We start from the raw sequence: 144,179 nt of genomic DNA on the forward strand, positions 1-144,179 counted from the left end.
GAAAAATATAAATAAAAATCTGAACAAAATTGGTAAAGATAAAAATATAAAAGAAAAATGATAAAATTTAACGTTATAATTAAAAATAAAGACATTTATCACAGATTTTCATTTTTATAAATAAAACCTAGATATAATGTTCTAAATATTGTTTGTATTTTTTTTCCCCAACTCATGCGGAGCATCATCCTTTGTTTTCTCAACGAATAGTTTTTTTCACATATATACACAGATTTTGAAATCAAATCTCGAACCACGTATTCATGAAACAAAATTATCCATTGATCGTGTCATGCCATATCATATTAGTATAAATTTGGCTAAATTATATTTTTAGTTTTTTTATCTTAGTTTTTAGATTCGTTTCAATCTTTTATATGTTAAAATGTTCATTTTGATCATTACATTGATTTGGTCATTTCAAAATAATACTTATTTTTAATTTTATAACATGAATTTGAATAATATTTGACTAATTCAAAATATAAAATTTGTAACATTAATTAGATTCATTCATATAAAAATTATGAAATTTAATTGATATTCAAATTTAAAAGAATTATAAATATGGTGAAGATTACATAAAAAATAATTGCATGAACAACTAGAAAATAAGATAAAATTATATTTTTATTTTATTTTATTTTTACATTTTAAACTTATTTTTATTTGAACTTAAGTTATGTTTAATAATTTCATATAAATAAATTTAATGAGACAAATTTCAAGTCTTGATCTATTAAATGAGAATCCAAACCATGTTTTAAATTTGAAAAAAATCATTATTTCAAAAAGATTAAATCAACCTAAAAATTTAGAAAATAAATTATCAAAATGAACATTTTAAAAAATAAAGAAGCAAATAAATTTTGAAAATAAAATAAATGATAAAAGTATAATTTAACATAAACAAAATTGTTGATGTTGATTTTGATCGAAGAATTATATTATGTATTATAGTAATATTTAATTAAGCTTTATCCTTTTCGTTTTCATTATAGTGAAATCATTAATTAATGAATTAATCTAAGAATGATTTCCTTTTTCTGCAGTGAAACCATTATGACAGAATTTATAATTCCCCGGCTGCTGCCATGCATTTTTGGCAAACCAATTGAATGTTTTACTCGACAAAACAAAACAAATATTGATGAGCTAAAACTATAAAGAGTAATATTATTTTAACAAAATTTTAACATAATAATTTTATAATAAAAGATGTGAAATAATATAAATAACGTAATAAAGATTTATTGTAAAAAATAATGTTATTCAACTATAAAAATTAGCTAGTTTTTACTTGCAAGTTGTACATTGCTTCTTGTTCCTAATTATTAAGTTTCAATCTGACAAAGAGTTGAGATATATAATTAATATGCACAAAATTTTAAGTTTAAACTTGTCAGTTTTTTTATTGGTATCCTTATAATATTTTTTTTATAAAAATATTAAATCTTGTTCTTTTTAATCTTTTATGCATAATGAATGTTATCCTTTATAACATGGATCTCAAGGTTCCTTTTGACAACTAAATAATGAATGAGTTGCAAGAGATATGCAAATTGCAATCTCACCCTGAAATGAAAATAGGCGTAAGTTTATAGGAATGTTAATAGACCCATCCTCTAGACTTTGGAATTCCAGTTGTGTTGTTTATTAGGCCACGTTGAGCTATAGCCATTGCTAATTTTTAACCAGAGACATTCTCAATCACGCTCAACCACAGCAGACCACTCATAAATTAGTGCGTGCCACACATTATTCAGAGTTAAAATATAAACAATTAAACATACATTTTTATGTGAAAGAAAAATTACAACCAGAGAGATCACGATCAAATATAAGTTTTCTTATATTTATTTCTATTTTCCTCGAGACCAACCTAGACCTAGTAGTTCTACAATTAGACATATATGGCAAAAATCCTCCTCTATGCTCTAGACCAATCTAGTAGTTCTACAATTAAACATATATGGCAAATAATAACTATGTATATACAATGAAAATAAGTTATGTATCAATTTTATTTAAATATATAATTTATTATGATTAAAAAGATAATTAATTTAGTTGATGTACTGTCCGCTGTGAAGCCGAGCTCCTAGCTCGACATCACAACGCAAGATGACCTCGAGCACGCGCTACGCGACGTCAGCTCGACATTTAAGTAGATCATAACTGATCTCAATGAATCTCGCTCCAGACGAGATCCCTTATCTAATTTTATCATATCTTATCTCAGGCCCAAGGCCTAAAGCAACCCTAATTCACACTAAGGTACGTGCATTACTTATACGAGATTCATACTCCTACAAACACTAACTTTGACATCGGAGTCTCTTTTGCATGTACCACCCCCATCTTGGAGCACCAGCGTACCCGCGAAGGAGGCTCACCAATCTTGCTCGGAAGACCGTCTCTACGACAAATTTCCGGTAAGAACATTTGGCGCCCACCGTGAGGCCGATCAAGACCAGCTCTTATCGGCCATTCTTATGGTTTTCACTAGAAGCTATAACAGACGCACAACAGACGACCTAGATCGCTCAACTACCATGGATAGTGATGCAGCAACATTGAGGAGGCTGATCGACCAGGTCGAACAGATGCGGAAACAACACGCCGCCGACCTACAAAGCATGCGTGCCAAGCACGAAACTGATCTAGCGGCAATGCGTACCGCTAATGAAGCCGACCTAGCGGCACTACGCGCCGAGAACGAGCGCATTCGCACCCAACTCTCTCGGCGTCCCTCAGATCAACCCCCTCTGCAGAGTAACCTGAATAAGGACGAAAGGCACTCAGTTTCACAATCGCCAACAATGGCTAGGGCACCGACTCCCAAGCCTCCCACACATCGGTCTCACGCGCCGACGAACAGGTCGACGCACGACGTCAGCAAAGCCCCCGCCCACGGCACGGGGAATCAGACGACCTTCCGCCGCCATCCTTTCGCGGACGGTATCATGGAGACACCTCTCCCCTTTGGGTGGAAGCCTTTCCACCTCGACCGCTACGACGACAAATTTCCGGTAAGAACAGTTGATAATAATAAATTTGTTCTATTTTTATATAAAAAAATTAAATTGCTCTTATATCATTTTTTTCTTAATTAATATTAATTTTTCTCTTAATCAATTAGAATGCATGTTCTATATTACTCTCATAATTAATATTGCTTACTCTTATAACTAAATAAAATGCATTAAAGAGTATATAATTTATGTATTTTATCAAATTAAGAGAACATATTTTAATTAGCAATATTATAGTCTAAAAATAATTAACATATTAGATACTATGAATTGAGTTTTCTATAAAAGAACAAACAATTTTTCTGAGTTGGGTCTTATAAGTAGAAACGAAGATAGTAATAACTTATAAAATAAGAATTGTTCTTCACTTATATATATTATTCCGATAATCTTTCTATATTGTGGGAATTCCAACACTATTATCCAATGATAATTCAGTATTTATGTTTAAGATACAAACATGGTTAACATAAATAAAATATATAAGAAATAAGAGTTTATAAAATATACACCTAATCACCTACTCTATTAGAAATAAGCCTTTTGGGTGATGTTTGAGAGTGAGAGTTCAAAATAAATAATATCTTACTTCTAGATACCAATAACAAAACCGTAACAATTAATAGTAAGTTTGTTCAATCTTACAATTATCTTAAAAATTATATCAATGGTAAGTTCTTATTAGTTGACAATATTAAACTTATAAAAAAAAAGGTTATGCACTAGTTTTGAAGAAAATTTTTACGTTAATTATTATTTAATTACAAACCATTACATAGTAATTATTAACATTTACAATAATTACGTAATATTTTTCTTTTTATTTTAAACACCTTACTAATATATTTACTTTTTTTATGTGGCATATAATTTATTATAGATTTAAATATATTTTTAATCTTTCAAATTAATTTAAGATAAATTTATTTTTGATCTATCAAATTTAAAGATATTTCTAGTTCTTATAATTTTTAAAAATTTTGTTTTAATCTCTCAATTCATCAATTTATAACATATCCAAAAATGATAGATTGAGACAGTTATACACAATCAACTAAATTTAATGTTATATTTTTACTAACAAAAATAATAATAAGAAGATTTTATGCGACAATATTTAACAAATTTTATAATAAAATTTAAATATAATAATTAAAATAAAGTTTTTTGAAATCAAAATAACTAAAAAATAAGAGATTAAAAATAAATTTATTTTAAATTAGAAAATATACAAACATTTAAATTTTTTTATTATATTTATATTTCTCTATATATTTCCTTTATCCCTCCTAATTAAGTATCCATTAGAATTTGGATGTGTAGCCATAATTTTCCATAAGCAAATATAGTGGTTCATAGGTACAGTCAGTTATTGACATATATGGAATCAGTAACAGTGAGTTGATAAAGACAGGTGCTCTTTCGAGGTTTACCGAACTAGATGGCGATAGTATTTTGTACATCCTCTGATTTTTCGTTTGAAATATCGTCCGAATATTAAAATATTAATATTTTTTAATAAATTTATTATTAAATAATTATTTAATTTAATATTTTATAATTTAAGTTAATATTTTAATCTTTCGGAATGTTTTTCGGAAGAAGAATTCGGAAGCTCTATCATTTTTCTTTTGGAAGTGGTCAAAATATTTTAATATTCAGAACGAAAATGATCAAAGGACAATTCTGATTTAGAAGATACTTATTTCGTTTGGTCTAGGAAAATTTTTGAAAGAAAAGAAAGGAAAAATAAAATATTTTTTAAGTTGTTTAATATATGAAAAAGATATAATTTTTTTCTCTTATTTAACTGGGTAAAGAAATACTTTGCCATACATATAACGATATAAACATTTTATAATAAAAAAATAGTATGTGCAAGAATGATAAGTTTAGTTTTTTAATTTTACAAAAGCAATCTTATCCTTTTCTATCCAAAATGGTCAGATTGCAAAAATAGTGGACCCACTTACTATTATGAGGTTTTCTCCCCCCTTTTCCATGATTCAAACCAATGCTCAATGTAAATTTGATAGTTAATATTAACATCTTACCGATATTTTATGACCTTAAACAAAATAATAAATTAGCACTCTTAAAGATAAGTATTCAAATATATTTTTTTTAATAAAAAATAGATAGATAATTTTATTAAAATATTTGTATATTTTATCACTATAAGAAATATTGCATATAGTAACATACAGAAAATGTCACTATAAATACAATATATGTAGATATATATCTATTTGACATATAGTTACGCATAATTTTAGTGTTAATTTTGAATAAGATTTAAAAATATATTTTGTATGTCACTATAACTTATATTCACACTTTTTAACAATATACCAACATATATTTTATTTATTGTGTGAGTAAAAGTAATTTTTAATGACAAATGTTGTATCACTATTTTCTTGTAGTGTATTACATTAAGTATATAATATAATTTTAGAAAAGATAAATATGATAATAATAATAATATGTAATGCAATTTTTTTAACGTAATTTCCTCAATTATCAAGTATAAATCTTATCAAGTGTAATTTTTATTTTATTATTTTTATAGTGTCATTGTTTAATAAAATTGAATGATGTTCTTTTTCATATATCAAAATATAAACAAATTGAATGACAATTAAAATTCAAATGTACAATTCTATTTTAAATAACTAGTGTTTTTAGTATATATATATATATATATATATATATATATATATATATATTACAGGTTAAATATTTATCAAGTATTCAATAATCCGATAAATTATCACACTTATTACCGAATGATTATTGCATAGCGAAAGACTAAGCAACATGCATTAGAATAAAAGTTTATAATACAATCAGTGACTAATTAATATCATGTACATAGAAATCATATACAAAATATAGTACTGAGAGTAAAATAAACCTAAGTATTGGTTGACATTTATACAAAATCTGACTATATAGGAGTAACTAACCACAACCAAAGTAGCCACCTCCACCATGACTATCCTCCAATTGTGCAAATCATCTTATTAATCCCAATGATCATCGTAGTCCCATTCACAAGGAAAGCACAAGGTAAGCTAGTGAAAAGAATGGAACACAACATCTTTTAAATGTTATCACAACAAATATAAATATATACAAATTACAATAGAAAAACAATTTCAACACAACAACTTAACATCTTACAACATGTATAACATAACAACTTTTACATCATATCTAATGTATCGTCATGCATGTCAACTATGGAGATCTCCTACATCTTAGGGTGCAATTTAAGTGATTTGACTCTACCAAATCACAATGGCTTGTATAGTACCAAAAACAAGAATTGACACTAAGGCTAGAAACAACTGCTAGCATAAAGCTAGAAACAATGACTAACATAAGCTATATTGATTTCTCATGTTTTGTTACTTAAACAAGGAAGTATGATACTATGTTAGGATAGAAAAATTTTGGCATGGATCTACCACAATATTAGTTTACAACACTAAGTCATCTATGAGATTAATCTACCGATTATCCTCCAAATACCACAACCTTTTGATACTAAGCGACTAAGTCTCCAACCCTATACTTTACTCGATTAGTCACTTTATACACGTGTCTCAACCTTGCCCATATACCGAGATCACATATATAAAACCTAGAGGAGACAACTATAAAAAATAACTTACCCATTCAAAGGCCAACTTACCTACTGAAGGATTTTAATTGGGCTCTCGGAGCATCGTAACGTATATTCGCATAATGAGATATTAAGTTTGAAAACATATTTAACTCTCTTCTAGTTTCTATGAACCGTAGCTAAGACATGTATCTAACCCACATATCTATAACTTATCAACTTAACAACTTTATCAACTTTCAACATTCAACTCATCAATTTTTACAACATACAACTTATACAACACTTAACTTTCAACTTTACAACATAACAACTTAAATGACGTAAACATCTTACAACCGGTATAACATGAGCAACTTCATAAAACAACCACAAGAATCAACTTAGGCAACTTAAAACAGCACACAACCTTACAACATGATCAACTTTTACAGATCAACTCATATATCATGTCACATCACCATTCATGCAACTACATTATCATAAATTAACTACGAAACAACTTAAGCAACCATTTTTACATCATGTCACTCATTAAATAACCACTTTTCATTATCCAACTTGTGCTCAACGCCACTAAGGCAAAGAGATCCCTATCTTGCCCATGCCTGACATCACACCACTTACGCCTAAAGTTATTGAGGTAAAGAGTGCCCTTAGTCTCGCGCTTGGTGTGGCAACAACCATGCCCGATCCCAATCAGGTGGAAAACTCTCTGGTTGACTCAAACTTGACACTATTCCACCAACGCCTAACATGATCCCAGATAGAGACCATCCTTTCATCTCATACTTGGCACCATTCAACCCACACTCAACATAATTTCAACTCGAGATATGTCTCTCTCCTCATGACTAGTTAAAAAAAATCATCTAAAGTACTATTATACTACTATTATTTTCGAGACAAATCTAATCTAATATATTCTTAGGCCTAAAAAAAAAATCTTTAAGTGAATTTTTTTAAAATTAATAATATTTTGATAAAAAGAATAAAAGTGTTTTAGATATGAACTTTTGGAAAAAAATAATTATTATATCTATATATCTTTTAAATATTAAACTTTTAAAGAGTGCTTTTAATAATACAAAAAGATAACTTTTGGATTATAGTTATTAAAAAATAATATAAATATTAATATAAAATATTTTTTAAAAAAATGAGTCTAATGTAAGGACTTTATTAGTCTTATATTTGAGCCTGATTAGCCTTATGTTTGAACTAATCCTGAATTTTTTTAAATCGCTAAATGAGCCTATTGGAGGATAAAATAATTTTAATAAAAAAATATTACTTTTTATGAATTTTTTAATCTTATTATGAGATAACTGATAGGATTAGTCTAGTGGTTAAAGAAAAAAAGGTTGAGGTAGCTATGTGAGGATTAAAAGTGCTAAATAGGCCGATTCGGCTTGGCCTAACCCAACTTGATTACATAAGCCAAATACTATTTTAGATTAGGTTGTCTTGACCTATATTTTTTTGTCCAACTTGTCCTATGTCAGAGCATCATGCCAAATTGACCTAATTATAAAAAAATACATTTAAATTTTTCACAATAAAAAATAAAATTATAACATGTTTAATTAATATTATATACTATTACAAAACACCTAATAATTAAACCAGCCTTTTCATAATAATTACATACCTTAGAGGTATTAGACTTAATATATTTTCTTAATATTTTTTAGAATCTTGATTTTCATCATTAATACTTCTACTCTAACTTTTATCGTGTCTTCGTGAACATAATTACAAGCATGATTGTGTCTTTGCCATCTTTGACAAATGAAACAAAAAATGTCAGGTCACAGAATCAAGTCATTAAAGATACAATGTGAATGACAAAACTATCATATCGACTAACTTTAAATCTAAGTTTTCAAGCACAACTTTTATAAGTGAAATACTATTATTATTATTATTATATTTATTTTATTTTATTATTTAATAATAAGTTAATTACAAATTGATGATAGTTCAAGTTATTTTACATATTATGCCAAAATGATGTGATTCTATTTATGTTATCTTTTTAAATTTTTAATGTTGTGCAAATTATTTAATTTTTTTAAAAATGTATAGTAAACCTTTTGACATAATTTAATGTATAGTAACTCTTTTTGACATAAGTTAGATGATTCTTAATTGTTGGGAACATTTAAAGTGATTCGAGACCGGCCGTTATGCATTTATGTTACCGAAGTGGAGTGATGAAGTATGTAGGTGGCATAAGGGCATTGGACAAATGTTGATTGCTAAGTTATTCGAGGTCGTGATAAGGCAAGGATCCAGTTGGTGCTGTTTTTAGAAATAAATAAGATATTGAGACAGATAAGGGGTACACTAACCTAAACCTAAACCTAGGGGTATGCAAATACTCGTGGCCACCGCACCCTGATTATCCTAATGGATATAAAAGGGTCATGAGATGAGTTTTAACAATTTTTTTTTTCTTTGGATCGAATATATATATAAGAGAAATGATTCTTTATTTTAGGAGTAAATCTACTTAATCTTACTTAGTTTAATAATTTATGTTTTATATCAAATTTTAACAATCTAACCGTTGAATTAAAATTTTTTAATCACTACTAGAATTTCTCTTATTATATGGATTTTTCCTGCGAATTTTTATAAAAATTCGCAGGAAACGTTGTTCCTGCAAATTTTCCTACGAAATTTTATCTGCAAGTAATACCTTCGTAGATAATATTCTTTTGCGAATTTTAAAATTTGCAGGAAAATTTCCTGCAAAATTTCTTGCGAAAAAAATTCGCAGGAAAGTTTCCTGCGAATTTTTTCGCAAGAAATTTTGCAGGAATATTTTTAACGAAAAAATTAAAGAAATTACTATAAATTTTATCAATAGTTTTTCAACTTTCAAATGCTCACAATGAATTCATCCAAAGCATTTATTTCCATGCCTCCAACATGTGATACATAATTTTTTAAACTCTAAGATTGTAGATTATAAGCCTAACACTCAACCAAATAAATCAACTTGTAAGGTAAGTGTTGCCCCAACTTATATACTCTTTAATTGCTTTATTTTCAATCGATGTGGGACTTGAAATTTTTTTAAAATATTAAACTTATAAATTTATATATATATATATATATATATATATATATATATATTTTCCTGCATATTAAAATTTGCAGGAAAATCCGCAGGAAAAGTTACCTGCAAAAATTTTCTACCATTTAGTAAACATTACTTGCGAATTTATTTTTGCAAGAAAATCTGCAAGAAACAAAATAAAATCTTACAATATTTTCTGCAAATTTTTATCATGGAAAAAAATTTCTATGATTATTGAAATTGTAGCAAAATTTGTAAGAAATATCTGTAAATTATTTTTCGCAAATAAATTCGCAAAAAATTTCTGCGAATATATTTTTGCAAGAAAATTTGCAAGAAAATGAAACTTTTCTAGTAGTGAATGTATAGATCAAATTTACAATTTTTTTAAAAATTTAAAAATTATTTGATACTTCATTTCATTAATTCATATTGACGGATAATCATAAAATTATTTTATACATTGATTTGAATTAATGAAATGAAGTATTAAATAATTTTTAAATTTTTAAAATTTTTCAATTTGATTTATATATTAAGAACTTTAAATTCAACGATTAGATCGTTGAAATTTGATATAGAACATAAATTATTGAATGAAGTAAGTTTAAGTAAACTTATTCCTAGAATAAGTACAGTTCCTTTATATATATATATATATATATATAACGGAATATTGTGGGTATGAATTAAGTTTTAAGAATTTTTTTTCTATCAACAAAATTGAACGAACCAAGGTAAGGGCAAAACATTTCATTCAAGATGAAATTGCTACTAAAAAAATAAAAAGAAAAAATGTGAGACAGTTTATGTATAAAGGTATCCTTTAGTCGAAACTAATCTTTAAAGGTATTAATATTGATTTTAAGAGTTCTTAACAAATATTTTTTTATACATACGAACATATATTAAATCTCTAATCATATATTTATCTACCAACTAATTTAAATAGATATGTTTATCCTCTATTTAAATTTAGAATAGTTTGGAGTTACTTATTTTAATTTTAACCATTTTATCTTTAAATAAATAAATTTTAAAATATTTAAATAATTTTTTTTGTTATCTTAATGTTTGATTTTTAATTAGAATTTAAATTTATATTTTTAAATAAGAAACAACGAAGATTAAGATGGTAATAAATCAAGAAACAAAAAGAAAACTCAATAGAGTGTCTTCAAGAGTATTGGACCATTGCTCTTTAATATGCTGCCATCTAGCTAGCTAGGTCGCATGTGAAAAAAGAAAGGGTGGATTGGGGATCTTTTCAATCTCTAGTTTTAGAGTCGTTTCCTAGGCTTTTTGACTAAAGTAGGGCTCTTTAGAAACTTATTTACGTAAATGAGGCTCTTTTGAAAGTATTTACGCCTTTGGGACTGTTTACAACGGTGTCGCTATGGCCCATAGCGACACCAATGCAACGTGACATTTTTGTAACTCCAGAGAAGCCATGAAAGTCATATTGACGAAGTTGGTGCAGCCCATAGCGACACTAATAGCTTGAATGAAGTCGCTATAGCCCATAGCGCCCCATATTTGAAATTTAAAAAACAAAAATTCAAAAAATATAATAAATAAAGAAATTATTGAAAAAAAGTTTATAAAATAGTAATTAAAATTTATATGATAATGTAAAATAAAAGAATTTAAAAAATAATATACTACATAATTTAAAATATTTAAAACATAAAAATAGGTGGCGCTATGGCCTATAGCGACACAGTGTCGCTATAGGCTATAGCGACACTATTATAAATTCATAAAAAATATATATATATATATATATATATATTAAATAAAGAAATTAATGAAAAAATAAGTTTATAAATAGTAATTTTAATTTATATGATAATATAAAATACAGAAATATTAAAAAAAATAAGATAATAATTTAAAAAAAAAAAACATAGTGTCGCTATGGCCTCGCTATAGGCCACAGCGCCACTTATTTTAAAAATTAAAAAACGTAAATAGAAAAACAAATATGTAAAAAATAAAGAAAAATAAAAAATAAATAAATATATAAATACATATTTTTATGATATTCGTAAATAAATTAAAATGTAATAAAAAACAATTTATTTAATAATTTAAAAAAAAAAAACAAAAATATAGTGACGCTGTGGCGCTATAGGCCACAGCGCCACTTCTAAGGGCAGGAACATCGATTTTATGATTTATAGGCACGTTCATATCTGGGGATATTGCCATTTTTCCTCACCATGTGGCATAGTCGCTATACTATACATCTCTGCAGTGCGGAGGATGTTAGGAATATCTCATCTTTCCTTTACATGGTAAAAAATAAAGAAAGAAAAATCAGTGAATAATTTAAATATAAAAAAAAAGCTTGTGGCGCTATGGCCTATAGCGACACAGTGTCGCTATAGGCCATAGTGCCACTCGCAAAAATAATTAAATAGATTATTTAATTCATCATAAATTAATTTAAAGGAAAAAAATATATATAGAAAATAAAACAAATTAGAGAAAAATTAACTTTATAATTACAAATTAATATTTAACTGCTAATATAAAATAAACAAATTTTAAAATAAAATAAGTTACTAATTTAAAAAAAAAAACAAATTAATTAGTGGCACTATGGCCTATAGCGACACTGTGTCGCTATAGGCCATAGTGCCACTCAGAAAAATAATTATATATATTTTTTAAAATTATGTTTTTAAAAAACTATTTTTTATTTTTATAAATATATAATAAGTAAACTCAGTTGATTATTTTAAGCTTATATTTAAATTATTTTAGTTTTTTTCGTTTTTTTTCTTAAATGGTGTCGCTATGGGCTACACCATTTTTATTGGCCCACAAATTGTGTTGTCTCAGCCCATAGCGACACTGGTATGGCTCATTCGAGCCCACCCTACACAAAAAAAAAATGTCACGTGGTATTGGTGTCGCTATGGGCCATAGCGATACCGTTATAAACAGCCACAAATGCGTAAATACTTTCAAAAGAGCCCCATTTACGTAAATAAGTTTCTAAAGAGCCCTACTTTGGTCAAAAAGTCCGTTTCCTATGGATTTTGGATGCTCTCTACCTCTCGCTAGGTGAGCACAATGACAATGAATAGGGTGAAATCTCATGTCTCTACAAGCAGGGATGGATTCACGTTCAACATAGTAAGGACAAATATCCCACTAACGTTTTCATATTTAATTTATATATATATACTTTTTTTTTTCATATTTAAAATTAAGTGCTTTCACTCTTTTTTATTTTTATTTTGTGAAATATTTTTTTATACTATATATAATATTTCATAATAAGTGTCATATAAAAAAATAAGTTTTAAAATAAGTGTCATATACTCTTTTTCATTTATATGTTTTATAATGTTGTTTATAAAAGTGGTTATTGTATTGTATTATTTATAATAAAGAAAATTAATTGCAAAATTGTTTGGCAAGTGTAAAATAATTTAAGATAACATTTATTATGTAATGAAGTGAATATCAATTATAATTAAATCAGTAAAGAAATTAAGGAGTAGTGACTGATCCAAGCCCATATTATTTTTTTAAAAAAAGAAAAATTATATTAAGTCAAATTTTTTATATAAAATATGAATGGTTAAATGATTGTTTAATTATTTGTATATAAAAATATTTTTACAAGTGTTGAAAATGAAAAAAATCATTCAATATTTTTAAAATATGAAATATCATAAAAAGAAATTTGTTTTATATATATATATATATTTAAAAAATGTGAAATCATATATTTAATGCTATAAATTTATGTATGAATATCATTTCTATTATTTAAAAATTTTGGATTCACATTGTTTCAAGTGTTTATAAAGTTATTCTCTCTCTTTGGTATTTTCTATTTTTTATGAATAAACCACTCTTAATGTTTTTAGGTGAGGTGAAATTTCTATGTAAACTTTTGTTTTTCAACATAAAATTCACCTAAGAATCATTGTTTTGGTAATTTTAATGAAGTTTTATTTTTTCAAACTCTATTTTTGCTTTCTAAACCTAATATGCTTCTTAGGAATTGGCTACACTTAGGTGAGATTTTAGATCTATTATGTAATTGAGAGTTTGCCTCAAGGATGTGGTCAGAGACGCAAATATAACAATCCTTTAGGATAAAAATAGTCATTAGACGCTCTACGGTTTGGGATTTCAAATCTTAAAACTTCTTTCCTTTTTAATTTCACCTAAGAAATTAGAGTTGTAAATTGAAAGTAATTAAATATTTTTCAACTACTAATGTTAAATAAATCGAAACTTAAAAAACAAAGTAAGAAATAAAATTAAATCAAAACTTAAATTAGATTGGTTCTATACCGGAGGGTCCCTTAAAGCATCTCAAATAATCGGGTTGGCTGACTAGTTGTCGACCATCTCGGTCTACTTGATCGAAGGGCATACTCGACTATCAACAGTTACAACCTACATACTAAAACAAGATTAATTTTCCTAATGTACCAATTTAACCCCCTAATTTTCTAGGGCTCAATTGCGAATAGTACAAATATAACTTCTGTGAGGTATGCAAACCAGCTCAATTACCACATTTAATACGGGGTCCTTTATTGACTTAAGCGTCGGAATGTCTTTTACAGACACCTCCACCTCAGACTACGTAGAGCAGAACGTGAAGACCTCGATCAAAAATTAAGATCGTGATAATTAAGTGATTAAAAATGTGTGTTTCCTAATACAGGAATATGTTCAATTTAGATTACTAAAAAATAATTAAAATTTGAATTAAACTAATCCAATTAATTATAATCGGATAAAATTTAATTTTATTCTAAAGCTGAACAAACCCTGCATGTAAATACCCCTAGTTTCTCAATTTTATTTTAATAAACAGTAATAATTCACACTGTCATAATAAATCATAGCTAGAGTTGGTGAACTTAATATAAAAAGGCAAAACTTCCTTTCACTTTAAACTTTTAGCATTAATAAAATAGTCGTCTCCCTCTCCTGCTCATGTGCTGTTGTGAATCCCTATATATATAATTTTACTAAAATCAATGACATTCCTATATAGTATACTTTATGTCAAGAGGAACCGATCATGATATTTCTCTGTCTGGTAGTTGAGTCAAAACCCGATTGTACTCGTCAAATTCTGTATTTCGAAAGAAACAATCGTTTAAAAGACGTGCAAACTTATAAACAAGGAAAAAAATGGGTGGACAGCCTTTAATTAGTTTGTAGATACTGATCATAATTAAGAGATGAAAGGAGAAATGAACAAGTAATTGATATGATTAAAGATGTGAGATAAAAAGAAAGAAACAAATTGAAATTGTTAATTAGGTATTTATAGTGTTAGAATGCTCCAAAATTAGGTTTCTAATTAAAAAAACGTTTTGTCTAAACTTCCAACAATTACACGAGAAAATCTTCAAGTATTACGTACAGTACGTTCTACACCCGTGCTTTCAGAATTACGTTCCTAAACCTTGTGAACTCAGTTTGTGAAGCACTAATGTCCACTTCTTCTCTTAATTCAACTAAGTATGAATTCTTACTCTTTCACACATAAACTCTCCAGCTGATTCATAATTTACCTCATTCAATTCAATTGAAAACTATAGAATTCAATAACAAATACGTAAACACAGTTGAATCAAATCTTTAAATTAAAGGAAGTCATGCATGAGAATACTCAATCAAATATATCTAAACAATACAATTAAACAATATACTTATTTCGCAGAGATCATAGATTCATAATCCCTCCAAAACTCATATAATTCAAGTCTAAAAGAAATTTAGGAATTACTTCGTTGTCCGGTGTTTCAATTCATAAATATGGTGAAATAAAATTCACTTCCCTTATCTCAACAATATGATCCCTGTTACGAGGGGTGTGATTCACTGCTCACCACTCCAGGTTTTGCTCCTCTACTTCATCCAATAACAACTCTAATGCATGTTTTCTCAAGCATTAAAAAGGAACCCCAAAAAATACTCTCCACTTTTTCAACTCTTAGATTCTGATATGTAAGCGATAAGTTGGACTTTTAAAGCCTAAGACCATTAGTCATTTAACTTCAAACTAACATAACCTTCTCAGTCCACTTTTTTTTTTATAAATAATTAATTTAAGTTAATAAAACAAACCATTTATATATTGTTATATTATTATTATTTTCAAAAAAACAAGATTTTACATAAAGCACTTTGAGGATTGTTAGAGGGAAAATTATAAAGGGTTAGATTCGAATTGAGCACGTTGCTATATAGAGTGTACAATGGAAAATCCTCTAACCAAATGCTTAACTATAGGAACTTTTCACGAAATTTGTAGCTAATATGAGTTTAGTTCAGTCTTTTGATGTTTTGAGGTAGTAGAGGTTGAGATTACACATTTTATTTTATTATTGTATTTTATATGGATGACATCCTTTTGTCATCATGTCTCTTTTGATGTTAATATGATGTTTAGGCCCTTTTACAATTTTACGATGGGATTACATATTGATCTTATTTAATCATGTTTTTCTTTATTATGAAATGTGAGTTTATTGAAATATATGGTGTTTGTTCTTTCTGAATTTAACTTTCTATATTATTAATAGTTCTTTAATTATTCCTTTGAACATGATTGGTATTTTGTTATAATGCTTTTTGTCTTCAATAATTAAACTAATGTTATCCACTAGATTTTTGAATAATTTATGGATTAAAATTACATAGTTATTGAATTAAATTCTAAATATCATTTATATCAATTATAAAATAAAATTTAAGATATTTTAATTTATTGATATTAACTTAATGAGATTATGAATGATGTAAGTGAATTTGTTTTTTTTATCAACAAATTAATTGTATTACATTAGTATAAGAGGTATCAAAACCTAAATACATATTATGACAGAGTCGTCAAAATAACTTATGACTACAATGAATTACCATGTATTTATATATCTATCAATTGAAATAAAATGTAAGTGAATTTGTGATGAGATGGATAACCTTCATTTGAACAACCAACTTATATTTAGTGAATTTGATTTATGACACAAGAAGAAAACTACTTAAAAAAAAGAAAAATTTTCATAAACTGCTTTATTAATGTCATGACTATTTTTTGTCTAAAAATTTGACTAATCATTTTAGTGGGGTCTCTTTTCTTCATTAAGTTTTTTTTTTCTATTTATAAAACATGAATTTAAAACCTTTTAAAGCAATCAAATTCAGAATCACTTAAATCATTGATGTGTTGGTATATGTGATCCTTTAGAAGTAACATGCACGAATTTCATCCCCACTTTAAATACAAGTTTTTCTAATTCTTTCTTAATAATAATTATTATTATATATATTATGAGCATATGCCATCATTGTGCAGCAATTTATCCATCATGCACTCTTTGTTTGCATGAAACCAATTTCATTGCTTGCTTGGCCAATAGCCACCAGATTTTGTTGCCTCCATTCAAATTACTTGCGACTCTTCTACACTTAATCGGTTAAATGAGTTTTTCAGCAACATATTCAAATTATTGAAGTGAATGACTGTGATAACACATTACTTTCAAATTCAATGACAAAGTAGCGCATTAATCAGTGGGTGTACAGAATCACTGAATCAGTGATGGGTCCTGGAAAATTAAAAAAAAAAAATGAAAATGAACAATTTACTCGAAACTTTGAGTGGCGTCAGGATCAGGAGCACAAGCTTTTTATTTCCCTCATCCATCGCTATCCTCACTTGGAAATTATAGTATCCCATTCATTTTATCTGTGCATATGTCGCACATATTGGATAGTTAGGCAGTTATTTTGAGTGACGCTAACGGAATACAGCAAACCCTTTATATATATGCCACCTCTAACCTAAAAGTCTAAAGAAAAAGTTTCCCATTTACAACTTACATGACAACACCTTATACTTCTGTTTATTATTTTATTAAAAACATATATGAAAACATGTTTATGTCTTGCATTTTCACTAGTTATATATGTTCTTGACATATAAGTGTTGGATTTCAAGTATAAAATAAGTCTTATATTGATTAAAATTAAATATATTAAATAATATATAAATAAAAAATTTATTTATCTAATGTCTTAATATTTTAAGTTATGATATAATATCAAATTCATTTGGATGATTTATTAGTTACTTACTCAGTCTAATAATTAGTTTGACCAAGTAATGTAAAACTCTCCAACAATAAGAAGCCACCATTAACTACTTTTCAAGAATTGTCGCATATATTCATTTTTTTCATTTACATCAGCCATCAACTTTACAATTATAAATCGGCAATTGAAATTAATTACTATGACCATTAAAATTTTTTCTTACATTTAAATTAATTATGTGCAAAACTTTTTGTGATCCTTTTTAATAATTTAAAGATTTACATATGTCCTTTAAATTAAACTGTCTGTCTTTAACATTAATTTTCCAAGAATTATATGCAGCAATCACTAATCCGCTACTTCGCTTAGTGAAATTTTGATATATCTAACAAGCAAAACAGATTGTATATATGTAGTGATAATTTTACGATAAGCAACAATATTCTAGTTCCAGTTCTGGAGAAAAGTAAAGTCGTTAAAGTATGGATATTGTATTTTTTTATAATCAAGGATATATTTTTATAAAGTATAAGAAATACTTTAACAGCGTATACACATCAGTTTCAGTCGACATAACTAACAAAACTGTTTTATATACAGTAGTGGAGCTAAAAATATGGATCCTGCTAATAAGATCAGTAATAGTCAAACAACATTTAATACACACATTTATTATTAGTATACTCAACCAGACAACATTTGGCATAAAATATAAGACCAGAAAATAAATACTAGCAACGTATTCCGAAACACATTCTTTTAAATACTACATTGATATTTTTTTTATTAGTTAAAATTCTAATGAATTTTAACTATAGCCGTAATCTACTTACCGCGCAGCCAACGTTGTTGCTGGTTTTGTGAACAACAGCCGCGGTAAATGTACCCTATATACTTCCCTAGTCTTTCCAAACACAACTTTATGGTTCTCTAATTCTTTGAAACTTCCCACACACTTGCGTCCTTTCCCTGTTGCCGAAGCAAAGTTGTTTCTATACCCATTACTTGGAAACTAATTAAAGTCACATTTTCAAGTTCACAGTTTTACCCCTTTGTCCTATTTGTTTGGACTCTCCACATGTTTCCCACATTTTTTTGCCTATATATAATGCACTCTCACTTCGTTTAGTTTTCCAACCCACTCTCCTCCTCCAAAACCCAAACTCTTGTTTCTCTTTCGGTGTGCATGTTTGGTGCCACACTCCCAAATTCAATAGCTCCTTCTCTAGCCATGCCTGAGGCTCCAAAGCACTTGCACCTTGATGATGATCATGATAGTAACACTACTAGCATCATGATCATGGACAACAATAAGAGAGCACTAGAATACATTGAAGAGGTTACCATCAAGGCTGATGAAATTCAAGAGAAGGTGCTTTCGGAGATCCTTTCTCGTAGTGCACACGCTGAGTACCTCCAACGCCATGACCTAGATGGGTGCACAGACAGAAGCACTTTCAAAAAGCGTATCCCCGTCGTCACTTACGAGGATCTAAAGCCAGATATTGATCGTATAGCCAACGGTGATACCTCCCCAATTTTATGTTGCAAACCCATATCAGAGTTTCTCACTAGGTAAATATCTCTCCATGTATGAACTTAAATAATCACTATAAAAAATATTTATAATATATGTATGAATTCTATTTGACATATATTTATATAATTTTAATATTAATTTTAAATAAAATTTAATAATATATTTTATATATCATTTTATTTTATATTTATATTTTTTAATAATATATCAACATATATTTTATCTAAACAAAAATAACTTTTAACTATAATCATTATTTGTCATCATGAGAAATTTTATTTGTAGTGAATTACTTTGTCATCTGATTTCACTAGTTCTTCCATTACCATATTGCTCCGTCAAATAAGAACATTGGTAGGTCTTCCGAGGGTAAAAGACTTGAATATTAAATTCAATCGGATAAGGATGTAATAAATTGGATCTTGATGGCTTATAAAGATTTAATAGTTATAAGGTACTCCTATATCTGTTGCATCCATAAATCTACTATATCAATGTGGTAATGTTTGGTCGGCTGAGTAATAATTGGCGATAACGGTATAAGCTCCTTGAATATCAATTCTAGGAGAAAGAAGTAAACAGTTAAAATAGATATCAATTAAATATATTCTTAGCCCCTTAAATTTGAAATATATATTATTTTAATCTTTTAAATTTAAAATTTGTATTTTTAATTTATATAATTTTAAAAAAATATTGTTTTGATCCTTAAATTTAAAAAATTATTATTTTAATCTCTCTTAATTTATCATTATCAATTATTATATTAGTAACTGGAATAATATTTTTTACAATTATATAAATTTTATTTGAGAAGTGAAAATAATGATTTTGATAATTTTATTGATTAAAAACATAAATTTTAAATTTGAAGAATTAAAAACACATATACCCTAAATTTAAAGAATTAAAAATATAATTAGACCAATAGATATTTATTACGGCCATTATTTATTTTAAATGACTACCGGCATAACAAAAAGAAAGATAAAATAAAATATTTGTAGTGTATATATATATTTTTGTTTGTTATTTAATCCTAAATCACAATATAAGGTAACACTTTGATAATAATAATTTAAAAGTTATACAAAATTGGTTTTTAATTTATTGATAATGTATAAGAATTTATACTTGTATATCTATTAAGCTCACAAAAGAATAGAAATGTTAACTGACATTTTCTTTAATACATTTTTCTTAATATATTGATCTCTTACTAATATTATCTTTATTATTAGTTAAAAATTATAAATTTTAGTAGATATTATCATTAAATCAAGACAGAGAGACACATTAAATGGATACAAGATTTAAAAAATTAATAATTTTTAATGAATTTTAATCAATAATAAAAAGAGTGTTAGTAAAAATATATCTAACTATATATATTAGAGTCAATTTAATAGTAAAAAATTAAAAATGATATACTTAGACTCTTAGGTTTAAACATTATTAATTATTATTATTATTATTATTATTATTATTATAATTCCTACTGTTATATATATCTTAGCAATGATTTTTTGAACATTTAATTTTTTTTATCAATCTATCAACAACTCTCATTTGGTTCTATCTATATTTTTGTCCTTCTCTCTTTAGGTGTATAGTAGCATTTTAGGTGTGCAAGTATATTTTTCTTATATTTTACAAATCATTTGTGTAATCACAATTAATCTATTATACATATATTGCATATCAATAAAAGTATATTTTTCCGGTGATCCAACAATAAGTAAAGTTTAAAATAATTTTTCTCTTTAAGAGAAAAAGATATATGTTAAGATTTTTCTGATATATGAAACCTTTTGTTTACAAACGTAGTGTTTTTACTTTATAAAAATTAATAACCAACAATTTTTTTTATTGATGTACTTGAACTCTTGAAGCTTAAGCTATGTATTTCTTTACCAATAAATTTCTTTCGTAGTAAGATCTCTCACACTATTAGTGTAATCATATATTAAAGTAAACATTATGAGTTCAATTTTTACAAAACAACTCTATACTAGCTAGCAACGGCAAATCTAGCTAATGCCTACAAAAGCTTTCATTTTTGTTGTTGCTGGTAATGATATATTTTGAAATGAAGTGTAACAGAAATTTCTGATATACATATATTTATTGAATGATTTAGCTCTGGAACTTCCGGTGGGGAGAGAAAACTGATGCCAAGCATCGAAGAGGAGCTAGAAAGGAGGTCATTACTCTATAGCCTCTTGATGCCGGTGATGGATCAGTTTGTTCCCGGTTTGGACAAAGGCAAAGGCATGTACTTTCTCTTCACAAAATCCGAAGCCAAAACCCCTGGTGGACTCCTTGCTCGTCCAGTTTTAACCAGCTACTACAAAAGCCCTCACTTCAAGCACCGCAAACACGACCCTTACGCAAACTACACCAGCCCCAACGAAACCATTCTCTGCCACGACTCCTTCCAAAGCATGTACTCTCAGTTGCTCTGTGGCCTCTGCCAAAGCGAACAAGTTCTCCGCGTTGGCGCTGTCTTCGCCTCCGGCTTCATTCGCGCCCTCAAGTTCCTCGAACACCACTTTCTTTCTCTCTGCAACGACATAAGAAATGGTACCCTAGACAACAGGATCACTGACCCTTTTGTGAGAGAGGCTGTCATGAGAATTCTCAAACCTAATCCCACGCTCGCGGATTTCGTTGAAGGGGAGTGCGTGAAGGGGTCGTGGATGGGGATGATTACTAGGCTTTGGCCTAATACTAAGTATGTTGATGTTATTGTTACGGGCACCATGTCTCAGTATATTCCTGTGTTGGATTATTATAGTAATGGGCTCCCTATTGTGTGCACCATGTATGCTTCTTCTGAGTGCTACTTTGGCTTGAATTTGAATCCGTTGTGTGACCCTAGTGAGGTTTCCTACACCCTCATTCCTACCATGGCCTACTTTGAGTTCTTGCCCCTCCACGAGATCGATGGACACAGTACTAATTCCATTTCTCACGTGGAGCAAGAACGTTTGGTAGATCTTGCAGATGTGAAGCTGGGTCAGGAGTATGAGCTTGTGGTCACCACTTATGCAGGTAGTTAAACAGCTTAATATGTTGGATCTTTTAATCTTTATTTAAACTTTATTTTTAATTTACATTTAACAAAACTTACATCATTACAAGAATATTGGTTACAGTATAAATATTGTCACTAAAATTAAAAAATTCATTAATAAATATCTATTTTAAATTGATAGATGATTTATTTGCCTATTATGTAAGTACATAACAACATCTTTTTATTTTTACTTACAATAAATGACTAGTACAAATATTTGAATTTTACATGCATTAAATATTTATAGATAGATAGAAGTAATTTTGACTTTATCCACAATCATTTTCCTTGTGTACGTTTTAATTTGATCATATTTTTGTTGAATTTTTAATTTTAGCTAGATATACATATTTTAGTTACATTTTAAGAATTTAAAATGAATAAAAATGCAAATAAGAACATTTTTTTTATTAAAAGAATGCCATATTGTTAAAAAATATAAATATATTTATGTTTAAAAAATGTTACCACCACATTTTTTTAACGTAAAATTTGATAAGTCCTGCATATATATATTTTAGGTAATGAACTTCATTTGAGATTTTATAGTTTCTAAAATTAAAAATAAGTTGAGCTAACTCATAAGAAGAATATTTGACTGACTAATCAAACTTTTTTGAAAAGGCTAAATCAAACAATAAAAAAAGAATCTATAAAGTAATAGATTAATTTTGGATCTTGAATTTTTAAATAGACTAAATAGAGAAAAATGATATTTTCCTTTCAAGTTCAAAAAGTTAATTAATGTGCAGGACTTTATAGGTACTGCGTTGGTGACATACTCCGCGTAGCCGGATTCAAGAACAAGGCTCCACAATTCAACTTCGTGTGCCGAAAGAACGTGGTTCTCAGCATTGACTCTGACAAAACCGACGAAGTTGAGCTACAAAACGCTGTCAAAACTGGATCTCACCATCTTGCTCGATTCGGTGCATCGCTTACCGAATACACAAGCTGCACCGACACCTCCACCATCCCAGGCCACTACGTTCTCTACTGGGAAATCACCACCAATTCCCAAACCCCACTTCCCTCTTCCGTCTTCGCTGATTGTTGCTTTTCAATTGAGGAATCACTAAACAGCGTTTATCGCCAAGGAAGGGTATCAGACTCCATTGGACCCTTGGAGATCAAGCTCGTTGAGAATGGCACCTTTGACAAGCTCATGGACTTTGCTCTCACCCATGGTGCCTCCATAAACCAATACAAGACACCTCGTTGTGTCAAATATCCACCCATTTTGGAACTTCTAAACTCTAAAGTTGTTTCCAGTTATTTTAGCCCCAAGTGCCCCAATTGGCTTCCTGGTCACAAGAATTGGTGCACTACTCTTCATTCAAATTAATCCATGTAGCTTCCAAATGAATTTGTTTCGATTGTGAGATTAGCTCGCAAAATTAAACCCACTCCAGTGTAGTATTCATGTTTTAGTAATAACATATTTTCCATGGTATAATATAAATTAATTTGTATATATATGGCTACTTACTCTGATCCCTCTACGTGTCGAGGGCGAAATTTAACCTTCAAACCGAAGCAAAACGTATACTAAATAGACCTCCTAATCAACTTTTAGGATAATCGCCTCATAATGCAGTATCTTATAGTATCATTTGGATATCATAATAACTATTCATTTGCAAAATTGGAATGAATTGTTCAGGTGTGTATCAGTAAAATTTGAGTTGAAATCTTTCACTTCTTATAAATGTGGAGGACTCAGTTCAACGTTATTGGGCCCTAATAATGGTAGATGCAGATGAACCAAGAAATTGGATAGAATTATTAGCATATGCCGTTTTCATTAAATTTGAACACTTCTCCTTAAAGGCTTAAACTAAACCGCACATGTACCAAATAAATTTTGCCACTTCAGGAGGAGTTTGCCTCTTCCGGCATTTATTTCTGCTGGTAAATGGCCGGACAACCTAAAAATCAATGTTGAGAAACTTTTTAGGATTCTTTTTTCAATATTTATGACTTTTTATTTTATAAAAAATAAAATAAATATTTTTTATTGATGACCTTAAAGTTTTAACTTTGTTGACCGTACACTCTCTTGTTGGACCTTTGGCCCCTAATTCGTAAAATGTACTGCACTAATCTCATATTATATAAAGTGAATTTTGAGAGTTTCACTTTTATTTTGAATATATATATATATTGATTTTTTATAAACATATATGATGTTTTATTTTATAAAAATTAATAACAAACTATTTTGTTAATAGTGGATTTAAAACTTGAGATTTAATAATCTTATTCTTGCACCACATATTCTTTTAATACAATTTTCAATATATTTTCACTATTAGTTAAAATGTATTAAAAACTATAAAAGATTATAAGAAAATTGATTCTCAATCGATTTCAATTAACAAGAAGGAGAGCACAAGTTGTCAGCATTTCTCTCATATATCCCATTAGCGTTTCAAAGTTCAAACCATCTTTTTCGAAGATAGTTTAATACATAAACAAAAACTTACTAGTCAATGGCAACAGAGGAAATTTAGCAGGACAAGAAACAGAGGAAGGTAGAGATTATCAGAAGAAACGTGTTCTGTATTGCATCGAAATATGAAACGAAAAATGTACAAAATCAAAATCGCTACAGATTTTCCTGAGAAAAATTATCATAATGTAACCTCAGCCATCTTGAAAGCTCTAGAAATCCCATGAACCACGAAATTCTGGGAAGCCAACATATCAGGAGCCACAATCTCCACACCACTAACCACCATCCCTGGCACGAAATCCAGAACCCCGTCAACTTCAAGGCTATCATCAGGCACGAGCGTCTTCAACAGAGTCCTCACCGGCATAGAAGTGAGTTCTTGGTAGCTAAACCTCCGAGGCAGAATATGAAGCCTCACAGCTCTATCAAGAAAACTCGAAGGGTACCCAAGTAGGGCCAAATCCGGAGGAGCAAACACCGTCACAGAACCCAAGCCCTTATACTCTTTCTTTATCCCATCAAGAACCGAATGCAAAGCCAGGGAAAACGAAGCGTACCCTTTCGCACTCAGCGAGCGAACCACCTTGCTCCACTCAACCCCGTTAACGGCGTCACCGTTGGAACGGCAAGTGGGGGAGGGAATAACGGAGTCGAAACCGCGTTGAAGAAGGTCTTGCGGGTGCAGAGGGTAAAACGGCGCGAGAACGCCGTGGATGGCGAGTTTGTCAGCGAGGAATATGTTAGGGTTTGAGATGGGAACGTGGTTGATCTCGAGGGTGTTTGTTGCGCGGTCGAGTTTGGTGAGGGAGACGTTTTTGTTGCGGAGGAGGGTGGGGAGGCACGTGCCGAGTGGCACGTGGAGGAGGTCGTTGAAGGAGTGGGGTTTGGAGGTGGTGGTGGTGTGGTAGAGGAGGAGGGTTTTGAGGAACCAGAGGGGGTGTGAGGTGTTTTTGATGGCGGAGTCTTTGATGGCGAAGATGGTGGAGTTTTGAGGAGGTTTGAAGAAGGAGGGAGAGTGGTGGAGGAGATCTGCCATGACTATGAAGCCTGATCTTCGTAGAGCGTTGGAGGCGTTGATTGAGAGGTCATGGGGTATGGGTGTGGCTTCTTGGGGTGAGTTCTTGCTTGAACTCGAACGCACTGCGGAGGATATGGCTATGACTCCTAGGGCTATCGAGGCTGCGAAGTAGAGTGGGAACCAACACCATCGGGAATAAGCCATGATGAAGAAGACAAGAACGTCTCATGCATGCAGCATGCATGAACCAGAAGAAGAAAGAATCTAGTGCTTCTTTTGGAGGGAGAATGTGGTGTTTCTGATACTGTGATTCCTTTGGGCCTTTATAGCAAGACCTTTATGGGCCAGAATATAATGTTACTGCTTTTCACACCCAGTTTTATTTATTGGTTTGGCAAGATTTAGATACACAATTACACCTTACAAGTGTTAAGCTGTTTATTTTCTCTCTTAAAATTAGTTTTTTAATGTAAAATTTCGTTATATGAATGATTAAAGTGAAACTTCAATTCTTATTAAAGAGCAAGACCAAGAATATTTAAAGAACTGAATTAAGTTTATTCCTTTACTTATACACTCTTGTGTTAGTGTTATCAAGTGTATTTTAGTTGGTTAAATAATTGCGTGAGTTGTTCTAAACCCTTAGGAAATTAAGTTTCATGGATAAAAAATAGAGTTAATCACCTATATACTGTCAGTGTAAAATTTTTTTACACTAATAACCAATTATATCTTTTAATTGTGATATGTTACTGTTAAAAGTAAATGTGTTTACAATAACATGATACAATTAAAATATATAATTGGTTGTCAGTATAAAAAAAAATTTATACTGGTAGTGTATAAGTGATTAATTCTAAAAAATACCATGAGAGTGTATTTTTAAAAAAATATTATTTTAGAAATTAAATTCAGAAAGCGTGTTCAGAAACTAGGCCTTGTTTATTCTGAAACAGTGTATAATGTTTTCGTTTTTTATTTTTGTTTTCACTATTAATTGCACAATTATTACCTTATTTCTAACTTATTTTCTGTTTGAAAATATTTGTAAAATAAAAAATAAAGGGAAAATAAGGTGATAATATTATATTTAAAAATAAATATGCAAAATATAAAAAATAATTATTTTCTTGAACTGACCCTTGATTTTGTATTAAAAAAAAGAAGAAAGAAACTGACCCTTTAATTTCCAGAAGAATAGGTGAGAGTGACAATGACAACGTTTAAAAAGCAGGCTAACTTCCTTCTCTCGGGAAGTGTGGAAGCCCATTTAATTTTGCCGTTTCAATTTCATACACCCAAAGCCCAAGGTTAGGGAGGATAAGTTGGAAAATAATTAAATCTTACAAGTTGTTTTTTTTTTTACCTTTAATTATTGTACGGGTAGGGAGGTCGGCCACCACCCTGTCGGCCATTGAATGGCAGAACCAGGCAGCCGAATGCCAATCGGCCACCTGGATCGGCCTATCGTCACTTATTACCTTTAATCAAGTAATTAGGGGTTAATTAGTTGATTAGGGTGTATTACCTAATACGGTAAGTATGCTGCGAGTCCCATGGAGTCCGGGACCCATAAATGACAGTATAAATAGCTCAGGACAAAAGGTAGCGTCACTGTTCATTAATTATCCTAGAGATTCAAGCTTGTCCTGACTTGAGCGTTGGAGTGCCTTTTGCAGGTACCAACCCCCTCTTCAGCGTATCGGATTATTGGGTCGGGAGTCTCGTTCGGCCTTCGGACTACTAGAAGACTTAGTGTGCCTTTCAGACAGGTACATTTGGCGCCCATCGTGGGGCCGAACCGAGACGATCTTAGAGATTAATCGAGCAAGACAATGGCGATAACAAGGAGGACAAACACGGTAGATCAGCAACACGAAGAAGAACATGTCGAGGTGGTGGATGAAACCAACCTTTCTGAAACCGTCCGTCTATTGAAACAAGAGATGGAGGCTATGAAACAACAGCGAGAAAAAGATGCTAGGGAGCTTTCGGCCTTGAAAGCTGAGAACGAGGCACTAAGGAATCAAGACACCTCATGGAAACCTACTCAGGTCACCAATACGCAAACTCAAGGGTCGCACCAGTCCCATACGATCCATACATCGGTCCCTCGTGCCTCGGCAATAGCACCTGAAAAGCACCCTTCGACCTTACCCACTGTCGGTCGGCCCGCAGATTTGACAACTATCGGCTCACACCGACACCCTTTCACCCCCTCCATAATGCAGCTCTCTCTTTTGGACAATTGGAAATCTTTACCCATTGATAAATATGATGGTACCACTGATCCTGATGAACATCTTGATGTTTTTCTTACGCAGGTAACCCTGAGTACTACGGATGATGCTGCATTGTGTCGCATTTTCCCCACATCCCTCAAGGGTAGGGCGTTGAGCTGGTTCACTCGGCTACCCCCTAACTCGATCGACTCATTCAATACTCTGTTGTCTCAATTCACAGTTCAGTTTGCAACAAGCCGTCCTCATAGCTTGACATCTTTGTCGTTGGTTAGCCTTCGGCAAGATAAGAAAGAATCGCTTCGAACTTTCATGGATCGGTTCAACAAGGCAGCCTTGGAAATCCGAGATCTTAACCCGGCGGTAGCACTTCATCACCTGACGACGGCTTTAAAACCAGGGCCATTCGTCAATAGCCTATGCAAGAAGCCTCCTTCAGATATGAATGATTTGCGCAGGAGAGCGGATAAATATATGCAAATGGAGGACTTGGCCGAATTTTGACATCAGGCCCGGGCTGACCAGTCGGCCAAGCCCGAGAAGCCAATCGAACAGACATACAGGGGGCGAGGCAAAGAAATAGCTCTTCGGTACCGACCCGTGCGAGGTCCCAAATACTCCAATTACACCCCTCTTAATGCAAGCCGGGCCGCGATACTGGAGCAAGCTTTGGCAACAGAAGTGTTGGCGGTTCCAAAGAGATCTTCGACTCCGCCACGCGCCAATACTAACAAAACCTGCAGGTATCACAGAAATCGCGGACACTCAACTGAAGAGTGTGCCGCCTTAAAAGAAAATTGAAGATTTGGTCAAGCAAGGCAAGTTGCACAATTTTGTGGATCGACCAGCTTCATATCGTCGCCGCTCCTCGTCCCAGTATCGACACAATGATCGGCATGCGCAGGATCGGTCTGATAGACCTCGGCGCGAGCGAAGTAGGTCGCAAGAAAAGAAAGATGATTCGGCACCTTCACGTCGGAGGGTCATAAACACAATCGCAGGTGGATTTGCGGGTGGCGGCTCGACATCTTCTGCCCGAAAGAGACACCTTAGAGCTATTCGTTCGGTCAATAATGTGGATAGGCAACCTCCCTGACGATTACCAACAATAACTTTCACTGATGCTGATTTTCAAGGCATCGATCCTGAGCAAGATGATCCAATGGTGATCAGCGTGGAAATTCACAACTGTATAGTAAAGAAGACGTTGGTGGATCAAGGCAGTTCGGCAGATATTTTGTATTGGAATACCTTTAAACAATTGGGTATTTTCGAAAGAGAATTGGTCCCATATGACGATCCTTTGGTCGGTTTTGCAGGGGAGAGGGTGAACACCAAAGGGTATATTAAGCTTTTCACTCGTTTTTGTTTTGACGAACAGGAAAGCAGGGAGATTCAGATAAAATACATCGTGGTAGACGCTCACACATCTTACAACATTCTCTTGGGACGACCATCGTTGAATATGCTAGGCACTGTTGTGTCAACTCCGCACCTAGCAATGAAGTTCCCTTCTGACAATGGGAAAATCATCACCATCCACGCCGACCAAAAAGCTGCTCGGGAATGTTATTTTGCTAGCTTGCAAGTAGCTCCAATAGAAAGAAAGTCAAAGTCCAAAAGGGTTCATGTTGTCAACTCTTCAGCATCAGTTGAAGAACCAGTTTGGGATCTCGACCCAAGAATGAATGATGAGGAACGTGTAGAGCCGGGTAGAGTCAAAAAGAGAGCTACAGATCGGCTCGAATTCGGCTCAAGTCACATACATCGGTGCCGACACATCTGAAGAAGACTGTTCTATCTTGTGCCGGGCGATAATGAAAAACAAAGACCTTTTTGCATGGACACCTTCTGACATGCACCGGCATAGACCCCAATATCATGTGTCATAAATTATCAATTTGTCCCGAAGCGAGACCGGTTGCCCAACGTAAAAGGAAAATGGGAACCGAACGGAAGCAAGCAGTGGAAGCAGAGGTGACCAAGTTGCTAGCAGCGGGATTCATTCGGGAAGTTCACTACACCACTTGGCTAGCAAATGTGGTAATGGTGAAAAAGCCGAACGGAAAATGGAGAATGTGTACTGATTACACTAATCTCAATAAAGCATGTCCCAAGGATGCTTAACCACTCCCGAACATAGATCGGTTAGTTGACGGTGCCTCCGGCCACAGAATCCTCACCTTTCTCGATGCTTATTCGGGGTACAATCAAATCCCCATGCATCCCCGCGATGAAGAAAAAGCAGCTTTCATAACTGATTCGGCCAATTATTGCTATCAGGTCATGCCCTTCGGGTTAAAAAATGCAGGGGGCAACTTATCAGAGATTGATGAATAAAGTCTTCTGGCACCAAATCGGTCGAAGCATGGAGGTGTATGTTGACGACATGGTTGTTAAATCCCACGACATTGCCCGCCATGTAGTTGATCTTGCTGAAGTATTCCAACAATTGCGCCGGTATGACATGCGTTTAAACCCTGAAAAGTGCGTGTTTGGGGTATCAAGTGGAAAATTCCTCGGGTTTATGTTGTCGGCAAGGGGCATAGAGGCCAACCCTGATAAATGCATGGTAATCGTCAACATGGTAAGTCCCAAGAACCTTAAGGAAGTCCAGAAGTTAGCAGGACGCCTTACTGCGCTATCAAGATTCATCCCCTGTTTGGCCGAAGTAGCCAAACCCATTGTAGTATTGTTGAAGAAGATCAAGAAGTTCGAATGGTCTGAGAATTGTGAGAAGGCTTTCAAGACTTTGAAGGAGCGCCTCGGCTCGCCACCTATTCTTTCCAAGCCCGATCCCGCAATACCAATTGTGGTTTATTTGTGCGTATCAAACGACGTAATCAGCGCCGTTCTGATTCAGGAAAAGGAGGAGCAATAACCTATCTACTTCGTCAGCCGAATGTTACAGGAGGCCGAGACTAGGTATCAGCTTCTGGAGAAGATGGCGCTTGGGCTCATTCATACCGCTCGGCGCCTCAGGCAATATTTTCAGAGCCATCGCGTCATTATCCAAACTGATTGCCCGATAGCCAAGGTGTTGCGAAAGCCAGAACTAGCAGGACGGATGATGGCGTGGTCTGTTGAGCTATCAGAGTTTGATATCAGCTTTGAGCCACGAGGTCCGGTCAAGTCTCAATACTTGGCTGATTTTGTTAATGAATTGCAACCGAAAGGTCGTTTCGAGAATGACGTGTGGACCATGCACGTGGATGGCTCGTCAAACAGTCAAGGCAGTGGCGCAGGTATAATTCTTGAGGGACCGGCAGGAGTGACACTGGAACAGTCTTTACGATTTGCGTTTAAAGCGTCAAACAACCAGGCCGAATACGAGGCACTATTGGCAGGATTGAGACTCGCACAAGAAATCGGGGCTACACGATTGATATGTTGGACCGACTCGAAAGTCGTGTCAGAACAAGTGATTGACAATTTCCAGGTGAAAGATTCAGGCCTGCTGAAATATTACCACTTGTTTCACAGAATGCGCAGCGCTTTTGAGGATGTCCAAGTGAAACACACGCCGAGAGAACATAACGAGAGGGCCGATCAGTTAGCTCGGTTAACAAGTAGTAATCGGAAACCCAGACAGCTACGAACCACACTTCACCTTGATCTTGCTACTCCAAGTGTAACACCGATCGAATGTATGACGATCGAAGAGCCTACACACACCTGGACAACGGAAATAATAGACTACCTGGAGCTTGGCAAGGAACCATCTGACCATGCGGCTGCCAAAAAACTCCGAACTCAAGCGGCCAGGTATTCGGTTGTTGGGGGACAGTTGTATCGCAGGGGTTTCTCGGTGCCTCTTTTGAAATGCATCGATACGGCACAGGCGGATTATGTCTTGAGAGAAGTTCACGAGGGCATATGTGAATCTCATTCGGGAGGGAGGACGCTAGCTATGAAAGTGCTTAGAGTAGGTTTTTACTGGCCAACTCTCAAAAGCGATTGCATGCAGTTCGTCAAGCGTTGTCTTTCATGCCAAAAACATGGCAATCTTATCCATGCCTCGGCTGAAGAACTACACAGTATAAGCTCGCCATGGCCATTTGCAATATGGGGAATGGATATACTCGGACCATTCCCGATAGCTAAAGGCCAATGCAAGTTTTTATTGGTCGCTGTGGATTATTTCACGAAATGGGTCGAGGCCGAACCACTCGCCAGCATCACAGCCGCTAATGTTCAGAAGTTCTTGTGGAAGAACATCATTACTCGTTTCGGCATTCCACATGCTCTCATAACCGACAATGGTTTGCAATTCACCGACCAGAAACTCAATCGATTTATCCAAGATCTCGGCATTCAACACAGATTTACATCGGTCGAACATCCGCAGTTCAATGGACAAGCCGAAGCAGCTAATAAGGTGATACTTACTGAATTAAAGAAGCGATTGGGGGACGCTAAGGGAGCTTGGGCCGAAGAATTGTTAGAAGTCCTGTGGGCTTATTGGTGCACGCCTCAGTCCACAACTCAAGAAACACCTTTTAGGCTAACATATGGCACCGATGCCATGATCCCTGTTGAAGTCGGGGAACCTTCCTTTCGGCGGCAACATTTTGATGAGACAACCAATGAAGCATCGCTCCGAGCCGAAGTCGATATGATTGACGAAGTACGAACCAAAGCTCAGATCATAGCCGAAGCTTGCAAGCAACGAATGGCTCATAGATTCAATTCCAATCTCACCAAGAGAAGCTTCAAGGAGGGAGACTTAGTCTGGAGAGTTCTGGGACCGGCAAGACGTAATCCACGGGAAGGCAAGTTGGCAGCAAATTGGGATGGCCCGTTTCGGGTCCGACATAGCCTTGATAACGGTGCCTACAAACTTGAAGAGCTTTCTGGCAAGATCATCCCTAGAACATGGAATTCATCTCACTTGAAGACATACTACAGCTAATCGTTATAATCTTATCATAATGTAATTCCAAGTTGCACTCTTTTCCTTGATCGGTCTTTCCTCCCCTTGTAAAAAAGTGAAAAGGGGTTTTGGCCGACAAGGTTTTTAACGAGGCACATATCAATAAAGTACACTTTATCTCATTGTTTGTTGTTCCCCTCTCGGAAATTCACGCAAAAGGCTTCCCTCCCGAGTTAATCAACCCAGCCAAGGATGTGCCTCAAAATCACGCAAAAGGCTTCCCTCCCGAGTTAATCAACTCGGCCAAGGATGTGCCTCAAAATCACGCAAAAGGCTTCCCTCCCGAGTTAATCAACTCGACCAAGGATGTGCCTCGAAAAATTACGCAAAAGGCTTCCCTCCCGAGTTAATCAACTCAGCCAAGGATGTGCCTCGGAAAATCACGCAAAAGGCTTCCCTCCCGAGTTGATCAACTCGGCCAAGGATGTGCCTCAAAATCGCGTTAAAGGCTTCCCTCCCGAGTTGATCAACTCGGCCAAGGACGTGCCTCAAAATCGCGTTAAAGGCTTCCCTCCCGAGTTAATCAACTCGGCCAAGGATGTGCCTCGGAAAATCACGCAAAAGGCTTCCCTCCCGAGTTGATCAACTCGGCCAAGGATGTGCCTCAAAATCGCGTTAAAGGCTTCCCTCCCGAGTTGATCAACTCGACCAAGGACGTGCCTCAAAATCGCGTTAAAGGCTTCCCTCCCAAGTTAATCAACTCGGCCAATGATGTGCCTCGGAAAATCACGTAAAAGGCTTCCCTCCCGAGTTGATCAACTCGGCCAAGGATGTGCCTCGGAAAATCACGCAATTCCGAGTGATTCCACTCGGTCTTGCTCAAGAAGCAACACAAGTCTGAGTGAATCCACTCGGTCTCGCTCAAGAAGCCACATAATTCTGAATGACTCCCTTGGTTTTGCTCATAAGTAGCGTATTTCCGAGTGACCTCCACTCGGCCTTGCTCAAAAAGCAAGGCAATTCCGAGTGACTCCACTCGGTTTTGCTAGCAAGACAAGCAATTCCGAGTGACCTCTACTCGGTTTTGCCAGCAAATCAAGCCAAGACCGATTGACCTCCACTCGGTCTTGCCAGTAAATCAAGGCAAGTCCGAGTGACCTCCACTCGGTCTTTCTCAAAAAGCAAGGCAATTCCGAGTGACTCCACTCGGTTTTGCTAGCAAGACAAGCAATTCCGAGTGACCTCTACTCGGTTTTGCTAGCAAATCAAGGCAAGACCGATTGACCTCCATTCGGTCTTGCCACCAAATCAAGGTAAGTCCGAGTGACCTCCACTCGGTCTTGCTCAAAAAGCAAGGCAATTCCAGGTGACTCCACTCGATTTTGCTAGCAAGACAAGCAATTCCGAGTGACCTCTACTCGGTTTTGCCAGCAAATCAAGCCAAGACCGATTGACCTCCACTCGGTCTTGCCAGTAAATCAAGGCAAGTCCGAGTGACCTCCACTCGGTCTTGCTCAAAAAGCAAGGCAGTTCCGAGTGACTCCACTCGGTTTTGCTAGCAAGACAAGGCAATTCTGAGGGACTCCACTCGGTCTTGCTCTAGAATACAAGTGTTTCTTTTGATTTTTACAAACAATAATACCGATTCGGCTACTTATTACTTGAGTCTTACGTGCAAATTTGACAAGTACTTCGAATGAAGAAGACATATTAAAGACACAAGTCAAAACGAGACAATATCATTACATTCTAAAAAAGGAGGCTTTATCGGCCCCCGGTCTACACTTGTTCAAACAAAATTTGAAAATTACATAAGACCTATCAAGCACTAAACTACTCTTCCGGAGTTCGGGCTGCATCGGCTTGAATTACAGGTTCGGGATTTCCTTCAGCCTCATTCTCAGGTTCCGGGTTTCCCTCATCCATGGTGTTTTCCTCGGAAGAGGTTTCGGCATCTTCTGCCTGGGGGGCATCCTCTGGCTCTTCCCCATCGGGATTTGCCCCTTCAGGCATATCAGCAAAAGAAATCAATGACCCTTGGTAAAAATCTTGGGACATATCAAACTCGAAGCCCTCTTCAAATTGGCCGAAGTGCTTGGCTTGCCGAACAACGTGTTTAAACCCGGCTTCATGTTGAACAACAATCTTCTCTTTCGCCTGCTCCTTTAGGCGGTTGTACTCGGCATGAGCCTCCTCCAGTCGGCGCCGCTCCTCATTAGCTGTTTTTTGAAGGTTCAGGCGAAGAGTATCATTGTCTCGCCGAACAGCATCCAATTCGGCCGACAACTCCTGATTTTTGGCTGTCACTTCTTCATTCACCGCGATAGCTTCGGCGGCAGTCCTCTCGGCCTCCTCTAAACTTTGTTTCAGATGCACCACCTCGCCGATGGGTTCCATGGCTAGGTGATGGGCTAAGGCTAATGAGCGAGTTTGCACCTCACAGTAGAGTCTCCACTTGGCTCTTGCATCCAGGCTAGCCAAGAACTCTTGCCCGAAAGGCGACACAATATCAGGCCGAATCAACGTCTCGGCCGACACATCGTCACCAAGAAAGGCACGAGACATTAGCTGAGGTGGCACCACAATCACAGTTCGATTGGGTGATGCCTCGGGCACTGACTTGGCCTTCTTAGCGCGTTCTGGATTTTCCTCAGCGCCTTTCCTCTTAGGACGTTCTCGACTGGTCTCCTTTCCCTTTTTTCCCTTCTTTTTTTTGCGTTTGGGAGAAGGAGGTGCTCGGTCATCATTATCTAGTCGGGGGGTGCGTGCAACTTCCGAAGTGCCTACACCCCCGGCTTGTCTGACTTGCTTCGCCCGAGCGGCAAGCAAGTTGCGAATATTCAGCTCATCGGCGCCACTGGTAACCATGATTCCTGCAAAAAGGGTTAGGTAAACATCAATAGGAATTTAATTGACAGTCGAAATAGGACAGATAACATACCTATCAGGTCATTCCACCAACGTGAAGATTCAACCAAGTTAATTAAAGACCTAGTCGGCAAGCGCCGAGGAAGACGAAGTAATAACTTCAGGTCATTCCGCTCTTCGGCCGTCAGCATCTTCTTCGGCACCACGTCGTAAGGCCGAGGGGCACGAGTCCAGTACAGCGGGAACAGTCTTTTACCATCCTCCCCAAAGAAGAAGCACCGTCCATTCGGCCTGATAGTCACTCGGAAAAATCCCGCTTTAAAATTCTTATATGACAAGGTAAAACTGTCCAACAGTAGCCGATCACCCACTCGGCTCAAGGAGAGCCACTTCGCTAGTATAGTAGGCCGGGAAGAGTAAAAATATAGAAAAAGGAGTGGAGAAGGCTTGATGTGGATACACTTACACAAGTGCTTAAAACATTGCAATTGCGCCCAGCTATTCGGATGCAATTGAGTAGGAGCAACGTTCAACACCTTCAGCACCCCCATGGTAAACTCATCAAATGGCAGCTTTACCTTCAGGTCCCGAACGAGGCAGTCGTACATATAAAATGACTCAATCTTTGCGCCACTTTGATCTAAACAAACAATGTCTGGGTTCGGGAAGGCGTTATTTCGGCAAGACCGAACTCCAATCGGATACGGCTCCTCCTTAGCGTCAAAATTTAAGCATTTTGTATAGTCCAGCAGGTTTGTGATCATAGTTATGTCTCTGTAACGTGAATAGTAGGAAGTTACCTCCCCATTGACCCACTCGTAACCGGGCACATCAGAGGGACCGTATCGTTGCCGATTCGAGACACGCTTCGTCTTTTCCTGAACCTCTTCACTCCCGCTAGTAGAGGTTTCCCCCGAAGAAGAAGCGCCCTCATTCGGTCCATCGGCATCAATCGGCAGCCGAACGGTACTTCGATGACTTGACTCGCTGGACGATGTCCCCTCGGATGACGACGACCGAGAGCTGTCGGCCGAAGAGCTCGTAGAAGTATCAACCATGATTATAAAAGCTTACCAATTTCTTTGCAGAACAATTCCTAGTCAGATCGGCTTCGGAGATCTTCGGCTACCCCAATTCGGTTGAGAGCAATACGTGCGAATGGCCCTACCACTCACCTATTTATAGGCTCATCAAATGGGCGGGAAAATGCAACTTTTGAATTTGTGTAACCGTTCGATTCACACGATCCAACGGTTACAAATGTGCAATCGTTCACCTTACCAGGGCCACTGTCTCCATTTTACCCTTAAAGAAAGCTCCATCTTTCTTCAAGGCTGGGGGGCAGTGTACGGGTAGGGAGGTCGGCCACCACCCTGTCGGCCATTGAATGGCAGAACCAGGCAGCCAAATGCCAATCGGCCACCTGGATCGGCCTATCGTCACTTATTACCTTTAATCAAGTAATTAGGGGTTAATTAGTTGATTAGGGTGTATTACCTAATACGGTAAGTATGCTGCGAGGCCCATGGGGTCCGGGGCCCATAAATGACAGTATAAATAGCTCAGGACAAAAGGTAACGTCACTGTTCATTAATTATCCTAGAGATTCGAGCTTGTCCTAACTTGAGCGTTGGAGTGCCTTTTGCAGGTACCAACCCCCTCTTTAGCGTATCGGATTATTGGGTCGGGAGTCTCGTTCGGCCTTCGGACTACTAGAAGACTTAGTGTGCCCTTCAGACAGGTACAATTATCTTTTGAAGTCTATCCTGATACTGATACAGCTGTCAGTTTCCAACGTGAGGTTGCGGTCAAAGTGTAGTAGCAATTTTTAATTAATGGCATGTACTACTCTCAAAAGAGACTTCAATAATGCTTATGTCAAAAGATTTTAACAAGGTAACCAAAATCATAGGTGTACTATAGGTCCAATAGTGGGGTATGTGCATATTCAAGTTACAAAGTGAGAGTGAGAGCTCCATTCAGTGGTAGAGCTTACTCACTCGACATGTGTATAGATGATCATAAACACGTAATACCTTGACCGATCTTGTTTACCATCTTTGTCTTTGATGAGTTGGGTCCAGGTTCATGGCAGGTGCAAGATTCTACCCTCTATCCTATATTCGAGGACAAGGTGAATGTTGATTTTTTTTTTACACTATTTTACATTCACTTCCCGCTCATGTTTATTTCTCCTTTTTTCCCATCATATTTTTTTCCACTTGCCTTTCAATTTCTCTTTTTTTCTATGAAAATGTATTCACTGTACAAGTGTGAAAATATTATTTTTCATTCAAGATTGTATATATACTTGTAAGTTTATAAATTGGGCATCAAATTGAGGGACATTGTAGCATTGGAGCCGAAGCAAAGCCTAATTCAGATAACTTTGCAACAATGATAAGTTGTAGCCTACTCAAGAAAATAATAAACGAGTCTTAAATAGTGCTAATTAAAGAACCTCAATCATTATGAGGAGGGTATTAATGGTGGGGAAGGAGTCCAAAAATATGTTGTGTTTATACTTTATAGAGTGTAGGGAGCTATGATCCAGTTGTAATGACGTTGGTCATGGTTTCAGACAGTCCAAATTTGAACTCGTAAATCACAACTCACAAGCAGCTGGCAGCACTTTTTCTGGTTAACTATTGCAAGCCTCACTTGCGACTAGCTACTGAGTTGTTCCTCTAGTACATAAAATTAAAAAGAGGTCCCCTCGGGGAAAAAAAAGTGTTTTACTTGCGGTCAATTCCAAATAGTGACTCACAAGACCTAACATGGCACCACAATTCAATGTTACTTTTTGTATACGTAAACATTCATCACCTGTATTGATAATTAGTTTTATTAGAAAACTAGATTAATTACTTTCAACAAAATTTCCTTTTTTCAATCACGTTTTTCCGTTCACGACACTCAAATTTGGAATCTTAATTGCTTAAAATTTTGGCTAAAAACTTATTTTGGTTGTTTGTTTTAATTTAATTCCACTTTTATTTTTTGTCTCAATTTGATCCCTAATAAATTAATTGGTTACAATGTCGAACTTCCGTCCAAATTATAAACGAAGTTAACTGTTGGTCACGTAGATGCCACATATGTAACGACCCGGCTGGTCACTACACACAGTATAGTACACTAAAACACCAGACAGATAGAACAAGTATATTAATACAGGATCTAGAATATATAAATATACAAGATTCCAGTCTGACTAGAGTTAAAGTGTACCAAGGAAAATTACAACCAAATGCTACTATCCCAAGTAGCAAAATATCCACACAAGCAAATTAGCTCCAAAGTCCGCCGGAGACTCATCCCAAGACGCCCACCTATTTCTGCTCTGCTCCCATACATAGTATGATCATCGCAGTTCCAACCACATGGAAAACATGCAAGGGTAAGCTAGTATTCTTTAAAAATCAAAACATACTAGTAAAGGATTAGCAATGTAAATAAATTCATCGTTATAATTATCAACACATCTGCACAGCTTATATTGCTCAACAACATCAGCACCGTAATGCGGTTATATCAACACTGCTTAGTAGCAGCAACAGCACCACTCTAGTGGCTATAACAACACCGACTTAGCGGCAACAACAACACCACTCTAGTGGCTATAACAACACCGACTTAGCGGCAACAACAGCACCACTCTAGTGGCTATAACAACACCGACTAAGCGGCAACAACAGCACCACTCTAGTGGCTATAACAACACCGACTTAGCGGCAACAACAGCACCACTCTAGTGGCTATAACAACACCGACTTAGCGGCAACAACAGTACCACTCTAGTGGCTATAACAACACCGACTTAGCGGCAACAACAGCACCACAATAGTGGCTAACAGCACCGACATAGCGGCTATAACAACACCACAATAGTGGCTAACAGCACCGACATAGCGGCTATAACAGCAGTAACAACACCACCTCAAGTGGGTATAATCAGCATACAGCTCAGCATTATATAGTACAGCAAATCAGCATACAACACAGCTAAGTAGTATTCAACACAACTTACTACTCATAACTCAGTTCAACATCTTTATAGTACAATACTGTTAAAAATCAACATATAATTCAGCTCTACTCATCAACAAAATTTGACACAGTTCAAAAATATTCATTTATTATTAATTTCAAAAAAACTAACTTCCCTTACTTGGATAATCCTGAACCAAAACTCGGGCAGAACCTCCTCCTCTCTCTTCCTTAGATAGGAACCGAAATTTGAGCAGAACCTCCTCCTCTTTCTCCTCTTTTCTTTATTCTGACAGAACCACCTCTACCGGATTCCTCTTCCTCTTTCTCCTCCTTTCCTTTCCTCCCTCTTTCTCTAAGGATTTTCTCTTCCCAAAGTATGATTTTTCATAACTCCCCAAGCCCCTATTTATAGCAATTCTGGCTCACCTACCCGGTACGGCCGTTCCAAAAATCGGAACGCCCGTTCTGGGCTCGAAAAATCTACGCAAATTTTTGAACTGGAACGGCCCGTTCCAAAACCGGAACGGCCCGTTCCCAATTTCCAGCAGAACGGCCCGTACTCCTTTTGAAACGGCCTGTTCTCCCTTTAGAACGGCCCGTTTCACAATCAGAACGGCCCGTTCTCCTTGTCGGAACGGCCGTTCTGAGCCCGTTCTCATTCAAGATTTTTAGTTAAATTTTAAAGCTTGGAACGGCCCGTTTTGCTTTTGGAATGGCCCGTTCCAAGTTACCAAAACACCCTTCAAACTTTTTAAAAATTGCGAAAATGCCATCAATAATTACAATAATACCCCTATACCTTTATAAAATTCACGAAAATGCCATTTTTAATAATAATAATAATAATAATAATAAAAATAAGGTATTACAATTCTCCCCAACAACAAAAATTTTCGTCCTCGAAAATTCACTTACTTAGAAGAGATATGGGTATTGTTCACTGAACTGACTTTCTACTTCCCAAGTTGCCTCACCCGTAGTTGCATCCCAAAGAATTTTCACCAATTTTATGGACTTGCCACGAAGCTCCTTCAACTTATGATCAATTATAGCTACCGGTTTCTTTTCATAAGTCAGATTCTCCTTCACCTGCACCTCATCCATCTCCACCACATGACTCGGGTCATGAACATACTTCCTCAGCTGGGACACATGAAATACATCGTGTAGGTTTGAAAGAGACGGTGGCAAAGCCAACCGATAAGCAACCGGACCCACACGTTGTATTATCTGATAGGGACCCACGAATCTTGGTGTTAACTTCCGAGTCTTCAGCGCTCTACCCACACCAGAAGTCGGAGTCACCTTCAGAAACACATGTTCCCCCTCAGCAAACTCTAAAGGCTTACGCCTTTTGTCAGCATATGATTTCTGCCTACTCTGGGCAGTCCTCATTTTTTCCTGAATCATCTTCACCTTTTCAGTAGTCTGTAGGATCAACTCCGGTCCCACAACCACTGACTCGCCATCCTGATACCAGCACAGAGGAGTCCTACATCTCCTGCCATATAAGGCTTCAAACGGCGCCATCCCAATACTAGCATGGAAACTGTTGTTGTAAGTAAACTCCACAAGCGGTAATACTTCCTCCCAACTACCCAAGTGATCTAACATACAAGCCCTCAGCAGATCCTCCAAGGACTGGATTGTCCTCTCTGACTGACCATCCGTCTGTGGATGATAAGCAGAACTCAGCTTCAGCTTTGTGCCTAAAGCTCGGTGTAGACACTGCCAGAATCTGGAAGTGAACCTCGGATCTCGGTCGGAAATAATACTGGAAGGCACCCCGTGCAACCGAACTATCTCCCTTATATACAACTGCGTCAGCTTTTCTAAGGACCACTTGATGTTGACAGGCAAGAAATGCGCACACTTGGTCAACCGATCAACAATCACCCAGATAGCATCATTATTCCTAGATGACCTAGGCAACCTCACGATGAAATCCATAGTAATGCTATCCCATTTCCATTCGGGAGTCTCAATCTGTTGCATTAACCCACTAGGCTTTTGATGTTCAACCTTTGCCTTCTGACAGGTTAAACAGGCCGCCACATACTCAGCTATCTCTCTCTTCATACCAGACCACCAGAAAGTCTTCTTGAGGTCTTGGTACATCTTAGTCATACCTGGATGTATGCTAAGTTTGCTCTTGTGACCTTCCTCTAGCACAGCTCTCCTTAGCTCAGCATCCTGAGGTAGGCAAATCCTGCCTCTGAACCTTAAGATCCCATCCTCTCCCAGCTCAAAGCCTACAGCTTTATCGGTACCCAACATCCCAAGAAGCTTCACCAGTTCGGTGTCTTGCAACTGCTTAAGTCCAACTTGCCTCAAGAACTCATTAGTTATGGTAACTGCCCCACAACTAATGTGATCCTGAGCTAACTCCACACAGAGATTCAAATCTCTGAACTTCTCAACCAACTCCAGCTCTCTAATCATCATACTTGTCATGTGGATGGATTTCCTACTCAGCGCATCTGCCACCACATTGGCCTTGCCTGGATGATACATCAACTGAAAATCAAAATCCTTCAGAAACTCCATCCACCGCCTCTGTCTCATGTTCAGCTCCTTCTGATCAAACAGATACTTCAGACTTTTGTGATCACTGAAGACACTGAATCGAGCTCCATACAAGTAATGCCTCCAAGTCTTTAAGGCAAACACCACAGCTGCTAACTCCAGATCATGAGTGGGATAGTTCCTCTCATGAGTCTTCAGTTGCCTTGAAGCATACGCCACCACTTTCCCGTTTTGCATCAACACACACCCCAGACCCTGATGAGAAGCATCACAGTACACATCAAAAGGCTCACCAGAATTCGGTAACACCAACACAGGAGAAGTAGTCAACCTTCTCTTCAACTCCTCAAAGCTCCGTTCACAGGCATCTGTCCAAATAAACGGCTGCTCCTTCCTCGTCAACTGGGTCAGAGGCGCTACTATCCTAGAGAATCCTTCAATGAACCTCCGATAGTAACCCGCTAAGCCCACAAAGCTCCGTATATCCGTGACAGTCCTCGGGCGTTCCCACTGCAATACCGACTCCACCTTAGCCGGATCAACAGCAATTCCCTTAGCTGAAATCACGTGGCCCAAGAACTTCACCTCATCCATCCAGAACTCACATTTTGAAAGCTTAGCATACAATTGCTTCGCTTTCAAAATCTCCAACACTGTCCTCAAGTGCTCTCCATGTTCCTCCGGGGTCCTTGAATAAACTAAGATATCATCAATAAATACTACCACGAATTTATCCAAGAACGGCCGAAAGATCCTGTTCATGTAGTCCATGAACACAGCGGGGGCATTGGTCACACCGAACGGCATCACAACATATTCATAGTGACCATACCTAGTCCTGAAAGCAGTCTTCGGTATGTCACCCTCCTTCACCCTAATCTGGTGATATCCTGACCTCAAGTCAATCTTAGAAAATACCGTCGCGCCCCTCAATTGATCCATTAAGTCATCTATCCGAGGAAGTGGATATTTGTTCTTAATGGTCAATTTGTTCAGCTGCCGGTAATCAACACACAGTCGACTACCCCCATCCTTCTTCTTTACCAACAACACAGGAGCACCCCACGGCGAAACACTCGGTCGCACCAACTGCTTTTCCAATAAGTCCTCCAACTGATCTTTCAGCTCAGCCAGCTCAGCAGGAGCCATCCTATAGGGAGCTACTGACACTGGTCCCGCACTTGGAACCAGGTCAATGCTGAACTCCATCTCCCTAACAGGAGGCAACCCAGGCACCTCGTCAGGGAACACCTCGGTATACTCCTTCACCACATCGATACCAGCTAAGATCCTCTCGGTCTCCACACTCGTGGTAGCAAGCAGAAGACAGCACTCTGCCCCATCCCTCAGCAAGGACTCAGCTTGAACAGCTGAGATCAACAGCTCATCCTCCTCTTGAGGGAAAATTAACCGCCTATTGGCACAGTCTATAAGGATGCGATTGGCAGACAACCAATCCATCCCTAAGATTATGTCAATATCCACCAAAGGTAAACAAATCAAGTTCACCTTGTACTTCTTCTCATCCACCACAACTGGACAACCCACGCACAATTCAGAAGCAATCACAGAAGTAGAAGCGGGCGTCGACACAAGTAGTCTCAACCCCAACTCACACACAGGCACACCCAACAAAGCAGCACATGCATATGATATAAATGAATGCGTAGCACCAGAATCAAATAGAATCATCACATCCTTACCAGCGGCCTTGCCCTTCCCCTTCACAAGATCAGAAGAAGTCGAAGCCTCAGCACCCGTCAAAGCAAATACCCTACCAGCAGTAGTAGGTCTGTCACCCCTCTGTGTATCAGCTCTCTGTGCACCACTCCTCTGAGTATCAGCCCTCTGTACATTACTCCTCTGAGTGCTCCTCTCTGGTCTATCCCCCGTAGGACAATTTGCCGATTCGTGGCCCATCTGATGACATCTGAAGCAACGGTTCTCCGTGTGCGGACAGTCCCTGATAAAGTGGGGCCCAGCACACCTGAAACATCTCAGAGTGGCACCTCCACTCTGTCTATCTCCACTAGCAGCACTGAAAGATTGCCTATAAACAGAACCCCCTCGCTGTGGTTGGGGCCTGTCATATGGTTTCCTCTGACTCTCACCCTTCTTGGACCCATATGGTCCCCCAATAGTCCTTACAGTACGGTTGCCACCTTCCAACTGCTCAACCACCTTCGCCTTCTCCACTAAGGCTGGGAACTCCGTGATGGCCATAGGCACCACCATCCTCTTCAGCTCATATCTCAATCCATCTGCAAATTTCCTGCATTTCCAAGCCTCAGGCATAACCTGCGAATAAAAACGGGCCAGGTGCTCGAATTTTATCGCATACTCAGAAACTGTCATCCCACCCTGATGCAGTCGCATAAATTCAACCTCCTTGGCGTGCCTTACACTGTCAGGAAAGTATTTCTCCATGAACACTGTCCTGAAACACTCCCAGTCAATGGTAACTCCTCTAGCAACAAGCATCTGATAGGTGCCTCTCCACCAATGCTCAGCCTCTCCCACAAGCATGTACACAGCATATGCTAACCTCCTCTCTGGAGGACATCCCAGTACGGTAAAGATCTTCTCTAATTCACGGATCCAGCGGTCAGCTACCTCTGAATCCCCATCTCCAGTAAACTGCGGAGGGTTACACTTTCGGAACTCAGCAAGATCCCGGCTCTCCTGTGACCCTGCAGGTCTTGCTGCACTAACTGCAGCTCTCTCAACCTCCATCCTAGCAAAATAGGTATTTTGTTGTTGCATAGCCATGGCCAACATCTCGAGGGCACGGGCTATCTGCTCATTTGTCCTAGTCATCTTCTACAAAGATAACAACTTCTTTAGTAAACAGTAATTAAGCCACACAAGCACAACAAATCACCACAACAATTAACACAACAATCAACACAACAAGACAACACAACACAGAGTTTAGCACAACAAAAGCCTAAAGGAACCACCCCCAAAGAGTGTCCATTAGACTCGAACCAGGCTCTGATACCATTAAGTGTAACGACCCGGCTGGTCACTACACACAGTATAGTACACTAAAACACCAGACAGATAGAACAAGTATATTAATACAGGATCTAGAATATATAAATATACAAGATTCCAGTCTGACTAGAGTTAAAGTGTACCAAGGAAAATTACAACCAAATGCTACTATCCCAAGTAGCAAAATATCCACACAAGCAAATTAGCTCCAAAGTCCGCCGGAGACTCATCCCAAGACGCCCACCTATTTCTGCTCTGCTCCCATACATAGTATGATCATCGCAGTTCCAACCACATGGAAAACATGCAAGGGTAAGCTAGTATTCTTTAAAAATCAAAACATACTAGTAAAGGATTAGCAATGTAAATAAATTCATCGTTATAATTATCAACACATCTGCACAGCTTATATTGCTCAACAACATCAGCACCGTAATGCGGTTATATCAACACTGCTTAGTAGCAGCAACAGCACCACTCTAGTGGCTATAACAACACCGACTTAGCGGCAACAACAGCACCACTCTAGTGGCTATAACAACACCGACTTAGCGGCAACAACAGCACCACTCTAGTGGCTATAACAACACCGACTTAGCGGCAACAACAGCACCACTCTAGTGGCTATAACAACACCGACTTAGCGGCAACAACAGCACCACTCTAGTGGCTATAACAACACCGACTTAGCGGCAACAACAGTACCACTCTAGTGGCTATAACAACACCGACTTAGCGGCAACAACAGCACCACAATAGTGGCTAACAGCACCGACATAGCGGCTATAACAACACCACAATAGTGGCTAACAGCACCGACATAGCGGCTATAACAGCAGTAACAACACCACCTCAAGTGGGTATAATCAGCATACAGCTCAGCATTATATAGTACAGCAAATCAGCATACAACACAGCTAAGTAGTATTCAACACAACTTACTACTCATAACTCAGTTCAACATCTTTATAGTACAATACTGTTAAAAATCAACATATAATTCAGCTCTACTCATCAACAAAATTTGACACAGTTCAAAAATATTCATTTATTATTAATTTCAAAAAAACTAACTTCCCTTACTTGGATAATCCTGAACCAAAACTCGGGCAGAACCTCCTCCTCTCTCTTCCTTAGATAGGAACCGAAATTTGAGCAGAACCTCCTCCTCTTTCTCCTCTTTTCTTTATTCTGACAGAACCACCTCTACCGGATTCCTCTTCCTCTTTCTCCTCCTTTCCTTTCCTCCCTCTTTCTCTAAGGATTTTCTCTTCCCAAAGTATGATTTTTCATAACTCCCCAAGCCCCTATTTATAGCAATTCTGGCTCACCTACCCGGTACGGCCGTTCCAAAAATCGGAACGCCCGTTCTGGGCTCGAAAAATCTACGCAAATTTTTGAACTGGAACGGCCCGTTCCAAAACCGGAACGGCCCGTTCCCAATTTCCAGCAGAACGGCCCGTACTCCTTTTGAAACGGCCTGTTCTCCCTTTAGAACGGCCCGTTTCACAATCAGAACGGCCCGTTCTCCTTGTCGGAACGGCCGTTCTGAGCCCGTTCTCATTCAAGATTTTTAGTTAAATTTTAAAGCTTGGAACGGCCCGTTTTGCTTTTGGAACGGCCCGTTCCAAGTTACCAAAACACCCTTCAAACTTTTTAAAAATTGCGAAAATGCCATCAATAATTACAATAATACCCCTATACCTTTATAAAATTCACGAAAATGCCATTTTTAATAATAATAATAATAATAATAATAAAAATAAGGTATTACAACATAGATGGATGCCAAATTTCATTAATGCATCTGGAACCAGAACGGGTCGTTCTGGTTCCAGAATGCCAAACACAATCGGTCAATGATTATAGTTCACGGTTGTGAATCGTGCAAGTAAAAAGACCAAAGGTACAAAACATCTCAAACACTTGATTTGATAATATTGTCAATGGGAATTGATAACTTCAATTGCTAAACATTTGGGCTATACAGTGTATCATTAAGGACAATGCAGTGTATCACTAATGGTAGCAAGTTTTATTTCATTGTTGGTCAAACTGGAGTGAACCACTTACTACCAAATTGACACTATACAGTCAAGGATGAAACGACATGGTATTTCCCCTTGAAGTCATTGACCGATGTACCCCAACAACAATAACCTGTTCTTGAGGAGGTACAACCTGAAGTAAAGGAAGAGGATACATAAGACCAATATTTCACCACACAACCACATGTATAGCTAAATAATGCTGATATCCTATCAGTTATTCAGTGTTATATGGTGGATAAGATGTATTATTGACACCTTCAGCGTTATCCAGATGATTTCCCTTCTCAGTAATTTCTTTGAACTTTTTTAGTATATGTTATGTTATGAATTTTTGTTTTCAGTCTCTGAACCATATTTCTGTCTTTGAATTTATGATATGTTATGAATTTTTATTTTTAATTTTTGAATCACATTGTGGCATTTTGCTGGGCGAACGTATGTGGTTGGCATTTTGGAACGGCCCGTTCTGAATCCAGAACAGTCCGTTCTAAAATCAGAATGATCCGTTTTGGTTTCAGAACGACCTGTTCTGTTGCACTCGTGGTGTGTTAATTTGCATATGGAACGGCCGTTCCAAATTCAAAATTAACACACAACATGTGCAACCAGAACGGCCCGTTCTGGTTCCAGATGCATTAATAGAATTTGACATCCACCTATGTATCTACGTGGCATCCACGTGGCTAACAGTTAACTCCGTTTAAATAATTTGAACGGAAGTCCAACATTGCAACCAATTAATTTATTAGGGACCAAATTGAGACAAAAAATAAAAATGAGACTAAATTAAAACAAACAATTATTATAAGGACCAAAATAGATTTTTAGCCTAAAATTTTTTAACTTGGTTCTATGCAGTTCTATGTTTTTTACCATTTTTACAGAGCCTGTGTGCGAGTGTTAATTCTTTTAAATCTGATTTTAAAACATCCTAAATTCTACATATATAATAGTATTATTTTTCATCACACGTTTAAATTAATTATTTTTTCTTTCCTTTTCCTTAATTTACTCCCAAATGAAAGGAAAAAAGAAGCTTCGTTTGTTGTGCAAATTTTATATGACACCCGCTTTCAAGTTCAAAGATTCACCGACCTTCGCAAAAATGGATATCAGTCATGTTTACCACCACCTTGGACAACTAAAACAATACAACAAAAAATGTTAAAAAGGAGATCAAAAGGGTGATTTACAAGATTAGCATATATGTAGTTATGTACTAGCCAAATTATATAGGACTTAGACATTTTATATTCGCATTTTTTTTCTCAAAGTAAAGGAGCATACATCCCAGTATCTACTTGCTTTATGCATGGTATAAGCCCCTTCTTCTTTATCGGTTCCATTAACATTAATTTAATCTTACATATCACTACACAATCTCATACTCAACGTAAACAACATTAGTGAATAGTGATTAATGGATTAGCTATTAAGAAACCACCAAGGAATTTTAAACAGATATATCTGCAAAAGTAATCTGGATTGCTTAGCCACCTTTTGCGCTTTCATAAGTATGAAAGTTTTATTCTTTCGTTTGAACAAAAACATAATATCTCGACACACCTTGCTTTCTCTCTCAAAATGAGAATGAAAGGAAACAGAGGAGAAGTGGAAAGAGGAAAATATAATCTCACAGAATTTTCAACCAGAATCCCAAATTCACTACACATTACAATGTGAACAATATTCACCACACATCATAATGTGAAAAATATCACATGGCCGAATATCTGTTGATACAATTTGAAACCAATGCCTTTGTTTCAACTATCTATTTAATTCCTAGACTAATCCTATGAGAAACGAACCAAAAGTACAAAAAAAAAAAATGAACTAGAGGTTATTAGTGATCATCAGCATCCCTTTTCCTTGTAACACGAATGTAGCAAAAGACAGCAGCAAAAGTGACAGTAACAAGGCCACCTAAGATGACACCTCCACCTGCCACTGATTTGTCTGTGGAATGATGTTTTCCTAGCCTTCTAATATCAGGACCTTCAGCTTCTTCTGCTTTAGAATCTTCTGTAGACCCAGAAACAGCTTGATCTGTAATTTTGTCACTCTTCTCACTACTTAAATGTGTTTCTCTCTTCATTTTAAGATCCAAAGGGTTCAGTCCTGGCATTGGAGCCTCAGACTCTAGTGACATGGCTTGAAGCACCATGATGTGAGTTGCTACAAGAAAAATCAAACAAACCTTGTTCATTGTGAAAAACTGTGTTGAGTCTAACGAAGCTACTAGAACTTGTGATGGCTGGAGAAGGAGAGAGTTAGAATCTGACGGAATGCACACGGGGTGGAGAGGTTTTTAAAGAGAGGGGAATGAAGGGCCAAAATCTTTTGTGGTGAAGGTTCAACTGACAAATGGCATGGGTCCCATGGATAATAAATATGCTATGATGGATAGAGGGAGAAGTTTGGTTTCTCTTTATTCAAAACTCAACTTACAATTGGTCCATCATAACCATACTAGAAGCAGTGTTTAAAAAACCGGACCGAACCGGCCGATCGGACCGGTTGGACCGGGAACCGGTGGTCCAGCCGGTCCGAACCTTAAGTTGGATCGGTTATGCAGTCGACCCGTTTCAAACCGGATTGAACCGGTCAATTTTCCGGTTCAACCGGTGAACCGGTGGGTCAAACCGGTTCAACCACTTTTTTTTTTTTTTTTTAATTTTTTTTAAGGGACCATAAACCACAAAAATAATAATGAAAATTGAATCTTTTAATAGAAGAACAAAGATTCTTATTAAATATAACAATAACTACTTGTTCTAATGTATTTGTTTATATAATATACAACTTAAATAACTTTTATAGTATATTATTAATTTTATATTATATATTTAATAATATAATATATATGTAAATATTACATATATTATTTTGTGATATCAATTGCAAGCATATTATATATGTACATATTATTTATATTTTTAATTTGTATTAATATACAGTTTAATATGTAATTTTTTATATATTTTTTACAAAATAAAAATAAAAATAATTTTAAATAAGATAGAAAAATTGAAATTTAAAATAAGATATAAATTTATTAAAATTTATAAGTATAAAATATATTTAATATGAATATTTTTTTAATAAAAATAAATAAAAACCGAGTCATGCGGTTCAACTAGTGACCCACCGGTTCAACCTTTGACCCACTGACCCAGTACCTTAACCGGTTCGATGACCGGTCCGGTTTTTAAAACTATGACTAGAAGCAGGGACCAGGGATATGCACTTGATTCATAACTTACCCACCAGAAAACATTAGCAACACATTCTTTTTCAAATGCTGAGTATGCTAGCTGCTAACGAATGACACATGGGTTTTTTCTATTTTTTAATTTTCCAAATGAAATGGCATTGTTAGAGTTTATGTGCATGTGGTCAAGAATATGGGAGTGAGAGTAAATGGACTTTTAGTATTAGTGGTGTATTTGTCCAAAATTGCATTGACACTATGGATTAGAGATCTTTTTTTTTTTTTTTATAGGATCTTTTTTTATTTTTGTTACAATCCATCAATATGGAGTTTGTTCTCAAAAACTTTTCTTTTTCTTTTTCTTTTCACCTTCTCTCCTTTTTTTTTTTTTTTAATCTTTCATTTCTTTGCTAGTATCTTTATTTTTTTGTTTATTTGAGCTTCAAGCCTTCACTTATATATGAACTCTGAGGCCAACATTAATTCAACAATCATTTCATTCTATTCTTTATTTAGAGACTTGCTTGTAGATTGATCAGCATCTCTTGGTGTAAATATTGATTTTTTTAAAAATGGCATAAAGATTACGTTAAACATGTTTTGATAGCATAAGAATTTTTCATGCAAGTCATATCCTAATGTGTGAAAATGAGTTAATCGATTTTTAACGTAAAAAAAGTTAGAAAAAATGACACATATAAGCATAATTATCCACACGTCCAAAACATCTCAGTCGATATACAAAAATACTTAAGATGATTGACGCCTCTTGTTCATATGTCCACAAACCTATCTCAAAAGAATTTTATTATATCAAATATAATTAAAAAAAATTATAACTCACTCCAGATTATGTTTATCACTTTACAAATTTGGAGATCTAAATCCAAAGTTACAATAAATGATAACACGTTCATTATGAAAGACTCTCTCAAACAAGTGATCACACACTAACTTTTTTCTCTTACTTTTTGGATGATTCAAGATATCTTATTTATAGTAGATAAAATAATTTTTCATTTATAATTTTTTGTTCATGACTCATTTCCTCATGACTTTTCATTTATTTAAAAATTTAATTGTTTTTAACAAAAATGTGAAAAGCTGTAAGAAGTGTGTTAAGTAGTAGAGTTTTAATTGAAGTTCTTAGTTGATCCAAACAAGAATTATCACTTTAATCTGAGAATCCTCTTATCTGTTTTTATCCCCTACTATAAACATATGTTTTCTCTAACAAGGAATACATTTATGTGAAATTCCGAATGAGGAATATTTATGCATAGAATTCCTTTTCCTAGATAGTTTTGGTTGTGGGGTACGGAATAGATGGAAGAAGAGAGTTGGGACAAACGTAGCTGGAAATTAGGAGGCGGGTCATAGGCATTATTTCCTATCACTTTCGTCATAGATATCATCGATGGGATTCTAGTAGGGGTGAGCAACGGGTGGGTTTGGTCGAGTTCGGGTGAAAAATGTCCAACCCGTTGTAAATCGGCTTTGAAAAAATGTGACCCATATCCGACCGACTGAGCTTTCGATTTGAGGCGGTTCGGGTTGAAACGGATTCGGATTTAAGCGGGTGGGTATAATCGGGTTTGAATTTTTTTGTAGACCAATTTATCTTAACAAAGATGAAGCTTAAAACGATAAAAAATATTTTTAAAATAGTGTATAAAAATAGAATGAAGGTGACAATAGATGGTGTAAATAGATTCGTAGTTGAAACATTTACAAACTAAAGAAGCAAAAATAAAAGATAACAAAATTCATAGTTGTTACATGGAAAAGAAATATAAAGTTAGATTACAAAACCATAAGAAATCACAGTCACACAAAATGTACTCAAAATGGAGATAAGAAGATGGAAAAGAAAGACAAAGAAAGAAGCAAAAAGATAACTCTAAAAATGGACTAGTGTGTTGAGAAGTTGAATGAGGAAGGAGAAGACAAAATAAATATCTAAGTTATGAGAAAAAGGAAAAAAATAAGTTACAAATTGATGGCTATATTATACTTGAAATAAAGACTTTTAAATTTGGACCATTGTTGTTTAATTATACAAAAGTAATAAAAATTTAAACTTATCTCATTTTCGGTTGGGTTCGATTTTTAGCGGGTTTAAAAATTCAAAACCGAACCCGCCCAATATAACCCGTATAAAATCAAAATTTAAACCCGATTTACCCATAAGACCCGTCTGAACCCACCCAAAAACAATATTTTTTTCGAGTTTTTCGGGTTCGGTTCGGGTGTCGGTTTAATGCTCACCCCTAGATTCTAGCTTATTAAGTACACTAATACTTGCGGATCTGTTATCAATGATCATCATAGCAACTAGCTAGTACAATAACTTCACACTTTCCCCCACCTCATATATATTCCCATGCTTTTCTATTTCCTTTTATCAATCACAACGATAATAACCACAATAAATTATAACACTCTATATCTTTCCACTTATCTTACATTATTCTCGTAAATATATGAATAAAAAATATTTTTTCATATTTATTACAAGATTATAAATTTTATTTCGGACATGAAACATTCTTAAAAGGGAAATGACTTTCACATTCTATGTTTTTATTTATAAGAAAGGAGGTGGTAATTAAGTTGATTCTTATAACATGATAGTTGAGTTTTTTTTTTATTATTCATTTTAATTTTCTTTACAAACATTTTCATTAAAAAGAAATCACCATAACTAAACATATATTTTTAAAAATCTAAAATTGTCATTCTCACCATTATATATTATTCTTGAAAATAAAAGTTAATAATTTGAAACAAATATCCTTTAAATTCTTATACGTTTATATCAATTCTCTACCACTCTAAAAGTTATCTAAAGATATTAATTATTTTAGATTATTAAAAATTATAACGAAATACATTATTAATATTTTTTAATGATTCGTTTTAATCTCAGATAAGTATTTAGCTTTGTATTTTAAGATAATTCATACTTAAGGAAATTATTAATTACACAAATAATAATTAGGATAAAAAAAATTTTAAAAAAAATACTTATTAAAATAATTATAATATGATTGTGAATTCATTTTAGTATTTAGATATACCATTGTTAATGACATTTAATTAATTAGTTTGAGTAGTATTCGATTCAAATTTCTTAAATAATATATGATGATTAAAGAATCCAATAACATAGTAAAAAGATTGTAAAGTTTTTTAATTAAATGATCCCACCGAGTACAGATTATGGTAACTAAGCTTAAAAAAATGAATAATTGAATTAACAAAATTTGAAAAGAAAAATTCGTTAGATTTATTTGAAGTTCTTTATTAAATGGTTAAGACCGATTCAATCCAAACCAGCAGGAGTTTGGTTACTTTGTTATAATGACTCAAGCTGGGACGGATTTATTTGTACGAGAGTGGAGCAGTTGCGCCCACTAAAATTTAACTTTTTTTTATATATATTATTTTTATAATATATATAAATTATATTTTAATTTATAAAAAATTTAAATAATGATATATATCTTATAAATACATAATATTTGTTATTAAAAATTATTTTTATAAATATTATAAATACAATATATGTTAATATATTGTAAAAAAGTGTAAATCTATATTATAGTGACACTTTTTGTATATAATTATATATAATATTTCTTATAATGATTATTTTTTATATCTTATATGTTAAAATATATTAATATTTCATTTATATTTTATTCTATTGTGTAATTTCTTTCATTTTATGATAAAATTATCTTAATTTTATTATTATTATAATATACTTTATTTTTTGAACGAAAGATTTATTACTTCTTTATTTATTAAAGGTGTCATAATTTAGTTTACAAATATAAGTTATTTTTCAATTTTTATTTTAATTTTTAACTCTTTTGATCTTGTATATGTACATTGTGTGTTGGTAGTGATGATTCAAATTAAGAGGAATAAGAGTAATTGTCACACAAAATTTTGTTTTTATTTTTTACTTAAACATATTTAATAAAAAATAAATTTACTCTTATGAAAAAATAAGCGCCGTTCTCATAAAATATTTTTATTTTAACTGAACATAAAAATTTAGAAAAGATACAAAAAAAAAATTATATTATCTTTATCTTGATAATTTATACCATTTTGTTCATCTAATATTAAATAAGTCACTAAAAATTACAAAGTCACGCTTAAATATAATATTAAATATATAAAAAAAATAAAAATAAAAAAATTATTACTCTAATTATATGAAAATTTTAATTTATAAAAAAATAGGTACATTAAATTTTTTATCACAAAAATATATTTTTCTTAAAAATTTTTATATTTTTAATAAAAAAATATTGCAATGAGGCATTGATATGTACGAGGCAATGAGGCATGGTCCCAATTCCCAACTCCCAATCCAATGGTTCGTGCATCTGGGACTCGGCCTTTCAATCAAAAACTTGGCGATGATTTATTTTTTCTAATATTTGAATGTGCAATATTTTAGATGTTATTATTATTATTATTATTTTTAATCACAATTAAAGGTTTACACTAATGAACCATATAGTAAAGGTTTACATTTATTATCTGAACAAAATTTTAATTAAAAATAATGTCAAAAACATATTAAATATTATACATTTTTTTATATTTAATATAAGCTCAAACTTATTCATAATTTCATATAGTCAAGTTATGACAAATGCATTTGATACATAGAAATCTCAAGCAAAAGAATATACTATGGTAGAAGAAATCGTTTTTATCAAATTATCAAGTCTTTTATCTTTTCATATTCTTCTAATTCATATATTTGTTAAAATAAAAAATAATAAGTACTTTTGCATATATATATATATATATATATATATATATATATATATATATATATATATATATATATATATATAAAGAGAGAGAGAACTATCAGTATTTATTTAAACATTTAACTTAATTGGAACATGTCAGTTACACAATATGAGTCTGTTTAAATACAATTCAAAAGATTTTTTTAAATTTTTTTTATTGAAGATAAAGAGTATGTATTAATTAAAAAAAAAAATTAAAGGTTCTACTAAACTCATATCCAAACATGTTTTATGAGATGTAGAGTTCTTATTAAACATAATAACCCTCCCTAACTCACTTACACACCATTGATAACTATTTTATGTTGTAAACATAATTTTTCGATGCAATTACGTGACATTTATATTGAGATCTTTTGATTAAAAGCAAGATAATAATTTAATATCACTTTTTCGTCAGATATAATTTATTGTATCCATCTATTAGTACACTTTGTATGAAAAAAGACAGTTAATTTTATAAAAATCATCAAATAGTTAAGATTCATCGTCTTCTGTCTAAGCGAAAAATTCTTCATTAATAATAATGAACATTAGGGATGAGTGAAAGTGGTTAAGATCGATATATGTTTGTTCTTAATTGTCCCTAAATTTTGATTGGATCAATTTTTAGGCTCTAACACACCTTTAAATTGAATTGAATCCGGTAATTTATAGATTGAAGTAGGCCAAATCTATTTAAGACATATTGGATTCATCCAAAATGTAAATAACATAAGTTCCTAGTTCTTATTGATATAGTTAAGATTTCAAAAATATTTTTTTTATCATTATACGTAACAAATGATAAATTCTTATAATTATGAGAAAAAATAGCTTTAATATTAATATGAAAAATATAAACAAAATAACTGTAAAAAAATAGGAAAAAAAAAAGAGTTAATGAACTAGAATTTTTCATTGAAACATTAGAAAAATACGAAAGAACATTAAATATTTTTTTAAAAAAGTTGGAGAACTAAATTAAAAAAATTAAAAAATATTAAATTAAATCAAATCCTAAAAATAAATAGAGAAAAAAAATAATTTAACCTAAGTTTTAAAACCAGTTTCCATTACGCAAAGACTTTTAATTGAAGGCAGAACCAACTATATTGAGAGCATTGGAAAATGAATCACAGCAAGCAGCTCATTTCAAGGCCCAAAAGGAGCTGAACCACATCCATAATCATTATCAAACTAATGCGTCGATTAAAAATATATATTCTAATTATCGTGCTAATTTAGAATGTTAGTAATTGTCTGATTAAAGAATAAAAAATTAAATTTTATGAAAAAGAAGAGTTGCCAAAATCATTTTTAACTTAATCTCCATTAGATTCCCTCCATGATTTTTTAATAGGACTCTACACTACCAATAAAAGAATACCAAGATAATAACTATTGTTCTCTTTAATTTCTGAATAAATAGACATATAAAAACACTTTTGAAAAATTTACATTAAAAATCAGAAGAATAAACAGAAACTAAAGCATTAATAAGAATGAAAATATCGATAACAGTATTTTTACAATGAATGATCAGAAAACTAAGAATTGACGAAATAAAAATCGAGAAATATATCTGTTTGGCCCAAATAGTCACCTTTCTGTTTGGCCAAAAAAATAGTGCACGGATAATGTTGAAATGGAACAGATATTTTAGAAAATGTTGATTTTCCAAAATCTCATGTCTTTATATTCATCCAAATTGACACTTCCACATCTAATATAGAAACTGTCGCCTGCATATAAGAAACCTTTCGAAATTGTCATAAACCACCTTTATCTCGAAGATTTTCATTAATATAAATGAAAGAAAATATACCTAGTACTAGCATTATTAGATTCTGAGAAGTGGATCACTGAAGACAGCACAACAAATATTTTCTGACATAAAATAAAACTCCACAAGTCTTAACTTGATGGTCATGAATCTTCCCATTCTCCCGCTCTCAAAAATTGTTGTCTTATATCTGTGTTTTCTCTTTCAATTCAATATGCTTGATTATGATAAAATATTGAGATTCGCATCCATGTTGATTGAAAAAAGCAGGAAATCCAACAGAAATACTTCCTGATATGTTCCTAGCTACATACTCGTGGAGTTTCACTATATACTATTCTAGTTTCCAAGAGATTCACTATATACTATTATACATCCATGGCAAGTCCAATGTGATGGAAATTGAAACTTTACATGAGAAATGTAAGTTCATAAAATTAAGTAAACCACATTCTCAATGGTATAATATTAGTTTAGCAGGACATCACACAATAATATGCAGGGTAAAATAGACACAATAACAAATGAATTTAGAAGGGTGGTGAGTGGTGACTAGAGGTGAAAAGGAAGAAGAATCTAACATGACAAAGGTAAGTATAATTCACATATGATGAGTTAAAAGTAGATTGCATATCCAGTGCACATTAGGCCAAAACCAGAAGAAATGACCACTTTGCAACCAAGTTCATTTCAGTTTTACAACAGCTAATCTCCAGGACCAAATATCAAGACTAATTAAACCTAAGCTAACCATTAACAAGTACATGCGCTAAAAAATTTAGCCATGTTGCAATGTACATCATGACAAAGAAGGAGGGGACGAACTTATCCTCCCGACTCACCTTCCCCATTCTCATGCTTTACACTTAGGGATAAGGAAATGGGCTCCAGATCAATATCCTCTTCGATACCTCCCCCAGAGTTACTTGGTGAAATCATGGACCCAGTATTTGCAGACACTGCCATTGAGGAACCAGAACGATTCGCAACTGGAGAATCTTTGGAAGATTCCTCTGAGAAACTGGAAACTGAAACATTGGGAAAGTTTAGGCGGGCACAGGAACCATACATTGCCCTCGCTGCTTCATCATACGCAAGCGCAGCTCCAATGGCAGTGGAAAAAGTCCCTAGCCAGAGCCTATTCCCTCTATTCGGCTCTCGGATTTCAGCAACCCACTTTCCCCAAGTCCTTTGCCTAACACCTCTGTAGTTACACCGCGAGTTCTCAGGGCCCCCTTTACCTTTCATACACCCCTTCTTTGAACCCTTGGCAGGGACTTTGCGAACCGGCTTATCAGCATCATTGCAGGAATCAAGCTGGGCATTATACTCCTTCCATCTTGCCAGTATCTTAGCCAGGGACTTAGATCCATCCCCTTTATTGTGGGCTTTTGCTAACATGTGCATGCAATTCAAGTTGCACTAAGTAATGAACAAAAAATGTTAACATCATAATATAACAACACTTAATCGAATACCTGCCAAGAGAACAAATCCTCAAGCTTAGGGTGAATTTGGGTGAGTGTTTATAAAATTGATTTCGAATGAAATTAATTTTGACTAAAATTGGTTTTGAAGTGAAGTAATTTATGTTTGGATATTTTTATTCCGAAAACAAGTTAGTAGTAAAATTCAGTATAATTTTTTTTATCCAACACAAAAGCTACCAAATTGCTTCAATTCTAAACTCAGAATCAATTTCCCAAGTGGAACCAAACATATGAACATTTATCTAAAATAATGTGAATCCAAGCACGGGCATAATCAACTCAAAAGGTCACTCACTATAATCCAATTTGTTAACCCAGCTCCAATTCGAGGGCGAGACACAAAATCCTCTAGCAAAGTTTCTACTAACCCAACTCAAAAAACACCAGTATGAACACCACGAAAATTTTCAAGAGAATATCTAATGCAATTACAAGTCAGTGATCAGGGAACCCTCTTACAAAAACTAGAGATAGAAAAATAGTAATAAAAATTCAAAGGGGTAAATTAAAAGAGAGAAAATGAACCAAAACAAAAACCCTTTCTTTGAAACCAAGTATAGAGGGAAAGAAGACGGAAAAAAGGGTGAAAGAGGTAACAAACCTGAGGGGGTGTCGAAAAGATGAAAGCTTTAGTATGTAGGTGTTGTGGGGCGCATCTCTGGTTGGGGAAGATGACGAAGAAAACAGAGATGAACTCTTCCAACAAACACCGACAACTAATTAGGGTTCACCAGCCGCTTCCTCATCATTTTCAACAATATACAAACACACACACACAAACAAACAAAGTAACCGAAAAAAGAAAATTAAATAACCTTGCCTCCACCTCTCTTTAATTACTATATTGTTTTTTAAGAAAACTTACATTTTCATTTTTATGTTATTTTAATATTTTAATCAAATTTTGGCTATCATTTTTAATTTAAAAATTACAACGATTATTACTTTTATTTATCAAAAAATGGTTGACAATAGTATCGCTTGTAAAACATTTATATATAACAACGGTAGAAAGCAACTTTAAGCAAATTAGGGAAAAAGTCGGACACAAAATTATTTTTAAGAAATTTTCTTAAATTTGGTTTTACTTGAATCAAATTTTAAAAACATAGTATTTGTCTAATTCTGTGTTTTAATTTTCAATTAATATAGTTTTACTCCTAATGGCCACCTTTTTTTGTTCTTTTTTATTTCCTATTGTCTGGATTTTGTAAAGAAAATTGTATTGTTTGTATAACATTTATATGTAAACATAAACCAATAAAAAATTCAAATTAATACCACCTTTGTTAGGTGAGTAGTCCAAACCATGGTATTTTTTTAAGAAGAGTGTTCGGTGCTAAAGTAAGGTGAGTCATGACATATCTTTAGAGGAGACTTTACAAAAAAAATGGGCAACGAACAAAGGATGGAAAATGGGATAAAATATGTTGAGTTGTTTGAATTTGCATACTTCCCTTGTATACATAAGTTGTATTAATGAATCTGTCTTTATGACAGCTGAAACAAATATTAATAAGGATATGTTCCGTTCGACGCACATCAACCACATCATCTAAGACTTGTAAGGGAAATTATCGAAGTATTATGACAAATATTAATTTATAGTCACAGTCAAATAATATATAATATGTATTTAAATTTTCAATTTACAAAAAATAATATTTAATTTTTTCTCATGTAGAAACTAAAACTAATCAAAGATCTCATTCACGTAGTTCATATTACTTAATAATTTTTCTGCCTATATAATGAGCAAGTAAAAAAAAGGATGTCATGCTTGTTGCGCTGAACTATACTGTTGAATCTTGAATCTATTCTATCCAAAAGCTCACATTTAGAAAAAATCATTCACTGTAATAGATCCGGGATACATGGTTTTTCTTTCAATTCAGAACATTCCTTGAGATTGTAGGTCATGTGTGTTTATAGTATTAGCATGGGTGTGTTAACGATTGGGTTGACAAGGACACAAGGGACCCCATTCTAAGTCCAAGGAGCTAGATTAATATTTGACAAGACAATTTTGAAGCTACAATATAAGGTCGGTTAACAATGTAGTCTAACACTTTTTTATGAAAAAGAATTTTTTTCATCATTAAAGATAATTAATTCTCGTTCTTTATCATAATTTTGAAAATTAAATCGGATTATTAATTAAATTGGTCAAATCATCAACCGATTAAGTAACCGGTCTGAATAAATTGTAAAAATTGAGATTTAAAAGACTTATAAAAAATTCAAAAAAAAAAATATATATATATATATATATATATATATATTGAGTGATAATATTTTTAAGATAAATTTTTATTTTATAAGAGTTTTCAATAAGATAGATATTAAGAGTTTTTTTTATTTTTATTTATTTTAATGTTTATTATATCTACTAGTAGGATAAAAGGTACTTCATTCCTTTGAGAGAGTAGGAATTTTTTTAACAATTAATTAATGAGCATTTTTTATTAGTTGTATATTTTTTTTAAGATAGTTAACTAAAGGGTTGTAATACTATAAGTTTTTAATTCTTATTTTTTAGTAATAATAATTTATCTATATGGTGTTTGAGGTATGTTGTGGGACTTTGGGAGTTGAAGAACTCTCGAGAGTCTAATTAGTTTTGAGAGTCTTTGGTTAGAGGTTTAGTTGACCATAAGTTCATGATTTTTAGATCTCAGAGAGAAACAAGGAAGATAGACTCTCGAGATTTCTAACTTCTACTTCTTCCTTCTAAATCCCGTGAGAGATTCCTTTGATCCTTAATATGGTGATCCAAAGCATTCAAAGACTAAGAAATCTAAGTTGGGTGGTTGTAGAGCTCATGGAAGCTCGAAAAATCATCTTCTCCTTCTTTCTTCGTCTTGTTGCTTGGAGTAAGGTAAAGGGAGCTAGGACGGATTGGTTGTTTAATTTAATGAATTATTTGTTGTTATTTTCATCAACTATGAGCATGCATGTGGTTGAAATTAGATTGAATGGTGGAGGAAAAGAGTTTCGGTATTTTGAACTATGAAAGTGATTTTGATGCATTTGAATAATTTAGTGTTTCATGTTGAAATTGAACATGGTTTCGAGCTATACATGGTTGGTATGGGTGGATGGATGCATTGCATGTATGATTTGGCTATTATGGTGATGAGCATTGATATGTTATATATGATTGATATACTATAAATTGCATGGTTGGTGTGTTAAATATGCATTGATATGTTATTATTAAATAAGTCATTGAGCATTGGTATGCTAATTATGATTAGTGTGATTTGATTTTTATATGCATTAACTTGGGTAATGTATATAAATGATGTATATTAAGGCGTTGATGTTGAGAATGTTGTAGGAATTAAAACATATTAATCGACTTAAGACTTAAGAAGATGTCTGTTGTTTGCAAGTTGAAGATCCCATATGGGAAATTTTGTTTTGGCGCTTTGACAGACCAATTGTTGAAAATCCTCCTTAAGTAGGTGTAAAGCTCTTGGAATGACTTGTTGAGTTTTCTCTAAGTCCTTAGTCAATGTTGAGTAAAATATGAAGTTGGGGTCTACAACCTTTAACTAATTACTAGCTAAAAAGTTTATGTGATTCATTACGGATAATTAGTGGACTAATTTCATATGTGACTTGGTATTGCATGTCAAGGTTGTGGTACACTTATACTCAGTTATATTAATCCTAATGATAGAACCAAACTTTCATAGTGTAAGTGGTGACACTTGATAAATTAGAGAAGGAATTGATATCCCATTTTAGCTGTCAATCTAGTGGACGCCTTAGGCGTGAATGTGATCGGGTTGGCTCGGTAAGGTCAAGTCACTTAAACTGCTTAGGTATTTTAGCTGTAAGTGGACGCGTGACAACACATTAGTTATGGTGTATGCATGTAATGTGGTGTGAGTTGATTGTTGTTCATATGTATTGGATGATTATCTTGTATGGTGTGATTGTGGTGAATGTTTGAATTGCTTGGGTGCTTAACTTTCAAACATGTTGATTGTTGTATATTGTAAAGCATGTGGTGTGTTTTGATTGATTTACATGTTGGAGAGTAGTATAAATATTTCTTCCTATACTTGTATTTTTTTTAAATCTAACTTACCTTGTGTGTTTTCCATGTGGTGTGGATTTCAATGATCATGATTTTTCATGGGAATAGGGTAGGATTAACTAGAACGAGTTCTTGGTGTGGTTGTGGGTCACACTAGTGGTAATGTTGTTGACGACTACCTTTGGAAGGTTTATATAATTGTGGTTGACTAACACTTAGAATTTTATATTATTTTTATATTGGATGATCGTACGGTCTGTACATATATTGTATATAATTGTAAAGTTGTTTTTAATTGCTTATATTTATATACATATTATAATGTGCATATCCAATTATTTTAAGTATAAACCCTTTAGTATGAAATAGTTCTATTGCAAGTAATTGTGATACATAAGTGTGATGATTACGATTGGTCGTTACAAGGATAAAATTGGAAAATAAATTATGGACACCAAAAAGTGGTATCCCTTTTAATATTAGCATAGATTTATAAATTAAATTTTAATATTTTAAAAATAAATTACCTATAATTACTTTATCACTCAATGCATGTAAGTGAAAATAGAGAATATTTTTAGGAATTTCATTTTAACGATATTAATTAGCATAATATTTCAATTTTTGTTTTTTTTTTAATATGAAGGTATAATTGTTTTTCATCATATTGGTCTTATAGAGGTAAAATGTAGATCAATTTGTGACTTTATGTATAAGTTATATAGAAATTAAATTTTAACTCTTAATCAATAAATACAAATATCAAATCATTTGTATTAATGATCTTTGGTGAATTATTTCAATTTGAAATACCTTCCTATTTTCATGGTAAACCTATTTTTAATGTGTTCCAGTTTATTGACTAGATTTAACTTACTATATTTCCACGACTATATACCCACGTCCACACACAATGCAATTTTTTTTTAGATCTACGATGTTTATAACTCTATTAAAAGAATATAGTACATTTTGTTTGGTCGCATGAACCTATTTTTAGAATGACAAAATGGGTTACAGATCGACCAAAAATTGGTTGCTTAAGTTAGCTAGGTATCCTAACCTGCCATTTTGCCTAAACCATTTTTCCTATTTTGCCTAATTTGCCAGTCCAATAGCCAAATGATGGGTTGAGGCGAGTTAGTTTCTCGATCCACTTAATTTTATCTATTATTTTAACAATAAGTTTAACTAAGTTATATAAGATTTATTATGTGTGTAATCTGTAATTTATAGTGCAACAAATCTATTAAGAACTATTAATATTATAAATTTATATTTATTTTATGATTTAGATGCACTAATTTATGTGGATATTTTAAATATTAAGAAAAAAAATATTGAAAGACATATCCAAAATAATATGTATTTTTTTTCTTTTCATTTCCTACCAATCCATTGTTAGGCAAAATATACTAACAACAGGTCAACTTAGTGCATGTTTATTTTACCATTTGGAAAAACCAAACGTACGTTCAACTCAATCCATCTACACTCATACTTTTCCATTTGAGTGCATGAGAATGTGTGTGGATGAGTATTCAAGGGTTGAGTTGATCCATTTTGTGTGTGTTTGTATAATCGGTGGCCTGCATTTCAAAACAACAAAATAGAAAAGTATAAGTCTTGATATTTTAAAATAAACCCGCGTTTACCTGTACCAAACGGAAAAACAAACACACTCTTTGTCATCCAACCTAATTCACCTTTAGTATACAAAAACCATACATGTGTTATTTGTCATGCTTAACATGTTTAAATTACTTTGGCTTAACATCTTTAAATTGCTTTGGCTTTATTTCACTTGTCAAAATCTTTTTTGTGTATCCAAATATATCAAATACCGACAAAAATTATCACTTTTTATGTGATTCTTTTTTATCTTACCAAGGTTATATTGTGTATCCAAACGTACAAAACACCAACAAAAATCAACGATTCAAAAGCTTAAGAATATGTGTGATATCTACTCAAGTTTAATCTAATGAGACACAACAATTACTAACTCAATTTAATCTAATGAGACAAAAAATTACATCTATGTTTTATGCATTAAAATAGGTGAAAATCTTCAAGATCTTCCAAAGGATAAACCAAACACCTAAGCCTTTGAGGGACACTGAAATTTTGAGACATACATTTCTCAAAAAAGATGAGAGAAGTTAAGAATTTTTTTTTAGAAAAAAAAAAGTATTTTGAAGAATCATAGTCGATGATTGATCTTGGTGAGGTTTGAGACTGGTACAGTGTCATGGTGTTAGAGAAGCATGCTAAAGCAACAAAAACAAAGAAAAATCTACTTCTAAAAGAAATAAGGATGAATACAAGAAAAGCTGATTGAGTAGTACAAAAAGTTTTAGTGTGTTTCCTCCCCCCCAATCATTCAGTTGTCTCCAGTATTATCTTTTGTAGTTATTTAATTTTTGGTATAAATATTTTATTCTTATCTCGTGCTAATACACATATGTAGCTTCGAGTGGATTTGTGTGGGAGTGTGGGACATACCTCGATCAATCTATCGGTACAAGGATTTTTCAATGTTCGACTATTTTGACTTTGCTGCTGTCTCCATTTTGAAGTTTATATTTCAACTAGTATTTTAATTAGTATAATATTTAGGTTAAATATTTATTATATATAATCAAAATTTAAAATAAATTATGTATATAAATGATATTATGTTGGAATATATAAATTATATTTAAAATTTAAATAATAGATATTTTAAATATATAAATTATATTTTAAATTTATGACAAATAATTTATATTAAAGTACAAAATTATTTTTTATTAATAATTTATTTTAAATATATTAAAATTTAATTTATAAATAATTATGATAAATAAAAATTGAATTAAATATGAAGTTAAAAAAATTTCTAAGTATCTTATCATTAATTTATTTTTTTTTAAAAAAAAGACGTTTTTGCAAAAGATAGTCATTATAATTTTTTTTTATATATAGTAGTTAATATATATATATATATATATATATATATATATTATAGTTACTCTCTATCTCTATCTTTATTTTTTTAATAATTTTAAATTCTTCTAAATCATCCTTTTACTAATTCTCGTATTTTGTTATATGGTAAGTACTGAATGTGATTTAGATTTTGAAGAAGATAAACATATTTTTCGATTTAATATTGTCTTTATAAAGTAATAGGAGAATTGAAAGATGGAGTACAAGATAATAATAAGTAATAAATATATTGAAAAAAAATTAAGAGAAAATTTTGATAGATTTATTTTATTTAATAATTAATATTTTACATCAAATTTTAACAATCAAATTGTTATAAAAATTTTAATGCATAAATTAAATTTATAAATTTTTAAAATTATATAATATTTTATTATATATATTTAAATCAACATATAAAATATTTTTATGATTATTTATTAATTTAAATTAATAAAATAAAATATTAAATAATTTCTAAAAAAATTTAAAAAAATTATAAACTTAATATATATATTAAAAACTCTTAATTTGAATTTAATATATAAATTAAAAAAATTTAATTTAATAATTAAATAGTTAAAAATTTAAAATAAAATATAAATTATTGAGTGAAATAAATTAGGAAAATAATTGTATGACTGTATGATTGGAAGTTATGGAGCATGAATCCGCTCCTCTGTTGTTTTTCCGATAGTTCGTCAAATCAGGCCCTCAATAGGCTCAATTATATCATTGGACTAAAAAATAGATAATCTCAATTATGTCGATTTACGATGACCCATAATCATCCATTTCAATTGGATAATCCCATCATAATCTCTCACACCTCCTATGGCTAAAGGAGTTATCAATGGCCCACACACGAAAGCACTTAATACGGTTAAGTGAATCACAGTTGGCATTATTATTGTTGCCAAACACACAAATAGCAGTTATCACAGCACATTTAGTTTTCACATGTTCGTTGTCAAGTTGGACAACAATAGGTTATTATGAAGGCAGGTACCTACCCTAGACCATCATCAACATTTGTCCATATTAAGATTGAGATTTTTAATTTTAAAAATAGTCTTTTCTCATTATTATTATTAGAACAGTCAATGTGTCAATTCTTTTTTAGAAATCCTTGTGATTTATATTATTTTGATTTTGTTAATTTTTATTGCGGGTTTTGGTCTAATTTTTTTCACTTAATTTGTAATTTTTTTTTTATATTTATTGAATATATTATAAATGATTGATACGTGCCAATGTTATTGAGATATTTTGATTTTATAGTGATATATATTTGCATGTCTCACCTTTATTAAAAAAAATATTAATTTTTATATAAGAATACTTGTTTGTATAAGTAATGTTCTTAATATTTCTTAAATAATTGTAGTACTTATTTTAATTAAATTCATAAATATTATATTTTTAAAGAAAAATTATTAAAATTCTTAAATCTCATTTGATATTGTAGGGCTTCAAAAGTAAGTTAAACAACTTCACCAAAATTATAATATTAGAGTTAGAGATGCTATTAGACATAAAAGTATAATGAGATTTTAAATGATCTTATGTATAAATAATTTTAAAAACAAGTGTGTATTGAAAACAATTAAAACATGAAATTTGTAGGATAGAACATTTAAATAATATTTTGATAAAGACTCGACAATAAGTGATCTTAAAAATTCTAACAACAATAATTAATAGGGTAGGTTTAAGTACATCTAAGAATGTAGACCTGTGTCTAATTAAATTTTACAAAATTGATTTATAAATAGTGATATTCAAATGTGGTAAGAAACACAATAAAAATCTATCTTAATTTATAGATGACCTTTTTTTTCAAATGATTTAGGATAAGTGAAATTTGTATTTTTTTTAATCTACTTTCTCATGTTCAATATTATTAAATTTAGTGCATGTATAAATAAATAATAAATAATCATATTTTCAATGAATTTAAGATGACTCTATCGATACCATCTTAAAATACATTTATATTTAACTAAATTTTATAAAATTAATGACTTTCTAATATATTTTTTCATGTTCAACATTACTAATTTTAATATGTATAAATAAATAGCATGTATTCTTTTTCAATGAATTTAGTGTGTTTTGCATTGGAGTCGAAACATGATTTTTCACATTTAATTAGAAGTAACAAATAATAGTTTGCCCCATAAAATCACTATTGGAGAGAGAAGAAAAAATTACTTTACAAAATGGAAACCAAACACGCACCTAGAATGACTATCGGTATCATCTTAAAATATGTTTATTTCTGACTAAATTTTATAAAATTATCTGCTCTCCACTGTGAAATCTCTAACTTCTAATTAGGTAAACTTTTATAGTAATTTTAGAAAGAGTGAATGGTCTTACGGTATATATTCTGGCCCATTATTACTACTTCGGTTGAAACTTTTCCCGTATCATTATTTTGTTCATGAATGGATATATCTAACCCCTTGGCTTTGCATCTTAGTATTTTTCTGTTTCATATTGATTGTCAGTATTGAAGAGAATTAGAAAGTCCCAAGAGGAATCTTCGGGCTGGAAACCAACATTATTTATGGGACCCGTAAATCTAGGACCTTAAAATTTTAAAAGTATTAGTATTGTATCTTAGTATTTCTTTGTTCCATATTTTTTTGCCAGTAAAGAAACCCTTACGAAGAATCTTGGGGTTGGAAATCAACATCACCCCCTAGATCTAGGTCTCCAAAATTTAAATCTCGGAGCCCACAACCCCACACGACCTGGATTCATCTCAATTATTCGTTATCTTCCCCGAAACTCTAAATTCTCTATAATCTAAAATAACCAAACAATATCTTAATTAACCTTCTTGGTCCCCAAGGTAACCTCGTGAGCTAGCTAGCGGTACCCCAATGCGAGACACACTCTCTTAAAACAAATCCCACTACCTCACTTCGTCCAAATAAACTAATAAAAAAAAGCAAGAATAAAATTAGATCGCACAAGAACCAACTTAATAAAAGAATTCAGATAATGCTAGGGCAAATATAATACAACGTGAAACATGAAGAACATGTTAATTAATAGTTCCTATTCCCCCTTCAGTGGTGACGGTGATGCACGCACTCAGCAGGTGTCACGGGGAACCTAGCAGTGTCGGAGCAATAGTCATAAACCATATGGTTAGCCCTAACCCACATAAGCTGGTGGCTCTGGTGCAATGTGAGTTCCGACAACGTGGGTTCGTCCCACCAATACTTCTTATCCTCACTGCTGCTACATTTCTTAGCGTTATCCTCTGATGCCACTGGCACGTGGCACTCGCACGCATCGATTTCGAAGTCCTTGTAGGTCGCAATGAATGGCGCATGGCTCCAATCTGTCTTCACACGACCACCCTGTGTGGCCCAATCATCTGCGTTCCATATAGAACTGTACACCCCCATGGCTTGGTCCTTTGGGTAGGGAATGCCTTTGTGTTCCAAATTTGTGTGCACCCTTATTGGCGTCTCATCCACTAGGAATCTGTACATTCAGATATTTTAGTAAATGTTACAATTTTTCACTTGTACTGAAAAATACACGTACCATTTATTTAAACATAAAATACAATGCGCATGGTGTATACACTGGTGTTTGGTTATAATTTGTCCAAGGGTGGAAATAGACATGTCTCACTCTCGGTAAGAATTAAGATTGCTTTTGCTTTTGGATTTTACCATGGGCTTGTCTTTATAATTTTATGGGACCCAACGAGGCACAAATGATAGCACAAGCTCAACTGACAAAAGCATGCAATTTCGTGTTTTCTTGACAGCTTTTCGGGTTCATGTAAAAAGAGTCCATGTTCACAAATTTTACTTACTTCAATGCACTTTATAAAAGTTTTTATACTGTGAACTGAGTAAATTATGTAAAATTCAGTAATTTAATATTACTATATGATATGTGATTACATAAGATTTGATACTCACACAACTTGGCGCTGGTTCCAGAAGATGGAATAGGTGTGGAAGTCCTTGGTGGGGTCGAACCAGAGGTTGAGTCTCTGCTCCCTGTTACCTACTCCATTCACGTACACGTTCGTTTGGACCGAGTAAGGTTCACCAGTGGTGTTGCCCAGGAACTCAAAATCAAACTCGTTGTGACTTGGGCCGTCTGATGACATCTGCATCACACAAATTGAAAATGAACATCAACGTCTTAGTCATTTAATATACCATCAATTATTGGACTAGGGTCACCATCCCTTGTCAAGGTCATAAATATAGGTCAATACAAAGTGGAATAAATTGCACAGGATTGTTAGGTTGATCAATGTCAAAATGAAGGGATCTCATTGTAGTTTAAAATATGAATCTTAAATAATTCTAAATCCTCTCTTTATAATGCTTCTTATTTTTAAATATGTCCACTGTTAGATTTAATATTTATTAAAAAGATATTATGAGAATTTGCAAGAGGATAGAATGATAGTAAGGTATAAAGCTATACTTAAAAAATAGGTTCGTGGCTCAAAATATGGAGACAGATATACAGAGACAATAAATGCAAGAATCAATTGTATGTGCAAATTCACGGGTTGAAATGAAGTAGGTAGCTGTCACTAATGCCTCTGGTATAAGTCAATTCAAAGAGTTGTCTGCACTTGAACAAATTTGTACTTAAATAAATACAACAAAAAAAAAAAAATTTCACTTACATAGAAAGCAGTAACAGTTCCAGCAGAGTCACCCTCCACAAGCTTGAGCTGGATGGTCACTTTCCCAAACATATACTTGCTCTTGGATCCAAATCCAGCACCTGCAATGTCCCAAAAAAGCCACATTTTTTTAACATAAATTAACAAAAATAACATTTTGCAATGATATTAAATGAGCTATTTAGAATCAGATCTAACAAAAAACAGTCTAAAATTAGACATGATGGCATTCAGTTTTGAGAGATCTCTAACAATAACATTACTGAAAAGGGTTTCAAAGGAAAGAACATTATACAAAGCAGTAAATGGCAAATTACCAGAATAGTTATCAAGCTTAAGCTTGAGGAGTTCTCCTTCATGGATGAAATGGTCCATAGCCCAACCGGGCTGAAAGAGTTCATCAAACTTGGCAGAGGCAGCCAAGCCCACCAACAAAAAACCCACCAACAACCCCAACATTTTAGCCATTAGCAACAATAGAGAAAAGAAAATAATAAAAAAGGGGATGAATTTTATGCAAGTGAGAAGTGAAGTGAAGTGAAGCGAAGCTTCTAAAATGGTCTCAGTGTGATGGCTCACAAGATAGGCCTGTGGACATTGGGTATTATTTATAGCCACATTCATTCACTCCACGTAACGAAGGCGTGTGCCATGTCACGTGCCACGTCCGGGTTTCAAATTCCGAGGAATGGACAAAACATAAATTGATGTGAGATTAAAAAATATAGCCGTTACTGTGGCAGTGACACAGCTGGCAAAAGCTGTTGACAGGGAGTGGGTACCACTGCATCTAAAAAGAATGATGGCAGATCAAGGCCAATAGAATATCGCCACGTGGACGATGCCAGCTGGTTCTCTCAACTGAACAGTTGTCATCCGCTGTATGAGCATAAAAATCTCGTGCTTTTCCCCCCCACCCGTTCAGTCCCCCATCCCTTCAAACATGGAGGGGTTCTCTCACTAAATTTTATTTATGCAGGTTTGTCAAAGCTAAACTAATTGATGATAATATACTAGTTGTACCCAAATTTGCAACTCAATGAAATGTTACGTGTACAATTATGAATTAAATTGTAAAACCATTTTAAATGTGTGAAGGTAAAATTCGTGATATTTTGTGATCGAATATTAAATAGTAGTAATAACAATCCTTGATTCCTGAGTGCTTTTAAAATTGGAGTGCGATATCTACTTTGTTAGACATTTTTGCTTTTGTTGACAGCATTTCCAGCTGGACAGTGCAAAGCGCAATTATACAAAGGGACTAGGGAGTAGGGACCCATTCATCTTTTTCATATTCATTCATCAATTGCCTCTTCAAGGTATTATGGACTTAATAGTACTGGAGTATTTTTTTTGTCTTGAGATCTGTGCACTGTGTTTATTGGAAATCTACATTATGCTCACTTGAGGATATACATGTTACAAAAACTACAGTGTTTTATCCAAGGAAATGGGTTTAAATTTTTACCTTCTTACAAATATGCTCTTTTCCCTCATATTAGAACTTAGAAGATTTGTTTAGGGTATGATTGATTTCACAGCAAATATGTCTTGAAGCAATTTTATTGTATTAAAATAATTAGAAATATATTTGTAGCTTGTTTTATTATTAAAAAATTTGATTTTAAGATTTAAAAATTTACATTTACATGAAAATAACTATTGATGTTTTTTTTTTATTAAACAAAATCATTTTTGAAGTTTCATTTATCCATATTTAATTATACATTCAAAATTAATTTTGATAAAAAAAAATTTAAATAACATTTAATATGAAAATTAAGGCCATTTAAATAAAAATCACGTTACTTTAATTTAATTTTACTTAAAATCAATTATGTAAATTCACTTTGATGCAAAATCAATTATATCAACACATGTTCAAACAGTACACTCTTAGAATACTTCATGTATTAATTATTAATTTAATATTATAAAATTCTTTAATTATAAGTATTTAAGGATTTTTTTTTATATAATAATGTTAGTAAAAGTCAAGCTTAAATATCTATATATCCATTTTAATTTTTATTATTATAATGATTCTAGTAGTTTAGTCATTTTTAATTTAATGATTGAAGAATTTTATGGGAATGCTTAGGAATTTATCTTTGTTTGAAGGGTATTTAGAAATTTTAATTTTAATTTTTCAATAAAAATTAAAATAATAATATATTGAGAATAAGAAAGATGAAAAGAATTAAAATTAGTAAAAATATTTTTTTGTTTTAAAATAAGAGTATATCTTATTAAAGTTGGGGAAAATTTAGAAAAAGAATCAAAATTTAGGATAAATTTAATATTATTAATTAAATTAACTAATTTTATTATCTCTATAGAATTAGTTAAAATTTTTATAAACCAGTGTATGCAATTTTTTTGTTTTAAATTTTGGTATTATTTTATATGGTTGTGATATTTAAATTTTTAATCGTTGGTTATTCCATTACAAAAAAAAATTTAAAAAAATACTTGCGTTACTTGACCATATATTATATATCACGTGACAATTATATTTTATATTATGAAAATGGATACGCCACAACATCGGATAGAGCCATGTATGCCTTTTAATAATAGACATCGACTATAAAATGGAAAGCAAAAAATATAGATATTATAAAAATTAAAAATAGATGAAATAAAAAGTAAAACTTAGTATGATTAATTATGGGGATGAAATTAATATTTGTGGAGAAAAGAGAGATTGGAAGATGGTTGAATACTGACAATAAAAAACTCATACTTTTTGAAATAGTGAAGTAATATCATTAAATTAAAGAGTGCAAACGAAAATATAAGAATATGAACACAAAGTATTTTTATATTAATTTATCTCAATCATCGATATTACATCTAGTTCTTTTTCAATCAAATTAAGTTCGACTATCTTATACAAATATACAAATATTCTTTTCTCAAGTTATTGTTAGCTTAAACCTAAGTGTTTTTTGACAACCAAGTATTCTTTAACACAAAGTCTCTCTAGACTTTAACAACTAATTATTCTTTTACGGTTAAACCTTTTTAAACTTAAAGCAATAACACTAAGTTATAGTTGGGTAAAATAACAGTATTGTTTCATCTTACTTTCAAGATGTGATACAACAATATATTATAAAGTTAATATACATAAAGAATGAACATGAATATGTTCAAATGAAAAATAACAACTTTTTTTTTCATTCTAAATCATCATGCTTTCTTGTATTGATGTTTCAATGAAGACGACCATACAAATCTTTGAGCATTTCTTACAAACTTATTTCGTCTGTCTTTATCTTCATTCCTTATGGAAAGAAGTATTCGCTAGTGCATTAAATACATTTTACCAAATTGTCACTTCTTATCTGATTAAGAAGGTTACTTATCATCTTTAGGTACCAAACAGGCAGAACCATGTGTGTTAGGTTACAACAATTCTAAAAACCTTATTTTGGCATTTTTTGTGATTAAGGGGATTTGCTTGCCTTTTTTGACATAAAACATGTCTTTAGTTCCTTTTAGTCGAATGTGAGTATTGAGGAAGTTGTTTCATTCAATCTGTTAAGAAATCATATAGACACAAATAATTATGTTATTAATTAAACATCATAAATGATATGAAATTAAAATGTGTGTCTTTAATGTTGAGTACTTCATCTTGCTATATAACTTACTTATTTTAGTGTCTCATTCATCTTAGTGTTTTATTCACGATGGCGATGTGAAGATCTTCTTCAGCCTCTTCTTGTTAGAAAGTCAAGGAGAAGGATACAACATAGTATCCATTATTTCTAGAGTGGTGACCTCCTCCCAGTTGGTGAAGTAGATCACACCTTCTTCTTTGTAATAAGAGATTGTTACAATGGTGATAAGATGAATCCTATCATAGTGTATAGTCCACTTGTCTTGCTATGGCGTGTGCTTTCACCCTTGTAGACGCCTAGACATAGGCATAGGGAGCATGAAACCAGTCATATTAAAGCTCAACGAAGCTTGTCCATCTAGTCCTATCCAGGTAGTGCTTTACTTAATACCCTTCATTTTATAATTGTTGAATTGCAATGCTTTTTCCATATAGAAAAATGATCTTAGGGTATTCCTCCATTGAGACTTTAGTTTTGCTAGTTGTTTGAGTCCTTGGGTGTCAATTGGGAGATTAAGGTTTCTATTTGGAAGAGGAAGACGGAGGTTTAAGGGAGAAATAAATAGGTTAATGAAAGTTTTATAAACGATCAAGTGTTTGAATGCTTGTGGGTAAGGTGATTTTTGTTTTCCTAAAATGAGTTAGGTGAGGTGAAAGGACAAGCAGGGAGAAGAAAAAATTGTTGATGTGACACACTACTGACCATCCCATTGTTCCACACATTCCTTTATCAAACTCCGTTTCGTAATCATTTGAAAAACATTTATGAGAATTTGATACAAAAAGATACCTTTTTAGAAGAAAATCGATATGATAGAAAGCATATAATAATAAAATAATATGCATTAGATTAGCAAGTCAAATAAAGCAAATATATCCACGTAAGTGTAAAATGATGCATGATAGATAAAACATACATAAATGTAAGACGATGTTAAAGAAAACTTAATTTGATATGCATTTTAGATGCAAATGATCTCTAATATGATGAATATTCTCTTTCTTTTTAATAGACTTCTAGTGTTATCTCACCAATATTGAGCTTAAAGACAACATAAGATACTTTTTGGTTATTAGAATAATTCATAGCATGAAATATCTCTTCCATTTCTTTAATCCATAAATCAGTTTTCTCTAGATTGTACTCCCATCAAATTGTGAAGGTTTATTTCTTCTAAACTCAATTTCAAGAGGTCTTTCAATTCTTTGATTTCCTTATCTTAACACAGTTGCAACCATGTCCTTAATAACTTGCACAACTTTTGTCAATTTAGTATTTCTTATACCATTTGTCATATAAAATTTTACAAGAGGTCACACATAGAACATTACTTTGATACCATCTAATTGTAACACCCTTATTAAAATAATGAGCTATATTTATTTAATTATTATTTATAAAAAGGTTCTAGCCAACAAATGAAACTAATTAAATAGAACATTCTATAATACTGAAATGCATTAATTAAGTTAAAGAAAAAACTAGTTTATTATCTATATAATATATACAATTCATTTCAAGTCAATTCTACTAAATTTTTTTACTCAACTGTTTAGAAGAGAGAAAAATGGGTTTATTTTATTTAATTAGAAGAAAATTTTTAAATAAAGTATTTACAAACAAAAATTAACATACTAAAATAAATTAAAGAAGATATAAAAACAACACATATAAGATGATAAAAAAAATAAAAATGATAAAATAATATATTAATAATACATCAAATAAATAAATAAGACAAAATTATGAATACCTTTTATTTATATATATATATATATATATATATATATATATATTAAAGAGCATAATAAGATATTTTCTCTCTTTATATTAAAACATGATGTAGAGTTCACTTTGTTTTTTTTTATAATAATTTTACTGATAGTAGGATCGTGTTAAAATAATTTAAGACCTAAGACAAAATTTTCAAAAAAAACCTAATAATATAGTATTAGTTATTAATTTTATTATAAGTCTTCCAAGTTTTGGGTAAAAAAATTATTCATCAATTATTTTTAGCATTTAAAATCAGATTTATTTTTTTATTTTACATTAATTTCATATTACCGCAATTCTATAATGTGTAATAAATTAATATAAAAGGTATCAATGAAAAATATAAATAAAAGGTATGGAAAAAAAAAACAAGAGAAAGTGATAAAATGATAATAACCTAAAATGTAAAGATTTCCTGTAAAAAAAATGGAAAGAATTACACGTTGATATTATTGACTGTAACAAATTTAATTAGTTATTTTTTATAACATTTAAATTATTAGTTATTTTAAGGTTAAAATATATTTTTTAATTTTTTTAAATTTATTTTTAGGATTTAATATAGTCTTATTATTTTTAAAAGATTTAATTTGCTTATTTAATTTAAAAAAAATGTTTAATGCCATCCTTCTATTCAAATTGATATTAACAATAATGAAATTAAATGAAAGAATAACATTAAACTTTTTTTTTCTCAAAAATTAAATAAATTAAACATTTTAAAAATAATGGGATCAAATTGAATATTTTTAATAATTTAATTTAGTCATTTAATTTTCAAGTGATATTTAATGTTGTTCTTCCATCAAATTTCATTAATGCTATTGATGTCAATTTGGACAAAAGAATAATATTGAACATTTAAAAAAAAATTATATGATCAAATTAAACTATTTAAAAATACTTGACTAAATTAAATTTTAAAAATAAATAGAAGGACCAAAAGTATAATTTATTCTTATTTTAACAATTACTTCAAGCTTGCAAAAGAATATAAAAATGATGAAAATAAGAAAGAGAAAAAAGAATAAGATAGTTAAAAGAATGAAGTAATTTTTTTTCTTCATAAAATGTATTTAGAAAATCAAATTAATAACATTTTTTTCTTGACATCTACTAAATAGCACAACATTTAAAATTTAACAGTATTATAAATTATTTATTATAATTATCAGTTAAATGTTTAACAGTTACTTATACTTGTTTTTTTTCTGAATGATATATCATTAAAAAAAAACAGTTACTTATGCATATTCCATAATTTTTAGCACCGATAGCAAATCAATGAATAATGATATTTCATGAATATTAATGATCAAATAGCGAATAGTCCGATACAAATGGTATTAGTAGTCATAAATATTTAATCAATACAACTATATATAGGGTGCACTGGTATATTATCGTGTTTCATGCTAAGACCTTTTTAATAGATATATAAAATATTTTTGAGAACACAAGAAAATAGGCTTTTATGTATATAAATATCCTAATAAATATGTTCTTGAAAAACGAACTGAGTTAATTATGTAATGAAAGTTTGGAATAGAATTATAGAAGATGTCTCTTGACAAAAATTACATTAAACAATAAATGTGTATTATATATATATATATATATATATATATATATATATATAAAAACGATAATTAATATTTATGTAATTTATTAGAGGGCCTAAGATAATATTGTCTGTATGAACTTGCATGTTAAACGATCCCGAGTGACATATTGTTTTTATATTCTCTCTCTCTTCTTAAGTCAGTAAAACAATTTGAATAAAAAAAGAATACAAAGATAAATAAAATCTCAAATGGTTTTATTCTTTCACATATGATAATGAATATTCATTATTTATTATTATTATTATTATTATTATTATTATTATTATTATTATTATTTTCTTCTTTCATTGAACGTGAAGGATAAGATGATATACATTAGAGTCATTAATATTCCATACCTTCGTGGATTACTTAAATGTGGTTGAATACAATAACAGTTCTCCCAAAAGATCCTGTAATGCATCTCAACTTTATCCCAGCTATTCTTGACTCAAAAAAAAAAAACACAAAAATGGAGGGTCATATGGTGTGCTATTGCTTGGAATATTTAGAATTAGAGAAATGCATGTGTATTCAAGCATAATCAGTTTGTTCAGCAAAAATTAATGAAGAAAATCATCCTCACAGCTTGGAAGTGACTAAGTGTAAAACAAAACAATTTTCATATCCATTTCTACTTATGGTCAATAAATCCTGGCTTGTGCATTTAAAAAAGTACTTGACTAGTGCTGATGGGTCACCCTTAGAAGGATTATGTACTTCGTGGTGCTAGGTTATTTTATATACCTAAATTGTTATTTGTTTTTTTGAGCCCCGGGTTAAAATATAATTAATTTGATACTACAAACTCAAATTAGTTTTAACCAAAGATATTATAACATTCTATTTATCCTATGTATATGGGTTTTGGTACCTTTTACCTCTATATATAAATACAAATATTTGTTGGCTGATAAAAAAGAAAATATGCATGTACTTGTTTAATCAAATTTGAGAAAAAACTTCATTCTAATAGAATTTTCCGATCCAAAGATAAGTGACGTAACATTTGACTCTTACATGAATATTTTTTTATTATACATATATATGAATTTTTAACTCTATTACTATTATAAATTGATATATATATATATATATATATATATATATATATATATATATATATATATAATATACTCTTAATAAATGCATACTTAACTCTATTATTACATATATATTAAATAATATTGTTTAAAATAATATGTATGCAAAAATAAAAAAATCGTCTTTATATACAAATATATATTATTATTATCATTATTATTTTGTAATATGACTATATGTTAGAATAGTGAATTTAAGCCTAACTCAACTCTATAAAACCGGCTTGTAAGGTGAGGGTTGCTTTCCACTTATATACTATTCAATTGCCTAATCTCTAGTCGATGTGGGACTTGTGTTTTTCCCAATACACCCCTCACGTCCAGTACTATTGGGCTTGGTACGTGGATAAATGGTGGGTGACCATTTTCAGTGATCTAGGATTGGCGGGACTCGGGTTTTCCCAATACACCCCCTTATGCCTATGAGGCATGCATCAATGGTGGGTGGCCCATTTTTTAAAATGGATCTAAATGGCTGTGATACCATGTTAGAATAGTGGATTAACATGGTATCAGAGCCATTTAGATCCACTTTAAAAATGGGCCACCCACCATTGATGCATGCCTCATAGGCATAAGGGGGTGTATTGGGAAAACCCGAGTCCCGCCAATCCTAGATCACTGAAAAGAGTCACCCACCATTTATCCACGTACCAAGCCCAATAGTGCTGGACGTGAGGGGGTGTATTGGGAAAAACCCAAGTCCCACATCGACTAGAGATTAGGCAATTGAATAGTATATAAGTGGAAAGCAACCCTCACCTTACAAGCCAATTTTGTAGGATTGAGTTAGGCTTCAATCCACTATTCTAATACTATATAGACATATATTAGTTTAATTTACTTAAAAAATTGTTTTTAAAAGTTAAATACAGCTAAACATTTAGAATGTTAAAGTTTTATTATAACTATATATACAATGGAGTGAGTAACCAAAGGTAAAACACAAATCACTACCCTGTATTGTGGAAATAAAAATAAAAAATTGGAAGACATATTAGTGTACCGTGTCTCGTATATTTGAATAACAATCTACTATTAGAATTTCTCTTATTATATGCGATTTTTTTCTGTAAATTTTTATGAAAAATTTGCAGGAAATATTGTTCTAACAAATTTTTTTGTGAAATTTTATCTGCAGGTAATATCTTCGTGGATAATATATTTTTGCGAATTTTAAAATTCGCAGGAAACTTTCCTGCAAAAAAAAGTTTGTAAGAAAATTCGTAGGAAAGTTTCTTGCAAATTTTTTCGCAAGAAATTCTGTAGGAATATTTTTTACAAAAAAAAATTAAAGAAATTATTATAAATTCTATCAATAATTCTTCAACTTTCAAATGTTCACAATAAATTCATCCGAAGCATTTGTTTCCATGCCTCCAACATGTGATACATAATCTTTTAAATTCTAAGATTGTAGATTATAAGCCTAACATTCAACAATACAAATCAACTTATAAGGTAAGTGTTGTCCCAACTTATATATTTTTTAATTGTTTTATTTTCAATCGATGTGGAACTTGAAGTTTTTTTTTTAAAATATTAAACTTATAAATTTAAATATTTTTTTTTATTTTTCCTGCAAATTAAAATTTGCAAAAAAATCTGCAGGAAAAGTTACCTGCAAAATTTTTCTACCATTTAGTAAACATTACTTACAAAATAAAATTGTTACAATATTTTTTTGCAAATTTTTACCATAGAAAAAAATTTCTATGATCATTAAAATTGTAGCCAAATTTGCAAAAATTTATTGTAAATTATTTTTCGTAAAAAAATTTGTAAAAAATATATGTAAATTATTTTTTGCAAATAAATTTATAAAAATATTTTGCAAAATTATTATGCAAGAAAATTTATAAAAAAATTTCTGTGAATATTTTTTTGTAAAAAAAAATTTACAAGAAAATGATATTTTTCTAGTAGTGTGACTTCTAGTAGTGTGATTTCAACATGTATTCCATATAGAAATTTCAGTTGTTAGCTGCACCAACTAAAACACACAGTGATCACCTGAGTCTTCCACGTGGAGTATATTTGGAAGCCAAGTGTCATTTTTAAATTTAAAAACGAAAAAAATGCGTGACATGAAATATACAAGATTGAGTTATGATTTATAGAGTTGACTATCCAAGAGAGAAAATAAGCTTAAAAATAGTCTGACTTTGATAATATGTTCCTAAAAGAGCCTTAATTTCTCAAGGGACCCATTATGCCCCCTTTAATTTGTCTATTTTTATACACTCATTGATTGAAAATCTCATTGTTAACACTTTTGACGGAAAATATTTTTATACAAGAATAACATCGCTAGTTAGTTATACGATACTCGAAACAAGCAAATTAATTATTGAAGAATGGGAAGACTTTTACTAACAGGTATGATATAACACTAAGATATTTGAAACAACTTTAATTCTTGAAATTTGGCTTAGATATATTAGAAATTTATAACTCAAGATATGTGTCTTAATATTTCTAGCAATATTAGTAGTGAAAAATAACAATAACTCATGACTTAAAATGGATTTATATCAGCAATCCCTTAAAATGGGATTAATGTAAATATTAAAGAGAAGTATTAACAAACACACTCTTCTTAAAATATTTACTTTTATTAATTAGGATTTATTTAAAATTATAAAATTAAGAAAGAAAATCATTAAATAAAATATGAGGCTCATCAAAATTTGTATTTCTCAATAAAGAGTAACAAAGAATATGTTGCTAATATTTCTGAATATTAAATTTATTGATATAGTCATTTTTACTTCAATTTAAATTTTTTATTCACCTAAAATATCATGCACATATAATTTTTGTCTTTATCAAATTTTGGATCAGATAAGATTATCCATTATTTTTATTAATGCAATTTTTTTCTTGGCCTTTAGTTTTATACATGTTTTTTTTCCCCTCTAAATATCTATTGGAGGTTTTTCTTCTCACTATAGTTTTAACAAAACACTACTATTTTTATCGACATGTTTTTTGGTGGATGGAATGAACCCCTACCCACCACTATTATTGATGAGAACTTCAATATTTGTGAATTCGAGTCATATAGCGCATAATTAACATTACTTTCATCCTAATAGTTGGCAGAGGGTGTAAAGAGCAATGCCTGCACTTGGTCATCAACTGTAAGTGAACTTTGATCATCTCCATGCTGATAAATAGCTTGAGCTGCTCTAGCCATGTTGAGAGAAGTCCTCGCAACTGACAAAGGAAAATCAGTTGTGGTCAAGGCAAGACCGTTTAGCTCTAACCATAAGTTCCCTATGAGCTTTCTTATATGTTTCCTAGCAACATTTTCATCAGAAATATTATTTTCTGCCATGAGACATTGTATGCTGCAAGCATTATCTCCTCTTTTCTGTTCATCCTGAAAATGAAACATTAACAACTTCTCATCACAATGTCCATTTTATAGTTCAAATATGTTATAAATCTAATTAAAATGATTACCATAATTGATATTAGGATATTTAGGATACTTTTGATATTAGGTCAATTAGATGTAATCAATTACTGACTAGAGAAAAGAGATATGTAAATGTATCAATATAAAATGAGGTACCCTTGAGGTTCCTAAGTCGTCCCAAAGCCTAAGAATTTCCCCAGAGCAAGAGAAGATCCTCGGATATGGGATCATCATGGAAATGGTTTTCTCTGAAAGGTTGTCTCCAATAAGTAAAGTTGAATGCACTAAGGCCATAAATGACGCTGAAGAAATCACTCCATTATCCAAATATTCCCTAAAAGTTGGGACATACTTATTGTTGAACCATTTGGCTTCTTTTAAATAGGCTTCAAATATGTCTATCCACTGCAACAATTAACCATCAACCTCTCATTAACCTCAGTCTTGCCAATAGTTTCATAAAATGTTTCAGTGTGAAAGGATATTCTTATTCTTACGTACTGTTCTTTTTATGCAAGTAATAACAGTTTTCCCGTGCTCTTTCTGAATTCTGTATGCAATTTCATGGATGGTGTTGTACAATGCCATATAGCATATCTTCATATATTCGGGTAGTTGCTCCATCGCATCAAGATCCCACCTATAAATAATAATAGTTTCACATTTTGATCATTAATTTTTCTAGTTGATTTTAATTCAAACAAATTCTAGATTTGAAGACCTTCTGATTGCCATGGTAAAAGGAACAAGTTCATCTAACTTTCCATGAGTGTCGAACATATCATCCATAACTTGCAAAACAGATATTGCTTTTGCAAGTTCAATGCGGCAATTTGAATAGCATGGCTCTGGTAAAATCCCTAACACCCAGAGAAAACACTCTCCTGGTTTATCTCTGCCAAAACCAATACTTTCAACAAGTCCCAAGTTTTTCCACCACCTAATCAAATCAAAGAAATAGTCCTGTATGACATATTCAAAGCATATTTGCTTTTTCGATATTAATATAATGAAAATGATATGAATAAAAGTGGGAAAAACATAAGTTGGAATCTAAGTAACAATTGAAGGGATATTTGGACGTACATTAGATATCTTTTATTTTAATTCCCATTTTTGACTTACACCAATCACGCCCTTAGTTCAATTATTTATTATTATCATGCATCATGCATAATACAAAATTAACTTTTACACCAATCATGCTCTTAGTTCAATTATTATTATTATTATTATTATTATTATTATTAGGCTTAAATATGTTTTTAGTCCTTCAAATTTAAGATAAATTTATTTTTAGTCCCTCAAATTTAAAATTGTTATTTTTAGTCCTTATAATTTTCAAAAATCTTGCTTTAGTCCCTTAGGTTATCAATAACATATTTGAAAGTGACTAATTAAGACAATTATAGAATATCAACTGGATTTAATGTGATATTTTCACTAATAAGGACATCAATAGGTAAATTTTATGCAATAATGTTTGATAAATTTCTTAACAAAATTTGAATATAAAGACTAAAATAAGATTTTTTTGAAATTATAAGGACTAAAAACAATAATTTTAAATTTGAAGGACCAAAAATATATTTATCTTAAATTTGAGAGACTAAAAACATATTTAAGTTTTATTATTATTATTATTATTATTATTATTGTTATCATACATAACACAAAATTACCTTGATATCTCTGCTAATTCTTTTTGGTGCATCGATTGACTAATGTCAAAGTCAAGCCTTGCCAACTTTAGAAGATCTGGTATTTGGCTGCTTGTTTTCCTACATTCGACCATGTAGTTTTTGGCTTCTAACCTAGCCATTCGTAGGTGCCTTGGAAGCATTAAGGCTCCACCTACAATATTTTTTACTTCAAGACTTAGGTATGGGAGTGACCGATGCAAATGAGCCCTTGAGAAGTCCATGGCCTGTTGTAGTACTTCTTCATCTTTTGTACCTAAATATGATGACTCATACAAACTTAACATGCCCCAAATGTCTTTGGTGACTGATTCCTTGAAATTTCCACTTTTGTCCAAAAATTTATTGAAAACATCTATGGTCAATCAACAACACAATCAAATTAGTAAGCTTGGGTAACATCATTTAGTTGACATATTAGGTTAAATGAGAATATAATCCATGAGAATACGCTTGTGGATAATTTTGTATTATACATGTTTAATATTCAAATGATCATTCATGAGAGTAATGAAAAAATGGAATTCTCTCATGTTTTAAGAAGACAAAAACAAATTATAATAGTGAATCATGGTAATCATGCTTCTATTTTTGTGTCTAATTTTCTTTTTTCTCTTGTAGCATCAGGGAGAGGAAAATAAAGACAATCAAAATTCAATATATTTGTTGTGCCTAAAGTGTGTGGGTATCTTCCAAAGTCTCACATCGAATAGTTTTGAAGAAGGGAAGTGATAGACTACTACTATAAATAAGGGGTGATAGTTTGGGTTTACTCACCACAACAACACTAGTCTTTGGGTGTATTGGGGATTAGGGTAGTTGTGTGTCAAGAGAGGGTTTGCAATTTTTCCATGCAAAAATTGTGTAAGAGGGTTTGCAATTTTATCCTTGTAAAAATTGTAAGTGGAGAAATAAAATAATTTGTTGAGTGTGGATGTAGGCAAGAAGTGTCGAACCATGTTAATTTCTGAGTTTGTTTCTCTATTTTTTGTTTCTCTCGTGTGTGTGGTTCTGTTGTTGAAGTTTTCTTTTCCTTCTAGAGCCAAGTTAGTGTGGTAAGACTCTGTGGGATTCTTAATTCTTAGTATGCTCTGTGATTGCAGCATTGTCTGATCTTCCACATCAGAAAAGAATTGAGGTTTTGACCAAGGGAGGATTTTCATGAAGCAGTGTACCAGGGAGGAAAAGAAGGGGTTTCCAAGTTTCGCCAGAAAACTTGTGAGAAGGGGTTTTCAAGTTTCGCCAGAAAACTTGTGAGAAATGGTTTTCAAGTTTCGCCAGAAAAACTTGTGAAAAGATGATTTTTCAAGTTTCGCCAGAAAACTTGTGAGAAGGGGTTTCCAAGTTTCGCCAGAAATCTTGTGGATGATGATGGATTAATGTGAGATTTTGGATGAAGGGAGGATATGTTGTGCCCAAAGTGTGTAGATATCCTCCAAAGTCCCACATTGAGTAGTGTACTATCCGTACCGCTATGCCGAGCTTGAGCTCGGCATCATAGCGCAGAGTGACCTCGGACACGCGCTATGCGACATCGGCTCGCTATCCAATTAGGTCATAAACTGATCTCAGGCCCAAGGCCCAACAAAATCCTAATACACACAAAGGTACGTGCATTACTTATACGAGACTCATACACCCACAAATACTAACTTTAGCATCGGAGTCTCTTTTCCAGGTACCACCCCCATCTTGGAGCATCAAGCGTACCAGCGAAGGAGGCTCACCAATCTTACTCGGAGGATCATCTTTACAGCAGATTTTCGGTAAGAACATTTGGCGCCCACCGTGGGGCCGATCAAGACAGTTCTTATCGGCCACTCTTATGGTTTCTACCAGAAGCCATAGCAGACGCGCAACAGACGACCTAGATCACGCAACTACCATGGACAACGAAGCAGCATTGAGAAGGCTGATCAAGCAGGTCGAGCAGATGCGGCAGCAACACACTGCCGATCTGCAAAACATGCGTGCCAAGCATGAAACTGACCTAGCCGCAATGCGAACCGCCAATGAAGTAGACCTAGCGACGCTGCGCGCCGAGAATGAGCGTATCCACGCTCAGCTACCACGGCGCACCTCTGATCAACCCCCTCAACCGAGTCACCTAAACGAGGAAGAGGGGCACTCGGTTTCTCAACTGCCAATAGTGCATAGGACACCGACTCCAAAGCCTGCCACGCATCGATCTCATGCACCGATACACAAATCGGCCCATGAGGTCAGCAATGCTCCTACTCATGTCACGGGGGATCAACCAACCTTCCGCCGTCATCCTTTTATGGATGGCATTATGGAGACGCCACTCCCTCTCGGATGGAAGCCTCTCCACCTCGACCGCTACGATGGCACGACATACCCAGACGAGCACATCAACCTGTACACCACACATGTAAACCTCTACACCAATAACGATGCTACTCTATGTAGGGTTTTTCCGACCTCGCTCAAAGGGGCCGCACTCAACTGGTACACCCAGCTACCTACCGAGTCAATTGATAGCGTCGACACCCTGGTCAGACGGTTCACGGCGCAATACGCAACGAGCCGACCTCATCACATCACATCCGCCGCCTTGGCCATCCTTAGACAGGGCGACGACGAACCATTAAGGATATTCATGGAGCGCTTTGCTGGCATCTCCGTCAAAATCCGCAACTTAAACCTCGAGGTTGCACTGCACTCCATGCTCATGGCGTTGAAGCCAGGACCTTTCGTCGCCAGCCTTTGCCGACGACCTCCTCCCGACATGGACGAGCTCTGAGCTCGCGCTGCTGGGTACATCCAGATGGAGGAGCATGCCGAGTTCCGCAAGGCAATTCGCGACAAACCACAAGGAAAACAAGACCAAGGTCAGGCCACGAACATTTAAAGTTGGCAACCTTGTTTGGCGATTACGGGGAGAAACAACAACAGACCCCTCCAAAGGAAAATTTGGAACTTGGAATTCCACCCACCTCAAATTTTATTTCTCTTAACTTGTAAATTCAGGGGATGTACTCTTTTTCCTCCTCAGCCTTTTTTCCCACTAAAGAAAAGGGTTTTTGGCCAAGGAAGGTTTTAACGAGGCACCCCTCAGAAATAAATCAACAAAGCAAATCCATTCCCATACATTTCCGGTATTGGCACATTAACCATGACGATTAACCAAGGTCGAGTTCGAACCTTGATATGCCAAGGTCGAATTCGAACCTTGATATGCCAAGGTCGAGTCCGAACCTTGAGATCACATTTTCTTCACCAAGGTCGAGTTCGAACCTTGATATGCCAAGGTCGAGTCCGAACCTTGATATGCCAAGGTCGAGTCCGAACCTTGATATGCCAAGGTCGAGTCCGAATCTTGAGATCACATTTTTTTAACCAAGGTCGAGTTCGAACCTTGATATGCCAAGGTCGAGTCCGAACCTTGAGATCACATTTTCTTAACCAAGGTCGAGTTCGAACCTTGATATGCCAAGGTCGAATCCGAACCTTGATGCCAAGGTCGAGTTTGAACCATGAGATCACATTTTCTTAACCAAGGTCGAGTTCGAACCTTGATATGCCAAGGTTGAGTCTGAACCTTGATATGCCAAGGTCGAGTCCGAACCTTGAGATCACATTTTCTTAACCAAGGTCGAGTTCGAACCTTGATATGCCAAGGTCGAGTCCAAATCTTGAGATCACATTTTCTTAACCAAGGTCGAGTTCGAACCTTGATATGCCAAGGTCGAGTCCGAACCTTGATATGCCAAGGTTGAGTCCGAACCTTGAGATCACATTATCTTAACCAAGGTCGAGTTCGAACCTTGATATGCCAAGGTCGAGTCCGAACCTTGAGATCACATTTTCTTAACCAAGGTCGAGTTCGAACCTTGATATGCCAAGGTCGAGTCCGAACCTTGATATGCCAAGGTCGAGTCCGAACCTTGAGATCACATTTTCTTAACCAAGGTCGAGTTTGAACCTTGATATGTCAAGGTCGAGTCTGAACCTTGAGATCACATTTTCTTAACTAAGGTCGAGTTCGAACCTTGATATGCCAAGGTCGAGTCCGAACCTTGATATGCCAAGGTCGAGTCCGAACCTTGAGATCACATTTTCTTAACCAAGGTCGAGTTCAAACCTTGATATGCCAAGGTTGAGTCCGAACCTTGAGATCACATCTACTTAACAAGGTCAAATTTGAACCTTCAAACAACAAATTTGGGAACTCCTCAGAAGCCCCTTTGCTCTTACATCACTCGGTGCTTGGGGGGCTAGTGTACTGGCCAGCCGAGTTGCCGACTTGTCCCTCACCAATCTGTTGACTCGGTCAAAGGTTTACCAGCCTAACCAAGCAGTAAGCTCATTATTGCCGAGCTCCTTAACCCGACCATGAAACATGGACATCGGAACACCACATCGGCCCAAAGAGGCCACGTCATCAAACACATAAAAATACAATCGTGTCACCGCGCTGCCCACGCGTTATGGGAATGAGGTGACGGTTATGACACATGGCGTCATGACAAAAAGACGTACGGTCTTCGGAGCTCGGACACGCGCTAGGCGACATCGGCTCGCTATCCAATTAGGTCATAAACTGATCTCGGGCCCAAGGCCCAACAAAACCCTAATACACACAAAGGTACGTGCATTACTTATACGAGACTCATACACCCACAAACACTAACTTTAGCATCGGAGTCTCTTTTGCAGGTACCACCCCCATCTTGGAGCATCAAGCGTACCAGCGAAGGAGGCTCACCAATCTTACTCGGAGGATCATCTCTACAGCAGATTTTCGGTAAGAACAAGTAGTTTTGAAGAAGGGAAGTGGTAGCCTATTACTATAAAAAGGGGTGATAGTTTGGGTCTACTCACCACAACAACACTAGTCTTTGGGTGTATTAGGGACTAGGGTAGTTGTGTGTCAAGAGAAAGTTTGCAATTTTTTCGTGCAAAAATTGTGTGAGAGGGGTTGCAATTTTATCCTTGTAAAAATTGCAATTGGAGAAATAAAATAATTTGTTGAGTGTGGATGTAGGCAAGAAGTGCTGAACCACCTTAATTTTTGTTTCTCTATTTTTTGTTTCTTTCGTGTGTGTGCTTCCGCTGTTGAAATTTTCTTTTCCCTCTAATTTCCCAACAATATTCTCTATTCAAATTATGAATACGTGTACCAGAACGGGTAGGCCAGCCATTATGTCTCAATAAGCGAAATTGAAGGGCTGTGGCAAAAAGGTTTTCAACAGGTTCCCAATTCGTTAGCCTTCCAAGTTGTAAGTTGATCTCTTCTTTGAAATGGTGCTCAATTCCCAACCTTTGGATAGTATCAATCGTCTTCAATGTTCTCAATGAATCACTTGTATTTAGTAATGCTTCTTGGCTGCTTCTTTTAAGTTGCTCCAAACTTTTCTTCCTCAAATTAGTTTGATTAGGGACCTGATACCAACAACATAAGAAAATCAAACGAAAGATACTATGCAAATGCACATGTTCCTAAAATACTTGAAAACTTACATATTTTGTGCTCTTTATATTCAAAATATATATTTTGTTGTTTTCCCACTCATTCTGGCGGATTTTGTAGCACTTGTTATAAAAAATAAATTCATTATTGTTCATAGAAATAAAAAAGAAAAAAAAACTATGAAGTCATTAAAGTTGAAATCAATAAATTAGAAGTTATCATATATGTTACAGGTAGTTTTAATCGGTAGAGATTCGTTGAATTAGAATCACAGTCAATATATATTTCTAGTTATAAAAATTGTACATAAAACTAAAAGAACTAAGCAAAAATTAAAGGATAAAACAAACATTTTATATTTATATAGGAATGGACTGAACACCCAAATGAAAAAAAAAAACTACAAAGCCATCTAGACCGTCTCGGCTGTATGCCGATTGATATTGCCGACTCGGCCGTAGGCCGATTGGTATCGCCGACTCGACCGTAGGCCGATTGGTATCGCCGACTCGGCCGTAGGCCGATTGGTATTGCCAACTCGGCCGTAGGACGATTGGTATCGCCGACTCGGCCGTAGGCCAATTGGTATCGCCGACTCGGCCGTAGGTCGATTGGTATCGCGGACTATAAGGGCTATTATGCATGTGAGGTCGACTATAAACCTGTGCACTGCCCAGGCTGATTCACGACTTGATCTCCCTCATTTGATCACCCGACTGTAACCTTGGCCGACTCACCCTCTTAGAGTCAATCGACATATAACCAATTTGGGCCACGTCAACCAGACACTGATCTCACTCACCCATAAAGGCCTACTCAGTCATTATCCGATTGGACACTCGGAAATGGAGAGGTCCCACCTTCACCCACCAAGTATTTCCAGATTGGAACAGCTAAAGAGATCCCTACATTCTCGGGGCCCATAAGGCCCGTGAACAAGAAACTATAAAACCCAAAAACCCTAGAGTTGAGGAGGCAGTTTACACTTTTGAATGCTCTAGCTCTAAGGCACGATCTAGGAAAAAACCCTAGTCCACCCTTTGGCCGGAACATTTTGGCGCCCACCATGGGGCTACGGTGAAACTTTTCCTACGCCCCAAGTAACACAGGAGAACCCACACTTTACCATGGCGAGAGGCGGCACATCCAACAGCGACTCACAACACCCTACCATGGAGGAGATGATGGCATTGATCAACGGTTTGAGGGAGGAGAATGGGCGATCCAGGGAGAGAGAGGAGGGTATTCAACGAGAAAACGAGGAGATTAGGAGGCGGGCGGACGAGATGCAAGCTATGATAACGGCCAACGTCAGGACGGTGGAGGAAGATGTCATGATGGAAGTCCCCAGGGATTTTCGACCTTTTTCGGAGGCCATAAAGGCCGAGACCATCCTGAGGGATCATCGGATTCCCCAAGTCGAACCTTTTGATGGAACTGAGGATCCCAGTCAGCACTTGACGAATTTCCGCGCTCAAATGTTGATTTGTGGAGGAAGTATGGAAGTCCGCTACAAACTATTCATGGGTACACTCAAAAAAGCAGCACTGGATTGGTTTAGTGGTCTCCCTGACCGATCAATCATCGACTTTGATGTCTTTAGTCGGCTCTTCATGACACAGTTCGCCGCTAACAAGAAGAAGCCACTGATCACATCGGACTTGTTCGATCTCAAACAGCAGCGGGAGGAGTCGTTGAAGGACTTTCTACAAAGGTTCAATGAGGTCGCCTTGAGGATAGCGTCCTTGGAGGAAAGGATGGCAGTCATCGCGTTTCAGAAGGGCTTAAGGTTTGGAGCTTTCGACATCACGCTGGAGAAAGCGAATTGTCAAACGATGTCGGAGGTGAGACCTTTCACCCTGAGTCACATCAAGACGGAGGAGGGTCAAATCAACAAAAGGGCAGCTGAAAGCCGAGAAGCTGGGGTCGTCCCAAGAGATTTTTATTCCATATAAAAATGTGAAAAGGTTTTTTGCCGAGAAGGTTTTTAACGAGGCACCACTAACCAATAATTCCAACTTTATTAAATACCATCTATTTTATCTTTCCATGATCGACAGGTGTGTTATTTAAAGGCACCAAACTCGTGATTGTCGGCAAAAGTTCGATTGGGTGAGTATAAATAACTCGAAGACAAACTCGTGATTGTCGGCAAAATTCCGACTGGGCGAGTATAAATAACTCGAAGACCAAACTCGTGATTGATCGATAAAAATCCGACTGGGCGAGTATAAATAACTCGAAGACAGACCAAACTCGTGATTGATCGGTAAAAATTCGACTGGGCGAGTATAAATAACTCGAAGACAGACCAAACTCGTGATTGATTGGTAAAAATCCGATTGGCCGAGTATAAATAACTCGAAGACAGACCGAACTCGTGATTGATCGGTAAAAATCCGACTGGGTGAGTATAAATAACTCGAGGACCAAACTCGTGATCAATCGGTAAAAATCTGACTGGGCGAGTATAAATAACTCGAAGACCAAACTCGTGATTGACCGGTAAAAATACGACTGGGCGAGTATAAATAACTCGAAGACAGACCAAACTCGTGATTGATCGGTAAAAATCCGACTGGGGGAGTATAAATAACTCGAAGACAGACCAAACTCGTGATTGATCGGTAAAAATCCGATTGGCCGAGTATAAATAACTCGAAGACAGACCGAACTCGTGATTGATCGGTAAAAATCCAACTGGGCGAGTATAAATAACTCGAGGACCAAACTCGTGATCAATCGGTAAAAATCTGACTAGGCAAGTATAAATAACTCGAAGACCAAACTCGTGATTGATCGGTAAAAATTCGACTTGGCGAGTATAAATAACTCGAGGACCAAACTCGTGATCGATCGGTAAAAATCCGACTGGACGAGTATAAATAACTCGAAGACCAAAGTCGTGATTGATCAGTAAAAATCCGACTGGGCGAGTTTAAGACAGACCAAACTCGTGATTAATCGGTAAAAATCCGACTGGGCGAGTATAAATAACTCGAAGACAAACTCGTGATTGTCGGCAAAATTCCGACTGGGCGAGTAAAAATAACTCGAAGACAGACCAAACTCGTGATCGATCGGTAAAAATCCGACTGGGCGAGTATAAATAACTTGAAGACCAAACTCGTGATTGATCGGTAAAAATCCGACTGGGCGAGTATAAATAACTCGAAGACAGACCAAACTCGTGATTGATCGGTAAAATGCCGACTGGGCGGGTATAAATCTGGAGGGTCGGCTTGTCCCCATTCAACCCTTTCAATCGGTATATTGACGACAAATTATGAACTTGGTTACGCATACACAGTCAGATATCGGACGACCCTCTCATATGATTGATTTTTAAACTTTAGATGATTTTCTTTACCTCGTTCAAGTCGGTATTTTGGCGACTAAATATGAAACTTGTTGCTTATTTCAGTCGGATTTTGGACGATTTCATTTAATTGATTTTAAGCTTGGATTTTTCCCCTTATCTTGTTTAAGTCGGAATTTGGATGATCAAAGGTGAATTTTTATTACCAAAATGAATCGGAAATTGGGCGCCTCCTACGTTATTGATTTTAACTTGGAATAGTGCATTTACGTCCTTGAGTCGGAGTCCTAGCAATCAAAGATGAATTTTCTCACCAAAACGGAATCGGGATTCGAGCGACTGTAAGTACGGGACTCGACATTTGGCCGAGTTTACTTGGAAAACTAATAGAATTTTGAGTACGGAACTCGGTGTTTGACCGATTGTCTATGGAAAACTTAGTTTTTAAACTTAGAAAACTTTTGTTTAAAAATTGGCATATGGCCAATTTTATTTGGGAAAAATACGTTTTAAAACTTGGAAGATTTTCATTGCGTCACCCGGAATTGTGGCGATCACTTTCTGTTTGAAAACCTCAAATGTTACAATATATTTTGGGGTCATTGGTCATTGCAATCGGAAATTAAATGATTATCTTTGGTTCAAAAATCCCCATTTTTAACTTAGAATTTTTCCTATTTGTCGTGTGCTCTCGGTATTTGGGCAACTAAACAACGGTTTTCGAAAACAATTAAGCTTGTAACTTAGAATTCTTCTCACTGGCCATTCGAGCTCGGTGTTTAGGCGACTAAATGGTCTTCAAAAAATCCTCAAGTTTCATAACTTAGAATTTTTCTCATGGATCAAGTGCGCTCGGTATTATCTCTTTCTTTAAATCGGAATTGGGGCGATTTGATTGTCAAAACTTAAAGGTTTAACTTAGAAAATCTTTCATCCTTCACTAAGTTAATGTCTCGTCATTCTGATCGGTAAATAGATGATTGCTAAAACGAAAGGACATCTTTTGTCAAGTCTCGAGGGATCAAGAATCGAAGCAACAAACGCCCCAAAGACTACACCTTAAGCCTTTTCGCCTTATAGGCTCAAGGCCAGAAGGCAAGTAGACCGTCTCGGTCGTAGGCCGATTGGTATCTCGGACTATAAGGACTACACCTTAAACCTTTTCGCCTTATAGGCTCAAGGCTGGAAGGCAAGTGGACCGTCTCAGGCATAGGCCGATTGGTATCACCAACTATAAGGACTACACCTTAAGCCTTTTCGCCTTATAGGCTGAAGGCTGGAGGGCAAGTGGACCGTCTCGGCTGTATGCCGATTGATATCGCCGACTCGGCCGTAGGCCGATTGGTATCGCCGACTCGACCGTAGGCCGATTGGTATCGTCGACTCGGCCGTAGGTCGATTGGTATCGTCGACTCGGCCGCAGGCCGATTGGTATTGCCGACTCGGCCGTAGGCCGATTGGTATCGCCGACTCGACCGTAGGCCGATTGGTATCGCCGACTATAAGGGCTACTATGCATGTGAGGTCGACTATAAACCCGTGCACTGCCCAGGCCAATTCACGACCTGATCTCCCCTCATTTGATCACCCGACTGTAACCTTGGCCGACTCACCCTCTTAGAGTCAATCGGCATATAACCAATTTGGGCCATGTCAACCAGATACTGATCTCACTCACCCATAAAGGCCTACTCGGTCATTATCCGATTGGACACTCGGCAATGGAGAGGTCCCACCTTCACCCACCAAGTATTTCCAGATTGGAACGGCTAAAGAGATCCCTACATTCTCGGGGCCCATAAGGCCCGTGAACAAGAAACTATAAAACCCAAAAAACCCTAGAGTTGAGGGGGCAGTTTACACTTTTGAATGCTCTGACTCTAAGGCACGATCTAGGAAAAAATCCTAATCCACCCTTTGGCCGGAACACCATCCATAGAAATTAATGTGTTGGGGAAAGGCAGCAAGCTCCAAAAAAGGAACCGAAGAAAAATCATGCAAATCATATTCATGAAGTCCGTAACCTTCTCACAAAATCATTTTCCTAAGACTTATTTCTTTCGAGTTAATGTATAATTTTTTTAAAAGTAGTTGCAAAATTTCTTTCGACTTTGTCCATAAATAATTTTTTTTTTATTACAATCAACCATATTGTTTTTATCTACGAGGTTTAAATGAGACTTTACCCAATAAAATTTAATCTAATTTATCTTACATATTAGTGAACATAAGATATATGTTATGAATGGTATTTTTCTTTATTTATTACGGAGATTTAACTATTTTTGATAATGTCAATTTTATAAAATTAAAGTGATATCTCCAACGGTAGCTTTGTATTTAAATCAGAAATGGAACATGACTTTTGGTTAAGGACAACAAGTCTCTAACTACTTGAGTATGAATACTTTTAAACTTAAATAAAATTCAAAAATATTTTAAAATATAAATAGTTAGTGTTCCGATATATGCCTAAAAGTCTCACATCGCTTAAGAATCGAGGCTAAGAGTATTTTATAAACACCTCCTCTCTTTAACCCCTATTAGGATGGGTGACCTTCTGGGAAGTTTCCCAGAAATTGCGCAAGTAAGGATAAAACACGCTAAAAGTGAAATGTCATGAAGTAGAACCCTTGAGAGGCCAAATATGAGGACTGTTACATTAATAAATTTATTAAAATTAAAAAAATATAATTTTCAAAAACTTTTTGATGAAAAATTCCATCAGAAATTTCCAACAGAAAATTTCGTCGAAAATTTTTGACTGAATTTTTTGACTGATATTTCTGTCGGAAATTTCCGACGGAATTTCCGTTAGAAATTTCCGACGAATTAAATCATTTATGATGGATTTAAATCCGTCGGAAATTTACCCTTTTCCATCGAAAATTAACATTTTTCTTGTAGTGACCTACATAATTTAATTAAGTAATATGTTTGTTATTTTATATAAATCAGATAATTACATATTTCTATAATTCAATTTTAATTTTTAATATATTATGAACAATATTTTTTTATTGTTTTTAATATTATTCTTACTTTTCAATCCACTAATTTACTTTTAACATTCTACTTTTAAAAAATAATTATATTTTTTGGTAAATATATATATATTTTTTGATAATTTACTTAATTTATGACATTTGTCTTTAGATAAAATCACGTCTTGTGATATATTTTAAAAAATAAATTATATTACTATTGATCAAAATTAATGAATTGAAAGGTATAAATAACATTAAAAATAAGATATTAAAATTTTATTATAAGCATCAAAGTAAATTATAATATTTTTAAAAAAGCATAATTATTAAAATAGATTTGCAAATTAAAAATAAGAACAATATCAAATGCAATAAAAATCACTAAAATCTATTCTTAATTCTCAATATATTAAAAATAAATTATATATAACAACCTTATTTATATATAATAATAAGCATATTACTTAATTAAATTATGCTTGTAAAAATAATTTAATTATCTGAATTTAAAATATTTTTTTACCTTAATTATCTTAATTAATATCTTTTAATTTTTTAGCCATTTTAACCACTAAACTAATTAGAATTGGTGACAAATATCAAAATAGAATACTAGAAAAATGCCAAAAACCTAAAAATGATAATTTCTTTATTAAAGACTAAAATAAGACAGTGATATGTGTAAGAACTTAAAACACATTTAAGTTAATTTTAAAAAACTTTTTTTAATAATTATTTTTTGTTATATTCAATCAATACAATTTTTTATATAAATTTTTTTTATAATATTCAATTAATATAATTAAATTTTTTTAAAAAATATATCAAAATTAGTAATATCTAATTACATGCTAAAATCTGGACCTAGCGAGGTAGATTGTAGCAAAAACCATGAAAATTTTTCGGATCATGATATATACACTTTTTTTTTTATAAGTACACCCCTTTTTTTTTTAAAGTTAATTAAATGTTTAAAATATCCTTAATTTTATTTTATTTTTTAATTTTTTAATTTTACACTCCTAACATTTAATTTAACACTTTTTTTAACATATCTCTTTCCCTTATTTTCACGTGCACCTCCTTAATTTTTCTTCACCCACCTATTTTGATAAGTAATTTTAATTCTTTTAGTTTTACATTATTCTTTTTCCTTTCCTCTTTCAGTTTTCTTACTGATTTTACTATCCGCATAGTACTTTAGAATAATGAAAATGTCTTTTTCATAACACTAAACTTAATGTTAAGATTATTGGAGCGGTGAAAGGAAAGGAAGTATTGGAAGAAAATATGTGTTTCTAGTTTGATAGAAACTGTCGAGAAAACTACACGTACTTACAATGTTGTTGTCTACTAGTTCTATGATTTAAGTACATATGAAAAAGTGGAAGAAATGAGAAAATAAGAGAGTAATATAAAAATTAAGAAAACTAAAACTACCTGCTAAAATATGTGAGGAATTAGAAGAAAACAAGATGATATAATTAAAAATTGGAAAAGAGAAAGAAAGAAATGTGTAAAAAGAAAAAAATAGTACATTAAATGTTAGAGATATAAAATTAAAAATTTAAAAATAAAAAAAATTATAAATATTTTAATATTTTAATATTTTTTTAAATAAAGGAAGTGTACTTATAAATAAAATAATAAAAAAAAGTGTATATATCATTAGCCAAATTTTTCTTGCCGTTCGTTATCCCATATCGTTGAGTAGTCACCGTTGAACTCCTATTTCTTCACAACTGTCGGACTCTAACTCGGGCACAAGTATACATGGAGGGGTTTCGATTGCGGAATCCAATGTGACAGCGCGAACCAGTCCAAAGAAAATAAGCATCAGGAGGGACAAGTTTTGAGGATGGACGTGTACGACCACCCAACAGAGAAAGATGACATTTCAAAGTTGCTAAAGCCTAAAGAACATGTTTTGGGTCGCTTCACGACCCAATTTCTCAAGTGCTACAAAACCACTATGTATCACCAGTTCCCAATCAAAACCTAAGTGCCTAGTTGTGTCGTGTTGTGTTGGAGTCACCTGAACCTCTCATTGCTTCCACTTAGCCATGATTTGACATTACATTCCGATCGAGATTTTCTATAGTTCATTTTTTTTTTCTCGTAAAAAGTTTAGAAGAGTTAAATTGAACTTAGACCTCAATTTTTTTTATAAAAATATTTATAAATTATTTACCTGCAGTTCAATTTTGAGCTACATGAATCTGGACCATTGAATAAAATTTTAATAAAAAATAAAATAAAATAAAAATTTGTGGGAGAGGATTCAACTGCACCGGTACAATTTTTCCTCAACTGCTCATGATCCTTATGTATTTCATTCATAGCCTATTTGGTTTTGTCCGTCAAAAAAATATTTCCCACGGAAATGTATACGTATAAAACATATAATTTAGGCTTAAAATGAATATATTTAATTAAATTAAATGCATTTTTATTTCTTAAAATATGATAATTATGAATTTTTATTTTTATTTTTTTAGTTAATTCTTGAAAATTACAAATAATGGTGTACAATAAATTATAAAATTACATATATTATGCATATGTATAATATGTTTATATATTTATAGTCTTTTAAATTAAAACTTAGGTTTTTACAATTTGAATTACGATTTTTCTCCTCACTTATTATCTCAAGTAAAATCTTGATTTTAATAATATTATTCAATTGAAAATTTTTTCACTAGAATAAAGTCTTTTAGTATTATATATATATATATAAACTTTGATGAACTATTTTGTAAGATGAATTTTGCAAGATTTTTTTAGGAGAATTGATACATAATACATTCATTTAACAATCTCACCCCAACTCTTAAAATTTTGTATGACTTTTTTTTTATTATTTTTTTTATCTCTCCTCTTTCCTTTTTCTCTCCTTCTCTCTCTCTCTCATCTTTCTCACTTGTGTCTTTTCTTTTTCTACTTCTCTCTATTATTTCTCCTATCTTTCAATTATTTATCAATATTCATGTAAAATTTATGAATATTTTTTCTTTTGAATTATAAATATTAAAAATATTTTTGAATTAATAATCATTATCTATTATTTTTTAAATTATTAAATATTTAAAATTTGACTTGTGCTTATTTTTGATAAAATTTAATATTGAGAATTCAAAATTTCAAACGTGTAATAAAAAATAATTTTTACATATCGTGAAAATTAAATTGACTTATATAAATTAGGAACTTTGAATTAAATTATTCTATCAACACAATTATAAAATAATATAAATGTAAATAAAACAATTAAAATATCAAATATTTTAATATTTTATTTATATAAATACAACCAAAGAAAAACTTTTTAAAATTATTTTAATATTATTATATGTGAAATGTACTTTAAAAAAGATGAAAGATATAACATTGAGTGTGTATTATGTTTCACTCTTTAAGTTATAAGCAATGTCTACTTTAAAATTATTATGATTATTATTATTATTATTATTATTATTATTATTATTATTATTATTATTATTATTATTATTATTATTATTATTATTATTATTATTATTATTATTATTATTATTATTATACAAGTATTGACAATATTATTATCAATTATTTCATAAATTTTTAAAATATTTTGGTAACCATAATAATAATAATAATGACTTTCAACATGAAAATAATTTGTTAAATCTTTATTATGTGTTCTTAAGGACTATGATCAAGAGAATTTTTTTTTAATTTTTAAATTAAATTTCACAATTTTTAAATTAATGTCTTCATTTTTATTAAAGACATGAGTTCAACTTATGTCAGTACGATACAATGTCTTTATTTTTCGCATATGTAATACGGTATTATTTTGTTTTACTAAGGTCATCATGAATACCATATTATTTAACTTATTATTCAAACTCAACAACATGAACAAAAGTACGTCATTGTATGAAAGACTATCTTTATATGTAGATAAATATTATTTAAGAGAATATGAAATTAAAATCGGTCATTGATTAAAAAAAAATTATATTAATTTTATCTTTTTTATTCAAACCTTATCATTTATGTTATATTTTTCAGTAATTGTATTGTTTTTTTTTTAAATTCATGTTATTCTTTGAAATCTCATAATTTTTTTTCAAATCTTATAAATTCTTATGATATAAATCTAAATTAAAAAATATTGAATACAAAAGTTTTTAAATATTTAAAACTCATTGCATTCATACAAAGTCTTTTAAAATTTATAAGAATTTTTCACATAAAAATAATTTTTTTTTAAAAATCCTAAATCTAATACACTCCTAAGCACTTAGGAAAAAATTATCTAGATGACCCATCCATCATATGAGAGAGTATCATGGTTTAAGTATCACATCAAGTTTTTTTATGCTTTTTAATGTAGGACTCTTAATATTGTTACTATCTTTAAAGTTAACATTATTTATGATGATTATTACTTTGTTAATATATTGACTCTATGACAACAATTTTTCCATTGACAACTTCATTCGCTTATTAAAATTCGATATTTCATATTAATTCAACTTATTAATAATCCTTTTTATTGCCTAACTTTCAAAACAACAGAAAAAGCAATTATTAGGTTTTAAGCACACGAGGATAACATAATTCTAAAGATTAGTGAACTAGATGAAATAACTTTAAAATTTAGTTACTACGTCTAATTGACTCTAATAGTATACTTCCTTTAGACTCATATATTAAATTCATACATATTAAAAAACTTAGTTAAGTTTATTTAATTTTATTGAATTTATATAAAAATTAAATCTTGCTTTCTAAACTAACCTTAATAATATTTATTTGAAACAATAATCATATTTAATTTAAAAAATATTTTAAAAATGATATAGTCAAATAAGGTCAAGTTAGTTAAAATTTATTTATATTTAAGTTAAAATATTTTAGAAATTTGTTTACTCGTATATGAATCTAGAGAGAGCATATTATACAAAAAAAATTGCATGCCTTATAAGGACAAAATAGTCTAAGAAAGCACCTGGTCAGGAAGAGAAATGGACTTGATGGATAATTTAGTACGCATGGTCCCTGGTCTTAATGTTTGAAGAGATAAGTTCCGTGGTTGATACATGAATGGTCGTGAATGGTGAAAAGCAAGTGAAGTTGTAAACAATGAAACTCCAAGATCTGTAACTGCCATTATTGCATTTAAAGACATTGACGTCTCCTCTTGGTGTTGTAAAGGTTAGCTCACTGATAGAAGTAAATAGCTTCGTTGCGCTTATATAGCCAGACGAGTCAGTTTCTATCCACTCGTTTAGGAAATGGATATCTTTCGGTGAAGAAAACGGACCAAACATCACCACTATCATTTAACTTAATTGCAACTTGCGAGGAAAAACACATTAATAAAATATATATTTAATGGGAAAATTATTTGCTTATAAAAAAATAATCCCAAAAAAAAAACACATTACCATCAGTTACAATATACAATTAGTAAAACAGTTTGCAATTATTCGCTACTTTAAAATTAATATTTCAATCCATAATTTTACTTGGAAATTTGTACAATATTGCTAATTTTTTAAGATAACATTAAAAAAGTAATTAAAATTAATATCCTTTTGCAAATGATATTAAAATAAAAAAAAAATATCATGTTTTATAAATATGAATATTCTTTTAAAGCTTAAATATATTTTTAAGTTCCTGCAAATCAACAAATTATGATTTTGTTTGATTTTAGTCTTTATAATTTTTTCTTGTTGATATTTTTAGATCATTGATATTTTTTTAATATTCCTTTTGTTGGGAGGATATTGTGGACCAAAAACAAGTAAGGTGAAAAAATTCTCAAAATATGATATATGGGAAAAGAGATAAATCTATGCTAAAAAAAATTCTTGTAGCGTGAGCAACCTTTACAAAGTCTTTTGCAACCTTTGTGTTGGTAACCGCGTAGTCCAACAGAAGATGATCGAACTTCTACCAAGTTCATGTGAGCAACTTACTCATCGATTCATCACGAGGAGGGGAGACGATGGTGCTAGCTAGCTATCCTCGAGTCAATGTAGTTATGGTTTTACACATATAAGTATATTATGTTTTTCAGAACAACTGACTTGTATTATGCTTCAAGCACTTCCTTTATATAAGAAAAGTGTTATGGCACTTTAACACAGCCATATATCTTAGGCCTCTTTGAGAATTTGGCTTATAAGTAGAATGTATCTCTTTTATTTATCATTATGAAAAGAATGTTCCCTTTTCAAAAACTTATGAGGTAAGGAGTGATTTTCTGCGGTGGAATGAATTGTTGGGGACAGAGAAAGAGTTAAGAGGAGGTGGTTATCGGTATGGTTAATTACAGTTATGTGGTCAATATGGAGGGAAAGAAATTCTCAATTTTTTTCTACACATAACGGTCGAAGAGTTAATAAAATTAATACAAATTTTATCGTGACAATGAAATAAAAACTATCATATGTTGGATTGCTATGATAAGCCAAACAGAACACTATAATATGACTCAAAACGATTTGATCAGAATTTGATATATGTTGGGTTGGGCCTCCACTCACCCACGAGATAATGCATAGTAGGAGGACTAAGGCTCATGATATATACATCTCCTTCTTTTTATAAGTACACCTCTTTTTTTTAAAAAAATTTATAAAATATTATAATTTTTAAAAAAAAATTTAATTTTACACTTTCAACTTTCAATTTTGTTACTTTCTTTTTCTTATTCACACACTTTTTTTTTTCTCTTTCAATTTTCATATACTACCAAAATAGGTGGGGTGAAGGAAAAATAAGAGGATGCATGTAAAAATTGAAAAAAGGAAGAAAGATATGTGAACAAAAAGTACTAAATTAAATGTTGTGGATATAAAATTAAAAAATTTAAAACAAAAAATTAAAAATATTTTAAAATTTTAATTATTTTTTTTAAAAAGAGGTGTACTTATAGAAAAAAGGAGATGTATATATCATGAACCGAGAACTAATTAGAATGAAATAAATTGGCTGGTGTAGCCCAATATTTGCCCTCCAAAACTTTTTGGCAACTTTTTTTTTTCTTGAAAAAAATAGTCGAAAAAGAAAGTAGGTTATCTCAATTCGTTGGTCAAAATGATTTATTTAATTTCCTTTCAAATAAATCTATACTTATTTTTTAATCTAAAAATGGGTTGAATGTTTCTCCCTTCTCTAATTATAATCAAGAGTTTAATTTATATACAATTGATATATAATAATATTTTTGTGTAAATATCTAATAATTTTTTCTCTACATCGTATTAATAAAAAGAATGCAGTGATTAAAAAACAAATCTTATTAATGCCGTGTAAAAATATTTTACACTCATATTATATAAATTAAACTCTTCAACTACTCCATTATTTTTATTGAGATATTTTCGAGAGATCGAAGAAAGTCAACCCATCATCAAAGAAAAGTTTAAAAGCTATAAATTTAAATCATGTAACACATAATTTATATCACTTTCATTTCAAGAGTCAGTGTTGGGTAAAGAGCAATGTTTTTACATAATCATCAACTGTAAATGCGTTTTGCTCATCTCCATGTTGATAAATAACTTGAGCAGTTCTAGCCATGTTAAGAGAAGCCTTCATAACTGATAATGGTAGAGCACTTGTGGTCATAGCAAGACCGTTTAGCTCCGGCCATAAGTTCCTTATGAGTTCTCTTATATGTTTCCTGGCTACATTTTCATCTGAAATGTTATTTTCTGTCATGAAACATTGTATGCTGCAAGCATTATCTCCTCTTTCTTGTTCCTCCTAAACATGAAACATCAACAACTTCTCATCATAATGTCCACTTTCTTATTCTAATATATCAGTAACATAATTTAAAAAAAAATGGTAGCTAATTAAATGTTTTTGAAACAACTTCAATTAGGATATTTAGGAATTATGGTATTTTGATATCAGATTAGTTCATGTAAATCAATTACTAATTAGAGAAAAATATGTGTATCTAAATGTATCACTGTATAGTGAAGTACCCTTGAAGTTCCTAAGTCGTCCCAAAGTCTAAGAATTTCCCCAGAGCAAGAGAAAAGCCTTGGATATGGCTTCATCATGGAAATGGTTTCCTTTGAGAGGCCATCACCAACGAGGAAAGTTGCATGCACCATGGCCATGTATGATCCCGAAGAAATCACTCCATTATCCAAATATTCCCTAAAAGTTGGAATGTATTTGTTGTTGAACCATTTGGCTTCTTTTAGAAAAGCTTCAAATATGTCAGTCCACTGCACCATTGAGAACCAATTTCTCATTAACATCTTACTCAATTGCCTATAATTATATACATGCTTCAATTTGAACGGATATTTAAAATCTTACTGTTCTTTTCAAGCAAGCAACAACGCTTTCTCCGTGCGCTTTCTCAATTTTATTTGCAATTTCATGCGTGGTATTATACAACGCAATATAGCATATCTTCATATATTCAGGCAACTGTTCCATTGCATCAAGATCCCACCTATAAATATCAAAAGATTCATATTTTGATTAGTCATTTCGCTAGTTGAGTTTAATTCACTCAAATTCTAGATACAAACCTCTTGATTGCCTTGGTAAAAAGAATAAGTTCATCTAATGTGCCATAAGTGTCAAAGATATCATCCATAACTAGCAAAATGCATATGGTCTTTGTAAGTTCAATGCGACAAGTTGAATAATAAGGTTCTGGAAAAACTCCCACTGTCCATAAGAAGCACTCTTCCGGTCTGTCTCTAGCGAAACCAAGTCTTTCAACAAGTCCCAACTTTTTCCACCACCTAATCAAATCAAAGTAACAATCATATGCTTCACATTGAAAGTATATTTCTTTTCAAATATTAATAGATCAAAAATGGTAATAATCGAAGTGGGAAAACATAATTTTGAAAATTATGTACCAATTGATAAAATATTTAGATATAAATATAGACATCCACTCTTTATTATTATCTTTTTTTTTTATATTTTATTTTGCACAAGTATCTTAAGACTTCACTTTAGACACACCATCCTTTATTTTAATTCCTCCGTTGTCCACCTTTCTTCACATTTTTACTCAAACCAACCACACCCGTAGAGTATAAAATTACCCGGAGATCTCCGCTAATTCTTTTTGGTGCATCATCTGAACCATGACATGGTCCAACTTTGCCAATTCCAAAAGAGATGGTATTTGGCTACTTGCTTGACTATATTCTTCCATGTAGTTTTTAGCTTCTAACCTAGCCATTCTTAAGTGCCTTGGAAGTGTTAAGGATCTGGCAACAATCCTTCCTAGTTCAGGACTTAGGTGTGGCAGTGATTGGTGCAAATGAGCCGTGGAGAAGTCCATGGCCTGCTGTAATATTTCTTCTCCTTTCGCACCTAAATATGATGCCTCATATAAACTTAACATGGCCCGAATGTCATTGGTGATTGATTCCTGGAAATTTCCAGTGTTGTCTAAAAATTTCTTGAAAGCATCTGCGGTCAATCAACATCACTTAATCAAATTAGTATGTGGAACAACATTTAGACAACTGTCTTATCAAGGTTAGATGAAAATATAATTCATGAAAATATATAGGTTTGTGAATAATTTTTTTTATAATAATCTTTAATATTTGAACAATACCATCATTGATAGAAATTAATTATAAATAAAATGAATGGAATTAATTTCTTTTGTGTTTTGAAAAAGACACAAACAATTAAATTAAAGTGAATGTAAATAATGGTGAATCATTCTTTTATTTATGTGTTAATTATTGCCCGTTTCTTTTGCCCTTGTAGCATTCAAGAGAGAAAACAAGAGACAATCAAAATTCAACGGTGTACCAGATCTAGCAGGCCAGCCGTTATGCCTCAGCAGGCGAAATTGAAGGGCTGTGGCTAAGAGGTCTTGAGTGACGTCCCAATCCCCTACCCTTCCAAGTTGTACGTTGATCTCTTCTTCGAAATGGTGTCCAATTCCTAACCTTTGGATGTTGTCAATTATCTTCAATGTTTTAATTGGATCCCTTGAATTTAGCAATAACTCTTGGCTTCTTCTTTTAACTTGCTCCAAATTTCTTGTACTAGGATCAGTTTGACTAGGAACCTAATACCACCAACGTTAGGAAATCCGATAAAGGGAATATAGTGAAAATTATGAAAGTGAGTTATCACGTACTATTATTCTTGTTCCCTTTTTCAGGGAATTTGTGACTTTTCTCATGTAAAACATCATGACTATATCAAATACTAATATTCATACAAATGTAAAGGAAGAAAAGAATTGTTTAATTTTCATTTTATCATCGGCAAGAAAGATTAATTACAACGACATAAATAATGACGATAGACCTTAATAGCTTTATGTTTTTTTTTTTCCACATGTTGTTAGATTAAAGATTTCTACACCCACAATCAATTAAAAATTGACATAAATATTATTTTTAAAATAATTATTATAAAAAATCAACAATTTTTTCATGTATGATAATTTATAGTTAAACAAATACAATATAAAAAAAAATAAAAACTTCAAACTATCAATATTAAGCTCAATAGTTGAAAACGATGTAAGTCATAAAGTTTTCATCAATAAATTAGTGTTCTATTAAGTTTAGTGAAATGTGTGAGAAATACAATAAAGAATTTAGGATGAATAAAATTCGGTTAATCCTACTAACATGACTTAGTTTGAAAAGGATTAGGTGGGTTCAGATTTTAAATTTAGATGTAATGTATTTTTTGGATTGATCAAATCATGTTATCTTTCACATTGTTTCAACTCAATTTAACATCTTACATTTTTTTAAACATAATTTTTTGAACAATTTTATACTAATAGTAAATTATTTTATTTAATAGATAATACTTTTTTTATAGTATAGTATATATTTATACTGATATTATTTATTTAAAAATATAGATTGTAAAATATACCATATTTTAATTTTTTAATATTTCTTTTATTCTATCATTTAATTATACATGATATTAATATTGAGATAGTATGTTAAAATGTCATATTAATCTCATCCCGTCTCATATCTTTCAAGTATTGATCGAGATAGGTTGAGACTAAAATAAACGAGTGAGTAAAATTTTTGGACTGAATAAAGAGAGAACTCATTCAACTTTTACATTCCTTACTCACCCTAAATAAAGTTATCAAAAACTCTCCACTCATTTTCTTAGTTAAATGAAGTAAAGGGACAAAAGACATGGCTGATCCATATTAAAAATTGATCCGTTTAAAAGTGAGAGAAAATTGAATGAATGAATAGTTATGCATGTGATGGTGGTTTTGGTGAAAATTCCTTCGATTCACTACTAGATTTTAATTCTTTAGCAATATTTTTTTGTTTAAATTTGTTAAAATGTTACTATATATTAAATAAATAGGTTATTTTGCAATACTTTTTTAAAAAAATGTCATTATAGATAGAATAACATTTTTTATTTCAATATTATTCTTTTTAATTGTTTTCAAAATCAAAGTCTCATATCGAGTAAAAAAATTTTACATGGGCTATTTTGCAGCACTTTTTAAAAAAATGTTATTATAATTGTTTCTAAAATCAAAATCTCACGTTGAGTAAAAAAAAGTAAATTTCTCTTATCTCTAATTGTTACCCATAATTAAAGTCTCACATCGAATAAATTAAGGACTCATAAAGAGTCATGTAGTTATTATACTTAAGATAAATAAAATTTGATATTTTATATATAATAAGTGGTAATTAATTAAGAATGTCTTTAATCTTCTCTCAAAGAATTCTTAAGAATTTAAGAGGCACAAAAATATAATAATTGATAGTAATATATCTAAATTAAAATTAATTATTATTTCATAAAATTAACAAAATATTGAAAACATCATTAAAATATTATAAAAATACTACTTTGTTAACATTTAAAAAATGTTGCATAATTATATAAAAATATTATTAAAAGTCTTTAACAACATGAACTATATACAACATTTGATAATATGTTACTAAAATAAATTAGTAACATTTATACATAATTAAGTAACATTTTTTAAATGTTGCTAAAACTTATTTGTGTTGTAGTGATTGGAGCCACATCAATGTATTATTTTAGACATAAAAAATTTGTAAAACTAAAATTAAAACAGAGCTCGATCTATGTTAATGAGAATAGGAGCTCAACGCCAAGATAAAAACAACTACAAAAAAAATCTGTATGTATAGAAAACAGTGTTTATGCTGTAGAAAGAGGAGGAAAAAACAAATTAAAGTGACAAAAGAAGTACCTTGTCACGGAAAGCAATGGACTTGATCGACAGATTGTTATATATCATCGGTGGTCTTGATGTTTTTAACGACAAGTTCCGTGGTTGAAACATGGATGAACGTGAATTGTGACAAGCAAGTGAGGTTGTTGTAAGCGAAGAAACTCTAAGTTCTTTAACTGCCATTACTGCATTTGCAGACATTGATGTCTACTTTGGCTGTTGTTATTAAAGAACTGCTAGTTGGCATGAAGGACGCTAACAGCGTGGCTGTGCTTATATAGACGGTCTCTGCCTGGTCAAATTAACTTCATATGTTCGATACCAACAGTGCCCTTGAGTGTGCTCCGTTTGACCAATGACTATTATTTGTATTTAAGGTGGAATTTATTTTTATTTATCTTTTAATATTATTGTTAATTCAGTTTTTTCAATAATTATAATTTGATTCCATTAAACAAGTTCTTGAGTTCCACTTCTGCAGATGGAAACAAATATAGTTAGAACGAAAGATTACACATAATTGATCAGATTTTTTTTTTAATAAATATTTGGTATAAATAATATCGCTACCTAAAAAATGATATTTCACTTGTTTTATAATAAGTATTATTCTATATTCTTTTACAAACAAAAAAAATTCAATAAATAGAAGAAAGAGGAGGATAGTGAAATTTTACAAAATTAAACTTATGATAAATTATTTTTACTAGAAAGGATATAATGCAACAATTATTTTATAATTAATATTTATATTTATAGGGATATATAGAAAAGTAGATAATTAATATTACAGTAAAACTTAAAATAATACTTAATTTTAGACTTATTTTTTTTAACAACACTTATTATAAAACATAAAGAATAATATTTTCTTTCAATATTTCGTATGATGATATTATAGACTTTTTTTTGTACACCAATGCAATATTTCCACAAATAGTTAAAAACTAATTTAACTAGGTAGCTTTTTGTCTATCCTAATAAAGTTTTCTTGGTATGCGTACGAATCAAACATCTATTAGATAATTTTGTTATGTAAATGAGTTATATTTCAAAAACTTACTAATTAAATGATTGTTCTGTTTGAAAGTATATCAACTCTTACATGCATTAGTTAGATGAGGTTCATGTTGATTTTCTCAAAAATATTCTTTGAATTCAGCTTCCTGATTTGTACGATTATGTTTGCGTATTTGAGTACTAACAAGAAAGGAAGGCAATCGAGTATTTTTCGTAATTTATAATCTAGTATTATTTGGGACGGTTGCAGTTGTATTATAAAAATTAACAAGCAAGAAAATGAGTTTTAGTTTTTTTAAATTAAAAAATAAAAATACGTAGTTGTAGGTAATTATTTAAAATATATATAAAAAAAACATTCTTAAAAATTGTGCGTCCCGGTCGTAATCCAACCTGGTTTTCCATTCAGTAATAGGGCGAGCAGGATCCTCTACTCGGCATTAACCCGATTGAAGGGTCAGCACAGACCTAGTCGGTCGTAACCCGACTAGATTAGCTAATTCGATTCCCCTCACCTATAAGGGGATTACTCAGCATTTACTCGACTGGACCCTCGGTATAGACCCAGTCGGTCGGAATCCGACTAAACTCGCCCCCACTTATCTCGCGCCCTCCTAATAAGAACAGTTAGGAAAGTCCCTTCATTCTCGGGGCCCAAGAGGCCCATCGACGACACACCATAAAACCTAAAACCCTAAGGCTAAGAAGACAGATTACACTTTTGAATGTTCTGCCTCAAAAGCTTGATCTAGGAAAAAATCCTAGTCTACCCTTTGACCGGAACAAAAATTAAGAGACATAATGATCCATTAAAAAGTGGATATAAAAAAATACTTATATGTCATGTATACCATTTTTTTGATATAGTATTTTAACGCAGATTATTAAAAACTAATCTTGTTGAGTGTATTTCTTTTATAATAGATATAAATAACGGTCTAAGCAGATATATTTTTATTTTTGAAATAAATATATCGTAATTAAAAAAGTAAGAGTTGCCTTATAAAAATAAATATAATCCTACGATCGATATAACCATGACTTTCGAATGTCCAACATCCTAAGTTTAAAGTTTTAACTAATCATTAATTCCTAAGTATTAAGTAGAAGAAGAAAAAAGTATGTTAGTGGTTGTCATAGTACAAAAGCACATTCATTCAATAATAATTATACCTACTATTCATTTATCATCTAATAAATCCCCTCATTAATTACTTAAATTTTTTCTTCTTTCCGAAGGGAGTCTTATTTGACTTATAAAGAGGAGATACCAGGAGATAAGAAAATGACAAGATAAAAGCAACCGTTAATTAACTGAGTTGACATTAGTTTAAATATGTTAATCCTTCGTGATTCCTTGTTGTCATACACTAGTGTAATAAAGTTACTTCAAGCTTTTGTATATGTTTTTTTTAAATAATAAATTAAATATGAGTGGTTAATAATAAGAAAATATTAACAATATTTAAAAATTGTTGTAAGTAGTTGTAATTACAAGAGTAACTTTTTAAAAAAATATGTTGAAAAAATAAAGAGTAATTTAAAAGATAGATTTAGAGAAAATTGTTATTAAAAAAAATGTGTTCGTCAAAGTGAATAATTGTCTTTTAATAATATAAATAAATTTGAACTATTTATTAATGAAAGTATTTTTAAATATCTTTTTTAAAGAGAAGATTTTCAAGAGTTATTATCACTTTTGTGACACCCTCTACCCCAACACTTATACACAATAAATGTAAATAATTTTTTTTCTCTTTTTGAGTAAATAAAATCTTTCATAATTGACAACCTCTTTCATGGATGAAATATTTGTCTCAAATATTATAAGGTAGAAGATTCACATATCATCACTGGTGACCCTAAGGTACACCTAGTTACATCACTGGTGACCCTAAGGTACACCTTGTTAGCATGTTACGTCGTGGGTGACCCTAAGGTATACCTTGATAGTCGTGGGTGACCCTAAGGTACATCTTGTTAGTTGTGGGTGTACACCTTGTTAGTCGTGGGTGACCCTAAGGTACACCTTGTTAGTCGTGGGTGACCCTAAGGTACACCTTGTTAGTCGTGGGTGACCCTAAGGTACACCTTGTTAGCATCACTGGTATGCGGCCTCAGCGGCATACCTGGAGTAATATATGCATATGATACATGTCATACAGTTATTATTTCATTGACTCAACATTTGACTTATTACAAAATTTCATTCAGTACATCATGTCATCATTTTTCATATTCTTATAATCACAACTTGTCTCAATAGTCCATTCTTAGGTCTCATGTCATTTGTCCATATTTCACATGGTCATGTCATAAATACTCCTCATAAGGTCTGCACAGGAATTTACAGAGAGCATTCTTATTCATATTAAAACTTATTTATTTTTAACATTAATTCCATATTCATTTATTACTTTCAACAAGGAACAAAGTAACAAGGAACAAAATAGAGCAAACAGAAAATAAAACAGAACAACAAGCAAGGGATTACGGGCCAATCCGACAATCAAACTATCCAACAATTATCCCCACACTCCCGAGCGAGATTTCTCACTCCCCCCTTACCTGGATAAGTAGGAGTTGAAACTTGGGCAGGACCTCCTCCTTTGGATTCCCTCTTTCTTTCTCTCTCTCTTTCTCTAAAATTTTCACTTCTTAGTCAGTTATAATTTTTCACCTCCCTACCCCTATTTATAGGCATCCTGGTGTACCCGGAATGGCCCGTACTGAATTCGGAACGGCCCGTTCCGGATCCTTCAAATATACGTAAACTATTTAACTGGAACGGCCCGTTCTAAAATCAGAACGGCCGTTTCCAAAAAAGCAGAACGGCCCGTTCTATAATTAGAACGGGCCGTTCTAAAATCAGAACGACCCGTTCTGAAGTTCATTTTACACACATTGACCTTTATTGGAACGGCCGGTTTCTAACTAAACTTTTTAGGCACTTTTACAATATCGGAACGGCCCGTTTCCCTTTGGGAACGGCCCGTTCTGGGAAAACAAAAATGTGTTTTTTTACTACTTTGGAACGGCCCGTTCCAATTTGGAACGGCCCATTCTGATGCTTAAAAAATAACTTATTTTCTTTGTTTGGAACGGCTCGTTCCACTTTTGGAACAGCCCGTTCTAGCGTAAAGAAACAGAATTTTATATAAAAATTTTCATAAATAATTAAATTATTACAAACCTTTAAAGTATTTTATAAAACCCTTTAATTAACTAAAATAACTATATATAAAAATATATAATAGTCAATATTGTATTATTAGAAAATTCGGGATGTTACAATTCTCCCCTCCTTTTAGAAATTTCGTCCCCGAAATTTACCTGAAAACAGAAATGGATAAGCTTCTCGCATCTTGCTTTCTAATTCCCATGTAGCACTTTCTTCAAAATTTCCTCCCCAAACGACCTTAACCAATGGGATTTCCTTTCCTCTCAGTTGTTTCACCCTCGTATCATCAATCCTTAAAGGAATTGTTTAATAGATGAGATTATCCTTCAACTGAATGTTGTCAGACTCAATGATATGGGAAGGATCATGAACATACTTTCTGAGTTGGAAAACATGAAAGACATTATGGAGATTTGAAAGAGATGAAGGTAAGGCAATTTGATAGGCTACTTCACCTATCCTTTTAAGAATTTGATAAGGACCGATGAAACGTGGAGTAAGTTTACGAGATTTCAGTGCTCTGCCTACTCCTGTCCAAGGAGTGACTTTAAGGAATACATGATCACCTTCTTTAAACTCAAGGTCTTTTCTCCTCTTGTCATTATAACTCTTTTGCCTACTCTAGGTTGCTCTCATCCTCTCTTGGATCATCTTAACCTGTTCAGTAGTTTGTTGAACTATCTCAGGTCCTAACATGACATTCTCTCCAGGTTCTGCCCAACATAAAGGTGTTCTACATCTCCTACCGTACTAAGCCTCATAGGGTGCCATCCCAATACTGGAATGGTAGCTATTATTGTAGGTAAACTCAATCAAAGGTAGGAAACTATCCCAACTACCCCCATGTTCTAAGATGCAAGCCCTCAACAAGTCTTCCAACGATTGTATGGTTCTCTCAGTTTGGCCATCTGTTTGGGGATGGTAGGCTAAACTCAATCTAAGATTGGTACCTACAGCCTTATGCAAACTCTCCCAAAATCTAGAGGTGAACCTAGGATCTCTATCAGACACTATACTATTAGGAACTCCATGCAATCTCATGATCTCACTGATATACAACTTGGTTAACCTCTCCAAAGAGTACCTAATATTAATGGGAATAAAATGGGCAGACTTAGTCAATCTATCCACAATGACCCATATAGCATCCAAGTTCTTCACAGTCTTAGGTAACCCAACTACAAAATCCATAGAGATGCTATCCCATTTCCACACAGGCACATCTAAAGGTTGCATCAGACCTGAAGGTTTTTGGTGTTCTACCTTATCTTTCTGACATACTAAGCAAGCATACACAAATTCCTCCACTTCCCTCTTCATCTTAGGCCACCAAAACATCTTTTTAAGGTCTTGGTACATCTCAGTGGCTCCTGGATGGATACTAAGGATACTCTTATGACCTTCTTCTAGGATTGCTTTCTTAAGCTCTAGCACACTAGGAATGCACAACCTATCATTAAATCTCAACACTCCATCCACTCCAAATCTAAACTCACTCTCCATTCCTTGATTCAACTTCTCTACTTGACTCAATAAGAATGAATCTATCTTCTGACCTTCTCTAATCTCATTTATCAAGCTATTAGTCACTCTCAAAGCTCCCAACTTAATACTCTTAGAGGTCAACTCACAGTCTAAGCTCATATCCCTAAACTCCTCAATCTAATGCAATTCCCTAATCATCAAAGAAGACACTCTCAAAGATTTTCTACTCTAAGCGTCAGCTACAACATTAGCCTTGCCGGGATGATAATTCAATTGAAAGTCATAATCCTTAAGGAACTCTAACCATCTCCTCTGTCTCATATTCAATTCCTTTTGGTCAAACAAGTACTTAAGGCTTTTATGGTCACTAAAAACCTCAAATCTAGACCCAAACAAGTAATGTATCCATAACTTAAGCACAAATACTATTGTAGCTAACTCAAGGTCATGGGTAGGATAGTTTTGCTCATGAATTTTAAGTTGTCTAGAAGCATAGGCTACTACCTTACCCTCCTGCATAAGCACTCCTCCTAAACCCAATTTAGAAGCATCACAAAATATCTCAAAAGTCTTACTAGGATCAGGTAACACTAACACAGGGGCACTAGTTAATCTCCTTTTAAGCTCTTGAAAACTTTCCTCACACCTAGAATCCCACACAAAAGGTTGGTCCTTCTTTGTCAGCTTAGTCAAAGGAAGAGCTTACCTAGAGAAATTCTCTATGAACCTTCTGTAATAACCGGCTAGTCCTAAGAAACTCCTGATCTCAAATACTGATTTAGGTGTACTCTACTCTAATACAGCTTCTACCTTAGCAGGATCTACAACTATCCCACCCTTGGAAATCACATGTCCTAGAAAGTTCACACTATCCAACCAAAATTCACATTTTGACAATTTAGCATACAACTGCTTCTCCTTAAGGGTTTAAAGAACGATCCTAAGGTGCTCAACATGCTCCTCCCTAGTCTTGGAATACACTAGGATATCATCTATGAAGACCACCACAAATCTATCCAAGTAAGGGTGAAAGATCATATTCATGTAGTCCATAAAAACATCAGGTGCATTAGTCACACCAAAAGGCATAACTAAATACTCATAGTGCCCATAGCGAGTTCTAAAGGCAGTCTTAGGAACATCCTCAGCTCTCACTCTAATCTGATGGTATCCTGACCTTAAATCTATCTTACTAAACACACAAGCTCCAACTAGTTGATCCATAAGATCATCTATCCTAGGCAACGGATACTTATTCTTAATGGTCACTTTATTCAGTTGCCTATAGTCTACGCACAACCTCATGCTCCCATCTTTCTTCTTAACCAACAAAACAGGCGCTCCCCAAGGCGAAACACTAGGCCTAATGAATTGTTTCTCCTGCAGTTCCTCTATTTGTTTCTTAAGCTCAACTAACTATTTAGGGGACATCCTATAGGGTGCTATAGATATAGGTGAGGTACTCGGTACTAGGTCTATGCTAAACTCAATCTCTCTCTCAGGTGGCAAACTAGACACATCCTTAGGGAATACTTCTAGAAATTCTCTCACTAAGGGAATCTCATCTAGCTTATTATCAGTCTCAAGTGTTAAGGAAGCGAAGATCATGTACACTCTTTCATTTTCTTTTAAACAAGTTTTAATGTCGGCAGCACTAAGAAATTCGGTACTCTTACATTCACCAAAGGAAATAGATTTTTCAAAGCAGTTTAAAAGGACATGATGAGAAGATAACCAATCCATACCAAGAATTACATCTAATTGACTAAGAGGCAAACAAATTAAGTCAACTAGAAACTGCTTATCAGAAACTATCAAAGGACATTTCAAACACACTAGAGATGTAGTCACAGGACCATTAGTAGGGGTTTCAACAACTAAATCAAAATCTAACAAAGACACAGGCAAATTCAATTTTTGGACACAAGAGACAGAAATAAAGGAATGAGTTGCACCAGAATCAAATAGTACAACAAAAGGAGTCTCAGCTATGAAACAAGTACCTTGTATCAAATTTTTCGAGCGAGTAGCTTCAGCACCACTAAGAGCAAATACTCTCCCTACAGTCTTTGGACGCTCAATTTGCGAACCCGATCCACTAACACGTGTTCTTCGTGGTTCAGGACATTGGGTACAGATGTGACCCTTACCACTGCAATTGAAACAGGTAATCTCCTTGTCAAGACACTCAGACTGATTATGACCAACACGTCCACACTTCCCACATCTTCCTGAAGGAGTGGACACAGACCCTCTAACACTTCCAGTAGCACTAACAGTGGATCCTCTAGTAAACGACTTGCTTTTATTAACAACAGCTTTACTCCCTTGAAATCTATTAGAAGCGGAGTAAGGCTTACTCCTACCCGACGTACTAGAACTCACAGCACGGATAGGACCTCCAACTCCTTTATAAAAAGCAGCACGAGCACGGTTGTCACGATCATAAATGCTGCACTTATTGACTAGAGTGGGAAAGTGATATATCTCCTAATAGTTAATTGCAGTTTTCACTTTAAGACGCAGACCATCTACAAATTTTATGCATTTAGCCCTTTCACCACCCTCACCATGGTAGTGTGTACAATAACGAACCAAAGCATCAAATTTGGCAGCATACACTGCATTGTGTCGTTCCCTTGATTCAGCTCAAGAAATTCCATTTCTTTCTGACTCCTCACATCATCTGGAAAATATTTTTCAAGAAAAGCCTTCTTGAAGTTGTCCCAATTCAAGTACACCCCTCCATCAATCATCCTTCGAAGTGCTCCTTCCCACCAAAAGTGAGCATCAACAGTCAACATGAAGGTGGCCAATTTCACCTTCTGAGCGATAGGACAATCCATGACATTGAAAACCTTCTCGATCTCCGTTAGCCAATTAATAGCAACATTTGGGTCATATCGTCCTTTAAAGGTAGGTGGGTGATTTCGTTGAAATTGCTCCAACCAGTTAGGAGCGACCTTAGCCCTATTGTTATTATTCATAGCTTGTGCTAATGCTTGAAGAGCATCAACAATCGCACGATCATTTCTACCAGCCATAGTCTAAGAAAATAATACAATTAATAAACATAATCAATCATCATACTAGCATACCAACAAGTTTCACAATTAATTCAGTTCATCATCCAACTACTAAATAAGCATAGTAAACCAAATAAGCATATTAAACCCATAACTCACGGTCAATTAGATCAACCTGCTCTGATACCACTAAATGTGACACCCTCTACCCCAACACTTATACACAATAAATGTAAACAATTTTTTTTTCTCTTTTTGAGTAAATAAAATCTTTCATAATTGACAACCTCTTTCATGGATAAAATATTTGTCTCAAATATTATAAGGTAGAAGATTCACATATCATCACTAGTGACCCTAAGGTACACATGGTTACATCACTGGTGACCCTAAGGTACACCTTGTTAGCATGTTACGTCGTGGGTGACCCTAAGGTACACCTTGTTAGTCGTGGGTGTACACCTTGTTAGTCGTGGGTGACCCTAAGGTACACCTTGTTAGTCGTGAGTGACCCTAAGGTACACCTTGTTAGTCGTGGGTGACCCTAAGGTACACCTTGTTAGCCGTGGGTGACCCTAAGGTACACCTTGTTAGTTGTGGGTGACCCTAAGGTACACCTTGTTAGCATCACTGGTATGCGGCCTCAGTGGCACACCTGGAGTAAGATATGCATATGATGCATGTTATACAGTTATTATTTCATTGACTCAACATTTGACTTATTACAGAATTTCATTTAGTACATCATGTCATCATTTTTCATATTCTTATAATCACAGCTTGTCTCAATAGTCCATTCTTAGGTCTCATGTCATTTGTCCATATTTCACATGGTCATGTCATAAATACTCCTCATAAGGTCCGCACAGGAATTTACAGAGAGCATTCTTATTCATATTAAAACTTATTTATTTTTAACATTAATTCCATATTCATTTATTACTTCCAACAAGGAACAAAGTAACAAGGAACAAAATAGAGCAAAGAGAAAATAAAACAGAACAACAAGCAAGGGATTGGGGGCCAATCCAACAATCAAACTATCCAACAATTATCCTCACACCCCCGAGCGAGGTTTCTCACTCCACCCTTACCTGGATAAGCAAGAGTTGAAACTTGGGCAGGGCCTCCTCCTCTAGATTCCCTCTTTCTTTCCCTTTCTTTCTCTCTCTTTCTTTCTCTTTCTCTCTTTCTCTCTCTCTCTTTCTCTCTCTCTCTCTCTTTCTCTCTCTCTCTCTCTCTCTCTCTCTTTCTGTCTCTAAAATTTTCACTTCTTACTCAGCTATAATTTTTTTCACCTCCTTGCCCTTATTTATAGGCATCCTGGTGTACCTGGAACGACCCGTACTGAATTCGGAACGGCCCGTTCCAGAGCCTTCAAATATACGTAAATTTTTTAACTGGAACAGCCCGTTCTATAATCAGAACGGCCCGTTTCCAAAAAGAAGAACGGCCCGTTCTAAAATCAGAACGGCCCGTTCTGAAGTTCATTTTACACACATTGACCTTTATTGGAACGACCGATTTCTAACTAAACTTTTTAGGCACTTTTAGAATCTCGGAACGGCCCGTTTCCCTTTGGGAACGGCCCGTTCTGGGAAAACAAAAATGGGTTTTTTTTTACTACTTTGGAACGACCCATTCCAATTTTGGAACGACCCGTTCTGCTGCTTAAAAAGTAACTTATTTTCTTTGTTTGGAACGACTCGTTCCACTTTTGGAACAGTCAGAGCAGCCCGTTCCAACGTAAAGAAACAGAATTTTATAAAAAAAAATTCATAAATAATTAAATTATTACAAACCTTTAAAGTATTTTATAAAACTCTTTAATTAACTAAAATAACTATATATAAAAATATATAATAATCAATATTGTATTATTAGAAAATTCGAGGTGTTACAACTTTTGTATATTTAATTTCTCTATAATATTTTTCTCTTTTAGTTCATCCCTTGTATTCTTATTTTTAAATTAAATTTTAACCTTTTTTATAAAATATCGTCAAACCGTTAAGAAAAATTACATCATTATATATATATATATATATATATATATATATATATATATATATTTATTTATTTATTTATTTTTTGGAGGCACCTCAAAGGGTGGGATAGTTGACCCCAAGATTTAACCTGACTGCATACACAAGGCAGGATTCGAACCCCTGATCTTGCTTAAGCATGGATCAACCCCTACCGCTGAACCACACGCTTGAAGTTATCACAATATATATATATATATATATATATATATATATTATGGATCATAAATTTAAAATATAATTTTTATATATTTAAATATTTATTTATTATAAATTTTAGTTATATAAAAAATTATCTTATGTATTATATGCTAAACTGCTTAGTTCTTAAATTCATCTAATGTTAAACTTAAAAGTTAATTTTTATCTTTTGTTAAATGTCATCAAATTGTTGATTGCTATATTTTAAAGACGAATGAAAGAAAATGACAACTTTTTTAATTTTTGAACATAAAAAATGATATGCACTGATAATATTTTGTTACACTATAATTTAAGAAAAGAAGCATTTGAAAAAAAATCGGATGAATGGTTCTGACTATGAAAAGTTGAAAACTTGAAGATGATGGGTGGCGTCGCTATAAACATTTAGTTAATGCAAGAAAATGGACAAGTTGGCTACATAAAGTAAATAAGCAGACAGCAGACAGCAGCCTGCAATAATTTGGGCTGCTATATTCTAGTACTGCCGCCTGTAGCACAATCAATATTAAGATATTTTGAAAAACTATTTGAAGAGATTGACAAAGAAAATACATTAAAAGAGTAACTATTTTCAAAATTAGTAAATTAAATATGTTTAATAAATGTTAATAATAAAATAATTATAAAAATTAATTCTCTATTGAGAATTTTAATGGATAAAGTTTTTATTTTAAGGATTTTAAATATTTTAGGTGAAATATTTTATTTGAGTAAAAATAAATTAATAAAGAATTTGAAATTCAAATAATTATAATTTTTTTTAAAATTATAGAATTTCAAATTCTCCTTAAAAAAAGTAAGAATTTTAATTTTCTTTTCTAGCTTCCTTTCCTAACTTTCAAAATTAATATAAAAAATATCAGTAACTTTTTTAATTATTAAATATTCATTTTATTAAATTATTAAATATTATTTATTAGTAATTTTTAAAAATTATTAAAAATTTAAAAATGGAATAATATTTAATTTTATAAAATTTAATTTTAAATTTTTATTATATATATATTTTTAAATAGATTTTATTTATGATAAATGTAACGTAGTTAGTAGCCAGAACGGGTCGTTCCTAAATTGGAACGGGTCGTTCCAAACTACCAAAATAATGATGATTCAATAGCCCAGAACGGGTAATTCACAAACTGGAACGACCCATTCCGAACTACTAAATAGGTCTATAAATCCTAGTTGGGAACGGGTCGTTCCAAACACGGTCGTTGTGAGTAAAATGCAACCCCAGAACGGGTCGTTCTGGTTTGAGAATGGGTCGTTTTGCACGTGAATTTTACACATGACGTTTGAGTGTAGAACGGGTCGTTCCAGATTCAAAACGGACCTTTCTGACCACTCTAGAATTCTATAAATAGGCCACATGAGGAGAAAGAAGGGGAAAACTTAGAGAGAGGTTTTAGAGAGAAGTTTTAGAGAGAAGGACTCTAGGTCTGTGAGCTCCTTTCTTTCCCAAATTTCTCTGTATGATTCTTCTTCTCCTCTAGATCACTATTATCTTTTGTCTTTTCTTAAAATTTAGATTAGGAAGCTTACTTTGGGTGGATTGAAGTTTCCGGGTTGAGCTTCGAAAGGGAATTCTACTTCTTCTCAGTTCTTGGCCATTTTGAGCTAATTTTCAGGTGAGGGAAGCTAGAATGTTTGTCGTTTAGTTGCATGTGAGTTTAGTGACACAATTGATGCATGAAAGTTGAGGATCCATGGCTGGATCAAAGAATTCGCTCACTTTTCGAGGTTTTGGAAAAAAAATGGAGTTTTTGGTGATTTTGATGCATCGGATGGGTGCATGTTGATTTTAAGTTTATTTTGTGTTGTATGGAGCCTATGCATTGTGTTTTTATGTTTGCATGTGGCTGGATTTGCTGGTTTGGATGAGTTTTTGAACTCTCTGACTAAGATTAGGTCGGGCGCAGGTTAAGCGCGCCGGGCGTAGAAGAACTTAGGGTTCTCGGGTTGGATGTTAGGCTGGGCGTGATTTGGTTACACCGGACGGAAGTAGGTTTGATGTTTTTGGATTGAAATTGATGCTCATGCATGTTTAAAGTTGAAGTTTTAGATCATGTATGTATGATATATGATGTATGATGCATTATTGCATGTGATGTTTTATAGCATTTGTATGATGTATGATGCATTATTGCATGTGATGTCTTATGGCATGTGTATGATTATTGATCATGATGGTGACCATGTATGATGTATGATGCATAATTGCATGTGATGCCTTATGGCATGAGTCTAGCCTAGGACTTGACGAGAGAAAATATTTTTGAATTGGAAGAGCTCACATAGCGTCTCTTGAGAGTAGTGCTTGGATAGGCCACTGATATATGAGAGTGGTGCTCAGGTAGGCCACTGGATTTGGGTGAGAGTGGTGCTCAGGTAGGCCACTAGGTTGGGTGAGTCTCCTCTAAGTCCTTAGCTAGTGTTGGAGCGGAGTATGAGGTCGAGGGTTATTCCCTTAACCAAGTACTGGGGAAGGTGCATGGATCATTGCGGATAGTCGGTGGGCGAACTCCACAAGTGACTTGGTAATGCATGTCAAGGTCATGGTAAGCCTGTACCCAACTGTGTTATACCTGACGGTGGATCTGGACTTCCAATTTTGTAAGTGATATCATCCAAGTAAACCTGAGTGAGGATTTTTATCCTGTTTAGCTGTGACCAAGCGGGCGCATTGGGCGTGAAAACAATTGGGGTGGTTTCGGTAGGATTGGGATGTCACCTACATTACTCTACTGTTAGGGAGATCTCCTAGGTGTATGCGTGACAATGCATTAGATGATTGATATGCATTGATATCTGTCATGAGTTACATGTTATTGCATGATTGATGTTATGATGAAGTGTGTGGTGTGACTTCATGTTTGATGAATTGATGATTGATTGAGATGGGAGTTCCTTTGGGACTTGATTGGATGAATGTGTAGTATAGATTTTGTTTTATACTTGTATAATTGATTTTTGAACTCTAGTTTGCCCTTCTGTTTCCATGTGAATGGACTACGATGATCATACTTGTATGGGAGCAGGTCAGGGCTAGCTTGGAGTTGAGGTGACCGCTGTGAGACGGAGAGTTTTGTCCTCGTGTTAGAGTTACCATGTTGGGTAACCGTTTTGTGTGTGCTTGACTGGCACTAGGGTGATGTTATTTTGGGATGACTGTATATATATAGTGTTATAATTTGTTTTTAGAAAACTTAGTTATTATTATATTTTATATACTTTGTATGCATGAGTTGTCCAATTTTAATATTTTTCTTAGTTCATTAGTTCCAATTCCACTAAGTGTAAAGATCATGGCGGGTCGTTACAATAAAAATCAAATTATTTTAAAATTTTGCATCCAAATACATTATATATATTGTACTATCCGTATCGCCATGCCGAGCTCGAGCTCGGCATCTCAGCACAAGGAGACCTCGGAAACGTATTAGGCGACGTCAGCTCGACATCTAAATAGGTCATAACTGATATCGAGCCCAAGGCCCAACGAAACCCTAATTCACACTAAGGTACGTGCATTACTTATACGAGACTCATTCTCACACAAACCCTAACTTTAGCATCGGAGTCTCTTTTGCAGGTATCACCCCCATCTTGGAGCATCAAGCGTACCAGTGAAGGAGGCTCACCGATCTTACCCAGCAGATCATCCCTACCACCGATCTCCGGTAAGAACATTTGGCGCCCACCATGGGGCCGATCAAGACAGCTCTTATTGGCCACGCTTATGGTTTTCACCAGAAGCCATAGCAGACGCGCAACAGACGACCTAGAACACACAACTGGCATGCACAACGAAGCAGCTTTGAGAAGGCTAATTGAGCAGGTCGAGCAGATGCGACAGCAACACACCGCCGATTTGCAAAGCATGCATGCCAAGCACGAAACTGACCTAGCAGCGATGCGCACCGCTAACAAAGCTGACCTAGCGGCCCTGCGTGCTGCGAATGAGCGTATCCGCGCTCAGCTACCACGGCGCACCTCCAATCAACCTCCTCAACCGAGTAACCAACACGAGGAAGAGGGGCACTCAGTCTCTCAACCACACACAACACCTAGGGCACCGACTCCCCGACCTGCCACTCATCGGTCCCACGCACCGACAAACAGGTTGGCCCATGAAGTCAGCAATGCTCCCGCCCACGTCACGAGAAACCAGGCAACCATCCGCCGTCATCCTTTTGTGGATGGCATCATGGAAACACCTCTCCCTTTCGGGTGGAAGCCTCTCCACATCGACCGTTATGACGACACGACGAATCCGGAAGAACACATCGACCTTTATACTACATAGGTAAACCTTTACACTAATGAGGATGCTATTCTGTGTAGGGTTTTCCCGACCTCGCTGAAGGGGGCTGCACTCAACTGGTATACCCAGCTACCTGCCGAGTCGATTGATAGCTTCGGCACTCTGGTCAGACAGTTCATAGTGCAATACGTGACGAGCCGACCTCAACACATAACTTCAGCTGCCTTGGCCAGTCTTAGACAAAGCGACAACGAACCACTACAGACGTTCATGGAACGTTTCGCCGCCATCTCGGTAAAAATCTGAAATTTGAATCCCGAGGTCGCCCTACACGCCATGCTCATGGCACTCAAGCCCGGACCTTTCATCAACAGTCTATGTCGCAAAGCTCCTCGTGATATGGATGAGCTCCGTGCCTGTGCTACTGGGTACATCCAAATGGAAGAACAGTCCCCTTCCGTGACCAGGTTCGCGGAAAATCACAAGCGATGCCCGACAATGGCCACAAAGACAAGATGAAGGTCACCAACGGCAGCCAGTTCAAGAGGACTGCCAAGGCAAGTAAGGGGGGAGATACGACTTCTACACTCCCCTGAATACGCCCCGAGTACACATCCTGGAGGAGGCCAGTAATAACAACCTGCTCACCTTGCCACCACCAGGTCACACTCCCAACAGTGCAGACAAGTCCAAGCACTGTCGGTAGCACAGAAACCATGGTCACACCACTGAAGAGTGTCGCACGCTCCGAGACCGTATCGAAGAACTCATCCAAGCAGGTCACCTTGGCCAATATGTCAACCGACAACAGGGTCACAGAGGAGGCTACGGTGGACGAGGACGAGGCAGAGGTTGCAGTTCGGGAGCTTGCACAGACCAACCCTCTAGCTCTCAGCAGAACCCCGGTGGCGCAGTACAGGCCGAGGTAAGCCAGGAAACAGGGTCATCCCCTTTGCAAGGCGTCATTAACACAATTGTAGGTGGCTTTGCAGGGGGAGGATCTAGTAGCTCGGCGCGGAAACGACATTTGCGCAGCATTAACAACGTCCACTCCGCTACCTCGACCTCGTACCAAAGCTCGCCTCCGATCACCTTCACTGACGACGACTACGTTGGCGTCAGCCCCAACCAGGATGACCCAATGGTCATCGCCGTGGAAGTCGCCAATTGGGAGGTCCACAAGACATTGATCGACCAAGGGAGCTCGGCTGACGTCCTGTATTGGCCGACGTTCCTCAGGTTAGATATCCCTCACTCTCTCATCCAACCTCACACACAGGCCCTAGTCGGTTTTGCAGGAGAGCGAGTTCACACTCGAGGGTACGTGGACCTGCTGACAACCTTCGGGACCTCTCCAAACACGAGGTGGATTATGGTCTGATATCTCCTCGTCGAGGCCAACACGTCCTACAACATCATTATTGGATAGCCGACGCTCAACCAACTCGGAGTAGTGGTGTCCACCCCGCACCTCACCATGAAGTTCCCAGGGAGCAACGGCAAGATTATCTCCGTCAAAGCAAATCAAAAAATAGCTCGGTAGTGCTACGTCGAAAGTCTAAAAGTCTCCTCGTTTGACGAGCATTGCCGGGGTGATCCCCCCACAGTGGCTCACATCAGCCACATGGACATCACTAACCTCGACCGAGGTCCGACTCCCATGATGAACGACCAAGCCCCATTGACGAGCTCGATGACCTCCAGATTGGGAAACTCCTTGAGCAGTGCACGAGGATCAGCAGGCAGGTGAACCCGGAGTTACGGCAACAGCTCGAAGTTGAAATCCTCAAGAACGCCGATCTCTTTGCGTGGTCCAGTGCCGACATGTCAGGTATAGACGCTAACTTCATTTGTTACAGGTTAGCAATTCACAAGGAGGCGAAACTCATGGCTCACAAGGAGGCCATCATCACCGAGATGCAAAAGTTGATAATGCGGGCTTCATCCGCGAGGTCAGGTACACCACATGGCTGGCAAATGTGGTTCTGGTAAAGAAGAGTTCAGGGAAGTGGCGCATGTGCGTCGACTACACCGACCTAAACAAAGCATGCCCCAAGGACTCGTATCCTTTGCCGAGCATCGACAGGCTGGTTAACGGAGCATCCGGGCACGCCCTTCTCAGTTTCCTTGATGCTTACTCCGGGTACAACCAGATCATAATGTACCCACCAGACGAGGTGCATACGTCGTTCATCACCGACCACGCCAATTACTGCTACAGAGTGATGCCCTTCGGACTAAAAAATGCAGGGGCCACCTACCAGCGGCTGATGGACAAGGTTTTCCATCAGTAGATCAGACGAAACATGGAGGTCTATGTCGATGACATGGTGGTCAAAACCACCTCAGCCGAAGCTCATGCTGCCGACCTGGCCGAAGTGTTCAGCCAAATCAGGAGACATAACATGCGTCTCAACCTAGAGAAGTGCGTCTTCGGCGTCCAGGGAGGTAAATTCCTTTGGTTCATGATCACTAGCAGGGGGATTGAGGCCAACTCGGAGAAGTGCAAAGCTATCATCCAAATGCAGAGTCCTCAAACGGTGAAGGAAGTCCAACGCCTAGCAGGAAGGTTGGTCTCACTGTCCCGTTTCATCCCCAGACTCGCGGAGAAGGCAGGTCTAATCTTCACCTTGCTACAGAAACCAAAAAACTTCAAGTGGACGGAACAGTGCGAGGAAGCTTTCCGAAGCTTCAAAACCTTTCTCACGACCCCGCCAATCCTGTAGAAGCCGGATCACAAAACCGACCTCATCCTCTACTTGGCCGTAGCAGAAAGCGCCATCAGCGCAGTTATAGTACAAGAGCACCAGAAAGTGCAAATACCAATCTACTTCATCAGCCAAGTACTCCAAGACACGGAAAAACGGGACCAGATGATAGAGAAGCTGGCACTGGCACTTGTCACCACAGCTCGGCGTCTCCGACCCTACTTCCAGAGACACTAGGTGATAGTCAAGACCGACTACCCCATAAAGAAAATTCTGAGAAAGCCAGAGCTCGCCAGACGAATGATTGGGTGGTCGGTCGAGTTGTCCGAGTTCGGCATCCAGTATGAAAGTCGTCGCGCTTTGAAAGCTCAATGCTTGGCTGACTTCGTGGCCGAACTGATGCCAACCTTGGCCGATGAGTCACAGGTATGGACCTTGTACGTTGATGGGTCCTCCAACTCTAAAGGTGGTGGAGCAGGTATCATCTTGGAAGGACCAAATCAAGTCACTTTGGAGCAATCCCTCAAGTTCAGCTTCAAAGTGACCAACAACCAGGCGGAATATGAGGCACTTCTCGCAAGACTAAGGCTAGCTCGTGACCTCGGAGCTCGAAGAGTAAGTTGCAACAACGACTCAAAGCACATGGTGAAACAGCTCAGTGGGGCGTACCAGGCTAAAGACATCCTTCTACAGCGGTACTTCCACGTCGCATCCCACCAGATCTCGTCCTTCGACGAGTTCACCATACAACACGTATCGCGAGAATGAAATACCAGGGCCGACCTCCTTTCCAAGCTCGCCAGCACCAAGTGACCTGGACAACATCGAACCATCATCCAAGAAACCTTGCATTCACCCAGCTTGGACGATAAAATCGTCAACACCAGCAATAGCGAAGAACTAGGATGGATGATAGGTATTTGGAATTACTTGAGGTCAGGAACCTTGCCCGAGGATAAAGATGAAGCTCGAAAAATGAGGGTAAAAATGGCCAAATTTGTAATTGTCGGGGACGAATTGTTCAAGCGCGACATCTCCAGCCCTTTGCTCAAGTGCTTGATTACACCCCAAGCCACTTACGTCATCGAAGAAATCCACCGAGGCATATGTGACATGCATTCTGAAGCACGCTCAATGGCGGCCAGAGTGCTCCGAGCTGGTTACTACTGGCCTACCTTGAAGTCGGAGTGTCAGGCCTACGTACAGAAATGCAAAGAGTGCTAACAGTTCGGCCACACACATTGGCAGCCACCCGAAGCTCTCCACCAGATGATGTCTCCGTGGCCTTTCTCCCAGTGGGGAATGGACATCTTGGGACTGTTTCCCCCCGCGAAAGGTCAACTCAAATTTCTCCTGGTGGCCATTGATTATTTCACCAAGTGGATCGAAGCATGCCCACTCACCAAGATCACCACCGACAATGTCCAAAAATTCACTTGGAAAAACATCATATGCAGATTCGGCATCCCTCATTCCCTCATCACCGATAACGGTAGGCAGTTCATCGCACAAAGCTTTGAGGACTTCCTCCGAGAGCTCGGTATCAAACACCTTCCAACCTCGGTGGAACACCCCCAGACTAATGGCCAGGCTGAAGCCGCCAACAAGGTCATCCTCTGAGAACTTAAGAAGCGACTAAGGAATGCTAAAGGACAGTGGGCCAACAAACTCTCTAGCATCCTCTGGGCATATCATTGCACCCCCCAGTCAACGATGCAAAAAACGCCTTACAGGCTGACTTACAGAGCTGACGCGATGATCCTAGTGGAAATCGGAGAGACATCTCACCGACACCAAGTCTTCAACAGCGAACAGAACACTCAAGAGTTAGCAGCCGACCTTGACTTGATTGACGAGCTCAGGGGCGAAGCTCGGATCCACGAAGAAGCATGCAAACTACGAGCTTCTAGAAGATACAACTCACGCGTGAGACCTCACTCTTTCCGAGTTGGTGACTTAGTGTGGCGACTGCTAGGCGAAGCACGGAAAGACACATCAGAAGGAAAGCTCGCACCCAACTGGGGTGGCCCATTCCGAGTTATAGAAGACTTGGAAAATGGGGCCTACCAACTAGAAGAACTCAGCGGAAAAGCCATCCCGCGAACTTGGAATGCTACGCATCTCAAGTTTTACTTCAGTTAACTTGTAAGAATGAGCTGTGCACTCTTTTCCCGCCTCAACTTTTTGTCCCAAAAAACAGAAAAGTGGGTTTTAGCTGAGAGGATTTTTAACGAGGCACATATATACAATCAATAAAATAACTCATTCATCCCCGTTCATATTCTCTTAATTTTGCATTACTTTACCATAATAATGTCTTATGCTAAGCCGAAGTCGAGTTTGAACCTTGACACAACATATTTTACTTTACGCCGAGGTCGAATTCGAACCTTGGTCTGACTTATCTCGCCCGAACCCTGAATATGTTTCCCTCTTAATCAAGGTCGAGTTCAAACCTGGAATACGTTTTGTATAAATCCAAGGTCGAATCCGAATCTTGATATTACTCATATCACATTTAAGGTCGAGTTCGATCCTTCATACGATTCATTCCACTTTAAGTCCGAGGTCGAGTTCGAACCTCGGTATAATCCATTCAAGGTCGAGTTCGAACCTTGGTATAATAAACTCGAGGTCGAGTTCGAACCTCGGTATGATCCATTCGAGGTCAAGTTCGAACCTTGGCATAATCAACTCAAGGAAGGGTTGACATCCACAAGAGCCACCCGAAAATATTCTTGTTTGAAATTCTTGTATGACTAGGAGTAAAAGGTAAACAGACCCCCATCCTTACTCCCACTCAGAGACATTAAGCCATAAGGAGGAACGCCCATTTTTAACTGGTAAAAATGAAGAAAAACGGGCAGAGACACCTCTATTCCCAAGACCGAACACAGGACTTGGAAAGATCTCAAAAAACCCCAGTTATTAGGGTGCAACTGGCAAGGAGCCGAGTTGATGAAATTCAAAAATTCGCACTCAAATTGAGTGAAAGGAAGACAGACACCCAAATCCCTAAAAAGACACTGATATACATAGAAATGGGGAGGGTCAGAAGAACTCCCCATGTACACACGCTCACCGGCCTGACAGGGCTCAAGCCGGATCAACTTGGAGATGGAAGGGTCACAGATTCTATACGATTTCAAAATTGCATTGATTTCCATGAATGACCTAACCACACTCTGACACTCCCCAACCTCATGCCTGACCCAGTCATAGCCAGGAACGCCGGGAATGAGATCCTTAGGCAGATTCTCTGCCTTTTTCTTTTTGGCAACAGCCGTCCCGGCGGCCACCGCCTTGTCGCGCGCCTTGCCCTTGCCCTTGGCAGGCGCAAAAGAAGCGGCACCACTGTCACCAGCCATTAAGAAACAAAAAGACTCGAGGAGAGAAGATTTCAGAAGAAGGAGAAAGGAAACCACAAAAAGGAAGTACCTGGTACTTTTCCTTAAGAAAATAACCCTAATAATGATTGGGTTACCGGAAACGGCGACGGAGACAGAGAAAACGGGGATGGAGGACGAACAGAAACAAGAAGGGTAGCGTACGCAAGAAGCCAAGCAGTGAAAAAGAGTAAAGTGAATGGGAAGGGGCGCGAGAAAGAGAGAGAAAAGGAACCTCCAAAATTCAAAACGGTCACGACACGTGTCGGTCAGGGAACACAACTGATGACACATTAAATGAAGCCCATTATGACGAATACAAGTCATCATTGCATAACCGTCACTCCCATTAAGACGCCGCCTGCACGTTCTCGAGAACGAGGCGACAGCTGTGACACATGGCATCTTGACAAGCAGGCATACGCGAAAGGTCACTGCTCCTTGACGAGCTCGGTCTTAACTCCTCGACCCACGGTCTTCGGAGCTCGGAGGGCTAGTGTACTATCCGTACCGCCATGCCGAGCTCGAGCTCGACATCTCAGCACAAGGAGACCTCGGACACGCGCTAGGCGACGTCAGCTCGACATCTAAATAGGTCATAACTGATCTCGGGCCCAAGGCTCAACGAAACCCTAATTCACACTAAGGTACGTGCATTACTTATACGAGACTCATTCTCACACAAACCCTAACTTTTGCATCAGAGTCTCTTTTGCAAGTACCACCCCCATCTTGGAGCATCAAGCGTACCAGTGAAGGAGGCTCACCGATCTTACCCAGCAGATCGTCTCTACCACTGATTTCCGGTAAAAACATATATATATATATATATATATATATATATATATATATATATATATATATATATATATATATATAGTAAGTAGTTATTTTAAAGTTTAAAATATATGAAACAGTTTTTAAAACTAAAAAAGAAAATTTTTCGAAATCTTATTTATCAATCACATTTGTTTAAAATTTTTAAAATAATGTGACTTAAGTAATAATATTAACATAAATTTAAAGATTAAAATTACGACTAAGTTTAGATATTTAGAGAATATAATTAAAAGTTTCAAGAATTTATTTTGAAATTTTTTTAGTATTTATATTGATACAACAATGTTTAACACTTTCAAGAACTAATAAAATAACTATTTACTTGATTTTATAATTATAAATATTTTTAAATAATATTTAAAGAGTCAAATTCGTTGATATTAGACAAAAGAGACATGTATCGGGTTGAAATTTTATAAAATTATTTTAACACAAAAAAATCTTGTAAATTTTAAAAGACTTTGTATAGAAATGTAATAGCTTTTAAGATTTTTTAAAATATTTTTTAATCAAGATTTTGTAATATAAATTTTAATGATATTATACATTAAAAATTTATAAGATTTAAAAGGATTTTATGATATTTTAAAGGATAATATAGTTTTTTTAAAAAAGAATTCAATTAATAAAAAAATATACATGATAAGGTTTGAATAAAGAAAAATAAAGTTAATAAATTTTTATCAATCTTTTAATAAATAATTGATTTTGATGTTATGACCTCTTAAGTAACATTTCTCTACATACAACTCTTTGTACATTTATATTTTTTCATTTATACAATTATGTTTGAATAATTTGTTCAAATTTTGGATATTCTAATTGTCAAAATATAACTTTAATATATATTTAAAAATTTGATATTTCAATTTTAAATTTTATTGAAAATAAAAAATTGTTAAATTTTAATAATTTTAAAAATTTTAACAATAGTTAATATTAATTAATTAAAAAATAATTTTAATTATTTAATAATTAATAAAAACAAATATTGATAGACTATACATCAATATTGATAGATAAAAATTTAACAAAAAATATTGATAAATAAAAGAAAAGGATAAGAGAAAAAATAGATAGAAGAAGAAGAAATAAATGAGAGAGATGAAATAGGGAAGAGAAGGGAGAGAGAGACATAGAGAAAGAGAGAGAGAGGAGATGAGATGGGAAAAGGAAAAGGAGAGAGAACCAAGGCGAGAAAAAAAAATAGAATAATGAAAAAAAAATCATGTGATATTTAAAAGATTTTCGTGAGATTGTTGAATGAATAAATTATATGTAAATTCTATATATATAAAAAAAAGTCTCATAAAATTCATCTTTCAAAATAATCAGCTATAATTTTTTTTAATACTAAAAGACTTTTTTAAAGTGAAATTTTTTATTTATTGAATATAATCATATTTTGATGTACTCTAAAAAAATATTGATTACCTTTGATTAAATACTATCAAATTTTGATGTACTCTTAAAATATTTTTAATTATCTTAATTGAATACTACCAAATTTTGATTAACTCTTAAAAAAATTGTCTTAATTGAATATGACATATAAAAAAATCTTGATTGAATACCATAAGGGTGTGCTTGGATGAAAAATTTTATAAATTCAAGGAATTTTTAAATTATTGGTATTGGAATTACTTTAATTTCAATTTCTATCATTCTTAAAATGTTTTGTTTGGATAAGTCAATTCAAATTTCTCAAATTTTAAATTGTTCTGTTGGATATGATAATTTGATTCTACCATGACAAAATTAATTTTAAAAATATATTTATATGTTGAGATTTTTAAATTAAATTTTATAAAATAAATATTAGTTAATTTTAAAATATTTAATATTTTTAAAAATTAATATTAGATAATATGTAATAATTTTAAAAATATTTTTACATATTCAATAATTAAAAACATGAAGAGATAAGAGATAAGATAAAATATATAAGTAAAATAAAAAGAAAAAAATATGAGAAATTTCAAATTCTTACTTTGTTTGGAGAATTTGAAATTCTACTATTTCAAGGAATTTCACAAATGCTTGAATTTCAAATTCCTTATAAATTCTTCATCCAAACAAAGTATTTCACTTCAAAGAATTTGAAATTCTTCAAATAAATGAATTACTCCATTTAAATTCTTAATCCAAACACACTATAAGATTCTTTTTATAATAAAAGTTTATTTTTAATTATTTGAGATCTCAATTTAATACATTCCCTATGTTTAAAAACTTACACCAAATGTTATATATTCAATAACTTTTTGTATAAGACAAATATAATAGATCTAGCTGTTGTATAAGACAAATATAATAGATCTAGCTGTTGAAATATGTTATATATATTCATTATCGTGCATATCAAATTTCACAAATTTAGATTTTTTTTAGATATACTATCCAAAAATAGATATTTACACATATTTTTAATATCATATTATACATTAAAATAAAGTAATGTGATAAATTACTAAATAATTTTTGAATCATGTGAAATTTGATACACATAATCTTAAATACAATATAAAATAATTAAGTGATGGGATCAGTTAGATTTTCATTATACAAGAAGTTATTATTAGTATAAAATTTATGGCAAATTTTTAAATACATACCTAATATTAATGAATCCTGACTCATTTAAATTTAGGGGGGTGTATTGGATTAGGATTTTAAAGGACTTTTTTAGTTAAAAAAAATCCTGCGGATTTTAAAAGACTTTGCAGGATTTTCATGACTTTTAAGATTTTGCAAGAATCTACAAGACTTAAAATCAGGATTTTAATGGATTCTGCAAGACTTTTAAATTAGGATTTTAATGGATTCTGTGGGATTTTGTGGAGTTTTGACATTTGATAAGATTTAAAAAAAATTATACATTCAAATTTAAAAAGAGTCAAAAATAAAAATAATAAATAAAAAAATAATGTCTAGATAAATAATAATAATAATTCTCTATAATATTCTATCCTCTTTTTATAGCATCCACTATCAATTGTAACAATTCATCGGAATCATCCTTAATCCAAGCTTCATAGTTTTCTTTGTCTTTTCATTTTTCTTTATTATTTCCTTGTGAATCTCCCATTTGAATTACTAAAACAATATATGTTAAAAAATAGTTATATAAATAATTACGGATAATAGACAAAATCAATAAAATTATATTATTATTTTTAGAAGCACACCATCATACAAGATCGAATATATTTTTGCTATCCAAATGGATCAAATACCTCAGTTATTATAAAAAAAATGTAAAAACGAAAATATAGAAACATAAGATAATTTTTTATATAAAAAAATTAGTATATTCGATACTGAAAAAATATTTAGATATATAATTTTTTTTTATATAAACAGAAGTATTTAGATATAGAGAATATATATATATATATATATATATATATATATGATAATTTTTAACGATATTTATAAATATAAATTATTCTAACAAATATTTTAACAATATTTTCTTTTTTAAAAAATAAGTTAATGAAGGCATAAATCCTAATCCCTAAAAAATTAGATATTGCAATGTCTTATGTTAATTTTCTTTTTTTAAAATATAAAAAATCTTAATTTCATAATATAAAAATAAAAAAGAAAAATTCATAGTAAATAAAATAAAATAATTGTTGAGTCATAAAAGGAGGAGGGATAAGAGTAACAAATTCAAGGGAAAGAGAGAATTCACAATTTTTATGCTAAGAGGGTTCTTCCCCCTACTAAGATCCATTTTTATCTCATTCTACTCACAAAAACCCTAACAAATTCATCTTTTTATATATATATATATATATATATATATATTGTTGAGATTATGATATCAATTTCATCTTTCACCTTTTTCTTTTCTTAACGTGTGTCATAAAAAAAATTACCACTTAAAAGTTAAAATTTCAAGTATTTTTTTGTGTTATATAAAGGAACAAATTCAACTACATAGAATAAAATAAAGTAAGTCAATTAAAGAGAACGAACAGAAAAATAAAACAAGTCAATGACACTATCATTTACATATTAGAGTTTCACAAAATAGGAGAATGGTATGAGAATAGTATTATATATGAGCAATGAACAATAGTGTAGTATTATTAGTAGAGAAAAAATGGAGAAGACAGGAGCATAGAAAAAAAAGATGAAAAACTCACTTGAAAATTCTTAAAACACTTGAAAAATCATTTCAAACAATCCTTCAAAATCCGATGGGTTTGGATGAGATTGTTTTATGAATCTGGTATTTATAGATAACACTAGAAAGTCTTTCAAAATCCCTCTCACACAACAATCCTTTAAAATCCTTAAATTTTTGAATACCAATGGATTGTTTTTAAGTTGTAAAAAATCTCAAATGAATACCAGTGGATTTTAATGGACTCTTTAAAAAATCCTAAAAATCCAGATTGAATACCACTGGATTGTTTTTAAGTGACATAAAATCCTGATTGAATACCAATGGACTTTTTTACTCAAAAAAAGTCTTTTAAAATCCTACGAAATCCTAAACCAATACACCCCCCTTAAAGTCCTAAGGAAAATTTTTTATATTTATATTTTTTATGGTAAAATAGATTAGTTCGATCCATTTAAATTTGATTACTAAACAAAAACAACCGGCTTGACTTGCCATGTCTAAGGACTTGTCCATGAAGAAAAAATAACGGCAAGAAAGGAAAGAAAAGAATATTATATATTTATTTTAATTTACCTTTTTAACATATTTTTCTCAATATCTAAAGGAGTTACGTAAAAATATCAAATTACAAGTGTTAATTGATTTGATTTAATTTGACTTACTATACAATAAATATTAAATTTGTTACATAATAAATAAATATATAATTATAATAATATTCATAACTCTTGTGACAAATTTATTGAACAACAAATCTCAAGTTACATATAATAAAATAAATCAAATGCACAGTAAATTTGTTTCACAATAATAACTCGTAAGTTATACTCAAAAATAAATTTGAAGTGAATTAATTAAAATTACATTAAAAATAATAAATAAACAAAAAATAGACAAATCAATGAATCGACCCAATATTTGATTAAACAGACTGATAGGCTAAAATATCTAGTCCAATCCACCACTTTTTTACGGACATGCATAATTCAAAGGTAAAACTATTAAAATTTATACTTTAAGCCTACTAACCAAAAAATGTTTGTTATTAATTTTTATAAAATAAAAAATTCACATAAATTATCAAAATGACTTCATATGATAACAAAAATTGTGCTCTTATGTTTATAAAAAAAGTTCAACATATATCTTTCTTATTTAAAAAAAATCTCTTAAAATTTGCTGTAGTCTTCACATATCATTAGATCGGTCTTGATTTCATATGATTGGGCCAGCCCTGGTTTCACAAATACACATATTATGAGACTCTAAATACTCTTGATCGTGTTAATTTATGTTGTTCAAGATTTTTTTTCTAATAACGAGGCTCAGAAGTCAATTGTCTTAATTGCCCACGTATATAGACTGCCTTTTCTTACACTTCTAAGGAAAGGAATGTGATTGGGAACTGTTCTACTATTCTTGACTGACTAATTCAAGTGCATTTCATTTGGTCAGATTTCATTGCAGCTATGTTTATTGTTATCTCTATATTTTGTTTTCAAAGAGCTTTTCAACGGTTAAGCATTTACGGGATAAATTCAACAAAATTGACCCAGAAATGAAATAATTTACAAAAAAATAATAATAATTGACTTTGAAAGCATTTGGTAATGAAAATTATTTAATGATAATAAATTAATTACATTTATTTTATTATCTAATAAAAGTATTGATAATTAATAAAAAAAATAATCACTAAAAATATATTTATATTATACTAAAATTTATTATTAATGATAATTATTTAATATTAATAAATTAATTATTTCTATTTTATTATTTAATAAAAAATATTAATGACTAATAAATAATAGTTACTAAAAATATATTTATAAGAGTATTATTGAAAATGACTAGTAAAAAAGTAAAAGTAACTTATAATTCATTTTATTAGAAAAAAATTTAAGTCTTACACCGATTAGGAATTAAACAATTAAAAAGTATTCAACTGAAGTGCAATTTTTGCCTTACAAGCTAGTTTTGAAGGCAAAGTTAGACCTATAACTCAATATTCTAAGATGATATTAGATCATTCACCATTTATTCATGTACCAAGTTCAATAATGTTAGACTCAAAACTCAAGTCTCATATTTATTAGAAATAAGACAATTAAAAAATATATAAGTAGAGGACAAACCTCATCTTACAAGTCTCACATCAATTAGAGATAAGGCACTTGAAGAACATATAAGCTGAGAATCATTTCTTAAACTTTTAGTGATAATAGTAAAAAATATTAAATGGTAATAAGAAATGCAAAAAAAAAACTACATTTTTCTTGACCATTATAAGGGTCTTCACCAGAGTGCAAAATAAATGTCAACAAATACTTTTTAAAGTAAATAAACTATAAATTAGAACTATTAGAATAAAAAGAGAAATATTTTTTATAAAATAAAAGGGATAACTCATCATAAACATTTTGGCTAGACTTTAGACCTAACCTAGAGGCTAATTCAAATAAGAAGGGTTAGATAGTGTTAGGTTAGTTTACGTGTATTTTTGAAACTCTAAGAGCTCACATGAGGAGAACCTGAGGAGCCTATGGGAAAATCATAGGTTGGTGAAAAAAACTACCAAAGGGATATCACTCTAGGTAGGAGGAGGGAAATTATCAAGTCCTATGTATGCAAGAGGGATAAGGGTAGAAAAGTGATTCTTAAGGCTCTTAGGTTATTTGTTTGAAGGGAATCTCTTGTGTATGAGTTCTGATTGGAATTATATTATTGTTGTATGTTCTAATTCTTAATTGTTGGATGATTAAATTGATATTATTAAAATCATGTGTTTTGAGGGTTAGGGTGGTTCTGCATAAATTGTAAGGGATTAGGATAAATTGTGATCAGTTGATGTTATTGTGAGGTTTGTTAAATTTTATATTAAGTTGTTTTGTCATCAAAACTTATTTAATTTAAGATATTTTTATTTCTGTTTTAAATGATACGTTATACGTTTTATTGAAGAATGACGTGAACACTTTTACAAATTTATGAGAAATATTATTATAATATTTTATTTTCTAAATTTTTATTATATTTTATATATTAAATCTTTAGGGGTAGAAAGGTATTATAGAAATGCTGGTAAAATATTTTACAGACATTTTTATTGCCACTAAAAATAATATTAAATGCCATTAAAATTTTATTTTATTGTAGTACTTATGCGATACTACAAAAATATAATTAATATATAATTAAATATATTGTTCATTATGTAACACTTCAAACTTTTTTAAAAAAATAATTAATTAAGAGGTTTTAAGAATAATTGAGTTGTTTATTTTAATTATGTGTATTTTAACTAATTATTTTACTTAGTATATTTTGAAAAATATTAGATAAGAAGTTAAAAAAACTAAAAGTCCTTTCGTCAAAGGAAAATCTCTACAAATGTTGACTCGTGTATGTGGATGGAAATTAGTTATCATCAAAATTGATATATATATATATATATATATATATATATATATATATATATATATATATGTATATTCATACTAATAATGCAGTTAAAAAAATTAACTTCCTAGGATTAACCTGTATTGTAGGAGGTTTATAGAAGTTTTTTTTCTAAGTCAACTTTGCCTTTAACCAAGTTGAGAAGGAAGAACCAACTTTTTGTGTGGGACTTTAAGTGTGAGAGAGCTTTCAGGTGTTTAAGAAAAGACTAACTAGTGCGTTTGTTTTATTATTGTTGGATCAAGTGCTTACTACTAGGCCAAAAGTTATAGTTGATAGTTAGAGTACAACTCTTTCTACTTAACTATAACGTCTTAAGTGCCACATATCTCGATTGTGACTTGACCTATCTAGACCTTTGCCACGGACAATTGATGTCACCCAACAAACATGAAGTAAGCAAGATCAAGCAGAGAAATCAAATACACAAACTAACAAGCTATAATCCTTGCTTCATTCTCTAATTCGTTCAAAATTTTTCGCATTAATATTATTGTATCAAACTTGTATTTGAAAAGAAAAGTGTGAAACCTTCCTTAGTAGAAGCTCCATCATAGGACAATTAACTGCAATTCTTGCAATTTGTAAGAACACAAAACCCATTTCTGTAAACATTATTCCTACCCAGATCTGAGTGTGTAGAGGTGTAGGAAAGTAGAAAGGAACCATAACAGGTATTGTGTAATCTCATAGCAGATGGTTGTGGGATTGTTCTCTCAATAGATGGCTAAGTGAGGAAATCTCAACAAGTGGTTATGTAGTAGTGCCTTTGTATCAATAGGGGGTTGAGTTTCTTGAACAACAGTTGGTTGTGTTAGTGAAAATCTCACAAGTTTGTGTAGGGATTGGATGTAGCCCAGTTAGGGTGAATTGGTATAAAATCTGTGGGAAATATCTATCTTTCTCTCTCTATCTCTCTCTCTCTCTCTTTATCTCTCCATTTGTTTACTTACTTTACTACATCTAGAGGGAGAAAAGAAATACAAGGGGAAAGGGAGGGAGGGGGAGAGAGAAGAAAAGAGAGAGAGGGAGGGAAAGGGATAAAGAGAAATAGAAGGAGAGGGAGAGCGAGAAAGAGGAAGAGAGAGGAGATGAGAGTTAGAGGGGGGGGGGGGGGGAGAAAGAGAAATATAAGGAGCGAGAGACAAAGAGAAAGATTTTTATTTTCCCTATGGGAATGTTTTGTTTTTGGGAAAGTGGGATAAAAATGATTCCAAAGAAACTATATTTTTAGGAGTTTTTTTAAGTAGTTATAAAACATGGAAAACTAAGATTCTCAATTAAAGATTACTAGGAAAGTAAAAAATATTATGTGTAGCAAATACCCCTTTAGGATTTCAAAAAACTGATGCATTATCTTACTTAACCCTTATTCTACTTATTTTTGTGAAACTCCAGGTTGGACTTATTAAGAGTCCAAACCTAAAGGCTCTTCTTTAACCCACCTCTTAAATTTAATTTTATTTATTAAAATATTATTATTTATATTATAAGTTGAGTTAAATAAATAAATTAAGCCTATGTTATAAATATATTTAACAATTTTATTTTATTTAAAAAAAATGGGATGCTATAAAGGATTTTAATTTTTGGCTTTTAGAGCACCACAACTCAAATTTTTACAATGAGATTTTTCAACACAGAAAAACAACTCTCTCCTCCAATTCTAAGTTCAACTCACAACATAAAAAAAAACATGTATCATGCATCATCAGCTCAATCCACTCCAACAACTCATGTTAATTCAACAATATAAACCTTAAATCATCTTCACCTTAATAGCATATAACATCGTCATCTTAATTCAACTTCATATACTCATAAAACCATCGTCAACCAACATACTACAAAGTTCAATAATCATATATCTTATAAGATCACCAAAAAAATCTCAAATAAATCACATAACAACATCTCTTTAAAAATAGGGATCTCATTAGGCAAGCATAGTCTCACCAAGCATCCAACCTTGAAATGAGCCCCTCACTGTCTGGGCTATTCTCACCCAACGAGAGAATCTCCCTATTAGATTTGTCAATTTGAGTCTGGCTCGATGAGTTGACTTAACTAACTATTAAATAATGGCAAGTTAAGCCTTAAAATGGATGGCCTAAATAGAACCATTTTTCCTAGTCCACTAAGCTTGACAAGACAAATTGGCCTAGGTCGACATAACCCACATGCTTATAGATTGACCCGTTAAACTAATAAGTGAAATAATCTGAACTATCATCAATTTCTAAATCCACAATGTATTATAAAATAATAGAATAAAATAAAATATATTAATAGTAATAGTTTTTTTCTCTCTTTTGTGTTCGCTTATATAGTTGTGGTTACAAGCTTAGAGTTAGGGAGCCACTATGGGAGTTTTGTCACTCCCGTTGTGCCTTTGATAACTTGACCCTGTAACTTGTCATTTTTTATTCATTTGTCAAAGAAGATGAAGATCCAATCACGCTCGTGCCTATACTCATGGAGACATGATAAAAGTAATAATAAGGGTATTAATGATGAAGACTAAGATACTGAAAAGACTAAGAAAACTTTGTCTGATACCTTTGAGGTATGGAATTATTATGAGAAGGTTGGTCAAGTTAATGGTGTGGATAAATGCAAATGAAGTATTAGGTGTTTCATGACATATATAGTATCAATTAATCATGTTATAAATTATTTATTTATCTTTTATCATAAAAAAATTAATTTTTAATTTTTTTAGTTAGGCCAATTTAGCTTGATGACTAATGGCCCGACATGGGCCAAGTTGGTCCAAACAATAACAACTTGAAAAAATTATAGGTTAGGTCAGCTTAGCCCAAAATAGCATTTGATCCATGTAGGTTATGTTAGGTCAAGTCAACCTAACCTATTTAACACCTATACTCCCTATGGCTTCCCTTGTTGGGCGAGCTTGACCATTTGTGGATCTCTTCATTGAGTGGCTTTTTGCTCAATGAGTGAGTGAGACTCTTTGTGGTCCCTTTTGTAACACTCCTTAAATTTGATGTCTTAGCAGCTTCATTCTATGACACTTCACACAATCACACTTTACTCAACTCTTTGTTGGTCACAACTTCAGTGGTTAGAACCCTTCGTGGGTAGTCCTTTTTGATATATTCAGCTACCTTTAAGATCAATGACTGCCCCCACAAACCAACATAATATTTTTCAGTGTGTTTTGTCCTCACTCACATTTTTTTTTGGAAAATTTCTCATCCTTAAATTGTTCCAAGCCAAACACGCTTAACTACAAAGTTCTTTATAGCAATGAGCTATCAAAAATAGATGATCTTGTTGGTATAGGTGGTACAAATTAATTTCTTTAAGTCATCTTCAATTACATAATCTCACACCTATGCAAATCTCTAGATTCCTCTCATTCTAGTATGTCCAAGCTATTACAATCCCACTAGCTTTTGCTTTGGTTTTTCCTGAACCACACTGTACTTGGGGATATGACCTACTTTGATACAATTTGTAATAGCCCTCAAATTTGACATCTTAACAACTCCATTCCATGACACTTTGTGACACCCTTACTACCCCAACACATATATTGTAATAATATAGATAAACTAAGGAAATCAAATTTTCAAAATAGGTAAAAGGGTTCACATAAAACCTTTAGAAACATTCTTCAATATCCAAAATATTCTGAAAATGAAACTTGGAAAATAAAACATAAGAGGTTACAAAATGTTTTCAAAATAATAGGCTCAACTCCGTATACAAATACAATTCATGTCCTAGAAATTCTCTGCCCCAATGTCACATTATCAGAGCATACCCATAAATCAACTGTTGACACTCTAGATGCCACTCATAGCTGGATCTTCCTCACCTAAAACATCCACAAATTGTATAGTGAGAAAAGAAAGCATCTATATATAAAGCACATAAGGAAAACGCAACATATCGTCTCATTATGACTCTATACTTAATAAAATATTCATAAACATTTCAACAGATCATAACTCAATCAATCATACATCATCATCACGTCATAATTCGCAATCACACCAATCATCACAAATCTTGCACTTCACATTATGCCAAGGTCACGTTACCCATTTAACAATCCAAGGTCGTGCTCACCCCCGATATAACATTGTACCAAGGTCACGATCCCCCTGTAGCATATCTAGCCCAGGGTTGTGCTCACCCCCGACATGTTATTCAAGGTCACGATACCCACGTAACAATCCAAGGTCGTGCTCACCCCTGATATAACACTGTGCCGAGGTCAGTTACCCCTAACCCAGGGCCGTGCTCACCCCCGACATGTTAACCAAGGTCACGATACCCATGTAACAATCTCGGGCCGTGCTCACCCCTGGTCATAGGTGTGAAGAACCACAATCACATCACAATCCACACAATTCTTACAATTAACACTATGTCAAGGCCAGCCACAACTGACATAAGTGATACGTGTTAATTGTCTCACTCATCCCACATCATGCCAAGGTCACACCCTCCCTGTAGCATCACTTACCCAGGGGTCGTGCCATCCCTAGTCATTGATGTGAGGAACCTCAATCATAATCATATTCACATTCATCACATCTCATCTTATAGCTCAAGAACATATCACATACACACCACGGATAAGTCCAACAAAATAAGGGTTTCATACACCTCAAGCAATTCACATATAAATCGTCAATTCTTATCAATTGATATAACAATAATATTCATAAATTAATATAATACTCAACAGAATTACCAATTTAATATAATTTCAACATAAACAGTAAAATCTCCAATTGTTCCAAAACCTAGCTCACAGACACTTTTCTACAATTTCGTTCTCTCTCCCAGATCATCATTCTTACAAATTATTAGCACATTTATAATCCTCAACACATACCGAATCTAATGAGATCATCAATTCCCCAAACAGAAATCATCCAAATTTTCACAACCTAATTTACAGGCACTTTTCTATAATTTCGTTCTCTCTCCCAAAGCATCATTTTTACCGATTAATCATATATCCATATTCCTAAATACATACAGAATCAAATAAGACCAATAATCATTCAAACAGAAATAAGTATAAAATTACTCATAATCCTAAGGATTCTTCCTCTACCTAATTCTCTCATGTAACTCTACATATAAATAATTCCCTTTTCCCCGTACCTGGATAAACAGCAGTTGAACTAAACAGGGATCTCTTGGTCTCCTCCTCTAAGTGCCCCTCGGTCTTCAAAGAGAAGAAGAGGGAAAGAATAGAGAACAGAAGATAATAGAAAGAGAGAATGAGAGATGTGTGAAAATGACAGGTGAGGGGCGCTATTTATAGGATTTCAGGCTCACCTACCGAAACGGCCCGTTCCAAAAGTGGAACGCCCGTTCTGGACCCTTCAAACCTACACAAATTTCTCAACTGGAACGGCCCGTTCTAAAAATTGGAACGGCCCGTTCTCAAACCCAGCAGAACGGCCCGTTCTCCCTCCAGAACGGCTCGTTCTCCAAACCAGAACAGCCCGTTCTCCAATTGGAACGGCCCGTTCTCCAAACCAGAATGACCCGTTCTCCAATTAGAACGGCCCGTTCTCCTACTTCAATTTCTAAGCATTTTCTTATTTCGGAACGGCCCGTTTCACTTTTGAAACGGCCCGTTCCGGGCAACGAATTGGGCCCTTGACCCAGCGAAAAATTGGGCTGTTACACACTTCACAAAGAGACACTTCACTCAACTCTTCATTGATCATAACCTTTCACTGGTCAAAACCCTCCATAGGTAGCCCTTTTAGATATGCTTGAATGCCTTTAGGATTAATAACTCTCCCCACAAACTAACTCAAGACTTTTCAATATATTTTATCCTCACTCGTACACTTTTTAAAAAACTTCCCAAAAAGTCACCATCCCTAAATTACATTAAGCCAAGTACGCTTAATTATAAAGTTTTTTAATTATGAGCTGCCAAAAAGTAGTTGATTTTGTTGGTACAAGTAGTACAATTAATTCCTTTAAGTCATTCTATACTACACAATCCCACATCTATGCAAATCTCTGGATCCCTCTCATTCCTGTGTGTCTAGGTTATTACACTCTTGTTAGGTAAGCTCTCAACACAACCACCCATAGATCCAACAACTCATTTGACAACAATAATGTCACTTTCGATGTAGCTTCAATGTGTGTTAAACATGAACCCACATTCTTTAGCCTTCCCTTTGATGGTTTTCTCGACGAGTAGACCCCTTAATTGAGCAAGAATGCAATGCACCACATTGGTACATGCACTCTGTTAGATAATCCAGTCACCATTTCTTATATGCAAGCCATCAAAATGATCGTAAATAACTCGAAAAACTCAAATCCAACCTTAAAAACAACATGCAACAAGAATCTTCCACTTTTGTGATTTGGTTATATAGCCCTAAACTGCCATCTTCACCCACAACGTTAAACAACACCAAATTTCATACAATTGCCTCTAATGGGTCAAATAACTAAAAATTCAACACAATCAAATAAAGAAAAATCAATATACAAGCTTCCTTTACCTTAATTGCTTCAAGAAACGACAAAGGAAATTAATGAGGGAAAAGGAAGAACCACGGGACCCTTAAGGGTTGACTTCTCTCTAAGATTTTGAGCTCCTCAAGCTTGTATCTCAACTTAGCCTCTTGGTAGGACAAGGAAGCTCCTTGTGGAATCTGAATAAATATCCAACTTCTCTTTCTCCAAAGTCCTTCTCTCTAAA

At 33.6% G+C, this 144,179-nt stretch overlaps 8 protein-coding genes across 9 annotated transcripts; 2 read left to right on the forward strand and 6 right to left on the reverse strand.

Moving 5' to 3' along the window:
• The first annotated feature begins 18,946 nt into the window (after nucleotides 1-18,946).
• On the forward strand, nucleotides 18,947-23,938 carry LOC109817040 (indole-3-acetic acid-amido synthetase GH3.6). Its single transcript, XM_020382239.3, has 3 exons — nucleotides 18,947-19,420; nucleotides 21,526-22,439; nucleotides 23,217-23,938. The coding sequence occupies exons 1-3, from the start codon at nucleotides 19,032-19,034 to the stop codon at nucleotides 23,807-23,809; spliced, it is 1,896 nt and encodes a 631-aa protein (XP_020237828.1). The 5' UTR covers nucleotides 18,947-19,031; the 3' UTR covers nucleotides 23,810-23,938.
• Nucleotides 23,939-24,880: 942 nt separating this feature from the next.
• FLA21 (FASCICLIN-like arabinogalactan protein 21 precursor) lies at nucleotides 24,881-26,370 on the reverse strand. Its single transcript, XM_020382235.2, has one exon. It carries the CDS (start codon nucleotides 26,139-26,141, stop codon nucleotides 25,098-25,100), a length of 1,044 nt encoding a protein of 347 aa, XP_020237824.2. The 5' UTR covers nucleotides 26,142-26,370; the 3' UTR covers nucleotides 24,881-25,097.
• A 2,444-nt stretch (nucleotides 26,371-28,814) lies between these two features.
• On the forward strand, nucleotides 28,815-30,517 carry LOC145952514 (uncharacterized). The gene is made up of 4 exons (XM_083064887.1): nucleotides 28,815-28,920; nucleotides 29,314-29,889; nucleotides 30,090-30,220; nucleotides 30,461-30,517. The coding sequence occupies exons 1-4, from the start codon at nucleotides 28,815-28,817 to the stop codon at nucleotides 30,515-30,517; spliced, it is 870 nt and encodes a 289-aa protein (XP_082921013.1).
• Nucleotides 30,518-40,826: 10,309 nt separating this feature from the next.
• LOC145952515 (uncharacterized) lies at nucleotides 40,827-45,254 on the reverse strand. The gene is made up of 7 exons (XM_083064888.1): nucleotides 44,750-45,254; nucleotides 44,237-44,638; nucleotides 43,954-43,972; nucleotides 42,957-43,851; nucleotides 42,084-42,221; nucleotides 41,808-41,942; nucleotides 40,827-41,000 (listed from the first exon to the last, which is right to left on the reverse strand). Exons 1-7 carry the CDS (start codon nucleotides 45,252-45,254, stop codon nucleotides 40,827-40,829), a joined length of 2,268 nt encoding a protein of 755 aa, XP_082921014.1.
• A 12,628-nt stretch (nucleotides 45,255-57,882) lies between these two features.
• LOC109817032 (putative dehydration-responsive element-binding protein 2H) lies at nucleotides 57,883-59,575 on the reverse strand. Of its 2 annotated transcripts, none has more exons than XM_083065555.1 (2): nucleotides 59,397-59,575; nucleotides 57,883-58,783 (listed from the first exon to the last, which is right to left on the reverse strand). In XM_083065555.1, the coding sequence occupies exon 2, from the start codon at nucleotides 58,710-58,712 to the stop codon at nucleotides 58,131-58,133; it is 582 nt and encodes a 193-aa protein (XP_082921681.1). In that variant the 5' UTR covers nucleotides 58,713-58,783; nucleotides 59,397-59,575; the 3' UTR covers nucleotides 57,883-58,130. The 2 variants fall into 2 exon arrangements, with proteins under 2 accessions (XP_082921681.1, XP_020237819.1); XM_020382230.3 differs by having other exon boundaries at nucleotides 57,883-58,727; nucleotides 59,397-59,573.
• Nucleotides 59,576-68,805: 9,230 nt separating this feature from the next.
• Nucleotides 68,806-71,092, reverse strand: LOC109817039 (xyloglucan endotransglucosylase protein 6). Its single transcript, XM_020382238.3, has 4 exons — nucleotides 70,812-71,092; nucleotides 70,495-70,595; nucleotides 69,767-69,960; nucleotides 68,806-69,317 (listed from the first exon to the last, which is right to left on the reverse strand). The coding sequence occupies exons 1-4, from the start codon at nucleotides 70,960-70,962 to the stop codon at nucleotides 68,894-68,896; spliced, it is 870 nt and encodes a 289-aa protein (XP_020237827.1). The 5' UTR covers nucleotides 70,963-71,092; the 3' UTR covers nucleotides 68,806-68,893.
• Nucleotides 71,093-81,442: 10,350 nt separating this feature from the next.
• On the reverse strand, nucleotides 81,443-100,700 carry LOC109817026 (putative terpene synthase 11). Its single transcript, XM_020382222.3, has 7 exons — nucleotides 100,470-100,700; nucleotides 88,878-89,139; nucleotides 83,716-84,088; nucleotides 82,755-82,973; nucleotides 82,535-82,673; nucleotides 82,190-82,438; nucleotides 81,443-81,994 (listed from the first exon to the last, which is right to left on the reverse strand). The coding sequence occupies exons 1-7, from the start codon at nucleotides 100,647-100,649 to the stop codon at nucleotides 81,701-81,703; spliced, it is 1,716 nt and encodes a 571-aa protein (XP_020237811.1). The 5' UTR covers nucleotides 100,650-100,700; the 3' UTR covers nucleotides 81,443-81,700.
• A 1,832-nt stretch (nucleotides 100,701-102,532) lies between these two features.
• Nucleotides 102,533-108,727, reverse strand: LOC109817035 (putative terpene synthase 11). The gene is made up of 7 exons (XM_029275158.2): nucleotides 107,715-108,727; nucleotides 105,287-105,548; nucleotides 104,560-104,932; nucleotides 104,029-104,247; nucleotides 103,811-103,949; nucleotides 103,468-103,716; nucleotides 102,533-103,240 (listed from the first exon to the last, which is right to left on the reverse strand). Exons 1-7 carry the CDS (start codon nucleotides 107,895-107,897, stop codon nucleotides 102,956-102,958), a joined length of 1,710 nt encoding a protein of 569 aa, XP_029130991.1. The 5' UTR covers nucleotides 107,898-108,727; the 3' UTR covers nucleotides 102,533-102,955.
• Between the last annotated feature and the right edge of the window lie 35,452 nt (nucleotides 108,728-144,179).

Source organism: Cajanus cajan, chromosome 10, assembly GCF_000230855.2.
Source record: "Cajanus cajan strain Asha chromosome 10, NIPB_CcT2T_4, whole genome shotgun sequence".
In the NCBI taxonomy this organism is placed as follows: domain Eukaryota; kingdom Viridiplantae; phylum Streptophyta; class Magnoliopsida; order Fabales; family Fabaceae; genus Cajanus; species Cajanus cajan.

Bases quoted from the DNA above. Each gene is read 5' to 3' on its own strand.
- LOC109817040 (XM_020382239.3), top strand. From the start codon at position 19,032: ATGTTTGGTGCCACACTCCCAAATTCAATAGCTCCTTCTCTAGCCATG. The intron at 19,421-21,525 runs GTAAATATCTCT...TGAATGATTTAG, and splicing joins ATATCAGAGTTTCTCACTAG to CTCTGGAACTTCCGGTGGGG. The intron at 22,440-23,216 runs GTAGTTAAACAG...ATTAATGTGCAG, and splicing joins TGTGGTCACCACTTATGCAG to GACTTTATAGGTACTGCGTT.
- FLA21 (XM_020382235.2), bottom strand. From the start codon at position 26,141: ATGGCTTATTCCCGATGGTGTTGGTTCCCACTCTACTTCGCAGCCTCG.
- LOC145952514 (XM_083064887.1), top strand. From the start codon at position 28,815: ATGCAAGCCGGGCCGCGATACTGGAGCAAGCTTTGGCAACAGAAGTGT. The intron at 28,921-29,313 runs GTATCACAGAAA...CTGATTTTCAAG, and splicing joins AATACTAACAAAACCTGCAG to GCATCGATCCTGAGCAAGAT. The intron at 30,221-30,460 runs GTAATGGTGAAA...TATTGCTATCAG, and splicing joins CCACTTGGCTAGCAAATGTG to GTCATGCCCTTCGGGTTAAA.
- LOC145952515 (XM_083064888.1), bottom strand. From the start codon at position 45,254: ATGACTAGGACAAATGAGCAGATAGCCCGTGCCCTCGAGATGTTGGCC. The intron at 41,943-42,083 runs GTGCTAGAGGAA...TTAACCTGTCAG, and splicing joins ATGCTGAGCTAAGGAGAGCT to AAGGCAAAGGTTGAACATCA. The intron at 41,001-41,807 runs GTGATTGTTGAT...GATGAGGTGCAG, and splicing joins GGAATAATGATGCTATCTGG to GTGAAGGAGAATCTGACTTA.
- LOC109817032 (XM_083065555.1), bottom strand. From the start codon at position 58,712: ATGCACATGTTAGCAAAAGCCCACAATAAAGGGGATGGATCTAAGTCC.
- LOC109817039 (XM_020382238.3), bottom strand. From the start codon at position 70,962: ATGGCTAAAATGTTGGGGTTGTTGGTGGGTTTTTTGTTGGTGGGCTTG. The intron at 69,961-70,494 runs GTAAGTGAAATT...TGTGTGATGCAG, and splicing joins GAACTGTTACTGCTTTCTAT to ATGTCATCAGACGGCCCAAG. The intron at 69,318-69,766 runs GTGAGTATCAAA...CTGAATGTACAG, and splicing joins TGGAACCAGCGCCAAGTTGT to ATTCCTAGTGGATGAGACGC.
- LOC109817026 (XM_020382222.3), bottom strand. From the start codon at position 100,649: ATGTCTTTAAATGCAATAATGGCAGTTACAGATCTTGGAGTTTCATTG. The intron at 82,974-83,715 runs GTAATTTTGTGT...TGATTTGATTAG, and splicing joins GAATTAGCAGAGATATCAAG to GTGGTGGAAAAACTTGGGAC. The intron at 82,674-82,754 runs GTCTTCAAATCT...TATTATTTATAG, and splicing joins TTTACCATGGCAATCAGAAG to GTGGGATCTTGATGCGATGG.
- LOC109817035 (XM_029275158.2), bottom strand. From the start codon at position 107,897: ATGTCTGCAAATGCAGTAATGGCAGTTAAAGAACTTAGAGTTTCTTCG. The intron at 104,248-104,559 runs GTAATTTTATAC...TGATTTGATTAG, and splicing joins GAATTAGCGGAGATCTCCGG to GTGGTGGAAAAAGTTGGGAC. The intron at 103,950-104,028 runs GTTTGTATCTAG...TGATATTTATAG, and splicing joins TTTACCAAGGCAATCAAGAG to GTGGGATCTTGATGCAATGG.